We start from the raw sequence: 144,179 nt of genomic DNA, 5'->3' as shown, positions 1-144,179 counted from the left end.
GGAGGAAGAGCTGCTTGCTGTCTACTAATGAGTCAACCTGGATGCCCAGCGGGCTCTGCTGGGCTCAATGCCCTTGTTTGTAGGAAGTATCCTCAGGATTCATCTTAGTTGCAGCCCAGAATGGAGGTTAAGTCAGGAGCCATCAGAGAATGTAGGAGGCCTTGCCACCATGCGAGGGTTGAGCCTACCTACCAATCCAGGAGTAGAGAAAAAGACATCGGCCTTTTCAGGCATCCTGAGCTTTTGTGGGCAGCTCCGTTGAAGCTCTTGAAAGCTCTGCTGCTTTCATTTAGTAACTATTTATGGACTGCTAACTAGGTACCAGGCACTGACAGTATTACTCTGTTCAAGCAAATAAACATTTCCTGAGTATCTATATGTACAAGCACTTTACCAGGAAGAAAGGACTTACACCTAAAAAAGGTGGCCTTCCAGACTCGTGTGACTTCCTGCTCATCTCAGCACCCTGGGTGTCACGGGCTTTCTCAGTGCCCCACAGCAGGAAGCAGTCCAATTTACTAGAAAGAGCAACAGACAAGGAGCCAAAGTTTATGTCTGGGCTCTGCCACTCACCCCCTGCACGATTTAGGCAAGTCACTGAACCATCCCACCTCAGGAGTTTCGTGTGCAAAAAGCAATCTGACAGGCTAAGATCCAACAAGACAAATCTAAGGATGATTATTATTGAAATTTATGGGAGGAGGGAAAAGAAAACAGGTATTTCCACCCTATTTAATTTAAACGTTATATCAGACAAATGAAATTCCCTGTGACTATTAAAAAAGACTGGCTGGGCATGGTGGCTTACGCCTGTAATCCCAGCACTTCGGGAGGCCAAGGCGGGCGGATCACCTGAGGTCAGGAGTTCGAGGCCAGCCTGACCAACATGGAGAAACCCCATCTCCACTAAAAATACAAAATTAGCTGGGCGTGGTGGCACATGCCTCTAATCCCAGCTACTTGGGAGGCTGAGGCAGGAGAATCACTTGAACCTGGGAGGCAGAGGTTGCAGTGAGCCTAGATCGCACCACTGCACTCCAGCCTGGGCAACAAGAGCGAAACTCCGTCTCAAAAGAAAAAAAAAAAGGAAAGAAAAGAAAAGAAAGACATGGGGAAAATTGAAACACAAAATCAGCCCCAGGAAAACGTGGCCATAGATAGATGGATAGGTTTATTTTCAGGGCTACTCCAGTTAATTTTTTTGGCATCCACCTCATTCAGTGCCCAAACACGAAATGCAGCTCCTACCCTCACCCCCTCCAGAATCACTGGATCCCAACCATGGGAGGGCCGGCGAGCCCATCTCATTCAGTCTTCTGCACCCACAGGACGCCCAGGCACCAACATCCCGGAAGAGGCCTTCCAGTCTTCACTTGAATACATTCAAAGGTGAGGTGCTCATTGTTTGGTAATATAACATTCCATTTTTCCCAGCTCTGATGAGTAGAAAACATGAAATCCAAAACCATCCATTGGTCCTTGTCCAGCCCCCCTGATGCTACCTGAACTCATCTAACCAACCTTCTCCAAGGCAGCCTTTGACCCAGTCCCTCATTCTCCTCTCCTTTATAAGAACTCCTTTAAACAGCTTTGGGTTTCGGGGTGGGGTGGGGGGGGCATGCTGTTAATAGGACCCAACCCTGACATTACTTGTGTCCTATTAACAGAAATGAGTTCCTCCTCCTACTTATTCAGAAGTTGACATTAGGCATAAAAAGATAGGCATGACCTTTTCAGCCAGACCCTAGGGAACAGATTCTAAAAATATCTCTATGTCCGCAGGCATCATGGCCAGAGCCAACACTATGAATAACCCTCTATGCTCCCTGGAGACTCAGGAGACAAGAAGAGACCTGCAGGCCAGTTTGCATGTCAGGGTGCAGGGGGAGTCATCGGCCAGGACTGGCCTTTGTGTTCTAACAGCTGAGGCATGGCCCAGGGCAATGGAGGCCCCATCCATCCCTGAGTCATGAGGTGGCCCAGAGGAGAAGATGAGAGGATTAGGAGAATAGGGGGCTTTGTTATTAGTATAATCGTAATAATTTCCCTCAATATTTGAGAATTATAAGCAAGGACTCGGACTCAAATTAACTTAGGATTAGACTCAAATAATATTGTAGTATATTGATTAAAATATCATATCTGGCTATACTAAGCCCAGGTCACTGGGTAGTAGAAGGGCTTAATCCCACAAGTTCTATCACTTAATAATAACAAGAATAACTAACATTTATTGAGCCAGTCACTGCTTTAGTTACAGCTTAGTTATAGTATCTCCACAACAACCCTATGAAGAAGTATATAATAACTCAGGGATGCACGGGATCTCCATTGCCCTGGGCCATGCCTCAGCTGTTAGAGGACCAAGGCCAGTCCTGGCCGATGACTCCCCCTGCACCCCCACGTGCAAACTGGCCTGCAGGTCCCTTCTTGTCACCTGTCTGAGTCTCCAGGGAGCAAAGAGGATTATTTATAGTGTTGGCTCTGGCCATGGTACCTGCGGACATAGAGATATTTTTAGTGTCTCCTCCTTCTCATTTTATAGATGAGGAAAGTGAAGCTGAGAGCAGGTAAGTAATTTGACTAAAGTCACACAACAGTGACTGGGCCCATTAACTCAGAGCCTGAGCTCTTAACCGAGAGGCAAAAACAGAGAAAGAATGAAGCCATCTTCCACAGCCGACAAGTTATTCAGATCAGACCAGGGTCTCTGTTTAAATGCCATCCACCACTACATGTCTGCTTCTCCTGAGAAGGAACCAGGACAGGCTCTCACAGATGTGGAGTCTCTAGAGGCCTCTGGTCCCAGCAACTCTGCTGCCTGCAATCTAGTCTCTCCCTCAGCTGCCCGGTGGTGTTATACCTGGATCCCCAGGCTCCCTGCCCCTGCTGCCACCTGTGCCTGCCTGTCTGTGCGTAGGCACTTGTTCCTCCAAGACTGGACTAAGCCCCTGGAACCTTAAATTCAGCAGGTCCACCTGGTGATTCCCAAACGTCAGGCAGTCACATGCTACCATCACAATTTTTAGAGTATCTGTGGACCACTGTCTACTTCATGCGTTTCTGCAAAATAGCTTGTTTGTTTGTTTGTTTTGAGACAGAGTTTCACTCTTGTTGCCCAGGCTGGAGTGCAATGGCGCGATCTTGGCTCACTGCAACCTCCACCTCCCAGGTTCAAGCGATTCTCCTGCCTCAGCCTCCAGAGTAGCTGGGATTACAGGCATGTGCCATGACACCCAGCTAATTTTGTATTTTTAGTGGAGATGGGGTTTCTCCATGTTGGTCAGGCTGGTCTCGAACTCCTGATGTCAGGTGATCCACCTGCCTCGGCCTCCCAAAGTGCTGGGATTACAGGCATGAGCCACCACACCCGGTCTATTTATTTTTACTTAGCTGTGTTTAAACAGTAGTATCTGTGAAATCACAAGCTAATATACTGGTCAATTTTTTTCTAATATGCATGAAAATGCACAACAATTAAAGGGTTTTATTTTTTTAATTTCCCATCAGTAGAACCTAAACCACTACTGGCACACACTGCCTTATCAGATGCACAAATCTCTTCTACAACACTGTAAACTGTGATCAATCAGCCATCCCTCCAAAACTCTAGTGAGGGGACTCACCACTTTCTGTTACCTAAACATTTCCTTCCCAGCTAGATGATCCAACAGCTCTGGAAGGGCACCAGGCAGGGCTAAAGAGACCAATGGGATAAACCATAATTTTTGCTTTTTTTTTTTTTTTTTTTTTTTTTCAGAAAGAACCTCATGAGGGAGAATGAGGCTTCAAAGTCAGAGGTAGCTAGAATTTCAGCTCCACTACTTATTTTAAGTTCCTGAGCAAGTGCCAACTTCTCTGAGCCTGTTTCCTCATTTTCCAAGGGGATTATAATACGCACCTCAAAGAGTTGTGCTATGGGCGAGATCACATATGTAAAGTGTCTAGTACAGCTCTTGGCACACCACAATCACCCAATAAATATAAATTCCCTCCTTTTCCACAAGAATAGTAAAATAACCTGGCAATACTGATGAATGGCTTTCCTTGGTAAGAATTGTCCTGGCTAATCTCCTAGAAGCATTCCAATCATTCACTGCTCTGCATATGAATTTGAGGCAGTATTTTTCTTCAAACTTGGCTGAGAGCCTGATTATCTTCCCAAACAGTGAGTGAGGACCTGATCATTCTGAAGATCAAGACAGATTTTCTACCTTAAACGGCAGAGCCCTCACTATTGGTTTTCTGAGGATAACAGGTTTCCATGACCCCAAAGGGAAAGCTGGCCTGCCTTCAGGGGACACATTAAGCGGCAGGGTGCTAACCTGGGAGGGACCAACCCTGAGACTGGCTGGATGTTTAAGCTGACAGAATTTCAGCAGAAAAGCATCAACCATCACTGTCAAAAGCTCTGGGGTCAGGCCAGGCGCGGTGGCTCACGCCTGTAATCCCAGCACTTTGGGAGGCCAAGGCGTGCGGATCACCTGAGGCCAGGAGTTTGAGACCAGCCTGGCTAAAATGGCAAAACCCTACCTCTACTAAAAATACAAAAAATTAGCCAGGTGTGATGGCGGATGCCTGTAATCCCAGTTACTCAGGAGGCTGAGGCAGGAGAATCACTTGAACCTGGGAGGCAGAGGCTGCAGTGAGCCGAGATCGCACCATTGGGCTCCAGCCTGGGCGACAGATTGAACCTCCATCTCAAAATACATACATACATACATACATACATACATACATACATACATACATACAAAGCACTGGGGTCTTTGAACAGAAGCTACATGGCTCCCAGAAAAAGTGAAGCCCGCACACAGGCAGTCCTCATGAGTTGGTGGCCAAAGCCTTATCTGCATCCCTTTTCACTCACTATTATGTGGCATTAAGGAAATTTTCTGCTGAGCAGAGTGACCTTGACATGTGATTTCTTGTGCTTTTCTGGGTATATGCAGAGCATTATAAGAAGTAATGATTCCCAAAGAGCCCATCTAATCTGACAATTTTCATCAGCCTCTAAGGGGAGATTTTACCTTTTGCTCATTTCTCAATTTTTTTTTTTAGTGTTACTATAAAAAAGAGAGGAAGAACAAGATCTATAACCTTTAATATGTCCTTGCAAAAGTTAGAGGTATGACATAAATGTTCTCTTTCACTCATCTTTGCCACCAGTCAGCATTTCTCAGCAGGTGGATCAAGTATACAACTGGTCGAACTTTCCTCTTTCTCTAAATCTTAAAGATACTCCCCAGGCATCAAATGTGAGTTTGGCAGAAAAACCATGGGTACTAGACTCTTAGACTACTGGGAACAAATAACATGAATCTCGGCTATTGGATCCTGACCACTCTAATCTCAACCAATGTTGAGTCCACATTTGGGAACATGAGTCATAAGGACCCTAGAAATAAAACTCTGATTCTGGTTATTTACAAACCTTGTTTGATATGAACAAAATCTATTATCCACCTTTTACCCTAAAACATCTTTTTTTTCTGATACTGAAACCACTTAAAAAAAAAAAAAGACTAAAATAGTTTAAATGCTTTACAGTAAAAATTAATAACATTCAGCACAAAATCAATACTTAATTATTCATCATTAGCTATAGTAAGACTACAAATAAGAAGATAGTACTCGTTAGTAAAGACAATTGCAATTGGTTTAATAAGGACCTCAATTAGCAAGTTGTATAAATGAAAAGACAGGAATTTGATAATTCAGTACAATTTTTAAAACATAACCCAACTATTTCAGGTTTATCAAAATCCTTAATTTTGATACATTGTACATTTCAGCTTCAACATAAAGACAAATATTTTGGGTTTTAGCCCTTTAAAAACTATTGCTGTGCTTCCTCTCTTCTCTGCTCCTGCCTCTCTGGAATCATTCTTTTTTTTTTTTTTTTTTAAACAGGATCTTGCTCTGTCACCCAGGCTTTAGTACAGTGGTGTGATCATAGCTCACTGCAGCCTCAACCTCCTGGGCTCAAGCCATCCTCCCACCTCAGCCTCCCAAGTAGCTGGGACTACAGGCACATGACACCACACCTGGCTAAATTCTTAATTTTTGTAAAGACAGAGTCTTGCTATGTTGCCCAGGCTGGTCTCAAACTCCTGAACTCAAGCAATCATCCCACCTCGGCCTCCCAAAATGCTGGGGTTACAGGCCTGAGCCATTACACCCATCCTGAAATCATTCTTCCATTTTTTGATTTAAATTTTTTTTGTAAAGATGGGGTCTCATTATGTTGACCAGGCTAGTCTCAAGCTCCTCGAGTGATCCTCCCACTTGAGCCTTCCAAAGTGCTGGAATTACAGGCCTGAGTTATGCCCAGTCTGGAACCATTCTTTATTAATCTTGGGAACTCCTCTCCATTCTTTCATTAAAATCTGCAAGGAACTATGTCTTCCTCACACACATACACACATTCACTCCACCCCCACAGTCAATGAGCTCTATTATCAATCCCAGGGAGAAAATGCCAAACCATGGGCTTTTTGTTTCAGAATACGGTAGCCCCCCCTTATCTGCAGTTTTGCTTTCCAAGATTTCAGTTGCCCATGGTCAATCCTGGTCTGAAAATACTAAATGAAAATTTTCAGAAATAAACAATTCATAAGTTTTCAATTGCACACCATTCTGAATAGCGTGATGAAATCTCGTCCATCCCACTCAGTCCCGCCCGGGATGTGAATCCTCCCTTTGTCCAGCGTCTGCACACTGTAGACGCTCCCATTAGTCAGTTAGCAGCCAGATCCATTATCAGATCAACTGTCATGGTATCGCAGTGCTGGTGTTCAAGGAACCCTTATTTTACTTAACAATGGGCCCAAAGCAAAAGAATAGTGATGCTGGTATATTGTTATAATTGTTCTACGTTATTATTATTGTTGTTAATCACTTACTGTGCCTAATTTATACATTAAACTTTATCAGAGGTATGCGTTAGAACGTTAAGAAGTTCTGCCATGGCATTTCGTCTGTATGTTTTGTTCTTTTAGCATACAATGCGCTCCTCCCTCCATTAGTCATTAAGGTCTTTGACATTAGATGTATAGGAAAAAAAACAGTGTACGGAGGGCTCGGTACTATCCTTGGTGTGGGGTCTTGGAAAGTATCCCCCACAGATGAAAGGGGACTACTGCATCCTATATAAGTTTTGGGGGGTAATTGGGCCTTTCTAATAATAGTTTCTAGAATAATGTTTTTTATTTTTTAGGAGAGACAGCAAGAATGCTTTGATCTGCTTATAATTATTATTTACTGGTCTATTATGTATTAAATGGGACTCTGTGCTGGACTGGACCATGAGTGATTATCCTTATCTGTATGACATAAGCGTCCACAAAGTTTCAAGTTACCAGCTTCGTTGGTAGTCACTGATATGGTTGTGTGTCTGGGTATTTTGTTCTTTTAGCATAGGCTGCACCCCTCTTCCCTATTAGTCATTAAGGTCTTTGACATCAGATACTCCGCCTTTTGTAAAATAAGATTAAAAAGTACAGAGGTCTACACATAGTGTGGCAGGAAATTCTCACTGGAGTTTACTGCTTGGGGCAGAGATAAGATTGAGGCCATTTAGCTACAAATAGAATGCACTGCATGCCCCATTCCCTTCACTGAGGCTCTGGTAGAGGCAAAGAAGTCCCAGCTGTCAATTCTGAAATTCCCAGGTGCACCAATCCAGATTACTTTAACTATTATTAATTACTGGCACCTCACAACTCATTGCCCCACACCAGTGCATCTTAATAGCATGGCTGAGAACCATGGATTTAACCTACGTGTTGAAGGTCGACCAAAGAATCCATTTGAAATCTAGAAATATCTACAGATCCAGATGCCAATGGCCAAGCAAAAAAAAAAAATCCCCAAAAAGCAGGACAGACAGTAATGGTCAAGTTCAGTGTGAACCTTTCCAAATCCAAGACTGGACCTGCACTCCTCTCCAGCCCAAGAGGAATTGTGGCCTGAGATGGTCTTCTCTGATCAGAGCTAAAGTATAGTGGGAAGAGCAGTAGACTCAGAGACCAGAGAACTGAATTCAATCCAACCTCTGTCACCAACTCACCAAGAGGCAATGCTGAGTGGAGAGATCGTGCAAAAAAAAAAAAAAAAAAAAAATGGACTTTGGAGCTAGACAGAACTGGGTTCAAATCCCAGCTCACTCAATTACTCTTCTTGTAACCTAGGGCAAAGCACTCCAGCTTTTTGTGCCTCATTTTTCTCGCCTGTAAAAAAAAAGGATAACAACATTTACTTATCAGGGATTCGTTATAAGAATTAAATGAGACATATGTAGGCACTCAATAAAGGTCAGTTGCTGCTGTGTGGCCTTGGACAAATCATTTAACATCTCTGCACCTCAGTTTCCTCTTTTGTAAAGTAACAGGAATGGGTTACATAATTTCTAGGACTCTTAACAACAGGGAATTCTGAAATCATATACCTCAGATCTGAGATCCTAGATGTCAGATCTTAGCAGAGGATAATAAACATAAGGAATAAATAACTAAGGAAAATTTGGCACGAGGGGTTGATTAGATCTTTTCAGAACGGTTATGGCGAAAGCAATACAGACCAAGCAGATTGGAAAGGCAGCCATCGCCCAGGCACTTACAGAAAGTAGACGTTCCCCAGGGAGCTGGGTACAGGGAGTAGCTCTGAGTCCCCTCACACAGGCCATTTCCACAGACGGAATAAATGGAGAGAAAGAAAAAGAACATTACACCCAAAAATATTTTAAGACCATAAAAGTAGACTCAATTAAAACAAATGTTTTAATGGAGCAAAAAGCAAAATGGACTGACGCTTAATTTTGATGCTGGTTCTGTCACTAACTTGGTTTGCAGTTTTGCTTTGGCTACCAGGAACCTCACAGTCAAATTTATTGTTCATGTTTAGTAACCCTTTAGAAGTTCTTATAGCCTACATGTTATGACTGCAATTCCACTTGCCCCTTTCACTCAGCCATTATACTTGATTTTCCATAATCACAGCTTTGTTTTTTTTTTTAGATTTTCCTATTTCATTGTATCTATTCTTGTAATCCACTTGAATTACTTTATGAAACAAGGCAGAATATAAATAAATAGAAATCATTTTGTGAGTCACTCAACTACTTTACATGTTCTTTTCCTGTGTTTAAAATAAGAGTTGGGACTCTGTCCAACATTCCTTTCAGCTCTAACCCTGTTGATTCTAGTCTTTCATTTCTGCACCTCAAAGGCCATAATATTAGGTGGTCTTTATAGAGCCTTGACTTAGTAAATATAGACAGCACTGGGCTCTCCAATACATTTTACTTGTTCCTTATACGTTTATTAGGAGTCACTTACGCTCTGGAAGATTATTGTCAGTAGAACTAATGAATTTTAAATGACTCATTTTGAAGATTTCCTTCCATCCTATAACTACCAGTTGCTCCATTAGTATCCTTAGAATTGGAGCTATCACTCCAATTAACTCCAATATAACACTTGAACAGGGCTGAATGTTTGTATAGAAACTATTAACTTGACTAACAGTTTGAAATGATCCCACTTTGATCTTTAGCAACCCTATGTGATAAGTCAAGCTGGGGACACATCTGCATTTTGTAGATAAGGAAAGGGAAATACAAAGAGATTCAGTGACTTACTCAAAGTCACACAAGTAATAATCAGCACGAGGACTTCAACTCTGATCTTCTGACTCTACTCCTTGGCCCTCTGCAACCTCCCAGCCTCAATAAAACACTGGCAGGGGATGCTTCCAGGTCACACACCTCCTGTGACAGCCTCTTTGTTATGTTGCCCTGGAGAGCCACCTGCTCCAGTCCCATGGAGTGCCATAGAATTGTCTTATCCCTCTTTCACATACAGACCTTCTACTTTTTGAAAACAGTAATCCTGTACCCTTTAAATCTTTTATTCCTGAGCTAAACATAAGAGTCAAATTCCCTGAGACCTATTTTATCTGTGAGGCACACGAAACTCAGTGGCTAGGGTCCATTGCTTTTCAGGGGCCTATGGAAAAAAAAAAAAAAGGTTCCAAGATACAGATAACAAAATTGAAATTAATAGCCATTTAATTAACTACCTGAAAAATGTAACACTATGTCAATGTCATTGTTAAATTTATTATTCATTTATAAATTTATTACAGGTGAGAACACTTGTAGATTAGATTCTCTTGTTTTGCAAGAATTCCTGAGTAGGCACACTGATTGATTTATGCCTACTCAGGAGAGTAGACACAGACAATTGTAAATTGAATAATCATGTATAGGCAAATAACTTCAAAGGCAAAAATATAAAAATCCCTTCAACATTTTTATGGAAAATTTTACATTTAATTCAAGATGTGGGTGCATTTTAATTCGTTTGATCTAAGTGATGATGCCTCCAAAAGAGTCTACATAAAGCTTAAAATGGTCCTGAGTCTTCCATGGCCTAAATTTCTCCATGTAGGCCAAGATAACTTTTAGTAAAATTGCTCCTTGTGGCTTCACAGTTTATGTAATTTCTTCTAGTTGCTGAATTTAACCAGTAAATTGAACCCCATTTACATTTGTTTGGAAGAAAATGAAGTTTCTGGGAGCACTCTGGGTCCTGCCACAATTCCACCAACATGACCTATCATATGTCAGAAGCATCCTCTCTCCACACCGCACAAATCTAATCTCTTCCAGACATGATGAGAAACTGCTGTAACTCTGGCAAAAGAGCCACTGAAGTCAGCCACATTGCCAAGGGCACAGTTTTAATTGCCTCAAGGAGCCCTGGGGTGCACGGGCAGCACCCTAAATATATTGTAGGTTAAAACCATCTTGCATCCAGACACAGACTGTTAATTCTGTTAAACTTCTTCTATTCAAGTGATATGCCAGGTATCGAAAATGGGCAATTCTTTAAAGGTGCAACGGCTCTGTGAGTGCTCCTTTCACAGGGCCTAACGTGAGACCATCTGGCACGAAGGCTTCATCTGTGATGCCCTCAGAAGTCACCAAGAGGAAAAGCTGGGAGGATCTGCTTGTGAATTCCTAGGGCCGGTAATGATGACAAACCTGCTTTCTAGAGGGCTGGGCCTATGGGTCTTGGCTTCAATCCCAGGCCTGCGGGAAGTCGTGGGGAGCTGGATGATTGAGGCAATAGTACTGATGGTCTCTGCCAAAGCCACAGCTAATTCTAGAACTGGCTTCCCTGCTGGGAAGATGAAAGCCTGAGTTTTATCTGGGTTCTAGGAGGACTTCCAGAGTTCCTCTTCCTGAGGCAGGAAACAAAGCAAGCTCTTAAAGGGGGCGGGGTAGGGAACATGGGGCTCTGCATCAAGGTGTGTGTAGAAAAAGCTGCTACCCAAAGCTACTCTGTTCTCAGAGGCTCAGCATCCTGAATGAGGATGCATTTGCCTCACAAAAGCCCTGTCTCAGTCAAGCCCTTTGGAGTCTATCCAAGGTGACCACCTGCCCTATCTTCTAAGTCTACTTGTTCCATCTCTGTGCTTCAAACCTGAGTTTGCCTCTGTCCCAGCCCTTCAGACTGATGTTCAAATCAGCTTGGGTCTAGTCTCTGGCTTCTCTGATGCTGTCTGCAGGCTTCCCTGTGCTCCCAAAGCCAGTCCTGACTCCAAAACCCAGCCAGGCCTGCAGAGCTTCACCATCTCTGGTTGTCCAGGCAAAAACTCTGAATGCTGTAATGCAGAGATCACTAGAGCTTCTATGTAGAGACTCAGCCAAGACCCTTGAAGAAGGGAGACAAGTTTGGCCATGAAACAATAAACCACCTTTAGAAACTCAACAGCACTTATTGGGTGCCCGTGGAACGGTGCTAGGCACTGTGGGTACAGCAAGCTCTGCCTTCACAGAGCTTAGAATCACCTTCAGACCTGCTGAACAGACACTCCGCTTCCTTACCTTCTGCTGGTAGCATGGTGTTTAGGCTTCCAGGGCAGCTTACCTCTTTCCAGTTCTGATATGGGCAATAAGAGAAGTCACACCTGTGTGGACCAACACCACCGGGAATAGCAATAAAACAAGGGATCAGACAACCAAGGTACATTCCATCCCTTCCAGCTGATTCTTTCTAGTTTATGCATTGTTGCTCTGGGAACCCCAGGATCTATGGGTACCTTCAGCATAGATCCATGAAGTTGCAGCTGTAGAGCAAAAGGAAAAAATACATAATAGACGATAAATACCCTAGGGCTGTTTGGTGTACTAAACATTGAACTTGATCTTTCCACTGGAATAAGGAGAAGTAATTTACCTCATTAGAGAGTACATGGCAGCAAGAAAAATATAGCTCATGAACCATATTTATTTTCCATTAATCTTAAAACAACATCCCTCATCCAGATTAAAATACTCAAAACCAAGGGCGTATGATTGATTAAAGAGAAACATCCCTGAATCATGGGGTTGATTCCTGGAGGGGTAAAACAAGGAGACAGATTATTTGCTCTCTTATTACAGATTCCAAGATAAAACTCCTCCCACCTATGACCATGGATGGATACTGGCATCTCTGAATCTTTCAAAGCTTGGAATATCTAACTTAAATCTTTCCACAGTATAATTTAATCCTTATTCTCTTATGCTACCCTCAGTGATATTAAATTTTGAAGATTAATACACATTGTTTAGGTGGTAGACCTTAAAAACCAAGAGCCGATTTAACATTTTTCAATCTTAAATTATTCTTAAATTGGGAACTTCATGGTCTTCTCTATATTTACTGCAATCAGGTGTGCCTTACTTTGTAGAGTAAATGCATCCCAGAAGGTTCACCTTTAAAGTGAACTTTCCCCCTCTGAGAGTCATATAAAACCAATCCCAAGACAAAATGAAACCATCTTCAACTATTAAATCCTTTTTTAATCATGCATTTTAAAGGAGAAATTTTTGATAAAATAATAATACACTTATGAAAACAAAGTTTCTTTTGTCTGGCAGGATCACTTCTAGAGATAAAGGAAAAAACAGCAATTATAGCTTAAGAACAGAACATCCTAGACTAAAAATTCACTCAGCTTTTATCAAATCTCTTCACTGTCATTGTACAAGAGAATAACAGGAAATTCTCTTTGGGTGCTCAGACCTTGTTTCCTAGCAATCTATGGAGGTTGAAGGCTCTTAAGAATAAGCAATAGAGCTAAGATCGGGGAAGGGTAGAGACCAAGGTCCCAAATATGAGAGGAAGTGGACCAATGAGGCAATCATGAGAAGGGGGCCTTCCTCATATGTGTTCAGTGTTACCTGTTATCCAATTTAAAGTCAGGCTTTAGACGTCATATAATAATTCCTTTAATCAACCAGAAACCACATATATCCATAAAGGTTGAGAAGAGGGGACAGAACAGGTAAGAAAAAAAGTAACTGTTTAATAAAAGAGAGCCCAAAAGTTGAGTGTTATGAGTCAGGCTGTAGAGGAGCCGGGAGTTCAGTACCTGATCCTACCCTAAGATACCAGTTGGAGAGAAAGAAAGAGAGAAAGTGTGTGTGCATGTATATGTGTGCGTGTACATGTGTGCATGCCTGTATATGTGCACACACAAATAACAATGTAATAACAGCCTCATGACTTTGCCAAGAGTTGATACAGACTAACTCAGAGGAAAAGATAAGGGAGAATCGGAATGCAAATCTAAATATACAGCATATTTTCACTGATGTAAAAGTAAAGAACATTTACCAAACTTTAACTGTGGTTATTCCTAGGATTGTGGATAATCGTGGATGGCTTTTCTTTGCAGGTTTTGTATTTTCCTGATTTTTACAATGAGCATGTATCTTTGACTTCCATGTATAAAGATGAAATGTTTTATTTTAAAAAAGAAAGAAAAGATTTGAGATCAAGGAACAGCAAGCAGAGACAAATTCCCCTGAGAAGAGAAAACCAAGAGAGGAAAGAACTCCAAACTCCACCAAGAAGCTGTGGATGAAGTTGGTAGAGAAAATGTTAAAATCCACCTAAGAGGCTGAGCCTAAACAGAAGCTGGGGTCGGGCCTAAGCAGGGCTCTGGAAGTGAAACAAAGCAGGAGCCATAAAAGTGGTAGGACTCATTAGTGCAGCTCTGTAGCTGTAATTTAACCTGCCTGTGTGTATTGGTATCATCCAAATTGCTTCACACTTTAATAAAATAGACCTTGGACCTATATTACCAACTGAATGTGTGAACTCAAGACCCACTCCAGAAGGGCATATGAGGAGTGGAAGAGAAAGACAACCACCCCAAAAGGTGCAATCTAGAGAGGACAGCCCCTGATGCCAGTGGAAAGAGGCCATGACAAACAGGTCTCAGGAGTACACTGGTAGGGACCCAGAGCAACAGCTTTCAACCCAGACAGACACCCAGACGCAATAGCATCCCGAAGGCAGACCCAGGTCTGGAGTGGAGGAGACTCTGCAGACCACCTCCCCCGCCCCGCCGCCCCAGTGTGAGAATTGCAATTCAATCTTTCTTTCCCAGGGACTGTAATACAATCCAGGATACAACAACCTAAAAGTGGACCTTTAAGGGATGTATATGATGTACATGATGAAAGAAAAGCAAGTCATGTATGTTAATTCCCAGCATTTCTCCTCCTCCCATGCTTAACAGAATTTTGTTTGGACCCTTCTCACTCAACTTCCATCCATGGACCATCCTGCTTTGTGAAATAAGCCCTTTGGGGCCTGGTAATGCAGAGGAAGGAAATTGGGGAGTAGGTAAGAAGCACAGGGTCTAGAGCTTGGGAGGGGGGTATGGAGGGTTTTTCTGGAGGAAGGCTGGGTAAGGGAGATGGAGCAGCTTCAGTGTGAAGGAAATAGATGAGAGAGAAAAGGATATGTGGAAGGTATATTGCTGTGGTCTCTTTATCTCCCCTTGCAGAGTTCTAGAAAGGCAGCTAGATGGCTGAGATATTTGGAAATTAGTTTTGAAAACTGGACTGTATTACTTTAACCACAGTGCTCTGAGACCGTCCCACAAGGAACAGCCTTTTTAAGGATTGAACGTTGATGAGGCACATCTCATTCCTGTAGGGACCTTGGGGTTCAGGGGTGAAGTTAACTAGAGTCCAATAAAACCACAGCAAACAGCTTTACTTCCTAAGGTTCTTGTGTGTACTGGCTAAAATAAGGGTCCTTAGCCCTTACTGTTTCCCCCTGGGATTCTTTTGCTAACAGAATTGTCCCTGAGGCTCCTAACTCTGAAAGCTGCTCAAATTTCTCTGACAGTACAGAAAGTATAAAAGTGCATAGTGTTGAAAGTGATGGTAGAAAAATTATAATGTCTTCCCTAAGCCTGAGCTGTGCAGAAATGTCTACTCTGGCTATATTTGAAAGAATGAATAACCAAATCTGAAATATTCTTGTATCTAGAGCATGGTGCTTAACAGTCTTATACATTGGTACTCTCTAATGTAAGCCCTTTAATAAAATCAAGTGTATTTAGCTGTATCAGTAGGAATAATGTGCTATTCTTTATACACTAAGATGGTGCTACTAATCTTATATGCGTTTAGCCATATATAAAAGGTGCACCCTGGTACCTTCTGGAGGTCCTAGGAGCTCAATAGTAAACCCTGAGTCTTGGTGAACAGTCAAGAGCTAAATGGTAGCAAATTACTTCCTTGATGTGGTACAGGAATATTCACTGCATAGTACAGTCGAGGAAAAAGATAGCAGGAATGTGGTGTGTGCTACCATCACACCTCCAGTGACCCTGACAGCCATCAGGAATCCATTGATACAGTCTTTCCTGCTGAACCAGGTATAGTCCCAGAATCCTTATTGCAGCTCCCCAGGCAGTCAGAGCTGGCACATGAGAGGAAATCTATTAGCCATTCCTACTCTGTGAGATGATTAAGGCCAAAATGTTAATTTGGGGATGAGCAGGGATTTTAGTGTTGATAACGCAGAGACGAACTGATAGCAGAGTTGGCCTTTTCTGCAAAGGTCACAGACAGGGCATGTACAAGTGGCAGGTGGCAGAGAAGGTCCCCCTGCACATAATCATCCCTTGGAATCCACAGACCTCTCCCATTTTACCTCTTGGTGTTAGGCACTGAGTGTTGCTCTTCAAACAAAGGAAAGAGTACCAGTTCAGGAAAGAGTAACAGTTTGAGCTATTGCCTTTCATAAACACCTTAGTTCAAATTAAATCTTCATATCAACAAGCCAGATACTTGGAAAGACCCTGAGGGATTAGGGTTCAAACTGAATCTGGTTTGAAGAAGCAAATGAGCATGGATTAGTCAAAGAAGGTGCCAAGGGCTGGGTGCAGAAGACCGCTTCCCACCCACAGCTCTCTGGAGGGTCAGCCTTGGAACAAGGATGTTCTCCTTTGTAAACTGAGCATCAAATACTCAGGTGGCAATCAAAGTTCCACAGTAAATAGCTGATGAGAAACATCTGATGAGGACTTTACCTTTAGTAAATGAAATTAAAAATTAAGACAATAAGTTTGTTTTATCTTACTTTTTAATTAGGTTATAACTGGTGCAACCATGTACTAAGTCTTTGAAGAACTCAAATATTTATGCTAGGATGGCATAAATAGGGCCAACAAAAAGGTCATAATAGTAGCATAAAATATCTTTCATTTCACACTCGATTTCTGTAGTACAATCTTAAAGAAGGTCACTACTCCAAAAATAGTCAAGGGATTACTAATTTACCAATATTAACATCTTTTGGTATTCAAATCATTTGCTGAAGACTATAATGTCATAATCCTTACTGGCTTTCTCTTCTCTAGTTGTTAATTTATCTGACTTACCCAAGCTTCATGTATGTATAATTTGAGCAATACTCCAACATCATTTTCTCCAACTTCATGAAATCCTGAAATGTTTGCAAGACAATTTCACTTCAGAACCTATTTATATTGATTTTGCATTTATACTATCAGATGTTACAATATCCATCAGTAAAACTGACTGGAAAAAATGTGTTGATAGGTGAAGAGATGGAGGTGCTAGCATTAAGCAGGAGGATATTTGAGAGAAGACAAATTGTACAAGTTAGTGAATGATTATTCTCATGTGATGGTAAATTTTGCTTCCCTATGAAACTACATAATCATTGTGAATGAGATGATAAACACTCAGATATTGAGGATGCCTGTATTATGCAACCCTCCTTCCTGGGCTACCGCTGACTGGATCAGAGAAGGACACCTGACCCAACTATATCAATCATTTTCTCTTTCCTAGAAATTTGAATATATATATACCCACACATATATACATATATAGGTATATATATACACACACACACACATATATATATATCTGTGTCTTGAGTCTTGATTGGGTGCAGTGGCTCATGACTGTAATCCCAGCACTTTGGGAGGCTGAGACAGGAGATCACTTGAATCACTTGAAGCCAGGACTTTGACACTAGCTTGGACAACGTAGCAAGACCTCATCTCTACAAATAATGTAAAAATTAACCAGGCGTGGTGGCACACACCTGTAGTCCTGGCTGCGCAGGAGCTGAGGCAGAAGGATACTTGAGCCCAGGAATTTGAGGCTGCATTGAGCTGAGATCATGCCACTATATTCCAGCCTAAGTGACAGTGAGGAATTTGAGGCTGCAGTGAGCTAAGATCATGCCACTATACTCCAGCTTGAGTGACTGAAAAACAAGAAAACTGTATCTCAATCCCAAATATATATACTGTATATGATCTCTGAACTTTTTTGACTATACATCTCTATCAGTAAAAAAATTTAACTACATACTTTCAATGGATATATTTTTATTTACAAACTGTATTCATAATTACATTTATTGATAAATTATATGAATAAAATTTTTAAATCTTTTTTAAAAATGTAAAAGAGGAATGAAAGTATTTTTGTTGTTGTTTTTTGTTTGTTTTTATTATTTTTTCTTTGAGTGAAGGTATTTTTAATATTTTTAGTTTATAACTAATAAAAATGTATTCTCTATAACAAAATTATAAATATTTTAATTTTTAATACTAATTTATTATTCATTGTTTTAAAATACTTCATTTAATTCGATGATGTAAAAGTTCACATTTGATGCTGTATAGGTTCAGTTTATTCCAAGAGTTGGTTTTAATGGCAGTACAACTGAAAACCTAATTCAGAGTGACAAACGGGTCCAAATGAAATAAAAGATACATCACTGGCCAGGTTTTTTATTTTTTAATCCCAACCACTATGCAATGGCTTTTGTTGATATTAGGTTCACAAATAATTCTTACTTTCTCATGTCAATCAGTTCTCAAAAACTAATCAAACCCACTGACTTTCCTGGAGATGTTTACACAGTTAGAAAATTCTGTTTTTTAAACTACCAACATCATTTTTTATGGAATTAGAAAACAACCTGTTCTAAACTATATATGGAACCAAAAAAGAGCCTGAATAGCCAAAGCAAACCTAAGCAAAAAGGACAAAACTGGAGGCATCACATTACCTGACCTGCAACTATACTGCAAGGCTATGGTAACCAAAAGAGCATGGCATTGGAGCAAAAATAGACACATAGACCAATGAAACAGGATAGAGAACCCAGAAATAATGCTGCACACCTACAACCATCTGATCTTTAACAAAGTCAACAATAACAATGAGGAAAGGACTCCCTAGCCAATAAATGCTGCCGGGGCCATATGCATAAGAATGAAACTAGACCCCTACCTTTCACCTTATACAAAAATCAACTCAAGATGGATTAAAGACTTAAATCTAATACCTACAACTATAAAAAACTATTGGGGTGATGGCTCACCCCTGTAATCTCAGCACTTGAGGGGCTAAAGCAGGAGGATCACTTGAACCCAAAAGTTCAAGACCAGCCTGAGAAACGTAGGGAGACCCAGTCCCCACGGGGGAAAAAAAAAAAATTTAATTAGCTAGGTGTGGAGGCATGCTCTGTGGTCCCAGCTACTTGGAAGGTTGAAGTGGGAGGATTGCTTGAGCCCAGGAGGTTGAGGTTGCAGTGAGCCAAGATTTTGCCACTGCACTCTAGCCTGAGTGACGGGGTAAAACCCTATCTCAAAAAAATTAAACAATAAAACTAGAAAAATCCTAGAAGAAAATGTAGAAACATCATTCTGGACATCAACCTTGGCAAAGAATTTATGACTAAGTTTCCAAAAGCAAAAATTGACAAGTGGGACCTAATTAAACAAAAGAGCTTCTGCACAGCAAAAGAAACTATCAGCAGAGTAAAAAGATAACCTATAGAATGGGAGAAAATATTTGCAAACTATGCATCCAACAAAAATGTAATATTCAGAATCTACAAGAAACTTAATTAAACAAGAAAAAAAATGAATAACCTCATTAAAAAGTGGGTGAAGGACATGAACATTTTTCAAAAGAAGGCATACATGTGGCCAAACAAGCATATGAAAAAATGCTCAACCTCACTAATCGTTAAAGAAATGCAAATCAAAACCACAATGAGATACCATCTCACGCCAGTCAGAATGGCTATTATTAAAAAGTCGAAAAATAACAGATGTTGGCAAGGTTGCGGAGAAAAGGGAACACTTATACATTGTTGGGAATGTAAATTAGTTCAGACACTAAGGAAGCAGTTTGGAAAGTTCTCAAAGAATTTAAAACAGAACTACCATTCAACCCAGCAATCCCATTACTGGGTGTATACCCAAAGGAAAATAAATCATTCTACCATAAAGACACATGCACTTGTATATTCATCACAGCACTATTCACAATAACAAAGACATGAAACCAATCTAGGTGCTCATCAACATTGAGTACACATGGACATAAAGATGGAAACAACACACACTGGAGACTACTAGAAGGGGGAGGGCAAGAGAGAGGTTAAGGGTCAAAAAACTACCTATTGGGTACTGTGCTCACTACCTGGATGACAGAATCATTCGTACACCAAATCTTAGCAACACACAATTTACTCAAGTAACAAACCTGCTCGTGTACTCTCTCAAACTAAAATAAAAGTTGAGAAATAAATAAATAAATGCATACATATGTACATACAGAGCAAATCACATAGGTTGTGTTTAAAATTTTTTAAAAGAAAACTGTGGTTTCTGAAGTGCAGAACTATCAAGATCTTTAAGGATGAGACTCACTTTTCAACAATAAAATTGCATAGTAATAGAAACAGTGCCAAACATCTATTTTCAAGATGTTCTTCCATAGGAAGAGTTCTTTTGAAAAGCAGATATAATACTTTCTCTCTCACTAACAAAACATCATCTTTTCCTTGAAGAAACAGAATAAACTTATTTTAAATAGCTGTTAGTATTACAGAAAATGTCAGTGGATTTAGAATAAGTTTCTTCTTGAAAAAGAAAAGTATATAACTCATCTTTAAGAAAGGCCATCCTTTTTTTAACTTTTAGGTTCAGGGGTACATGCGCAGGTTTGTTACATAGGTAAATTGCATGTCATGGGGGTTCGGTGTACAGATTATTTTGTCACCAAGGTAATAAGCATAGTATCCAATAGGTAGTTTTTCAATCTTCACCTTCCTCCCACCCTCCACCCTCTAAGAGGCCCCAGTGTCTGTTGGTCCTTTCTTTGTGTTCATGTGTACTCAATGTTTAGCTCCCACTTATAAGTGGGAACATGTAGTATTTGGTTTTCTGTTACTACATTAGTTCGCTTAGGATAATGGTCTCTAGCTGCATCCATGTTGCTGCAAAGGACATGATCTCATTCTTTTTATGGCTACATAGTATTCCATGGTGTATATGTACCACATTTTCTTTATCTAGTCTACCGTTGATGGGTATCTAGGTTGATTCCATGTCTTTGCTATTGTGAATAGCGCTACAATAAACATACACGTGCTTGTATCTTTATGGTAAAACAATTTATATTCCTTTGGGTATATACCCATTAATGAGATTCCTGGGTTGAATCGTAGTTCTGTTTTAAGTTCTTTGAGAAATCGCCAAACTGCTTTCCACAATGGCTGAACTAATTTACATTCCCACCAACAGTGTATAGGCATTCCCTTTTCTCCACAACCTTGCCAACATTTATTATTTTTTGACTTTTTAATAATAGCCATTCTGACTATGTGAGATGGTATCTTACTGTGGTTTTGATTTGCATTTAGTAAGGTTGAGCATTTTTACATATGCTTGTTGGCTGCATGTATGTCTTCTTTTGAAAAATGTCTGTTCAAGTCCTTTCCCCACTTTTTAATGAGATTATTTGTATTTTTCTTGTTGAGTTGTTTAAGTTTCTTGTAGATTCTGAATATTAGCCCTTTGTTGAATGCATACTTTGCAAATATTTTCTACCACTCTGTAGGTTGTCTAGTCACTCTGTGGTTTCTTTTGCTGTGCAGAAGCTCTTTAGTTTATTAGGTCCTGTTTGTCAATCTTTGGTTTTGTTCCAATTGCTTTGGGTATCTTCATCATGAAATTTTTGCCAGGGCTATGTCCAGAGTGGTACTTCCTAGGTTGTCTTCCAGGGTTTTTATAGTTTTAGGTTTTGCATTTAAATCTTTAATTTATCTCAAGTTGGTTTTTGTATATGGTGTAAGAAAGAGTCCAGTTTCAGTCTTCTGCATATGACTAGCCAGTTATCCCAGCAGCATTTATTAAATAAGGAGTCCTTTTCTTGTTGCTTTTGTTGACTTTGTTGAAAATCAGATGGTTGTAGGTGTGTGACTTTATTGCTGGGCTGTCTATTCTGTTCTATTGGCCTATGTGTCTGTTTTTGTACCAGTGCCATGCTGTTTTGGTTACTGTAACCTCGTAGTATAGTTTGAAGTCAGGAAATGTGATGCTCCCAGCTTTGTTCTTTGTGCTTAGAAATGTTTTTGCTATTTGGGCTCATTTTTTGTTCCACATAAATTTTAAGATACTTTTTTCTAATTCTGTAAAGGATGTCATTGGTAGTTTGATAGGAATAGCATTGAACCTGTACATTGATTTCAGCAGTATGGCCATTTTAACAATGTTGATTCTTCCTGTCCATTCAATGAGCATGGAATGTTTTTCCATTTGTATAATCTTTGATTTCTTTCAGCAGTGTTTTATAATTCTTATTGTAGAGATCTTTCACCTCTTCAGTTAGCTATATTCCCACGTATTGTATGGAAAGACCATTCTTTTGCCACAAGATGACCAGAAAACTTCTTGTGACTTTGCGTAATCGACCCTCTTATTTTTACAAAATATTGGGGTGATTCTGCTACTAAAGTCCTTGTTTTTATAAAATTAACCAAATAAATGACCTCCTGTGTACTCTTTTGACTTCAAGTCTTTTCTAAACCAGATTGTCTATGAATAACAGTGAATGGATTTCACACAGGGAGTTTCTACTCTAGTCTTACCCTTGAACTATTTTTATTCCAATTATAGCAAGTACTCCATTAGCGGTTACACATCAGCATAAAACATTATTTTATTAAAGAGTTCATTTCTTGTCTGACAATGGCTGACAGCTGTGTGTCTGTGCATTGACCTGGGCAGCAGAAATGCCTCAAACTGGCTGGGCGCGGTGGCTCACGCCTGTAATCCCAGCACTTTGGGAGGCCGAGGCAGGCGGATCACGAGGTCAGGAGATCGAGACCATCCTGGCTAACACGGTGAAACCCCGTCTCTACTAAAAATACAGAAAATTAGCTGGGCGTGGTGGCGGGCACCTGTAGTCCCAGCTACTCGGGAGGCTGAGGCAGGAGAAAGGTGTGAACCCGGGAGGCAGAGCTTGCAGTGAGCCGAGATCTCGCCACTGCACTCTAGCCTGGGCGACAGAGCCAGACTCCATCTCAAAAAAAAAAAAAAAAAGATAAAAAAAGAAATGCCTCAAACCTTAGAAGTTCAGTTTCAATGGGTCATTTTGCCAGTAGCAAACAAGATGTGAGTGAACATTTGTCCATCGTCAGGAATCTAGGAGGCACATTTCCCACTTGTCCCCTTTGCAAAAGAAAGAAGCTGTTTTATTATCAGTAGAGACAGCTGTTACATTAACATGTGAGAAAGTATCAATTATCATGACAAGAAAGTACAGAGCAAAAAAAAGTGAGAAAAAATGATCACTGGTGGAATTATTTAAATCCTTTCTCTTTATCAGAGCTACTCTGCAGCAAACATCCTGTAATCACTCTGAAGAGCTCTGAAAATGGGTTATTTAGCTTCCTAGTCCTATGATCTAATGTGACCAGATGGAATTTGCCCTTTAAAAAAAACCCTTTTCTCTCTTTTGTTCTCAAGTGATATCACAGTAATGATGAGCTGGATACTCAAAGTCTAGTTATTAGTTTTAAATGCTAAAATGGCTCAGCCTACCTACACTCTCAAAATCATCTGATTCACTGGAGGGGATTAAGAAAATGTACTGGAGTGTTAGAATGGATTTCCAAAGGAATCACGTTTACCTCAAATCAGAGGTTCTTGGCCATAGCTACAAGCTTTGGCTCTTATTCTCACCTTACATGAAATATTTTGGGATGTTTCTCACCGTTTGAAAGATTTGAAATTTAATTTCAAGTAGCTGAATAGAAATGACACTTCCTAAATTAAAAAATTAGCACTAACTGTATGACGCCCTTGATACAAATACTTTTTAGTCTTAAAATAAACAAAGCTCCTCTGACTACTAATGAAATTTAAATCAGAAACTGGAACACCACCTCTAGTAGGCCAGTCTTTCCTTGCCATCCCTGAGTGAGTGGGGTCTCTGGTAAAGGGTATCAATCCTACATATATGTTATTAGCAGCATTGCTTTCTGTTTCTTAAGATAGGATGACAAGAAATCTTGCTTTCTCAAGCCTGTTTGGAGGTGAGAGTATTCAATTCAGCACACATGTGTTGAGTTCCTGCTTTGTGCAAAGACTTGGTCTCAATACTGCGAGGGCGTAGAGTTCATACTCAGGAAAGAAGAGACATATTCGTTTAAAAAAATGATGCTAGGAAGCTCAATATTATGAGTTACTAACTATTGAAAGGGTTTAGTTCCAAAATTCTAAATTATTAAATTATAACATTTAGTCAGCAGAATAATCCAGGCTAAAAGCTAAACTCACTTTTCTCCTTTGATCAAAACTAAAATTTCTGTAGGTTGAAAGTAGAGAAGGAAAAGGTATAAGGACACAGAAAAGACAAACGCAGTAAGTATGCTTTACTATTAACTGAGCTTTTAACTCTTTCACAAATATTATCGAACTCTGTGTTTGCCTTTTTGAAGGGGCACAAAATGGGGAAGTGGAGTGACTCAGGGCAGCTGGTGTTTTAATGACAGGTCCTCCAAGACAGCACTGGGGCTGAATCAACAGGATCTACTCTCTGGTCTTGACTCAGTCAGGTCTGACAGCACTAGACCCAAGAAGAGTAGCCTTTCCATGACAAACTCATACTAAATGAGCCAAACCAATTCCTAAACCCAGAAAGCCAATCAATTCATCCTGCATCCAAACCACACCTTATTCCACAGCAAATTTAAGGCCACTTAGAAATATGTGGGCAAGTTATCAGAGAAAATAAATCAAAAATTTAAAAACAGAACAGGCAAATAACAAATAAAAATAAGACAGCAAGGTGGCATCGGAAGTGAAGTAAGCTCACAATGTATAGAGAGAGGTATATATTCTTGTAGAATAGCCTCCTTATAGCTGGAATCACAAGGCATATACAGTGAGTTACATGGTGCCACCATCATCGTATCAAGATACCAGAGAAGCCAATCAGAAGATTATTCAGAACAAAGGAAATATAATGGGCTGAGGAGAGACATTCCCCTAAACTCTAGAAAAACCTGAGATCTGGTTCCTCAAACAAGACCCACAGCCGCAGTAATTCAGTCTCCACACCCAGGGTTCCTCCCTGGACAGTGCCACAGACCTGCTTCTCTGCACCCACTTACTTGGGTTCACACTTCCCTTCACCGATACATGAGGGATCACTGAGGACATAAAGCAGCCTCAGGCACTCCACGAATTCCTCATATGAGTCTTAGACACTTTTTGTCTAGTCCCATCTTTATCTTTGTCTTTCATCAGACCAATCCTTCAAATGTATTAGGTAAAATACACTAGCTATGAACTAGATAGATGACTTTCTCAAAGACAACAGAAGTCTTTGTAATCCATCAGGGATCTTGGAAGAGGTTAAAATAAGAAGAGTGGCTCCAGATACAAATTCTCTTTAAGAGATCCTACTGCCATCAATAAGACATACTCTAAGTTTCTGCACAAAACTTAGCATGCCCCTTGACAGTAATTCAGCCAGTGGGAATTACTAGCTATTTGGAATTTCAAAAGAAGTGGAATTTCTAAAGAAGAAATGCAAAATAGAAAAAAAAAACCCTATGTCCAAATATATCTATTGTCAAAAGATATCCATGTTGTTTATAAAAACAAATAACTAGAAACAATCCAAATGTCTAAGAATTGAGAAACTGATAAGTAAACTACTGTTTCGATTGAGTGCTATATTATACATCACTAAAATGATGTATATTATTATACATCATTTTAGTGATATCGAAGTATAGAAGTTCTATACTTCTATATATAGACGTATATATAGAAGTTCTATACTTCTATATATAGACGTATATATAGAAGTTCTATACTTCTATATATAGACGTATATATAGAAGTTCTATACTTCTATATATAGACGTATATATAGAAGTTCTATACTTCTATATATAGACGTATATATAGAAGTTCTATACTTCTATATATAGACGTATATATAGAAGTTCTATACTTCTATATATAGACGTATATATAGAAGTTCTATACTTCTATATATAGACGTATATATAGAAGTTCTATACTTCTATATATAGACGTATATATAGAAGTTCTATACTTCTATATATAGACGTATATATAGAAGTTCTATACTTCTATATATAGACGTATATATAGAAGTTCTATACTTCTATATATAGACGTATATATAGAAGTTCTATACTTCTATATATAGACGTATATATAGAAGTTCTATACTTCTATATATAGACGTATATATAGAAGTTCTATACTTCTATATATAGACGTATATATAGAAGTTCTATACTTCTATATATAGACGTATATATAGAAGTTCTATACTTCTATATATAGACGTATATATAGAAGTTCTATACTTCTATATATAGACGTATATATAGAAGTTCTATACTTCTATATATAGAAGTATAGAAACTTGTGTATACATTAGAATTGCAACTTTGGGAGCTGGGCGCAGTGGCTCACACCTGTAATCCCAGCACTTTGGGAGGCGGAGGCAGGCAGATCACCTGAGAGCAGGAGCTCAAGACCAACCTGGCCAACATGGTGAAACCTCATCTCTACTAAAAATACAAAAATTAGCTGGGCATGGTGGGGGTGCCTGTAATCCCAGCTACTCGGGAGGCTGAGGCAGGGGAATCGCTTGAACCCAGGAGGCACAGGCTGCAGTGTGCCGAGATGGTGCCACTGCACTCCAGCCTGGGTGATAGAGTAAGACTCTGCCTCAAAAAAAAAAAAAAAGAATTGCAACTTTTGGAGAAAAGTTCCTGTGCATGGGATAAAAAGGTTGAAAGGAAAATCAATCAAATGCTAACAATTGTTTTAGAATTACGGGATCATGGGTAATCTTTTAAAATCTATTTTACAAATTTTCTTTTACTGCGGCCCTATTATGAAATATAGGTAAACAAATAAAAACATTCAAACTCACTTAAAACTTCTGACACATATTGAACAAGTCTTTAAACTGTTGTAAATAGATAGATAATTAGATAGACAGATGGAGATCATGAGAAGGCTGTGTTCGTGAGGATCTAGGAGAATATCTCCCTGGGAATCACTTGCAATAGGGAGAAAGAGTAGGGAGACTCACAGCAGGGTAGGAAGTGCTACAATAGTAGATGGGGCTGATACAGACAGGAGACAGGGAAGTACTTGGTAGAAGAGGGCAGTTCCCTGGCAAAGGCCCCACCCCCATGCCTGGAAAGCCGCAGACCTAAATGGGAACAGGCATTCTTATTTTCAGGCCCATATGTTGCCTTTTGGCCTGCCAAGCCCTCTGTCCTGTACCCATATAAACCCCAAGCCCCAAGCTCCATGAGCAGATGAGCAGATGAACAGAAGAGCAGAAGAGCAGCAGAATGGTGCAGCAGAAAAGGAGAGAGGAGAAGGGGCATCTGAATGTTGAGAGGAGTTCAGCTGGGCATGGTCAGAGAGGAGATCAGCGCTAGATGGCCAAACTCCAGGGGAATATCATCTTCCCACTCCATCCCCTTTCTAGCTCCCCACCCACCCCACTGAGAGCGACCTCAATCACCTAATAAAATCCCTGCATTCACTGTCTTTCACGTCCATGTGCGATCTGATTTTTCCTGGACGCCGGACAAGAGCTCAGGATGCAGAAAGCTGTCACACTGGCCCTCTGCCTTGCAAAAAGGTAGAGGGTCCACTGAGCTGTTTGATATTTAAGCTGTACATGGATGGCAAAGCTCAAAGAGCGCACTGTAATACATACCCACTTGGGCTTTGGGAGTCACAGGCATTCACCCCTAAAGCTTCCATGGCGCTGGAGGCCAAGAAAGCACTTGCCCCAGCTCCTGCAGTTGCCCGTCTGCATGCTCCCCGTCCCATAAGGGGTTTGAGTGCTCACAGTAGCCAAACAGACCAGCCACACCCTGTCGCATGTCCTGTGAGTAGGGACAGGGAACTCCCATTTTAGGGCAAAAGCACATATATACTATATACTGCCTGTTTTATTATTGCAACTTTTTTTTTTTTTCTTGCTGGGATTACTTGAGATTTTTATTTTCTGATTGGCATTTCCATGGACTTGCCAAATTGTCTATAAGGAACTTACACTACTTTTACAGCTGGAAAAACAAATTCCATTAAACAAGAAACAGAAACCCAGGTGAAACTGTCAGCCCTACCATCTGCAGCATTTGGGGGCCCATTTCTGCTCAGAGCCCACTCCTGTCTGCCCATTTGGGATCTCCTGGCTTGAAGGCTCCTTAATCTTTAGCACATCCTATACAACTTCATTCTTACCTGAACATTGATAAAACCAAGGTGCTACACTATTTAAAAATCACTGCTTAGACCAGATAATAGTAAATACAAATAATTTCCAAATATCTCTCCAAAGTCATTTCTCAAAATAATCTCTACTAATCCCTAATGGAATCAAAGTAGTCTAGGACTCCCTCCCATCCCCGGCCTCCTATCAAAGACTTACTTCTGAGGGAGTTGAGAGATCTTCAGTTGTAAAATAAAAGATAATAATAAATCTAAGATCCTATCGGATTCTCCCTGCTTTAATTCCTGGCCTTTAAATGCAACATCTGCCACGAGAAAAAAATAAAAGTAAGTTCAGTTCATCTGTCATATTTCTGCCTTCTCCATTAAAGGCATCTATTTTACATATCGTCTTGAGACTTGGCACTATTCAGAGAGATTTAAATAGACCTTGTATTATTAGTTTGCTAGGGTTGTCATAACAAAGACCACAGACTGAGTGACTCAAATAACAAATTTCTTTTCTCACAGTTCTGGAGGCTAGAAGTTCAAGATCTAGGTGTCAGTGGGATTGGTTTCGTTCTGAGGCTGCTCTCCTTGGCTTTTAGATGTTTTCTTCTCCCTGTGTCTTCACGTAATCTTTCCCTTGTTCATATCCATGTCCTAATAGTATCTTTTTACAATACCAGTCATATTTGTATTAGGATCTACCCTAAGACCTCATTTTATCTTAATTACCTCTGTAAGGGCCCTATCTCCAAATATAGTTATATTCTGAAGTATTAGGGGTTAGGACTTCAACCTACTAACTTTGGGAAGGACACAATTCCATCCACAACAAACCCGAATCCTGCTTTCTAGAAACTTTCCATCTAAAACAACATGGATGAACAAAAACCAAATTAAGCGAGCACTGAGGAACTCCTGAATGGTGCTTTGGTCCAGTGCAATTAGCACTAGGATTATGGAGACTTTCACTGCCAATATTTTACCCTTAATTTAAATCATGTCATGAACCATGTCACACAGGAATTTCTAGCATTATGCTTTTCTGTTCCTAAATCCAATATCACTACATGGCACCATAAGCTCTCAGAACCTTCATGTTGGGCCCTGAACTGCTTTGTAACTGACCTTTGATCCTCCCAGAAGGGATCTTCTAAAGTGTTACAGAAAGCATGATTTAATCACTCCATAGACACACCCACCCGCCTGTGTAAATAGGCCCCTTCTCTGCTACAGGCTTAGAAAACAAAAACAAGACTACCTCACGGACTTATCTCTACCTTCAAATAGCCCTAAGTTGCTCAGAAATAACAACAGAAGGGAGAGGAAGCTCTCCCTTCACTATACACTTTTTCGGTGTCTACTGAATTCATAGCATAGCAAAGGTATCATAGGTGACACAAAGTGAAAAGGAACATAGCCCAGACTTCCAACTACTGGAGGACTTGACAGCCTGGCCACCAGCACACCTCCAGAAGAAATTCCCATTAGGTTTTGTGCTCTTTCCCTCCAGAAAATAGGTAGGTGGTAAGGATGCTCATGAGATCCCTTTCCCCAATTCTCATTGCCTTATCTTTTTAAATGCCAATCCTTTATTTTGACTGCAAAGGTTTTTCGCTGATAGATGGCTATCATTCACTAATAGGTGGCTGTATTTAAAATACAGATTTAAACAGAAGATATTTTCCCTACAAGATTCCAAGAATTAGTTAAAGAGAGTAATTATGATGCAAACAACCTATTGACAAAAGCATCATCAAACAAAGATGTCTGAATTTGTCATTCTGATAAAATGACCCACAATAGGAATCTTCACAGAGCAAGTTTTCTTCCCCTCTTCCCAATTCAGTATATCACATCTCCCTCTCCAACCCACAAAAATCAATTTGCAGAGATAAATTTACATATAAATAAAAGTATGCCTGCAGCTTGTAAGTTCAATCGATAAAGCCACAAGCATTTGTTAAATGCTTCCTATATGCCTAGTTATGTTTTAAGTGCTTGGAGGTACAAAAGAGCTACATGGAATCTCTCTGGATTCATTTAAAACCTATTTTGTTACATTGAAAATGTATCAAACGTTCCAAAGAAAAAAAAAGAGAGACAAAGCCTCTTCAGGAACCCTTTCCTTTTGCGAGCCTTTGAAGCTCATGTTAAATACTATAGAAGAGTTTTTGAAACTTAGATTCTTAAAGGGAAAAATAATAGGTTGGCCTGAGGTTCGAAAGAAATGTTGTAACAGTCACTGTGAGGCATTCTTCAGGGAAAATAGTGCTTTCAGTGTTTATAAGTTATTCATTAGAAAACTCAGGGTCTAGCTGGCTGACACTGTAGGTGCCAAAGCAAAACTTTCATCCTCATTGGAAGCTAGGAGCTATAAAGCCAGGTGTGGGGTGTGATTTGTTTCTGGAGGGCAGCTCTAAATCACAAGAACATAAAGAAAGGGAGAGAGAACAAGAGCTAGAGATAGAGCAGCCTTGCTGTTTTGTCCATGAAAGGAAATGCTACATGTCAGAGGAAGAGCTGCTGGAGAACTCATTAGCAGAGGGAGGAAGCAAGGAGAAGACCTCATTTTGGGAAGATAATCACAAGAGCTCAGAGCCAATACCATAATTTTTAAACTCAAAAACCAGAACTGTACAGCCTTAAGACTCTGATGCAAATAAGATATTCAGAGTTAGAGACCCAGCATTATTAAGTAGATGATTATAATGAGAGAGTGTGTTTGAACATTTTTTATTATGTTTAAAGATAAGCGATTACAGACGTCCCACCTTCTGCATGGTTCTAATGTGTACAAATTTCAGTTACCATAGTTTAGTTAAATAACATCAGTCACCCAACAAAACAACTCAAAGTGCAGTTACCACTGTATATTAATGGCGAGTAATCACATAAAATACAAACTTTGTGCTAAACTAAGCCCACAAATCACCATATCAGTAACAGATGGGCATCATGATCAGTAACCAATCACATCACTTCTTTTAAAGTCTGTCAGTGACTGGTCACCACGCATCTGTTATTCAGTTCAGGTACAGACAATAAAGCATAGAGTTGTATCGCCTTCTCGTCCCCAGTGATAAATTCATACAAAAAGTTTACAACAAATCTGAAAGTGCAGCAAAGAAATGAAAAGTGGTAATGCAGAAAATTGAAATTGGTGTGATGAGAAGATTTGAAAATGGCAACATCAAAGCAAAGATAGGACAATAACTAGGCCTTCAGGAAGCTAGGGTATGAACTATGCCGACAAAGTTCACTGAATATAAAAAATGAGGTAAAGCAGCTTCAACATATTTTAGCTTAAATTGCAGTAGGAAGAGAAAGCCACATGTGGTTGAAACGGAGTACTTACTTCTGCTTTTGTGTCCGCAATTGGTTCCTTCCAGTGGGTTCTTGGTCTCACTGACTTCAAGAATGAAGCCATGGACTCTGCGGTGAGTGTTACAGTTCTTAAAGATGTCGTGTCTGGAGTTTGTTCCTTCAGATGTTCAGATGTGTCTGGAGTTTCTTCTTTCTGATGGGTTTGTGGTCTATGCTGACTTCATGAGTAAAGCTGCAGACCTTCGCAGTGAGTGTTATAGCTCTTAAAGGTGGTGCGGACCCAAAGAATGACCAGCAGCGAGATTTATTGCTAAGAGCGAAAGAACAAAACTTCTACACCCTGGAAGGGGACCCGAGGAGGTTGCCACTGGTGGCTGGGGTGACCTGCTTTTATTCCTTTATTTGGTCCCACTCACATCCTGCTGATTGGTCCATTTTACAGAGAGCTGATTGGTCCATTTTACAGAGAGCCGAATGGTCCATTTTTACAAGTGCTGATTGGTGTGTTTACAAACCTTTAGCTAGACACAGAGCACTGATTGGTGCGTTTTTACAGAGTGCTGATTGGTGCATTTACAAACCTTTAACTAGACACAGAGCGCCGATTGGTGCATTTACAATCCTTTAGCTAGACAGAAAAGTTCTCCAGGTCCCCACCCGATTAGCTAGACACAGAGCACTGATTGGTGCGTTTTTACAGAGTGCTGATTGGTGCGTTTACAAACCTTTAACTAGACACAGAGCACTGATTGGTGCATTTACAATCCTTTAGCTAGACAGAAAAGTTCTCCAGGTCCCCACTGGATTAGCTAGACACAGAGCACTGATTGGTGAGTTTACAAACCTTTAGCTAGACACAGAGCGCTGATTGGTGCATTTACAATCCTTTAGCTAGACAGAAAAGTTCTCCAAGTCCCCACCCGACCCAGAAGTCCAGTCAGCTTCACCTCTCACTTTGAATCGAGGGCTGCGATAAAACATAATCTCAATCAGTTCAGCTAGCATCCCAAAGTGTGATCACTGCCATGCTGAAAGAAAACAGTGATTCTAAGGAAGCCAAAGAAACTTCTACTGCTAATAAAGACTGGTTTCATCATTTCAGATGCCAGAATGAATGATTTACAGTAAGCTATCTGATTAAGTAGCTGGTGAAAATAAGTTTTCTGCCGTGAAATTTGAAACAAGATTTCAAGAATTAGTTAAGGAAAGTAGGTTATGATGCTCTCAAACAAGAGAGTGGCTATGACAAAAGCACAAAGATGTCCCAGAGAAAGGGATGCTGCCAAAAATGTCAGGTTAAAGAAACTCTCAAAGATATTTCACAACCTTGAAAGTGCAGAGGATAAAATGTTAAAAGTGAATCCAAACTTGAAAGGATGGTGACAATTTGCCAAGGAATAAAAAAGGATGAAATACTGGGAAGGGCTACAACGTGGACAAACCTTGAAACATTATGCAAAGCCAGTCATAAAAGACCACTTACTATCTGATTCCATTTATATGAAATGTCCAGAATAGGCAAATCTATATAGATACAGAAAGTAGATTAATGGTTGTCTAGGGCTGAGGAGGGTATGATGAGAGGGTAGGAGGGTGATAGATAAAGGGTCTGAGATTTAAACTGTCTGTTTAACATTATCAGAGAGCTGTCAAAAATATCCAGAATTTGAAAGGCTAAGATTCCAAAGAAAAAAGAAGCTGACTAAGTGAGTCCAATATTCTTTATACCTCTTTCGCCCTCAAGGCATTAATGACTCCTAGGGTGGCCAGGGTTGTAGGGGGTCAGGGAGTAGGGTTGCTGAGAAGGCAGGCAGAGAATGAATGCTAAGAGGCAAAGAAGCTGGCAATCTTGTGGAGCTGGGTTGGAGCCTGCCAAGACAGCCAGGACCTAAATAGCCAAGATTCCTGAAGAGAGGAGGCCTGGGGAAGACAGCCTGATACTCAGTAACTTTCCCTTCAACACTGAAAAAATAGGAATAATTATCTAGCAAGACCAATAAAAAAAAAGAGAAATCAAGCACAAATTACATAAGGGAACAAAAATGGCCTCACTACAAAAATGGCCTACACCCCACAAACATCAAAGAGTTACTAATGGGATATTAGAACAACCCTAGGCCAATAAATTTGGAAAATTAGATGAAATGGACAAACTCCTGGAAAAATAAAACTTATTAAAACTGCCTCAGAAAGATCAGAAAATCTGAATGGTGCTTTAGCTATTAAAGAAACTGAATCTATCATTTTAAGTCTTTCCACAAAGGAATCTCCAGATCCAGTTGGTCGTACTGATGAATTCTTCCACTGAGGAAGAAGAAAGACTAATACTAAGAAACTTCTCTCAGAGAAAACAATCTATAAATAAGGGAATTGATCAAGTTTACTAGTAAACAAGATCAATATACAACAAAACACCAAAAATAAACTACTAAAAATGAAATTTGAGGCCGGGCATGGTGGCTTACGCTTATAATCCTAGCACTTTGAGAGGCCAAGGCAGGTGGATTGCTTCAGCTCAGGAGTTCAAGACTAGCATGGGCAATGTGGCAAGACCCCATCTCTACAAAAAATACAAAAATTAGCCAGGCATGGTGGCGCATGCCTGTAGTTCCAGCTACTTGGGAGGCTGAGGCAGGAGGATGGCTTGAGCCCAAGAGGTGAGGTTACAGTGAGCCAAGATCGTGCCACTGCACTCAAGCCTGGAAAACAGAGTGAAAATGATATGATAGTGGCTCTCATCTGCTCCCCGCACCCGACCACTGGGGCAGATTTTAATTTTTTAAAAATCATCATCTGATGCTGAATTTAAAACTTTGGAGGGAATCAAAAGAGAAGGTCTTGCACTCCTGTTATCCAAGAGACATAAATACATGTATGTTTTCCTTTTAGGCAGAAAACAAGAACAACATTCCTGGCATTCAACTACAAGGAAGCCCAATACCCCGGGTGCCATAAGACTTCCAGTATGCCTGCCTGAGCTTTAAAAGAGAGGAGAGGAAGCCAAGTCATCCAGCAGATCGGACCCACAAGCTCATCCTCTAGTTTTTTTCAAGGGGCACCATTCCTGTAAGAAAAACTTTCTTGGGCTTGGCTGTAAAATCTTCCAGAAATGTAAACAAAAGGGTAAGAGCCAAAGACCAAGAACCCTGGCTGGTGAGAGTCAGAGGGCCAGAATTTAGTGTAAAGCCTGCTCTAAAGACTGTTAACACTTCCTTTCCACCACTGCATCGATGATTGTTTGAAAAAGTGATTGTTTGTGATAGACTGGATTAAGAAAATGTGGCACATATAAACCATGGAATACTATGCAGCCATAAAAAATGATGAGTTCATGTCCTTTGTAGGGACATGGATGAAATTGGAAATCATCATTCTCAGTAAACTATCGCAAGGACAAAAAACCAAACACCGGATGTTCTCACTCATAGGTGGGAATTGAATAATGAGAACACACGGACACAGGAAGGGGAACATCACACTCTGGGGACTGTTGTGGGGTGGGGGGAGAGGGGAGGGATAGCATTAGGAGATATACCTAATGCTAAATGACGAGTTAATGGGTGCAGCACACCAGCATGGCACATGTATACATATGTAACTAACCTGCACATTGTGCACATGTACCCTAAAACTTAAAGTATAATAATAATAAAATAAAATAAAAAAGAAAAAGTGATTGTTTGAACAAGTGTATCAATGATTGAACAAGTATAAAAAAGGTTTATTAATGCCTTTAATAAAAAGGAACATATACATATCAATCTAAAAGACCTCTAAGGTCTCAAAATATAAATGGGCAACAAAACTGGACAGAATTTACAGAAAAAATGTCTAATAAAAATACAAATGTCTAGTAACCATGTGAAAAGTGTTTGCCTGGAGTAGAAATCAAAATTAAAATGAATTACCAGTTTTTGCCAAACATATTACCAGAGATGTTTTTAATAAACATTTTCCAAAAAAAAAAGAGTGACATGGGCACCCTCATGTCTGATGATGGGAGTATATTAATACATCTTCAAATCTATAAAATGTTAACAGATAAGAGATACTGACAGGGTTGATTCTAACCTAAATACTACAAAGAAACATATGCTGTGGGTATGGAGTGACAGTTAATATGTCCCGGCCCACCTCATGTCTAAATATGCTGAAACAGCTTCTATTTAAAATAAGTGCTGTCCTCCAGCTGTAGCAAATAGGAAGACAAGTATCTTCATGCTGTTGACCTGGTTTTCCTATCGTGATTCACGAATGACTTTAAGAAAGAGCTAAATCAACTGGCAAACTACATTAGAAAGAAGAATTTAGGGCCAGGTGTGGTGGCACATGTCTGTATTCCCAGTACTTTGGGAAGCCAAACTGGGCGGATTGCTTGAAGCCAGGCGTTTGAGACCAGCCTGGCCAACATGGCGAAACCCTGTCTCTACTAAAAATACAAAACAGGCCAGGCACGGTGGCTCATGCCTGTAATCCCAGCACTTTGGGAGGCCAAGGCGGGCAGATCACCTGAGGTTAGGAGTTTCAAGATCAGCCTGCCTAACATGGTGAAACCCTGTCTCTACTAAAAATACAAAAATTAGCCAGGCATGGTGGCAGGTGCCTGTAGTCCCAGCTACTCAGAAGACTGAGGCAGGAGAATCACTTGAACCCAGGAAGCAGAGGTTGCAGTGAGCCCAGATCATACCACTACACTCCAGCCTGGGTGACAGAGCAAGATTCCGTCTCAAAAAATAATAATAAATAAATAAATAAATAAATAAATAAATAAAAATACAAAAATTATCCGTGTGTGCACTCCAGCCTGGGTGTCAGAGAAAGATTCTGTCTCAAAAAAAAAAAAAAAAAAAAAGAGTTGAGGTAGAACACATTCAGATTGACAGTATATTCCCGATATATCCCTCCAGTAATACACATACACACACACACACACACACACACACACACTTGCACTCACACATGCACACTTGCTTCATGAAATTCTTTTTCTTTATTTTTATGCCTTTTCAAAACATACCTCCTTTCAATCCCCTAACTTCTGTTCAACCACTTTCCCCTCTCTACCAGCCAGCTTTCCTCTGTCTGACCTTAAATACCCCAAATGCTTTACATCCTTGGCTTTCTTCTCTTTCGGTCTTACACCTTCTTGATGAATGTGAGATTCTCAGACTCTGCTATTGCTTCAAGAACCCTTATCTCTATGCAATTTCCAAATCCATACCTCCAACTCTGTATGAACTTCCCTCACAAATACTAGATCAATATTTCTTGTTTTGACTTTAAATACACACCTAAAATGAAATTTTCCTTTCTTACCCCCATCTCAACTTCTTTCTGTCCTATATTTATTTATTCATTTGTTTATTCACTCATTCCACAAATAGCTAACAAGTACCAGGCATTATTACTGCCTGGTACTTACTATTGACCACTTGTTCTTCCAAATAGACATGTAAGAATCAACCTTCATTCTCCTCAGTCCTTTACTTGCTCAGGTCAACTGTGCGTACTAACTCACACAGGTGCCTTAGATTCAGCCCTTTTCTTCATCCCCACTAACATTTCAGCCCTAGCCCTCATCCTCTCTCACCGGGATGCCTGCAGCAACTCCTATATATTTTCCCTACCAGTAAAGTCAGTCCATCTTACACACAGTTGGCAGAATTATCTTCCTAAAAAGTAAATTGGACCATGTCACTTCCAGTTCTGAAAAGCCTTTCACAGCCCATAGCAATGGTGGGATCTGTGTATCAACCACATAAGAACAAGGCGGGGGAGCTCCTTAAGCTATTGCTTGCTGAGCCCCAGACCTACTGCAACCATCTCCTTGGAGAGACGACTTAGGCATTCCCTTTTTTAATGAGCTCCCCAGGTGATTCTTGTACCCATGAAAGGTAGAGAGCCATGGGCCTGCAGGAGAGAATCCAAGTTCCTTAGGCAGAAATACAAGGTCCTTCACTCCCTCAGCCCAACTGGTCTCAGTTCCCTCCACTCTATACTGTTCACCCTACACACCAGTCACACTGAATTTCTCACTGTTGTCTGGACACTTTGGTTCCTCCACACCTCCATGCCTGTCTCTATACCCCGCTTCCTGCCTTCTCCTCCATCTAGTAAAACCCTGATCCCCCTTCCTCTGAGAATCCTTCCCTGACCAACACTTGCTGCCCCACCAGAGATGTCTTGTGCCCCATCAGACTTGTACCATATGTATTATATATGACATAATATTCTATATATTATATAGAATAGAGAGAGATTCATATTGGTTCTGTTTCTCTGGAAACCAATAAATATGTATTATTTAGACATACATAATAGAAGATATTCTGTCTCCCTCTAGAGAGATTTACTTTAGCATTTATTATAATGAATTGACTCATGTGATTATGGAGGCTGAGAAATCCCAAGATCTGCAGTTGGCAAGCTGGAGACCCAGGAGAGCTGATGTGTGGTTCCTGTCCAAATCTGAAAAAGGCCTGAGAACCAGGAGATTTTATACACACACACACACACACACACACACACACACACACACACACACACACACACATTTGTTTCTCTGGAGAACTTTGACTAATACAGTCACAAAGCAGCCATTTGAAAAATGTTTCTATATTTGTTCCATTGAAAACACTGTCCATTAGCAAACAATAGGTGTCTGAAAAAAAGAGAAAAGAGAACCCTGTCCATTATGTTAAGTGCTCCACTGAAACAGTCATAGACACAACTTGGATGCCTGCTCACACCCGAATGTGTACACCTCTTCTCCCCACCACTTCCCTGACATCCATACTTAAGAATCTACCTGACCACTGTCCACTTGACATCTCAATGAGTTATCTCTTTTATTTATTTATTTATTTTGAGACAGGGTGTCACTCTGTTGCCCAGGCTAGAGGGCAGTGATGTGATCACGGCTCACTACAGCCTCTTCCCCCCAGGCTCAAGCAATCCTCCCACCTCAGCCTCTCCAGCAGTTGGGACCGTAAGCGCATGCCGCCACACTCAGCTAAGTTTTTGTATTTCTTGTGGTAGAGACTGGGTTTCACCATGTTGTCCAGGCTAGTCTCAAACTCCTGAGCTCAAGCGACTCACCTGCCTCAGTCTCCCAAAGTGCTGAGATTACAGGTGTAAATCACCACACCTGGTCAAGTTATCTCTTAAGTAGCTCAAATTAAACATGTCCAAAACAGAATTCCTGATTTTGCTCCCCAAACCAGCCCAGTCTTCACCATCTCAAAAGATGGATCATCATTCATCTATTGTCTCGGGCCAAAAACCTAGAGCAAGCTCAATTCCTCTCTTTCTCTTCTTTCCTTCATGCAGCAAATCAGCAAGTCTTGTTGATTCTACTTCCAATACTGAGCACTTAACACAACTCCACCAGCTTTATCCTGGATAAAGCCACTGTCATCTCTCACTGAGACTTCTGCAATAGTCTCCCAGTTGGCATCCCTGCTTCCACTCTTGCTCCCTGACATCCATTCTCCAGACAGTAGCCAGAGGAAATTAGAATTAGGCATTCAAATATACAACATTGCTCCTTGATTAAAATTTCCACTGGTTCCCAATCTCTCTTGGGGGAAAAATCCAAATCTCTACAAAGCCATACATGGCTACCTTCTCTAACCTCATCTCCTACCAGGCCTCTGCCACTCCCCACCACCACCACTGTATCCCCCACTCTGTACAAGTCCTCTCCAGTCCAACTAGCTGTTTCTCAAATATACCAAGTTTTTCCTACCTCTGGGTCTTGGAGCTTCCTTTTCCTTCTCCCGAAATGCTCTTTGGATAAAGACTGGGCTGGTCTGGGGAGCAAAATCAGGACTTCTGTTTTGGACATGTTTAATTTGAGCTACTTAAGAGATAACTTGGGTCAGGTGTGGTGGCTCACACCTGTAATCCCAGCACTTTGGAGACCGAGGCAGGTGGAATGCTTGAGCTCAGGAGTTTGAAACTAGCCTGGGCAACATGGTGAAACCCAGTCTCTACCACAACAAATACTAAAAGTTGGCTGGGCCTGGTAGCTGGGCTCCCTCTCACCATTCAGCTGTCTGCTCAAATGTCAGCTACTCAGACATCTTCCCCCGCCTTCCCAACACTCTCTATCTCATTCATCCACTTCATTTGCCTTCAGGGCACTCATCACTACCAGGAATTACTTACTTTACTGACTTTATTGACTCTTTCTCCCCACTAAAATATAAACCCTATGAAGACAGAGAATTTATCTTGTACACCTTCATATCCATGGTGCCTGGAACACAGTATGTACACAACACATAAATCAATGAATGCTCTGAGAGTACTGTTGTTTTTAATACTCTGAATACCATTGTTTTTAATGCTCTGAGAGTACCATTTAATGCTCTGAGAGTACCATTTTGCGGAGACACTTACCTATTCCAGTGCAGGAATAGGTAAGAAAATCATGGAATGTATAAGGAAATTATGTAACTCATCATGTTTCTCCTTTGTCTTAACTTCCAGGAAGCTCAGTCTTAAATTTTGTACTGAAGCCTAACAATTTACCTTACATTGGGTTTCCTTTTTAATTATCTACTCATTATATGACTTTTGATCTTGTATCATTATTGTAACATTTATACAGCTATCTTTTATTGTAAAGCACCTCAATTCCTTCATGTGGGCAGGCTGTAAAAATTAATACATACCAGTCCTCTGTTCTTTTATTGATTCACGTATGTTAATATTGTCTCTCTAACATGATTATAAGCTTCTTGAAAGCAGCCCAATAGATTTTATCCTTTTATATGCCCTCAAAACACATATTACATTCATTTAATAACATTCATCATTTACCAATTTCTTCATTGATTTGTTGATTGATCAATAGCATAACCCCAGGTGGTACAGGTGAATAATTCAGGGTCTAAAGAAAATTGTCATCACCCTTTGAAAATTTGGACACATTTATTAAAAGTGAGAGGGCAGGAGTTATCTACATCAAAAAGACAACTTGCCTTGGTGAGTTGGATGGGGAGGACATGCAGGTACAGCTAAGCCTGATGCAAAGTTTAGCAGCAGAGAACCTAAAAGGGGTAAAATATTCTACAAGAAAATGGTCCTGGAAAAACTGCTGGAGAGAAAGTGAAATGAAGGGAGCAAAGCCATGCCTGAAAAAAGATGAAGATACTGATCCACCTCTTGCTGGAGAAATAATGAAGAAGTCTTGGCTGAGTAGATGGGATTGAGGGGAGATGGGATAAATTTGGGATTAAAGGACAGGTGCAGGAGAAGGCTTTGTCATTAACACTGAATGACGACTACCTGGAGGTCGTCCCTTTATCCACCTGTGGGGCCCAGACTGAGGTTACAGCAGAAAAGACAGGAAGAGAGGGAGAGGTGAGTTCTGATAGAAACCTGGCAGGAATGCTTTCTCACTAATAACTTTTGACATTCAGCAAAACTCCCAGCAGTGATTTTAAAGACCAGCACTAACCAGGAAGGCCAGCAGGCAGAAGCGGATGCTGGCATGGTGGATGGAGCAGTTGTCCCCATCAGCATCTTTCCAGCTGGCTGGGCACTACATGTCCTCACAAAACTCTTCTGCAGCGGCTTCAGTGCTAGACATGTGGAAGGCTCTGAGTTTCTGTAGGAGTTCCCCCACCTCCAGAGCCCCCTTGAATCCACAATTCGCATTCCTCACACCAGGAGAGGGCCTGGAAAAGGCCCTTCACAGCAGGCGGCACACATCCACAGTCTCCATTTCAGCACCCAGAGCCTTCTAATGGGCACTTCGCTGAGACCTTAATGTCTGCATAAGGGCCCAGAAATAGCAGAATTTTCATCTGAAATAGTGAACTTTCATCTGAAAATCATGGCAAATAACTGCAGAGTCAGAGTGACTTATATAATATGCCAGGCATTTATTGTTGTTGTCATTGTTTTTAATGTTCTGAGAGTACCGTTGTTCTTAATGCTCTGAGTACCGCTGTTTTTAATGCTCTGAGAGTACCATTTAATGCTCTGAGAGTACCGTTGTTCTTAATACTCTGAGTACCATTGTTTTTAATGCTCTGAGAGTACTGTTTAATGCTCTGAGAGTACCGTTTTGCTGAGACACTTACCTATTCCAGTGCAGGAAATAGATGATAAGGCCAATTTCAACACTGGAGAGAGAGCAGTTTTGCTCAAAGGACTTTTGCCCTAACGATGAACCAGATCTACACTGGCATCTTCAGAACCCCTCATGAGCATTTGTTAAGTGATGCATTAGTTATCCCACCAAGAGGGCAGGTACACTGATGCACAAGGTAAGAGGTCACTCATGAATCTAATCAGTGTAGGCAAGCAAAATGGAATACATTCATAACAAATCTTGGACAAAATGGCCCACTAATGGCTTCCCCCCTCCTCTATACCTGTGGAGGACAGCTGTATCCATCCAAGATCCTCTCATCATCTAAAGTGTGTGTTCACTGAAAACTTACTATGTTCCATGCATTATGTTTACATCATCATCTCACATAAGCCTCCCAACATCCCTGCAAGGAAAGTACCAACATTAGCCCATTTCACAAATGAGGAAACTCGTTGAGGTTAAGCCCTCACCTAGTTGGTGGATCCAGCAGCTGGACCCAGGCGGTCTGATTCCAGGGCTCCCATACTGAGCATCTAAACAACACTGTCTGTCTCCCACAGAGTGGCACAGGGCCAATGGGGAGAGACGCCAAAATGAGGCACATCATCCCATGTAGCCACCTCTGAAGAGCAAGAAATGGCTACAACTGACAAGAAGAAACAGATTTATACATCAGAGACAAAAGAGATAGGCCCTCTTGAATCTCTGAGCATAACAACTGAATAAAAGTGGCTTTGTTTGCTTAATTAAACTTCAGCATTTACTGAAATTACAGTAATGCAGCAATCACTTTCACTTTAATCTAGGTTACAGTATTTGAAGTTTCCTCCTAAAAAGCAAACATTTGGGCTTAAGAAAATACCTACCAAATGATTTCTGGAGAGGCGAAACATTTGAAAAGACTTTACCAATTGATCTCAATGCAGAGATACTTTTAAAACAAAAACCCTAAGCCCTGGGTCTCAGCTCCCTGCACAAGACCAGACATACACATAATCCACATTCATCACACACACACTGCACAGACAATGCACTTACACCACATGCACACACCACACCCATATATACATAGCACATACATACCCAACACACAAACCACATACCCACCATAGACACACATACACCACACACAAGACACCCATGCCATACAAACCACACACACAACACACAATCAACATACACTCATAGCACACACACACACACACACACATACTCAGTCACACTGAACAGCAAAGCGGTGTGTGCTGCCTCTCCTGGTGGTCCCCTCTGTGTCCTCATTTATGGTATAATTGCACATTTCATTTCCAACTTGAAGAGCACAGCTCTGCAGGGCAATTGTTTTAAACCTGAGATTGCCTGAATTAAATGGCAATTTTAGTTTTTTATAGTGCAAAATACAGTTTACATTGGCAAAAAAAAAAAAAAAAGACATGGAGTTTCAAAACTCATGCTCTTAAGCCTCCTGAATCACAGTAATTTTAAAATCTTGATTCTGCCATTAGGGTAAAAAAGAAAATCTATTTTGTAATCTGGCACCTTCTCATGATGAGTTTCTTACTGTGACTCATGCTATAGATGCCTTGTGCAAATGTAAAAAAAAAAAAAAACAACAGATTGATACGTGAGAAGAATTTCAATAACGGGAGAGGAACCATTTGGGTGAATCAAGCCCTTCCCAGTCTTCAATAACTTGGGGCTCCTTGGACAGCCCACATCATGCCAAAAAAGGCATTCTCACAGTTGGGAAGAACTGCATCGGACACCAGTGTCAAAAAGAGGATTTTTAAACTTGCCCTGACCAACACCCCTATGCATCCACTGACAAATATTCTCTGCGACCTAACAGCTGATATTCCTTTTGTTCTCCTAATTAAAAACTTTTATGGCTAAATGCAACATGGTATCCTGGATTGGATCCTGGAACAAAGAAAAGACATTAGTGGAAAAACTGGTAAAATATGAATATGTTCTGTATGTTAGTTGATGATATTATATCCCAGTTTTGACAATGTACCATCGTTACGTAAGATGTTAACATAAGGTGAAGCTGGGTGAAGGGTATATGAAAACTCTGTACCATCTTTACAACTCTTCTGTAAATCTAAAATTATTAAAAAAAAAAAAAAGTTTTAGTATTTGTGGTAGAGAATGCCTCCCATATCAGTCTTTGCTTTCTTTACATAAGGAGAATACTGGTGCAACACTTCTCATGGAGTTTATAGGATATTGAGACAGCCAAGTAAAAAGGGCTCCCTGGAGAATCTCCAACCCACCTGTGCACTGGGAGGACGGGGTGGGGCCTCGGGAAGTTTGAGCTGTTTGCAGGGGGGAGGAGCCTGGCCGCTCCTGTTCCCATGTGGTAACTGGGGATTCAATCTAGCAGGATTCTCACTTTGCTGAGAGTCCCTGTTTCCCTTTTTTTCTTCCTTTTCACCCAATGAACCCTGCCCTACACACCCTACAATGTGTCCATGTGCCTAAATTATCCTGGTTGTGTCACAAGAACCTGATTTTCCAACAACAACATTTGGGCACAGTGTAATCATGGCCTATAATCTCTTTTATAATTCTATAATTTTAAATATCTGATTAAGCTATTTCAAAAAAATTTTTCTTTTCTTTTTGTTTTTGGAGACGGAGTCTCGCTCTGTCACCCAGGCTGGAGTGCAGTGGTGCAATCTTGGTTCATTGCAACCTCTGCCTCCCAGGTTCAAGTGATTCTCCTACCTCAGCCTCTCAAGTAGCTGGGACTACAGGTATATGCCACCTCACCTGGCTAATTTTTTTTTTTTTTTTTTTTTTTGAGATGGAGTTTCTCTCTGTTGCCAGGCTGGAGTGCAATGGTGCAATCTCGGCTCACTGCAACCTCCACTTCCCCGGTTCAAGTGAGTCTCTTACCTCAGCCTCCCTAGTAGCTGGGATTACAGGGGCCCGCCGCCACGCCCAGCTATTTTTTTTTTTTTTTGTATTTTTAGTAGAGACGGGGTTTCACCATGTTGGCCAGGCTGGTCACGAGCTCCTGACCTCAAGCGATACACCCACCTTGGCCTCCCAAAGTGCTGGGACTACAGGCATGAGCCACTACACCCAGTCTAATTTTTGTATTTTTAGTAGAGATGGGGTTTTACCATGTTGCCCAGGCTGATCTCGAACTCCTGACCTCAGGTGATCTGCCCGCCTCTCCCCATGTCTGCGTGGGTTTTCGGAGGGTACTCTGGCTTTCTCCCACATCCCAAAGCTGTACACATTAGGTAAATCGGGTGTCTAACTGGTCCCAGTGTGAGTGAGCGTGGGTGCTTGTGAGTTTGCCTTGCGATGGGATGTCGAACTCCAGGGTTGCTTCCCACCTGGCACTCAGAGCTGCAGGGAGAGGCTCTGGCCACCTGCACCCTGAACTGGAATAAGCGGGTAGTTATCTATCTGACTTGCTTTCATTAATTTTTCTTTTTTTTTTCTTTTTTTTCTTTTTTTTTTTTTTTGAGATGGAGTCTTGCTCTGTCACCCGGGCTGGAGTGCAGTGGCGCAATCTCAGCTCACTGCAACCTCCGCATCCCGGGTTCCAACAATTCTCCTGCCTCAGGCTCCCGAGTAGCTGGGATTAGAGGTGCTGCCACTACGCCCAGCTAATTTTTGTATTTTTAGTAGAGACAGGGTTTCACCATGTTGGCCAGGCTGGTCTCGAACTCCTGACCTTATGATCCACCCACCTCGGCCTCCCAAAGTGCTGGGATTACAGGCGTGAGCCACCACACCCGGCCGGCTAATTTTTCTTAAGTATATGTATGGTCCACTTTCATATTTCAATGTGTAATATTAAGAGTGTTTGGAGTCTTTATTTAGAAGTTTGGTGATGTTTTTGTGACCAGAAATATGTCATAGGAACTTGACTCTTGTTTATATCAATTAGCCTATGGCAAAATTGGTTTTGTTAATAACAGATGTTGGCAGGATTTTGGAAAAAAGGGACTGCTTATCCACTGGTGGTAGGAATGTAAACTAGTTCAGCCACTGTGAAAAACGGTTTGGGGATTTCTCAAAGAACGGAAAACAGAATTTCCATTCAACCCAGCAATCCCATTACTGGTTATATACCCAAAGGAATATAAGTCATTCCACCCAAAAGACACATGCACTCATATATTCATTGCTGCACTATTCACAATAGCAAAGACATAAAATCAAACTAGGTGCCCACCTACAGTCGACTGGATAAAAGAAAAATGTGGTACATATACATCATGGAATACTACACAGCCGTAAATTACAATGAAGTCATGTCCTTTGCAGCAACATGGATACACCGGGAGGCCATTATCCTAAGCGAACTAACGCAGGAACAGAAAATCAAATACTCCATGTTCTCACTTATAAGTGGGAGCTGAATGTTGAGTACACATGGACATAAAGATAGGAACAACAGACACCTGGCCATACTTGAGGGTGGAGGGTGGGAGGAGTGTGAAGGTGGAAAAACTATACTGTTGGGTACTATGCTCACTATCTGGGTGACAAAATCACTTATATACCAAACCCCAGCAACACACAATTTACTCATGTATCAAACCCGCTCATGTACCCTCCTGAACCTAAAATAAAAGTTGAAAAAAAAGATTTTATTATATGTCATCTTACTTAAAGTCACAGTTTCCAGAGCCTATCAATGACGTTAAGTGAGGACTTACTGTACATAGATATTTACTTCCTTTTTTTCCCTGAATTAGGCACCAGCCCCCATTTTTTTTAAAAAACACCTTTAAGTAGTAGTACTCACAATGGCCAAAAAGTGGAAGCAACGCTATTCATCGGCAGGTGAATGGATAAAAAAATGTGGTATATACATACAACAGAATATTATTCAGCCTTAAACTGGAAAAGAAATGTGACACATGCTGCAACATAGATGAACCTTGAGGACATTATGCTAAGTGAACTAAGCCAGTCACAAAAAGACAATACTGTGCACCATTTATATGAGGTTTCTAAAGTAGTCAGATTCAGAGAGACAGAAAACAGAATGGTGGCTGCCAATGAAACGGAAGAGTTCCCTGTTCCCCCTCACAGGACATGCAACAGGGGTGTGGCTTAGCTGTTCAGTCACTGCCGCTGCTCAAACCCCTGAAGGGAGGGGAAGCACATAGACAGACAGGTGCAGGAGCCCAAGTGGGCATGAGTTACAGTGTGCCCTTTTAGCCCTGCCGTCTGTGGACAGCTTGAGTGTTAACCAGCTCAATGGACTCTCAGCCTTTTTGCAAGGGCAGAGGGCCAGTGTGACAGCTTTCTGTATCTCAAGCTCTTGCCCAGTGTCCCTGGAACACAGGCTTGAGGGATGAATGCGGGGTTTTATTGAGCAGTGGAGGTGGCTCTCAGAGGGATGGGTGGGGAGCTAGAAAGGGGATGAAGTGGGAAGATGATCTTTCCCTGGAGTATGGCCATCCAGCAGCTGAACTCCCCTCTGACCACCCTTAGCCAAACTCCTCTCGGTATTCAGACATTCCTCCTCTTCTCTCTTTCTCTGCTGTGTTGTTCTGCCATTCATCTGCTTGTCTCTTATTTCACTGCCTCCTCACCTGCTCGTCTGCTTCTGAAGCCTGGGGCTCAGAGTTTATATGGATATAGGATGGGGGGCATGGCAGGCCAAAAGACAACTTTTTGGGCACAAAAACAGAAATGCCTGTTCCCACTTAGGGCCACAGGTCTCCAGGCTTAAGGGTGGGGCCTTTGGCAGGGAACCACCCTCTTCTCCTTAGTATTTCCCTGTCTCCTGTCCATATCACTAGGGGCTGAAGGGCAGGAGGAAATGGGGAGTTGTTCAATGGGTGTAGAGATTCAGTTTTGCAAGAAGAAAAGAGTTCTGGGGATTAGCTGCACAACAATATGAATATACTTAACACTACTGCACTGTACACTTAAAAATGGTTAAGATGCTAGGTTTGGTTTTGTTTACCACAATTAAAATTTTTAATATTTTTATCTTATTTCTAGGGGACTATTTCATTCTTTTGTTACTCATCAAAGTCAAGGGCTGAATGTAGGCTACCAGCCCACAATAAAGGATCACAACTTCTTAAATTTTAATATTTGTTTATTACACAAATATTTATGTTAGAGAAAAACTAGAAAACAAAGACAAGCCAAAAATAAATATAGGCTGGGCACAGTGGCTCATGCCTGTAATCTCAGCACTTTGGGAGGCCGAGGTGGGTGGATTGCCTGAGATCAGGAGTTTGAGACCAGCCTGGCCAACATGGCGACACCCCGTCTCTACTAAAAATACAAAAATTAGCCAGGCGTGGTGGCACATGCCTGTAGTCCCAGCTACTTGAGAGATTGAGGCAGGAGAATCGCTTGAACCCAGTAGGCGGAGGTTGCAGTGAGTCGAGATCACCCCACTGCACTCCAGCCTGGGCAACAGAGCAAGACTCCATCTGAAAAAAAAAAAAAAGAAAGAAAAAAGAAATATAATTGTTTTTAAAACAACCATCATCCCTCCACCCAGAAATAACCCTGGGTAACATTCTGGTGGGTCCATCCAGATTTCTTTATTTTTGAAAGCCTAAAATTTGTTTGTTGCATATTTTCAGCAGCAATGTTAAAGATATCCAACACTTAAAGAGTGATATCAAGAATTGCAGGACTGGCCGGGTGTAGTGGCTCATGCCTGTAATGCCAGCACTTTGGGAGGCCAAGGCAGGCAGATCACTTGAGCTCAGGAGTTTGAGAACAGCCTGGCCAACATGGTGAAACCCTATCTCTACTAAAAGTACAAAATTAGCTGGGCATTGTGGTGGGCACCTGTAATCCCAGCTACTCGGGAGGCTGAGGTGGGAGAATCACTTGAACCCAGGAGGCAGAGGTTGCAGTGAGCTGAGATGGCACCACTGCACTCCAGCCTGGGCAACAAAGTGAGATTCTGTCTCAACAACAACAACAACAACAACCAAAAAAAAAAAAAAATTGCAGGACTGTAGAATTTTAGCCCTAGAAAGGAGCTTAGAGACTGACCAACAGAGTTACCTCATTTTACAAAGAAGTAGGAAACAAAAGCTCAAAGAGCATATGTTTAGGTAATAAGAAAACCAGGCCTTGAGCGTCAAACAAATCAGAAGAGAGAATGCTGAAGGTCAAATCAAACAGAATGATGTTGGGATTACTTGTGTCCCAGTATGGTCTATGGTTAAGAGGGCAGGCTCTTAGCCAGGATGCCTGGGTGTGAATCAAGGCTCTGCTGTGCACTTATTGGCTACTTGACCTCAATCTAGTTACCCAACTTTTTAAGCTTCATCTGTATTATTGCCTATTTATAGATTAAATCAGGATTAAAATTTACAGATTTATAGATTAAATCAAAATTAAAATTAAATCAGTCAAAATTAAAGGAAATAATTCAAGTAAACCACAGAGGAAGCACTTATCGTTGATTACAATTACCACCGTTACAGTGAAAGAGATCCAAGTTTCCCCGAGTTACTGGCAGCATATCTGTATGGTTCCAAAATTCAACTGAGGGGCATAAAGCAGAAAAGAGACCAAGGCAAGTGTCAGAGAAGGAGTGGAAGTTTATTTAAAAGGCTTTAGAACAGGAAAGAAAGGAAAATTAGCTTGAAAGAGACCCAACCAGGCACTGAAGGTCCAAAAGAGAAATGAGAGCAAAAGAAGACAGCAAAAGGGGCCTTTGACCTTGATCTTTATAGGTTCGCCTTTATAGGGGACTTTATAGGCTCGCCTCTCTCCCAGGATTCTTCCCTTAGGGTGGGCTTTCCGCATGCCCATGCTTTCCTTACTCTTTGGAATTGAGCACACACAGTGAGTTTAGGGAGTTGTACACATGCCCATCTGAGGCTTTCTTCCTTTTCCAGTGGAGGGTGCCCCCAGAAGATCATATTTCACCATTTTTGTCTCTTAACACGCATGCCCAGGAAGTTGCTTCTCCCTGGGGCCTGCATTCAATTAGCATTTTGATGTTAACAGGTGTGAACCATGAGGAAATGGCCTCTCCCTGGCGCTGCCAAATTACAAGTTTTAGAGAAGCAATGCAATAATTGCCAAACCATCACCCGACATTTCTAGTGGGTGGAGGGAGAGCCCTCTCCTGCCCCACTCATGCCTAACTACCTGTAGCACTGTTACTAATACATCATCTTCATAACAAAGGAGAATAAAGAGTGAAACCTGTTCACAACATTTTCTGTGCTTGCCCTGGACTTTGAACTGCTCATCCAAGGTTCTCTGAATGTTTCGAAGTAGTTTAGCCTAGTGGTGAAATTCCTAAATTGTCGCCTTTCTCTACTTCATTTCTATCAGTGGGTCATTCCTTCACTACTAGAACATTTGACCTGCACAGCACAGGTAAACATAAGACGTAGAGAATCCCTAGGCAAGGCCATACCTGGTGGGGAGGATTCCGGTCCTGACAGCATAGGCATGAGAGTTGTCTAAGCAGACACCATATAGGGCATGTTGAAGGGCTCGCACCGACTGCGCTCACAGGGGGCCTCTGGATCCAGGCCATCTCTAAGCCTGGAAAGAAACAGAGCCGGTGAAGATGCTTTATTTCACTCTGCACACCAGACCACCATGATCAGGTTTTGAGAGGAGGACTTTTAATGGCATGCTGTATGGAAAACCACTGGTTATACAGTGTTATCCAAATATCAGTACTATCCTCATTCCGTAAATGTAGGGGTCCCATTAATTTACTCTCAAAGGGATATATTTCCGGGTGTGGTGAGGAGGCCAGCCAAGGCCACATTTCCTAATTCCTGATACCTCTCCTCCCAGTCTCGCTCTAGTTTCCACCATTTGTTAAAAGTTTACTGGCTGACAGGATTTTTCTAATTTCTAATTTTCAGAAAAGCAAAATTTCCTTACAACATGTGATCTCTAGAGAGCAAATGCTCCAACTGTGCTCCTTACAGCTTATCTTTGGAATTACCAACATAAGAACATGATTTTCCCTAGAGATTTTAATGCCGACTCCAGAGACTCCATCTAGCTCGTCTTTGAAATCACAGTGTGAAGCATAGGGCCATAGTCAATGTTCATTCGGCCAAGACTACATGCTTGGCACTGAGCTAGTCTGTGATTTCAAAATTAACACACAAACGACCAAACATATAACTCAAAATTAATATAACCCACTCTTTGGGCCTCCAGGTATGACTACAGATCCGATGCAAATCATTTGTGAGTATTTCTGATGCATTAAAAATCATTTTTTTTTTATTATACTTTAAGTTTTAGGGTACATGTGCACATTGTGCAGGTTAGTTACATATGTATACATGTGCCATGCTGGTGCGCTGCACCCACTAACTCGTCATCTAGCATTAGGTATATCTCCCAATGCTATCCCTCCCCCCTCCCCACCACAGTCCCCAGAGTATGATATTCCATTTTTTAAAGGATACTTAATAATACAACATTAGGGGAAAGCTGGGGAAATTTGAATAAGGTCTGCAATTTAGTTACGAGCATTGTACGAATGTTAATTTCCTGGTTTCATTTCCTGGTTAATTTCCTGTCAATGTTAATTTCCTGATTATGTAAGATGTTAACAGAGGTAGCAGGGTGAAGGGTATAAAGGAACTCTATTTAATTTTTGCAACTTTTCTTTAAGTCTAAAATTATTTCAAAATAAAAGGTCCAAAAATTCTTTTAAAAAGGATGCTCAGCTTTCAGGTGGCCCAGTGGCCTGGGGCGGCGGGCTACATCAGTCAGACACAGAGATGTGGAACCCTGCCCTTGTAGCTCCTCTGCCACGCAGGATCTGCAGGCTTCCTCTTCTGCACTGTGTTCATTGAATGTTTGCCTCCCAGACTGACGGGGAGCTCAAAGGGACCCAAATTCTCAAAGAAAAGTTTTCTGGAGCTACAGCTATCCAAGTCACTGACATTTCGGGAGGCTGTAGGTGATGTATAAAATCCACATCAAACCAGAAGAATTTAAAGAAACAAGAACTGTCCCTCAGCACCGGATGATTAATCAGGCACTAAAAAAGGAAAATCAAAGGGATGCACAGATGGTGGGTATTTACCTCTGTCCCCAGACACTGACCTCCATGTCCCCGGGCTGTGTAGATGCAGCTGCCTAAAACTTCGGATGAACTTGACTGGAACCACTCTTTCCTAGGCATTTGCAAAAAAAAAAAAAAAAAAAAAAAAAAAAAAAAGTATCTGTTTTGTTTGTAGACATTTCCATATTACAATTAAAGAAGAATGTGTTATCTATTTAGAGGTTAATTAAAGGCAACAGACAACTGGTGGAGGAGCGGGGTGGGAAAAGATGTTCAACTCAAAAAACAGATGGAGATCTGAGCATAGGTGTCTGAAATGACTAAGGAAATGTAAAACTGGGACAAATCTCATTGGTGCTAGAAATTAAGGAAAGGTACCATCCATGAGCCAAAAAATTATTCTAGAGATAATGATATTGGTAGCCAAAATGAAGAAAGGGGGCAAAAGCCAATGTCCAACTGACGTCTCATAGAAAATTAGTGTGTCTGGTGGGAAGGACTTAGAGGAGAACCTGAATCCCCTCAACATCCACTCTCTCGGAGGAACTTTAGAGCAGTGGATCTAAGGGCCTAAGAAGGTAGGAGGGCTGGGGGCCCAGGGCATAAGCTTCAAACCAGAGCAGCAGCAGTGGAAGCAGGAGGCACATCTTCCCAGTGCAGCAAGGCTCAGCCCCGAGACAGCAACAGCAATGTCCAGAAGAGGCTGGGCAGGACACAGGGCATTTCCTTCCCTGAAAAAGCTGGCAGGAGCGTGAGGAAAAAGCCCGGCGGCAGCAAGTCTGACTCCCAGCACAGTCATTTCCTCAAAGGAAGACGGTTGTGCCATATGTCCCACCAGGCCTGACCAAGGCTTAACGGCCTACACATTTCTCTCAGGCTGTGCCATCGCTGAGCAAGGAACCAGCCTCCAGCTCCAGTTAGGAGGGAGATCCTAAAAGCATCTAGAAGTGAGAATACCCAAGAAATATCCTTACAACACCAATCTTGGATAGAATCTCATAGATCAAGTTTGAATAAAAACAAACAATAGCCGGGCAAGGTGGCTCACGCCTGTAATCCCAGCACTCTGGGAGGCTGAGGCGGGTGGATCACCTGAGGTCGGGAGTTCAAGACCAGCTTGACCAACATGGAGAAACCCCGTCTCTACTAAAAATACAAAAACTGGCCGGGCGCGGTGGCTCAAGCCTGTAATCCCAGCACTTTGGGAGGCCGAGGCGGGTGGATCACAAGGTCAGGAGATCGGGACCATCCTGGCTAACATGGTGAAACCCCGTCTCTACTAAAAATACAAAAAATTAGCCGGGCGTGGTAGCGGGCGCCTGTAATCCCAGCTACTCAGGAGGCTGAGGCAGGAGAATGGCGTGAACCTGGGAGGCGGAGCTTGCAGTGAGCCGAGATCGCGCCACTGCACTCCAGCCTGGGCGACAGAGCAAGACTACGTCTCAAAAACAAAACAAAAACAAAAACAAAAACAAAAACTTGGCCAGGCCTGGTGGTGCATGTAATCCCAGCTGTAATCCCAGCTACCCCAGAGGCTGAGGTAGGAGAATTGCTTAAACCCGGGAGGCGGAGGTTGCGGTGAGCCGAGATCATGCCATTGCACTCCAGCCCAGGCAACAAGGACAAAACTCCACCTCAAAAAAGAAACAATAGTAACTATATAGTGGGATCTGTTTTTTTTAAATGTAAAACAGAAATCCAGAAGCAATAAATTAGCATAACATTACATAATATAAATTTGTGTTTCCTCCTTTTCTTTTCATCTTTTTTTTTTTTTTTTAAGACAGGGGCTCACTACTTTGTCTAGGCTGGTCTTGAACTCCTGAACTCTAGCAATCCTCCCTCCTCAGCCTCTCAAAGTGCCGGGATTACAGGTATGAGCTACCACGCCCTGCCCAACCTGTTTCCTTCTTTACTTTTTCTCTCTCAAGCAGTAACAGGCTCTGTGCTTCCTTCCTTGTGGAGGTTTATGGCAGGGCAGAAAGCAGAAGTTGCTGCAACACTTCCCTTCCTGATTGTTGGCTCCAAAACCTAAAGCAGTTGGAGATTTGCCAAATGTCCTGAGGGAGAAAAGAGTCTCTGAGGGAATAAGAAGGAACAGGAGTATATTCCCTAAAACCAAGAAAAGATTCCCAGAAGCCTACAAGTAGATAAGACCACAGCCCTCTCACTGGCGAAGCCTGGAGATGTAAGCCCTCCAAGAGGAATCGCTGAGAGGTTCCCAGTTATGCCAAAATGCTGCACACGCCATGCCTGGCACAGAAACAGGAGACCTAGGACCGGAAGGTGCGGTGCAAGACGGCTCAGTAATAATCAGAACAGACTGAGAACCAATGCCTGGGGCTTCCACCCCAATGTCCTAAAGCTGTGTGAGACCTCCTTTTTACCAACGTGGAATGAGAAAGTCCATTAAAAAAATTAAGTGAATTCCCACCAATCTAACAAGATGGGGTCCAGAGTCAAAATTCAGGCAAGGAACAGAGAGTTTTAAGTGTGATATTTCATGCATACCTGAGTATTCACTGTACATATGTTTCGCACATTCACTAAGTTTTTTTTAAAAAGTGAATTCAATAAAATATTAGTGCCTAAACAACTTGCCTACTTTCCTCTCTGTCGCTTTTTTTCAAATTTGTGAAAGATGAAGCCTCTTGAGTTCAAATGTACATCCCTGGTCCCATCAGCCAAAGCCAGTGCAGGAGAGAGATGCCTCTGGTGTGCTGGGCTTGTCCCCTCCAGGGTCCTCTTAAGGGCTGTGAGCAGGGCAGGCCCAGATGGACATGTCTGGGACAAGGTGTTAAGGCAGCCGCCTGAGTCGGAAAAGAGTCTGGCTAAGAGCCAGACAGCCTAAAATGAGAGCAGGAAGAATGTTGTGATACCAGATATGTGATGACAAAAGCTTACAGAAAACTGGAAGAAATGCAGAGTAGAATCAACACGGCAAAAAATTAAATCAATAATGTTTGGACAAATTTGAGATGCTTTCCCAGAAAGCTAAAGAAATAGAACAGAGATAAAATTATGAGAAAGAAAATAGATACCGAAAACAGACTGACGATCTAACATATGAATAACGTATGTGCCTAAAGACCAAAACAAATAGAAAAGAAAGAACAATCATATAAAGAAAGAGAAAAAACCCTGCCTGAACTAAAAAAGAAAGAATTACATCCTTAGATGAAAAAGACTCATTAGGAGCCAGGTGGAATTAAATGGCAAAAGACCAGCTTCCAGACATACCAAGATGCAAATAATGAACTCTAAGGTAAGAAATTAATCCTGGAAGCATCAAAGCAGCAAAAACAAAATTACCTACAAAGAAGAAAAGTCAGGCTAACCTTTGCCCACAACACAAAAGCTAGAATTTTAAGAGGGAAAGATATAATCCAATAGTTCCCCACCAGTTAAACTGTGTTTCCCATGAAAAGCAACTTGTGCATGCTCAGACGTGCAAGGCCTTGGGGTTCACCACCACGCAACCTTCCGGGGAAACTCCTGACAGGGCTTGCTCCAGCCACAGATGGAAACCAGAGCATGGATGTTATGGAATAAGAAGACCGCAGTGAGCACTACAATCCTGTAAATGTAGCCGTAAGTTCAAATTATTACAGATATTGCTATTTTAAAAGTCACTCTTTTTTTTCTGAGACAGGGTATCACTCTGTCACCCAGGGCTGTAGTGCAGTGGCACGATCATGGCTCACTGCAGCCTTGACCTCCTGGGCTCAAGCCATCCTCCCACCTCAGTCTCCCAAATAGCTGGGACTAGAGTTGTGTGCCACCACACCTGGCTAATTTTGTATTTTTTGTAGATACGGGGTTTCACCGTGTTGCCCAGGCTGGTCTCAAATTCCTGAGCTCAAGGGATTCACCCACCTCAGCCTCCCAAAGTGCTGGGATTGCAGGCATGAGCCACCGCACCCAGCCGAAAGTCACAAGAGAAGATACACAGCATAAAAGAAATAGACATACACACAGATTAAATTCTGAATAATCTAGTAAGTCTTCTCCTAGGGCTGGCGACTGTCATGAACACCAGCCCTCGCACTGGGACTACTTTCAGGAAGTAGGTGCTAGGGCTAGGTGAACATGTTTTAGAGTAATTCCATTAAGATACAATAATAGTGAATTTGTGGAAAATTTACATTTATTAAGGGGGTAGGGACAGAGGATCTATACTTTAGAAGGTGCCTACTGTCTGAAAAGATAGAGCCAACAGAGGCACTCCACATGTTCTACTGTGTGGAATGGCCCTTTCCTTAGACAGCTTGGGCTGGTGTAACAAAATGCCATAAACTGGGTGGCTCAAACAACACATGTATTTCTCATAGTTCTGGGGCCTGGGAAGTCTAAGATCAAGGTACCAGCAGATTCCATTGTTGGTGAGAGCTCTCTTCCCGGCTTGTAGACAGCCACCTTCTCAGTGTGTGCTTACCTGGCCTTTCCTTGGTATGGAAAGAAACAGAACTCTGTCTTCCTCTTTTTATTTATTTATTTATTTATTTATTTATTTTCTTAAATGGAGTCTTGCTCTGTCACCCACGCTGGAGTACAGTGGCACCATCTCAGCTCACTGCAACCTCTGCCTCCCCGGTTCAAGCACTTCTCCCTGCCTCAGACTCCTGAGTAGCTGGGATTACAGGCGCCCGCCACCACACCCAGCTGATTTTTGTATTTTAATAGAGACAGGGTTTTACCATGTTGGCCAGGCTGCTCTCGAACTCCTGACCTCAGGTGATCTGCCTTCCTCGGCCTCCCAAAGTGCTGGGATTACAGGTGTGAGCCACCATACCGGCCTGCCTTCCTCTTTTTATAAGGACATTAATTGCATCATGAAGATCCCACCCTCATGACCTAATCTAAACCTAATCACCTCCCAAAGGCCCCACCTCCAAATACCATCACACTGGGGGTTAGGGCTTCAACACAGAAATGTTGCAGGGACACATTCAGCCCATAGCAGCCCTCCTCCTTCCCATCAGAGGGCAGCCTGCAGTGCTGCATCAGTGGGACCTGCTGCCCACACCACTGTCCTCTGCAGTCCCCCACGACGTGGACCAGCACAGCTTTGATGGAGCCTACACAGGACAACTTCCTGGCAGCTCAGGTCCAGACACCAGACAGCTCTAGCTCCTGTGCCCCCTCCCTCCTGGCCTCACACAGCCCTGAGCCCGGTGTGTCAACTTTGAGTCAAATGTCAGGTAGCATTTCAGGCCCAGGGGAAGTGACCCTGAGAAGATGGAGGCTGACCGCCCAGATCCCTCCTGGGAGGAAGGGAAGCGGAATGGGCTGGGGAGGGGTGGGAGGGCTGGCAGGTCATTCCTAGGTGTGCTCCATTTCCCTGCAGGAAGAGAAAATCCCACTCAGGCAGCTGCACACGTGGCACACTCACCTGTGAGCAGCCTCAATTGCCTCCAAGCTTAGAGCTGGGGGAGCTAATGGAGGAAAAGGAGAAGAAGGAAGTTAGGCTGAATGGGTTCCCCCATGAATGGGTTTCTCAAAGTGGGAGGGGAGGTGAAGAAGAGGGGAGGGCAGAGCAAGGGGCTGAGGACAGTGGGTGATGCACATAGCCTACAAGTGTGTGCCCATTTCTGCATACAGTATGCGCCAAATATGTTTACATTCAATCCATTTTGTACACCGACTGGATGAGTTTGGTTTACATTATAATTTGGGGTTATCCATGGCCATATATTTATCTCACCATATTACTTATTGAATTGTGTTTAGGTTTCAGGGGGCAAAACTGCCAATAATTATTTCATTTTTTAATCTATTATAGAAGAGATCAGGTGTATGTTTTTATATAAATGTTAATTACAATTCACCTTTAAGGATGGTCTCAGAAGTTTTCTGTGAATCATTTACATCACTGAACATACAGGCTATTCATTATTCCCCTTCATAAAAACTACTATTAAAATAGCATAATGCCAGCCTCGGCAACATGGCAAAATGCTGTCTCTATAAAAAAAAAAAAAAAAACACGATTTAGCCAGGCATGGTGATCAGTGTGCCTGTAGTCCCGGATGCTCAGGAGGCTGAGGTGGGACAATCACGTAAGCCCAGGAGCTCAAGGATGCAGTGAACCGTGATTGCACCACTGCACTCCAGCCTCGGGGACAGAGTAAGACTCTGTCTTAAAAATAATAATAATAATATAATGTGTCTAAACAGTATTTCACAAATGTTAGAGACAGTAAACTAAAAAAAGATCTATCGTGTGCTACAAGATAGGAACTAACAGGATTTTTAGTGCTAGAAAAATTCTTATCTTCTCCTTGGGTGTCAGATGCTGGAGAACAGTTAGTTCAATCAAAGCAAATGCATTTGTCTTAGACACTTTTTTTGAACCTTCAAAATCTAGCTAACAAGCACTTTACTGATAAGCTGGCTTCTATTTTTAAAGGGGAAAATTGTATTTTGCTTTTCCAATTTTCTTTCTTCTTAAAGAATTTAGGTGATTTTCTTCCACACCCCAGTTGACATAATTTGAGAATAACACAACTCCAGGGTACAGGTAATTTCCATGCTCTGTAATCCATTCCAGAGCATTAAACTAGGGAACAATTTCCTTCGTTTAATAAAATTCACATATCCCTGAATAGAAAAAAACAAAAAATAAGAAATCAAGCCTGTTACAAATATAGAATAAGTTTTATAATCAAGACAGGAATAACCAATATTACAGCTATTATTTAACATTGCTCTGAATATTTTAACAAATAGGGGTGGGGAGAAGGCAATAAAAATAAATAAGTAAAACTATCAGAAAGGGGTAAGAATTATCAAATGACAATCCATGTACAAACTTCAGTAAATCAACTGCCAAACTATCAGAACTAATCAAAACATTCGCTAAGGAGCTGGTTATACAATAAATTACCCAAATCACTAACTTTGCTATATATGAACAATAAATCATATATGATGAATATTATGAAAAATATACATCCCACCACTTTAATAGCAACATGATCTGTTTATATATAAAGAATAACCATTAACAAGAAATGTGGAGGGTATAGATTGAAAGAAAACTATAAAACTGTGCTGTAAGACATAAAGATTTGAACCAAATAGTTTCCAGGGAAGTGCAAGGGTTGTACAACTGAAGTTCCCCAGGCCTGCTGAGACCCCATTCAAGGCCAAAGGCAGTGACGATGTAATGCCAAACATAGAGAGCTGGGCTTTCTGCAGGATCCCAGTGATCAGCCACTGGACGATGGGAGGACACTATGCTGAAAAGCTCACCAGGTCCATTTGTTGTCATGTTTTCATGGTAATGAGACTTCACACAAAAGAATATAAACGAGTGGAGCTGTGCTATCTTCATAGATTGCAGGTTGCCTGGGGTAAGAGTATTTGCCTCTGTGTTATACTGTAACTGAAGGTAATGCTTGCAGCTATAAAGATGAACCCCATTTTCTCAATAGTAGAACAAAATGAAAATTACTTTCTCACTTAACTAAAAGTCTAATCATTGCCTCCTTGTGCACATTAAAATTTAAAAAAAAAAGTCTGATCAGCCTTGGATAGACACGAAGGTCAGGAACCAGGCTGATGGAGCCCTGCTGTCTTCAATACAGGTTTTTCAGGGTGCCCTGAACTTTGACATCCCACCAACAGATGGGGAAAGAGGAAGAAGGATGTTGTTCATGGACCAGATCTGAATGAGATGCCTTCCCTTCTGCTCACATTCCTCTGAATGCACTCAGTCTCAAGGCCAAACTATCCGCAAGTGGGGAGCCTGGGAAGTGGATCCACGCTGCTTCCACATCCCTCAAGGAAAGAATGGTCAACCGGGTCTACTCAATAGGTGAAGAAGGAACTACCCAATTATCTTTTTCATGTAACTGGAGCTTGCCCTTTACACATTTGATTTTACATATTTTGATGAAACTTTTCCTAAGATGCATAACAATTTCCCTGTTTCAACAGTGGGCAATTGTAAGTCTTCTCCTAGGGCTGGCGACTGTCGTGAACACCAGCCCTCTCACTGGGACTACTTTCAGGAACTCTTGAGGATTTGCTGATCCTCCGCCTCTATACTAAAAGGTCCTTGGTTACTGTCTTTTTAAAACTCTTTTGAAATGTTTTTTTCTGAATCCTTCCTCAGAGTCAGATGGCATCTGTCACTTCTTCCTGCGTCCACAAGCATACTTCTAACAGTTCCTTTCCCTCTAATGTCTTGCTTCTACTAAGGGTTTATGCTAAGGTGTACAAATTGCATCTAAAGTTAAAAAAAACAAAACAAAACAGGGGGGCCAGTCATGGTGGCTCACACCTGTAATCCCAGCACTTTGGGAGGCTGAGGCAGGAGGATCACTTGAGCCCAGGAGTTCAAGACCAGCCTGGGCAACATGGCAAAACACTGTCTCTACCAAAAATACAAAAATTAGCCAGGCATGGCAGCATGCTCCTGTGGTCTCAGCTACTCAGGAGGCTGAGGCAGGAGGATTGCTTAAGCCCAGGAGGTCGAGGCTGCAGTGAGCCATAATCTCACCAGTGCACTCCAGCTTGGGAGACAGAATGAGACCTCGTCTCTAAAAAAAAATAAAATAAATTTAAATTTTAAAACAAAATTGCCTCAGACTGAAATCCATTCCTGAGTAAAGAGTATGAGCTTTTATTACCTGGACTTTCTAGCGTTGATTTTGGTTATCCAATATCCTTTTTAAAATTTTTTCTTCCAAGTTTTTGTTGTTTCAGCAGTTGCAAATAAACAATTATATTGGCTGGGTACAGTGGCTCTCACCTGTAATCCTAGCACTTTGGGAGGCCAAGGCAGGCAGATTGCTTGAGCTCAGGAGTTCGAGACCAACCTGGGCAACATGGTGAAACAAAAAAATACAAAACTTAGCTGGGCATGGTGACATGTGCCTGTAGTCCCAGCTACTCTGCACTCCAGCCTGGGCGACACAGTGAGACCTTGTCTCAAAAAAATAAAATAAAAAAATTACGTTGGCTTATGATATAATCCTAGAAAGCAGAACAAAATTATACCTAAAAGAGAATGGCCTTTCAAATACAGTATTGACTAACAAGGAAAGAGGGCTACAATATATTGTTATGTAGGAAAGAGCCAGCTGCAAAATGACATTATAGTGTAATTCCATTTGTTAAATTTTTTTAAAAAAGCATACATTTGCAATGTGAGTAGTTATCTCTGAGATGTAGGATTACTGAGAACTTTTACATACTATGCCATTTATTTATGTATTGTTTGGCTATTTTATAAGAAGCAAGTATTTTACGTAAGCATAAAAAAACAAGAAGAAGCTGGGTGTGGTGGTGTGTGTGTCTCTAGTCCCAGGTACCTGGGAGGCTGAGGTAGAAGGATCACGTGAGCCCAGAAGTTCAAGGTCAGCCTGGAAAATACGTGGGACCCTGTCTCCATAAATCAATAAATTAAAATATTTTAAAACACAGTTCACAGTGTCTTCTCAGAGCATGAGCTCCTGGAAGACATGGATGACAGATGAGCACTCCTCTATATACTGCCTGCTGCCACAAATAAGAAGCCTCTCAAAATTAAAACACTGATTTTTATAGACCAAAAAATAAAAGAAAAGAAAAAACTAGAGGATAAACTCAAAGTTGATCTCAGACAGAGCAAGTTCCAGGAAAGTGTTGCTGGCTTCCACCTTGGAGGACTTCTACCTGGAAATCTGCTCGGTACCATATTAAGCAGTTTCAAGAGCCCATCAAAGCCCTGGCAAGTTCATAGTAACCAGAGGCACATTCTAACCTATACCAGAACTATGGTGAAAATGTACTTTGCTGGGAAAGGATTCTGAGTTACTAAGGCTTCTCAGGAACTACTCCATTCTCTAATGAAAACACTGATCATCTAATGTGGGCAACTAACATGTATTTAGTAGGTTTTTGCCTCCTGTTGCATACTGAGGAGATCCCACAAGACACCTTCTGCCCAGCATTTTCTTGCTACCATGAATGAATCTATAAAATATTCACATGAATACAAATATGAACTCCAGAATACCCCAGTTTAAATGAAAATGCATTCACTGGTAAAAGTAATGTATTCATTAAATAGTGCCACAAAAGTGCTGCTTAACAGATTCTTCTGAAACTGAAGGTCATGCAACAAGAAGCATTTATTCTCGTGTTCATAAGTCTGCAGGTCTGCTGGGACAGCTCAGTCTCAGGCTGTGGGTGTGCGAGTCAGTTGGGGCAGCTCTGCTCCATATGTCACATTTTCTATTGGGAACAGCAGAAAACCAAGAAATGTTCATGGCAATGCAGAAGCACAAGAGGGCAAGCCAAAACCCACAAGCATATTTTAAGCCTTTGCCAACATCATGTTCGCTGACATCCCATTGGCCAAAGCAAATCACATGGCCAATCCCAACATCAGTAGGACAGGGAAATATAGTCCCTCTCTAGTGAGAGGAAACAAAAAGTCCCATAGCAAAAGGCAGGGACATAGGAGGGTTGAAGAATTGTGAACAAAAATACAATCTGTCAAAGGTAACATTAACTCACTGTTAACCAGTTATACGGTGACATTTCTGTTTTAATATTCAAGTGGTCTTAAAAGTAAGACACTAAAGGAAGAGGACAGAAAGAAGGGGAAAAGTAAGATCTAGAAATGTGTAGCATTTTGGACATTGCCTGGGACAGAGGAAGGGCTAGGGAAGGAGCCACAGTGGCAGTCCCTGGAAAAGAACATCGTAAAGCACAGCATCTTCACAATTGAAATTTACTGATGAAAATCAGAAATGAAGAACAAGAAGATAAGACAGCAGGAACACATAGATACATGAAAGATACACGAAGTCCAAGAGAATGACAAGTTTTAAGAAAAATCACATACAGAAGTGAAGCTGTTCCAGCATAATGTGTTTCTCCATTTGAAACTGGCATTTTTTGTATAATCATCCCTAGTCTATTACCTGTGGTTTACTATTTATAATTTGAAAGAGCTGTGAGCCACTAGAACAATTTCTCTGCAAGAATCCGCTCTACAAGAAAAAAGAAAAGTGTGTGTGTATGGGTGTGTGTGTGTGTACACACACAGAATTTTTTTTTCAAATCAGGCAGATCAGAACCTCCCTGGAATTTGAACTCCAAATGTAGGGAAACAAAATTGAAAATAGTAAGAGCTCACTCATCCTTATGTTTGCCCTAAAGAGGCTGTATTAAGTCCATTTTCACACTGCTGTAAAGAACTGCCCAAGATTGGATAATTTAAAAAGGAAAGAGGTTTAGTTGATCATAGTTCAGCATGGTTGTGGAGGCCTCAGGAAACTTACAATCATGGTATGGTGGAAGGCAAAGGGAAAGCAAGGCACCTTCTTCACAAGCCAGCAGGAAGGAGAAGTGCCAAGTGAAGGGGGAAGAGTCCCTTATAAAACCATCAGATCTCATGAGAACTCACTATCATGAGAACAGCATGGGGGAAACTGCCCCTATGATTCAATTACCTCTACCTGGTCTCTCCCTTGACACGTGGGGATTGTGGGGATTATAATTCAAGATGAGATTTGGGTGGGGACACAAAGCCTAACCATATCAGAAGCTGTCCCATGATTACTGATCCCCAGGTCCTCAGAGTTGCTCCAAATTTCTGATCCCTCCAAAGCCCCTCTCTGAATTCCCTCTCTTCCACATTTCCTTTAACTCTATGAACCATCCCTTCATCCTACCAATACATTTTCAACTTAAATAAGCCAAAATTGACTTCTGTGGCTTTCAACCACAGAACTGCATCAGGTACAAGTCCCTTTCCCATTTTCTATTCCCCAAGGAGACAAGAAAGAGAGTACTAAAGATGCCTTAAAGCAAATAACAAGGCATGCCATCACTCAAGAATTTAGTATCTAAATCCACTTCATGAAAATGACTGTTACTATGGCAACTTTTCCATGTGTATTCTTCAGTGACTTTATAATGTATTAACATTTTAAGGTAAACTAAACTGTATTGGCTTATTTGGCCTTGAATCCTTTTTAAATATAGATTGTTTTATCTCATAAAAGTTATCAGAGCCTCTAGTCCACGATGGCAGAGTGAGCCAGCAAATTTACTTTTCCCTCTAGAATTGCTATGAAAATGACACTACAAAGGAAAGCCCTCCATGCTTACCTCCCACCACCACCATTCTAGACACACACACACACACACACATATATATATACACACAAAACCCACTACAGTCCCAGCTCTTGGCACCAAAATCTGTTCTGATAATCCAACACGGTTAATATGGGCAATACCCCTCCCATTAATTGATAAATTAAAAATAATCAAAGGAAAATCCTAATTTTTAAAAATAGAATCTGACAAGTTGCATAGAACATTCATCTGGAAAAGTAACTATTTGAGCTAATAAAATGTTTCCTGTTTGTTTTGTTTGTTTTGAAATAGAGTCTTGTTGTGTTGCCAGGCTGGAGTGCAGTGGTGCAATCTCGGCTCACTGCAACCTCCGACTCCCGGGTTCAAGCGATTCTCCTGCCTCTGCCTCCCAAGTAGCTGGGACTACAGGCCATGCCCAGCTAATTTTTGTATTTTTAGTAGAAGCGGTGTTTACTATGTTGGCCAGGCTGGTCTTGAACTCCTGACCTTGTGATCCACCCGCCTTGGCCTCCCAAAGTGCTGGGATTACAGATGTAAGCCACCGCACCCGGCTGAGCTAATAAAATGTTTAAGAAAAAGAACACTGTTCAGATAGGCCGTGACCATAGAGAAAGTCAAGGTAGGTCACAGTAGAATAGTCCAAAGAGCCCTGGGAGGTGGAGCATAGGGAGGGATGCTCCTATTTCTCATCATTATGAGTTACATGAACTTCCTCATTATCTGCATCCAGGACAAATTCAGCCAGAATTTGGGGCAGCAAATTGTTCACAAGACCATATGGGACTACTGAGCACCATGTAACTCATTCATGTGCCACATAATTCTGAGATTCACCCACTCACTACGTCAGAGAAGAGCTTCATCCTTCCTGAAGAAACCAATCAGGCAGTCAAAGAAGATGAATAAAGGAGGAAATAAAGAAAGAGGTGAATCCATATATCCTGGTGTCAGTGATGTTTTTACATCTTCAGAGAACCTAAAGAGAATTTTTAATTCCAGCAATAGAGAAAAACAGAAGATTTTGCACAATGCAGGTCCAAAAAGAAGTGTAAAAAAAAAAAAAAAGTTTGAACTACAAGTAGCAATCCTATTAATTCTAGAATTTCCACACAATGCAAGACCTAGAAGGCATGATACTGGGCACCAAAGAAATGGAAAGGTGATGAGTAGGAAAGGTACAGAAGAAGCTATAGTTGAGAAGATAGAGAGTGAAGCGTGCACCTGCTTGCCTCATCTTCATGGGGGTACTGTATTAGCTTGGCTAGGTTAAACGGAAGTAGGAAAGACAAAAGTAGGGAGGAAGAGGAGAATAAAAAGAAGGGAGAATAAAGAATTTCTACAAGGCAGGCATGTTGGCTCATGCCTGTACTCCCAGCTACTCAGAGGCTGAGGCAGGAAGATTGAGCCTAAGAGTTCAAGACAAGTCTGGGCAACATAGTGAGATCCTATACCTAAAGTTAAAAAAAATAATTTCTAGATAATTATAGTAATAAAAATTGTGATATGAGTTTAGTAATTGCTCAATGGAACCAGAACAGGGAGTCCATAACAGACTCATATGTATTGGAATTTAACTTACCATAAACATGGCATTTCAAAGGAATGAGAAATGAAGCCTAGTTTAATAAATAAGTTGTAGCAATTAGGTAAAAATTGAAAAAAATAAAGATGCATCCCTACCTCACACTATACCATCCAAAAAAAAAAAAAAAAGCCAGATATGATAAAGACTTAAAGTCAAAAGACAAAAGTATAAAATGACCAGAAAAAAATGTAAGAACATATGGACAGGAAAGGCCTATTTAAGCAAAACACAAACATCCAGAAACAATGAAGAAAAAAAGAAAAGAATGCCTAATTTAGCTACATCGGGGTCCCCAACCCCCGGACTGTGGGTCTGTGGCCTATCAGGAACTGGGTCTCACAGCAAGAGGTGAGGCAATGGAGCATTACTGCCTGATGTCAGATCAGCAGCCACATTAGATTCTCATGAGAGTGTGAACCCTATTGTGAACTGTGCATGCGAGGGATCTAGGTTGTGTGTTCCTCATGAGAACCTAATATCTGATGATCTGAGGTGGAACAGTTTTATTCTGAAACCATCCATACCCCACCAACCATCACCACCAGTCCATGGAAAAACTGTCTTCCACAAAACTGGTTCCTGGTACCAAAAAGGTTGGGGACCACAGAGTTGCATAATTGTTAAACTTTGTATAATGAGAGAAATCTTCAAACGAAGTTAAAAGATTGAAACATCTAAATCTGTAACATATTTGCAACATAAGTAATAAATAAGTCAAAAAGAAAAAGAGAGGCAACTCGATTTTTTTTCTTGTGCAAAGGAACATTGGCAGAGACTTTTCAACATCTCCAATTTTCATTTTGTCCTCCTTCCATAATAATAAAAATTTTAATTGGACATGTAGTTGCCCAAAATAAAGTGCATATTTCACAGCCTCCCATAAAGCTTAGTCACATGAGGCCATGTGGAGTCACATGGGCTTTCTGCCCACAGAAATGTAAGGAGAGAGTCATGCGGAATTTCCAAGAACCTTCTTAACAGATAATCTGTGTGAGCCCTTGACGCCCTTCATCTGTTCATTCATCCTGCTACCCAGAGGGCAGATGCTTCTGTCTTGGACCTTGAGGGCTGGAAGAAGAATGCAGTAGGATACAAGGCTGCAGAGGGGGCAACAGTAGACCAGGGAGACCAGGTATGTCAAATTGAGTGATTCGGACCAGACCCTGTAATCAGAAGTCTCACTCAATCCTGTTACACCCAATGTCTCCTTTTTTTTTTTTTTTTTTTTGAGACCGAGTTTCGCTCTTGTCACCCAGGCTGGAGTGCAGTGGCACAATCTCAGCTCACTGCAACCTCTGCCTCCCAGGTTCAAGAGATTCTCCTGCCTCGGCCTCCCAAGTAGCTGGGATTACAGATGCCTACAACCACACCCAGCTAATTTTTGTATTTTTAGCAGAGACAAGGCTGGGCATGGTGGTTGTGGATCATGCCTGTAATCCCAGCACTTTGGGAGGCCAAGGCAGGTGAATCACCTGAGATCAGGAGTTTGAGACCAGCCTGGCCAACATGGTGAAACCCTGTCTCTACCAATGTCCCCTTTCTATTGAAAGATTCTGTAGCTTGCCTTTTACTATCCTGAAGTGAAAATCATGGATCACATAACCTATCTGCACTCCTAATTTTTAATAATACAATATCTTAACTATAATATAAAGGAAAAAAAGCAAAGTAATTAAATAAAATACTATGCTCAGACACACCCATACCTACTAGAAAAGAAATCCTACTAATCTCCAAACTGCTGTCCCCATCCCCATAAACACTTCTGGAAGCAATAAAGAGCCAAGGAAAGCTTTTCAAGCAGAAAATAACTTCATATCTTAGCCCAAGTTCCCTAGAAAACAGAGCTTAAGGGTAAGATTAAGGTGCTAAAATTTTATTGGGAAGTAAAGCCTCAGAGCAGTGAAGTGAAGGAAGAATTGAAAACAAATGCAACTGCTTACTGCTTTATGACAAGCCATAAAGAGGCAAAGCCAATTTTAGCTTTACTCGAAAGCTAAAAAGTACACTGCTTGGCCACACAAGATGTCCCTGGACAGGGTATGTGGGAAAACCATGCCCCGGACAAGTCCATGGAAGGGACTCCTTTCTCCTGCTCGTCAAAGTTGCCCCAGAGGATTTAACCCTGACTTCTTTACCCAGAAGTAGGGGAGAAGCCAAGAGTATGGTTGGTCTGCCTCAAGTGGAATTGCAGGGGCCTGCATAGAACAATAATCCAAGGGTCTGTGAAACTGATCAAGCTGAGAGAATCTACAGAGGTAGGGAAGATGTGTCTCATATACATGGTTAGATTTGCGTTTTCAAAAAAATAATCCCTAGAAGCTGTAGAGTGTGGATTTGAAGGGGGTAGAAGGTGGCAACAGCAGGGAGACAAAAAGACCAGATAAGAAGCTGGGCCAGGCATGGTGGCTCATGCCTGCAATCCCAGCACTTTGGGAGGCCACAGTGGGTGGATCACCTGAGGTCAGAAGTTCGAGACCAGCCTGGCCAACATGGTGAAACCCCTGTCTCTACTAAAAATACAAAAATTAGCTGGGCATGGTGACACACGTCTGTAATCCCAGCTACTCGGGAGGCTGAGGCAGGGGAATCACTTGAACTGGGGAGGCAGAGGTTGCAGTGAGCTGAGATCACACCACTGCACTCCAGCCTGGGTGACAGAGTGACTCTGTCTCAAATAATAATATGAATTAATAATTAATTCAGCAATCACTGCAGAAACTCAACCCTGTCAACTGAGCCAAATTTCTGAAAAGAAAATAAATTGTTATTTATTTTTAAATAAAAAAGAACCTTATTTACTGTTGGGAGAAAAGGCTGAGTGTCCGGAGAGAAGCTGAGGCAGGGCTTGCATGTCTGCTAGACTTGCTGGCTCCTTGCTTCTAGCACTCCCATTATCTCAAGCCGCCATATGTTTTTCATTCACTTGATACACTGTTTCCTTTCAACCCCCACATCCTCACCACCTGTTTCTTTGAGCACCACTAAATAGTGTGGGCTCCCAAAGCTCTGGGCCTTCACAGGCTCCACACTCAGGATGGCCCCCTGGTCCGACTTTCTCTCTCAAACTCTTTTTCTCATTCCTTTGACTCAGCAGGACTTCGTCGCCCCCACGACCTGGTGTTGGGTCTGATCACCCCAACATTTACAGATAACAAGTAAAAAATAACCATAAGTAAACAGACAACATGCTGCTTAGAAATGGAAGAATCATGCTTAGAAATGGAAGAATTGTTCTTAGAAACACTGGAAAGGATATCATCAGGGTTTTCTAGCGCAGTCAGTAAAGTCCGGATCAGAAAACTTCTCCTACTCCACATGCCCTTATCACACTCCCACTCAGTGTGTAAATGATTGCCTGAAGTGTGGACGGTGTGTGCCTGTATATCAAAGATATGAAATAAACATCAGTAGGATCCTTAAGATGCACTCAGAGAGCAGGGGTAGTGTCTTTGGCTAGAGGAGTAGCTGTAACTTTGTCTCCGTTTGTTATGTTTGAAGGCATGTAGTTTGCTCTCTGATATACCAGAATCCAGTTAACTCAAATGGCTTATAGACCACACAAATACGAGGCAGTACCTGCTGTCCAATGCCTACCACACTGCAGGTACTCAACAAATGTTAACAAAATCCATTTGTTTATTTATGCAACCAACATTTATTGAATGCCAAATATGTGCCAAACACTGTTCTAGACATTGGAGATAGAGCAAACACATTTTTAAAATTTCTCTTTTTTGTATTATAAAAGTATTAAAGATTGTGCACAAAATGAAGCAATACAGAGATATATTAAAAAAAAAAAACCTAATCAGCCCCATCCATACCCCACATCTTCCAAACCTACCCCTGAGGTAACCAATTACTTTTGTTTTTGTTTTTTGAGACAGGCTCTGGCTCTATTGCCCAGGCTAAAGTGGAGTGGCATGAACATGGCTCACTGCAGCCTTGATCGCCTGGGTTCAAGTGATCCTCCCACTTCAACCTCCTGAGTAAGCTGGGACTATAGGCACGTGCCATCACACTCACCTAGTTTTTTAATTTTTGTAGAGACTGGGTCTATGTTGCCCAGGCTGGACTTGAACTCCTGGCCTCAAGAGTTCCTCTTGCCTCCGCCTCTCAAGGTGCCGGGATTACAAGCATAAACCATCATGCCTGGCCCAATGTATTTTTTTCTAATATTTTTAATTGACAAAAATTATATAATTTATTGTGTACAATATATTGTTTTGAAATATGTATACACTGTGGGATAGCTAAATTGAGCTTATTAATGTATTACTTCACATACCTATCTTTTTTTGAGGTAAGAACACTTAAAATCTAATCTTTTAGCAATTTTCAAGAACACAATGCATTGATATTAACTGTATTCACCATACCGTACAACAGATCTCCTGAATTTATTCCTCCTAACTGAAATTTTGTATCCTTTGACGAACATCTCCCCAACGCCCAATTCTCAGCCTGATAACCACTATTCCACTCTCTGCTTCTATGAGTTCAACTTCTTTAGAATTCACGTACAAACGAGATTATGCAGTATTTGTCTCTCTGTATCTGACTTATTTCACTTAATATAATGTCCTCTGGGTTCATCCAGGGTGTCACAAATGGCAGGATTTCCTTCTTTCTTGAAGCTGGATAGTATTCATATATAGCATTTACATTTTATTAGGTATTATAAGTAATCCAGAGATGATTTAAAGTATATGGGAGGGGGCTGGGCATGATGTCTCACACCTGTAATCACTGCATTTTGGGAGGCCAAGACGGGAGGATCACTTGGGACTAGGAGTTCAAGACCAGCCTGGCCAACATGGTGAAGCCCCGTCTTTATATAAAAAATAAAAGTATATGAGAGGATGTGTGTAGGTTATATGCAAATACTGTTATCATTTTATATCAGGGACTTGAGCATCAGCAGATTTGGGTATCCGCAGGGTGTTCTGGAATTAATCCCCTACAGATCCCAAAAGATAACTGTGCTTGGTCACTTGTTTGTCTTTTTTTGACAAATGTCTATTCAAATCCTTTGACCATTTTTTAATTGCATTATTTGTTTTCTTACAATTGAGTTGTTTCAGTTCCTTATTATTTTAGATATTAATCCCTTATCAGATGTATGGTTTGCAAATATTTTCTCCCATTCTGTAGGTTGTCTCTTAACTCTGTAGATTATTTCCTTGGCTGTGCAGAAGCTTTTTAGTTTGATACAATCCCATTTGTCTATTATTACTTTTGTTGCCTGTGCTTTTGGGTTTATATTTAAAAATTCAGGCCTGGGTACCGTGGCTCATGCCTCTAATCCTAACACTTCAGGAGGCCAAGGCAGGAGGATCTCTTGAGGCCAGGAGTTTGAGACCATCCTGGGCAACATAGCAAGGCCTCGTCTTTAAAAAAAATTAGCTGGGTATAGTGGTGCGTGCCTGTATTCCTTATTACTTGGGAAACTAAGGCAGGAGGATCCCTTGAGCCCAGGAGTATGAGGCTGCAGTACAGCTATGCTCCTGCCACTGCACTCCAGCCTGGGCAACAGAGCAAGGCCCTGTCTCTGAAAATAAATAAATAAATAAATTTTTAAAAATCTTTAAATAGATTTTATGATTCCAAGTCATTAAAGAACATGAGATGTCTTTCCATTTGTTCAGATAACATTTATAATTTTAATTGAGCGTGTATAACTTTAAATAGGTCTTATATCTTATTAATTTTACTGTCAAGGTGAAATTATTTTGATTTCTGAAATTTGCTTTAAAGTAGTACTACAGTAGGTAAGGTGGAGAGGCAGGATGAAACAAGAAGGGCAGAATATTGACAATTGTTGAAGCTGGTTATGGGTACTATTCTCTGGGTTTTTGTGGATGGTTTGGTATTTTGAAATTATACTCCCTGCTCTGTCGCCTGCCACCGCTCCCTGAGCCTGAGTGGTTCACCGCACCATGAAGACAGATGGCAGATGCCAGGAACTCGAGCCTCCAATCCCAGATGCTATGTCCAGCAAAGGCTCAGTGGTTCTGGCCTACACTGGCAGCCTGGACACCTCCTGCATCCTTGTGTGGCTGAAGGAACAAGGCTATGACATCATTGCCTACCTGGACAACACTGGCCAGAAGGAAGACTTCGAGGAAGCCTGGAAGAAGGCACTGAAGCTTGGGACCAAAAAGGTGTTCATTGAGGATGCCAGCAGGGAGTTAGTGGAGGAGTTCATCTGGCCGGCCATCCAGTCCAGCGCACTGTATGAGAACCGCTACCTGCTGGGCACCTCTCTGGCCAGGCCCGGCATCGCCGGCAAACAAGTGGAAATCGCCCAGCGGGAGGAGGCCAAGTATGTGTTCCACGGCACCATGGGAAAGGGAAATGATCAGGTCCGGTTTGAGCTCACCTGCTACTTGCTGGCCCCCCAGATAAAGGTCACTGCTCCCTGGAGGATGCCCGAGTTCTACAACTGGTTCAAGGGCTGCAATGACCTGATGAAATAGGCAAAGCAACATCGGGTTCCCATTCCAGTCACTCCCCAGAGCCCGTGAAGCACAGACGAGAACCTCATGCACATCAGCTATGAGGCTGGAATCCTGGAACCCCAAGAACCAAGTGCCTCCAGGTCTCTACACAAAGACCCAGGACCCAGCCAAAGCCCTCAACACCCCTGACATTCTCGAGATCGAGTTCAAAAAAGGGGTCCCCGTGAAGGTGACCAACATCAAGGATGGCACCACCCACCAGACCTCCTTGGAGCTCTTCGTGTACCTGAATGAAGTTGCAGGCAAGCACGGCGTGGGCCGTATTGACATCGTGGAGAACCGCTTCATTGGAATGAAGTCCTGAGGTATCTGCGAGGCCCCAGCAGGCACCATCCTTCACCACACTCATTTAGACATCAAGGCCTTCACCATGTACCGAGAAGTGCGCAAAATCAAACAAGGCCTGGGCTTGAAATTTGCTGAACTGGTGTATACCGGTTTCTGGCATAGCCCTGAGTGTGAATTTGTCCACCACTGTAACGCCAAGTCCCAGGAATGAGTGGAAGGGAAAGTGCAGGTGTCCGTCCTCAAGGGCCAGGTGTATATCCTCGGTCGGGAGTCCCCACTGTCTCTCTACAACGAGGAGCTGGTGAGCATGAACGTGCAGGGGGATTATGAGCCAATTGATGCCACGGGTTCATCAACGTCAATTCCCTCAGGCTGAAGGAATGTCATCTCCAGAGCAAGGTCACTGCCAAACAGACCCCTGTACAATGAGGAGCTGGGGCTTCCCCAATTTGCAGATTTCCCCCAAGTACAGGCGCTAATTGTGATAATTTGTCATTGTGACTTGTTTTCTCCAGCTGGCAGCATAGTGGGTCTGCCAGGCCCCAGCTTTGTTCCCTGGTCGCCCTGAACCCTGCAAACGTCGTCATCGAAGGGAAGGGTGGGGGCAGCTGCAGTGGGGAGCTATAAAATGACAATTAAAAGATTTTTTTAAATTACACTCCTAAGTATTTTAAGCTTGTATAAAACTGTAGAAAATAAAATAGTTTTCTAATTTCCTTTCAAAGTACTTACTGCTAATACGGAGAGAAGTTGGTGCTTTTTGTATATTTATCTTGCATCTGCCCACTTTTCCAAAATGACCTACAATTCAAATAGTTTATTACTAAAGTCCCTCGAGTTTTCTAGGCAAATAATGAAGTCACATAGACAAACATAAATAGTTTTATTTCGTCTTCTTCAAAGTTTATGGCAATTATTTTCTTACCTTACTTTGACAATGTAACATAATAATAGCACATGGACATCCTTTTCTAATTTCTGATTTCAATGAAATGATTTCAGAGTTTTGCTATTTAGAACAATGTTTGCTATTGGGTTTAGAGATACAGTCCTTATCCTAGATAAGTAGTTTCCTTGTATTGTTACTTAGACTTGTTTTTAATAGAAAAGTCATCACACCCTATTAGCTTAGAATTTTTATTAGGAATGGCTATTAAATTTTATAAAATGTTCCTCCAGTGTATATTGACAGGATCATATGGTTTTTCCTTTATAGTATTATCATAATTCATTACTAACGGTAATAGATGTCTTGATAGTGAACCAGCCTGTACACCTGAAATATATAGAATAGGGCATAATTAAAATACTCTATAGCAGTATATTATTATTATATAACTTGATTTTTATTAATACTTTATTTAGAATTTTTGCATCTGTATTAATAAGTGTAAGGTTACATAAATAACCAAAGTGTTTTTTCTACTCTCTACTCCCACAGAGTCACTCAACATTTCTGACACCGGATGTGTGGGTTTTTCCCCACACACCAAGACAGTTCTGCAGATGATTCTCCAGTTGACACCAGCTAGGTGGCTGCCAATTCAATTTAACTCTGACACTATCCACCTGGAGATTGCATCCCACAGGTGAGGGCTCAGTCCCACAAGACTGCCCTCACCACTGCAGATGCTGGTTGCAAGCACAGATTGTGGCCTGTGCTTCTGACCAACCACCTCTAAGTCAGGGTTTCTACAACTCCCTCCTGGGATTCAATTAATTTGCTAGAGCAGCTTACAGAACTCAGGGAAACACTTACTTACATTGACCCATTTATTATAAAGCATACAGATGAACAGCCAGCTGGAAGAGATGCATACCACAAGGCATGTGGGAAGGGAAGCAGAGATTCCATGCCCTTCTGGGGTGCCACCCTCCAGGAAACTCCATATGTTCAGCTATCCAGAAGGTCTTCTGAACCCTGTCCTTTCGTTTTTATGAAGGCTTCATACCTGATTACATTACTACCCATTGGTGATCAACTCAACTTTCAGCCCCTCTTCTCTCCCTAGAGGCTGGAGGGTGGGGCTGGAAGTTGGAGCCCTCTAATCATGCCTTGGCCTTTCCAGTGACCAGCCCTCATCCTGAAGATCTCTAGGGGCTCCCAGCCACCAGTCACCTCACTGGCATATAAAAGATATTCTTATTACTCCAGAGATGCCAAGGGAGCTTTTTGCCAGTATCACAATAAGTAATCTCAAGAGAACAGGGACTTAACCTGTTTTGTTCCCTGCTATATTCCCTGCCCCAAGAACAGTAACAGACATTCTTAGTAGGTGCTCAATAAACATTTGCTGAATGCATGTGCAAGTGAAATTAGTCTATGATACCCTTTTCTTTGCATCCCTTGTACCTGATTGAACTATGAAAGCTGTGCTGGCTTTATTAAAGGAGCTCTCCATCCTGTTTTATGGGTTGTTGTTGTTGTTGTTGTTTTGTTTGTTTTTTCAGATGGAGTCTCGCTCTGTCGCCCAGGCTGGAGTGCGATGGTGTGATCTTGGCTCACTGAAACCTCCGCCTCCCAGGTTCAAGGGATTCTCTCGCCTTAGCCTCCCAAGGAGCTGGGATTACAGGTGCACAGCCACAATGCCCTGCTAATTTTTGTATTTTTAGTAGAGACAGGGTTTCACCATGTTGGCCAGGCTGGTTAGGAAGTCCTGACCTCAAGTGATCTACCCACCTCAGCCTCCCAAAGTGCTGGGATTACAGGTGTGAACCACCGCCCGGCCTGTTTTATGGTCTTGAGTCATTTAAATCCTTGCAGTGCAAAGAGCATGGACCAGTAACATCAGCATCACCTGACAGCTTTTAAGAAATACAGAATTTCAGGTTCCACCTCAGACCTATTGAATCACAGTGTGCAGTTTAACAAGATTTCCAGGTGATTCCTATTGATGTTTGATACGTACTGGTTTAAATAACACTGTATTACCTGCTTTTTAAAAAATAGTCAGGTCACATTGAGCTGGGAAATCACCTGGCACCAGCTCTTTTTTAAGGATAGAGCTATAATCATTTCTCCAACCTCTTATGGTAATGAGTCTGTTCAAGTTTTCAGCTTCTCTTCATGTCACTTTTATTCATTTATATTTTGCTAGGAAATCCTCAAGATTTCCAAATAGTTAGAGTTCAAGTTAACACTCTCTCTCTCTTTTTTTTTTTTTTTTTTTTTTGAGACAGTTTTGTTGCCCGGGCTGGAGTGCAGTGGTGTGATCACAGCTCACTGCAGCCTTGACCTGCTGGGCTCAAGCAATCCTCCCACCTCAGCCTCCCAAGTAGCTGGGACTACAGGTGTATGCCATCTAAACCCAGCTAATTTTTAAATTTTTTATAGAGATGGGGGTTCTCCCTATGTTGCCCAGGCTGGTCTCAAACTCCTGGGCTGAAGCAATCTGCCCACCTCAGCCTCACCAAGTGTTGGGATTACAGATGTGAGCCACTATGCCCAACCAACATTCTCTTTAAATCATTTTTAACCTTTTCTATTTCTGTGGTTATGCGTGGGGAAAAGAAAGACAGATCAGATTGTTACTGTGTCTATGTAGAAAAGGAAGACATAAGAAACTCCATTTTGATCTGTACGAAGAAAAATTGTTTTGCTTTGAGATGCCATTAACCTGTAACTTTAGCCCCAACCCTGTGCTCACAGAAACATGTGCTGTATTGAATCAAACTTTAACGGATTTAGGGCTGTGCAGGATGTTTCTTGTTAACAATATGTTTGCAGGCAGTATGCTTGGTAAAATTCATCACCATTCTCCATTCTCGATTAACCAGGGACACAATGCACTGCGGAAAGCCGCAGGGACCTCTGCCCAAGAAAGCCTGGGTATTGTCCAAGGTCTCCCCCAACTGAGACGGCCTGAGATATGGCCTTGTGGGAAAGACCTTACCATCCCCCAGCCCGACATCCCTGAAGGGTCTGTGCTGAGGAGGAGTAGTGAAAGAGGGAGGCCTCTTTGCAGTTGAGATAAGAGGAAGGCTTCTGTCTCCTGCGCATACCTGGGAATGGAATGTCTCGGTTTAAAGCCGACCATTCCCATTCGTTCTATTCTGAGATAGGAGAAAACCACCCTGTGGCTGGAGACGAGATATGCTGGCAGCAATACTGCTCTGTTACTCTTTGCTACACTGAGATGTTTGTGTAAAGTGAAACATAAATGTGGCCTACGTGCACATCCAGGCACAGTACCTTTCCATGAAATTATTCATGATACAGATTCCTTTGCTTACATGTTTCCCTGCTGACCTTCACCTGTTGCCCTGCTACACTTGCCTTGCTAAGACAGTAAAAATAATGATCAATAAATACTGAGGGAACTCAGAGACCAGTGCCGGTGCAGGTCCTCGCATGCTGAGCGTGCCGGTCCCCTGGGCCCACTGTTCTTTCTCTATACTTTGTCTCTGTGTCCTATTTCTTTTCTCAGTCTCTCGTCCCACCTGACGAGAAATACCCACACGTGTGGAGGGGCAGGCCCCCTTCAGTTATGTCTCTTTCTTACTCAAAATATCATATAATTGTGCTTTCTTTTTTCTTTAACCTGGTTAGTGATGAGTTTATTTACTTTATTGCTCTTTTCAAAAAAACCAACTTCTGAATTTAAATAACTTTTTTTTTTTTTTTTGAGACAGAGTCTTGCTCTGCCCAAGCTGGAGTGCAGTGGCACAATCTCAGCTCACTGCAACCTCCGCCTCCTGGGTTCAAGCGATTCTCCTGTCTCGGCCTCTCGAGTAGCTGGGATTACAGGCGCGTGCCACCACGCCCAGCTAATTTTTGTATTTTTAGTACAGACAAGGTTTCACCATGTTGGTCAGGCTAGTCTGGAATTCCTGACCTCGTGATCCGCCCGCCTTGGCCTCCCAAAGTGCGAGAATTACCAGCATGAGCCACTGCGCCCGGCTTATATGACCTTTTGGTACATAGTTTTTGCTTTCTATTTTGTTAATTTTGGCCTTAATTTTGTAACTTCCCTTTTCCTAATTTCTCTTGGTTAAATTTCTCTTTATTTTTTACATATTTTTTCTAAGTTCTTAAGATGAATTTATCTTCAGTCTCTTGTCTGTACAATGAAAGCTATTTAAATCAATCTACTTTATTCTGAAAATAGCTTTTGCTATATCCTACAGATTCTTGTATAAAATGTTAGACTTTACATTACTAAGCGTGCAAGTTCAGCATTGATTTCTTTAATAATCCAAAAGTTATCTGGCAGTGTAATTCTTCACATCCAATTGGTCAAGATTTTTAGATACTTTTTAAATTATTAATTTATAATTTTAATTATGTTCAAATACTGTGGCCTGTATTAGTCCATTCTCACACTGCTAATAAAGAACTACCTGATGGTCGGGAGCAGTGGTTCATGCCTGTAATCCCAGCACTTTGGGAGGCCGAGGTGGGCAGATCACCTGAGGTCAGGAGTTCGAGACCAGCCTGGTCAACATGGGTGAAACCCTGTCTCTACTAAAAATACAAAAAATAAATAAATAAATAAAATTAGCCAGCCTGGTGGCATGCCCCTGTAATCCCAGCTACTCGGGAGGCTGAGGCAGGAGAATCGCTTGAATCTGGGAGGCAGAGGTTGCAGTGAGCTGAGATTGTGCCATTGCACTACAGCCTGGGCAACAAGAACGAAAACTCCATCTCCAAAAAAAAAAAAAAAAAAAAGAACTACATGAGACCGGGTAATTTATAAAGAGAAGAGGCTTCACTTGCTCCCAGTTCTGCAGACTGTAAAGGAAACATGATGCTGGCACCTGTTCAGCTTCTTGGGAGGCCTCAGGAAACTTTCAATCATGTCAGAAGGTAAAGGGGACACAGGCACGCCTTACACAGCTGGAGCAGGAGCAGGGTGGGAGGTGTTACACACTTTTAAACAACCAGATCTCATGATAACTCTATCAGCAGAACAGCACTAGAGGAATGGTGCTAAACCATTCGTGAGAAACTGCCCCCATGTCTAACCACCTCCCACCAGGCCCTACCGCCAACACTGGGGATTACAATTCAACATGAGATTTGGGTGGGGACACAGATCCAAGCCATATCATGGCCTGTGGTATACCTCTTCTATTTTTTAATGTATCAAGAATTGCTTAGGCCAGGTGTGGTGGCTCAAACTTGTAATCCCAACACTTTGGGAGGCTGGTGGGGTGGGGAAGGATCAGAATCACTTTACACTAGGAGTTTGAGACCAGCTTGGGTAACATAGTGAGACCTCATCTCGACAAAAAATTTAAAAATTGAAATTAGCTGGACATGGTGCCATGCACCTATAGTCCTAGCTACTCAGGAGGCTGAGGCGGGAGAATTGCTTGGGTCCAGGAGTTTGAAGTTACAGTGAGCTATGATTGTGACACTGCACTCCAGCTTGGGTGACAGAGGGAGACCCTATCTCCAGGGGAAGAAAAGAAAAAGAATTTCTTTGTGGCCAAATATGGGATCAACTATTTTAAAGGTACTATGATCATATGGGAAATGTGTATCTTCTCTATTCAAAGAATATAAAGATCTTTCTAGATCCTCTACACGTAAGTGTATGTATGCACGTGGGTGCACACACACACACAAATGTTTACTGAATTGCTCAATTCCTAAATGTCCTTATTTTTTTGCCTCCTGGATTCATTACCGGAAAAGGAGTCTTGATCCAGACCCCAAGAGAGGGTTCTTGGGTCTCACGCAGGAAGGAATTCAAGGTGAGTCACAGAGTGCAGTGAAAGAAGCAAGTTATTTAGAAGCTACTCCCTTCCAGAGTACAGCACCCTCAGAAGGCAAGCAGAGGAACGCACCATCTTTGCTTTAAGTTTTTCTTATGTAGGGGGTCTTATGTATATAAAGACTAAGCTAAGCTGAGTCTACATGAGGGTGAGCAGACAGCATGACAAAATGTGTAATACTGATTTAAATAAAACTATCCTTGACATTCTAGTGTGTGAGTACCTCAAACCATAACTACAATTATATTCAAAGCACATACTGTTATGGATATCAGGACATCTGGACTTTCTGTTATTGTAGGAGTGTGTCCTTGCAGGCGTTAACAAGCTGCTACTTTAGCTGTAAACATCTAAGGACCATGGGTCATGACTGGCAAGGAATGTGCCTTGCTAGTTTCAAGATGGAGGTGATTTTAAAATGGTATCATCCTGGCTCCTCTAGGCTCCTGCTTCCCTAACAGAGATGTCCAAGTTTTATATACACATATTAAAATCTCTCACTATAATTATTTTGTTTGTTTCACTAGTCAATAAAAGATTAAAGAATCATACAATAGTCAATCAAGACACAAGAGCTAAAGTAATCCCTTTGTTAAGCACCAAATGAATCAGAAAAACATTAAAGGAATTCTGTCAATAAAACTCTCTATAGCTAAACACATTGTGGATTAAATTATATATTTTTTTCAGAAAAAAAATTATTTTTCTGTTGATGTCTAATTAAATCCCTCACGCACAAGAACTACACATCAGATTATTTACCTCTTCCCAGCCTGCAAGTCGTAATTATTTCCCTTTGCTCATTTTTAATGTTGGCTTTTGTATGGCTGAAAATGACTGTGCAATTAGATAATGCCATTTAAAATATATATATATATATATATTAGGTTTTTCTCCAGAAACAGAGCTATATATAATGAATACAGTGATGATGAACTAAAAAGCAATTCAGAAACACTTTTTATTATAATACAAAGTCCTCTTAAGCTAGCCTACAAATATGATTGTGAGCAAGTAACTTGACTGCATTGTTCACCTTTAAAGAGATTTCTTCTCTTTTTGTAAGTCCTCTTTGGGTTTTAAATAAAGGGGTAGATAACATGCAAGACTCAATTGTGTTGTGTCTACGGAGTCGTCTCACACAGAAAGAAATGAGTCACAGAAGGAGGAAAAATGCCCTCATGACCACCTTTGCTATTAGTGATATTGGCTTACAGCCTTTTAGATTTGGGGGATAGAGCACGTGGAAAACAGCAGGAAAGGACGCAGAGGGTGACTATTACAGTAACAACAGCTGTTTTCAATTATTCAGCATGTTTACTTTCCACACTGGCACAGCAAATGATTGGGAAATGATTCTTTACCTGGCCAAATGTCTGGACATTGACCTTGAAGTTAACTGTTGCTCCAGACACTTGTGAAATGAACTCCCCTAAACCTGTCACCGGTCAGAGCATTTTTTCTATTTTAAAAACATAAGTTTTTTAATGAATATAGAAACTACCACTGTAATCTCTTATCTTTGGAAGGGGGGCTAAATTATTTTTTCTCAAAATTCTTTTGAATTAAAAGCGACTTGCCTTGTCAAGGATGTCTTACTTCGTCCTAAGCAGTATTTAGCATCTACCAAAGTTGATATTTTCTTAAGCCTGCTCATTGTTGTGTAGTTACTTAGGACAGAAAAGAAACAAAGAATGCAGATGAATAAATGTATTAAACCAATTTCACAGGCAAGTTTCCCTTGAAAAACAACACCTTGCCATAATCATCACATTCACTGAGTGACCATCTACCAAATGCTTTACTCCCATGATTTCATGTAATATTGACATTCACCCTACAAAGTAGATGGTATTACAGTGTCTGTTTTACAAGTGAGAAATCCGAGGAACAGGAAGTCAATTTGCCAAGTGTTGCACAGCTAAGTGGAGATTCCAGAGAATGTCACCTCAAAGCTTCTAGTGGGGCTGTCATCTAGGTTGTGGTCGCTTTGGATAACAGGAGACGCTAAGGAAAATCAGTACTGGTTACCGAGGATGGAAGAGGCGCAGATATTTCACCACAGGCGACGAAAACCCCACTTTTAGGCTGGCCACACAGGAGCCCCAAGGAAACTATGCGTCCCCTTCCTCCCCGCCCCCACACTGCCCTGGCCTGGGCGGAGCAGCGGCCGCAGTGTAACTGCTGTTGCCCAGATCGAACCAAGCCCGGTCCCAGTGACGAGCAGCGCCTGCGGGGCCAGAGCGTCTGGGAGCCTTTCATGACCCCAAAGCCCAGGGAGGTCCCCGCACCATCGGCCCCGCGCCCTAGCTCGGTCCGCCGTCGAGGGTGCCTGGAAGTCCCCTGCGGGCGCCGGGGAGAAAGCCCGGGGCTTGGCCTCCTCCATCCCCAGCCATCTGTCACCGCCTCCTAGGCCCCGGCTGGAGCCCCATGGGCGCCTCCCGCGCCTACCAAGGAGCCAGGGAGACAAGGATCCCGGAGACCTCTGGGGCGCCCTCCAGCTGAGGATTCCGCAGCGGCTCCCGCAGCCGCTTCTCCCCATTCGGTGCAGCCCACCTGGCCCAGCTCTCGGCTGGTCTCCCTCGGAGGTCCGAAAAGGGAGAGGGCGGGCCAGGGCTCCCCGCTGGCCGGAGCCGCAGCCCCTTTCCCCCTCCCCCACCCAGGGACCCTTCCCGGACCCTCCCGGGCGCAGCCCTCACCTCCTGCCGCACCGCCTCCGAGGAAGGCCCTCGGGCTCCACCTGGCCTCATCACCGCTTCCCTTACCCGGGAGGAGGAGGAAACTCAACCCTCTAGGCCAGGCTCTGTGCTCACTTTAGATACTTTATTTCGTTTAATTCTTAGGGTTTTAACCCCTGAGTTTAAGGCGAAGGATCCGAGGTTCCGAAAAGCCATGCAGAGCAGGGAGGATTCAAACAGCCAAACCTGCTGGTCTCCGTGCTCTTGGTAGCAGAAGAGATTTTGATGGAGTAAGTCGTTTTTTAGCTATACTCCCTCTGTTAACATAATTAAAACTGGACCACCACCTTCTGGAAAGAAAGGCAGCTGGACAGCACAAGGGCTTTTATGAAAGGGACTAAAGGAAGATAGCATACCCCCAGCCCTCGTCTCAGCTTTGTAATTCTCATTTGCCTTTGAACGTTAACAGAAATTCCAGGCTCAGTAACCAGTTTCAGGAAAATGCTGTGCGTGAATACAAGAGGAGGCGCCTTGGCATAGGGGAAGCATTCTGTCCTCTGATGGCCAGATCCTCCACTCCCGTCTTGGCCTGTGACACAAACACCTTGAGTTGTAAATTCCTCGAGCAAAGTGAGGCATTTTGGCATTTGCCAGGGGTGGTGACTGACACACAGGGAGCCTCAGCACTGTTTATTTGGTGTCTCCATACCTAGCAGACCACATTTTCCAGGCCCCAAGTAGGGGGTGGGAGGGATCTCATTTTAAAGAGATCAGTTGATATTTCTCTTGGCAAATCTAGCACAGGACTTTTGTCCCCAAAGACTTCTGTTCTCACTGCTTGCCCACATGCCTGGGCAGCCTAATGCTCTCTACGCCCATCTTCCCTTCAGGAATGAGTTCCCATCTCTTTCTCAACAGTGGACACCACTCCAGTGTTCCTCCCACCACCTTTAACTGAAAAAACAAACTGCCTTTACAGAACACTGTGCACACAGGTCAGCCTGGCTCCTGGAAATGCAAACTGGAGTTTCAAAAAGATGAAAACATTCCTGGAGAATTTTTGGTGTTTTGGAGAGTGCCTCTGGGCAGATCACACACTGTGACAAGTTCCTCAATTGTGAAAATTCAATCATGCTTTCCACAAAGAACTGACTTTTCACACTTAACACTGGAGGTTGCTCATTTTCCCCCAAATCTTGAAGTGGATTTGGGATTAAGATACCAAAGCAAATGCATAGTTCTTTGAGCACTGCTCCTATCTCATGGTGTCTGCATACTGGCAGACAGACACAGGCAGGAAGTAGGGGGCCTCTGCTGATGGTTTCCTTGGAGTTAGAAAGGTTTGACACATCCAGCCCAGAGAAGGCAGAGGCTCCTGTAACCCCACCCTGCTGCCAGCTGTCAGTAGAAGAAAAACAGCTGGAGGAGGGGGGAGATCTCACACTCCAGTCTCCCTAATTTGCATGGCTTTCTGCTAGCAACTGTATTCTTTCCTCTTAAAATTATTGTAATCACAAATTCTCATTATTAGGGACATGGGACATTGGGAGAGGAGGAAACACTTTATATTAAAAAATTTCCGCTTGGTTCCAAGATGGCCGAATAAGAACAGCTCCAGTCTGCAGCTCCCAGCGTGATTGACACAGAAGACGGGTGATTTCTGCATTTCCAACTGAGGTACCTGGTTCATCTCATTGGGACTGGTTGGACAGTGGGTGCAGCCCACGGAGGGTGAGCCAAAGCAGGGCAGGGCATCACCTCACCCAGGAAGCCCAAGGGGTCAGGGGATTTCCCTTTCCTAGCCAAGGGCAGCCATGACAGACTGTGCCTGGAAAAATGGGACACTCCCGCCTAAATACTACACTTTTCCAATGGTCTTAGCAAATGGCACACCAGGAGATTATATCCCGCGCATGGCTCGGCGGGTCCCACGCCCACGGCTCGGCGGGTCCCACGCCCATGGAGCCTTGCTCACTGCTAGCGCAGCAGTCTGAGATCGACCTGTGAGGCAGCAGCCTGGCAGCGGCAGGGGCGTCCGCCATTGCTGAGGCTTGAGTAGGTAAACAAAGCAGCTGGGGAAGCTTGAACTGGGTGGAGCCCACCGCAGCTCAGCAAGGCCTGCTGCCTCTGTTGGCTCCACCTCTGGGGGCAGGGCATAGCTGAACAAAAGGCAGCAGAAACTTCTGCAGACTTAAACGTCCCTGTCTGACAGCTCTGGAGAGTTGTGTTCTCCCAACATGGCGTTTGAGCTCTGAGAACAGACAGACTGCCTCCTCAAGTGGGTCCCTGACCCCCGTGTAGCCTAACTAGGAGACATCTCCCAGTAGGGGCTGACTGACACTTCATACAGGCAGGTACCCCTCTGGGACGAAGCTTCCAGAGGAAGGATAAGGCATCAATATTTGCTGTTCTGTAATATTTGCTGTTCTGCAGCCTCCGCTGGTGATACCCAGGCAAATAGGGTCTGGAGTGAACCTCCAGCAAATTCCAACAGACCTGCAGCTGAGGGACCTGACTGTTAGAAGGAAAACTAACAAACAGAAAGGAATAGCATCAACATCAACAAAATGGACATCCACACCAAAACCCCATCTGTAGGTCACCGACATCAAAGACCAAAGGTAGATAAAACCACAAAGATGGGGAGAAACCAGAGAAGAAAAGCTGAAAATTCTAAAAACCAAAGCGCCTATACTCCCCAAAGCATCACAGCTCCACGCCAGCAACAGAACAAAGCTGGATGGAGAATGACTTTCACGAGTTGACAGAAGTAGGCTTCAGAAGGTCGGTAATAACAAACTTCTCCGAGCTAAAAGAGGATGTTTGAACCCATAGCAAGGAAGCTAAAAACCTTGAAAAAAGGTTAGATGAATGGCTAACTAGAATAAACAGCATAGAGAAGACCTTAAATGACCTGATGGAGCTGAAAACCATGGCACAAGAACTACGTGACGCATGCACAAGCTTCAGTAGCCAATTCGATCAAGTGGAATAAAGGGTATCAGTGATTGAAGATCAAATGAATGAAATGAAGCGAGAAGAGAAGTTTAGAGAAAAAAGAGTAAAAAGAAACAAACAAAGCCTCCAAGAAATATGGGACTATGTGAAAAGACCAAATCGACATCTGATTGGTGTACCTGAAAGTGACAGGGAGAGTGGAACCAAGTTGGAAAACACTCTTCAGGATATTATCCAGGAGAAATTCCCCAACCTAGCAAGGTAGGCTGACATTCAAATTCAGGAAATACAGAGAACACCACAAAGATACTCCTTGAGAAGAGCAACTCCAAGACATAATTGTCAGATTCACCAAGGTTGAAATGAAGGAAAAAATGCTAAGGGCAGCCAGAAAGGTCAGGTTACCCACAAAGGGAAGCCCATCAGACTAACAGCAGATCTCTCGGCAGAAACTCTACAAGGCTGAAGAGAGTGGGGGCCAATATTCAACATTCTTAAAGAGAAGAATTTTCAGCCCAGAATGTCATATCCAGCCAAACTAAGCTTCATACGTGAAGGAGAAATAATATCCTTTACAAACAAGCAAATGCTGAGAGATTTTGTCACCACCAGGCCTGCCTTGCAAGAGCCCCTGAAGGAAGCACTAAACATGGAAAGGAACAACTGGTACCAGCCACTGCAAAAACATGCCATATTGTAAAGACCATCAATGCTAGGAAGAAACTGCATCAACTAACGAGCAAAATAACCAGCTAACATCATAATGACAGGATCAAATAAACACATAACAACATTAACCTTAAATGTAAATGGGCTAAATGCCCCAATTAAAAGATACAGACTGGCAAATTGGATAAAGAGTCAAGATCCATCAGTGTGCTGTATTCAGGAGACCTACTCACATGCAGAGACAAACATAGCCTCAAAATAAAGGCATGGAGGAAGATCTACCAAGCAAATGGAAAGCAAAAAAAAAAAAAAAAAAAAAAAAAAAAGCAGGGGTTGCAATCCTAGTCTCTGATAAAACAGACTTTAAACCAACAAAGATCAAGAGACAAAGAAGGCCATTACATAATGGTAAAGGGATCAATTCAACAAGAAGAGCTAACTATCCTAAATATATATGCACCCAATACAGGAGCACCCAGATTCATAAAGCAAATCCTTAGAGACCTACAAAGAGACTAAGACTCCCACACAATAATAATGGGAGACTTTAACACCCCACTGTCAATATTAGACAGATCAACGAGACAGAAAGTTAAGAAGGATATCCAGGAATTGAACTCAGCTCTGCACCAAGCAGACGTAATAGACATCTACAGAACTCTCCACCCCAAATCAACAGAATATACATTTTTCTCAGCACCACATCACACTTATTCCAAAATTGACCACATAGTTGGAAGTAAAGCACCCCTCAGCAAAGGTAAAAGAACAGAAATCACAACAAACTGTCTCTCAGACCACAGTGCAATCAAATTAAAACTCAGGATTAAGAAACTCACTCAAAACTGCACAACTACATGGAAACTGAACAACCTGCTCCTGAATGACTACTGGGCAAATAATGAAATGAAGGCAGAAACAAAGATGTTCTTTGAAACCAATGAGGACAAAGACACAACATACCAGAATCTCTGGGACATATTTAAAGCAGTGTGTAGAGGGAAATTTATAGCACTAAATGCCCACAAGGGAAAGCAGGAAAGATCTAAAATCAACACCCTAACATCACAATTCAAAGAACTAGAGAAGCAAGAGCAAACAAATTCAAAAGCTAGCAGAAGGCAAGAAATAACTAAGATCAGAGCAGAATTGAAGGAGATAGAGACACAAAAAACCCTTCAAAAAATCAATGAATCCAGGAACTGGTTTTTTGAAAAGATCAACAAAACTGATAGACCACTAGCAAGACTAATAAAGAAGAAAAGAGAGAAGAATCAAATAGACACAATAGAAAATGATAAAGGGGATATCACCACTGATCCCACAGAAATACAAACTACCATCAGAGAATACTATAAACACCTCTACGCAAATAAACTAGAAAATCTAGAAGAAATGGATAAATTCCTGGACATGTACACCCTCCCAAGACTAAACCAGGAAGAAGTGGAATCTCTGAATAGACCAATAACAGGGTATGAAATTGAGGCAATAATCAATAGCCTACCAACCAAAAAAGTCCAGGATCAGACGGATTCATAACCAAATTCTACCAGAAGTACAAAGAGGAGCTGATACCATTCCTTCTGAAACTATTCCAATCAGCAGAAAAAGAGGGAATCCTCCCTAACTCATTTTATGAGGCCAGCATCATCCTGATACCAAAGCCTGGCAGAGACACAACAAAAAAAGAGAATTTTAGACCAATATCCCTGATGAACATCGATGCAAAAATCCTCAATACTGGCAAACTGAATCCAGCAGCACATCAAAAACCTTATCCACCATGATCAAGTTGGCTTCATCCCTGGGATGCAAGGCTGGTTCAACATATGAAAATCAATAAACATAATCCATCACATAAACAGAACCAACAACAAAAACCACATGATTATCTCAATAGATGCAGAAAAGTCCTTTGACAAAATTCAACAGCCCTTCATGCTAAAAACTCTCAATAAACTAGGTATTGATGGAATGTATCTCAAAATAATAAGAGCTATTTATGACAAACCCACAGCCAATATCATAGTGAATGGGCAAAAACTGGAAGCATTCCCTTTGAAAACTGGCACTAGACAGGGATGCCCTCTCTCACCACTCCTATTCAACATAGTGTTGGAAGTTCTGGCCAGGGCAATCAGGCAAGGGAAAGAAATAAAGGGTATTCAATTAGGAAAAGAAGAAGTCAAATCGTCCCTGTTTGCATATGACATGATTGTATATTTAGAAAACCCCATCATCTCAGCCCAAAATCTCCTTAAGCTGATAAGCAACTTCAGCAAAGTCTCAGGATACAAAATCAATGTGCAAAAATCACAAGCATTCCTACACACCAATAACAGACAAACAGAGAACCAAATCATGAGTGAACTCCCATTCACAATTGCCACAAAGAGAATAAAATACCTAGGAATCCAACTTACAAGGGATGTGAAGGACCTCTTCAAGGAGAACTACAAACCACTGCTCAATGAAATAAAGGAGGACACAAACAAATGGAAGAACATTCCATGCTCATGGATAGGAAGAATCAATATCATGAAAATGGCCATACTGCCCAATGTAATTTATAGATTCAATGCCATCCCCATCAAGCTACCAATGACTTTCTTCACGGAATTGGGAAAAACTTCTTTAAAGTTCATATGGAACCAAAAAAGAGCCTGCATTGCCAAGACAATCCTAAGCAAAGAGAATAAAGCTAGAGGCATCATGCTACCTGACTTCAAACTATACTACAAGGCTACAGTAACCAAAACAGCATGGTACTGGTACCAGAACAGAGATATAGACCAATGGAACAGAACAGAGGCTTCAGAAATAACACCACACATCTACAACCATCTGATCTTTGACAAACCTGACAAAAACAAGAAATGGGGAAAGGATTCCCTATTTAATAAATGGTGCTGGGAAAACTGGCTAGCCATATGTAGAAAGCTGAAACTGGATCCCTTCCTTACACCTTATACAAAAATTAATTCAAGATGGATTAAAGACTTAAATGTAAGACCTAAAAACCATAAAAACCCTAGAAGAAAACCTAGGCAATATCATTCAGGACATAGGCATGGGCAAGGACTTCATGACTAAAACACCAAAAGCAATGGCAACAAAAGTCAAAATAGACAAATGTGATCTAATTAAACTAAACAGCTTCTGCACAGCAAAAGAAACTACCAACAGAATGAACAGGCAACCTACAGAATGGGAGAAAAATTTTGCCATCTACTCATCTGACAAAGGGCTAATATCCAGAATCTACAAAGAACTTAAACAAATTTTGAAGAAAAAAACAACCCCATCAAAAAGTGGGCAAAGGATATGAATAGACACTTCTCAAAAGAAAACATTTATGCAGCCAACAGACACATGAAAAAATGCTCATCATCACTGGTCATCAGAGAAATGCAAATCAAAACCACAATGAGATACCATCTCACACCAGTTAGAATGGCGATCATTAAAAAGTCAGGAAACAACAGATGCTGGAGAGGATATGGAGAAATAGGAATGCTTTTACACTGTTGGTGAGAGTGTAAACTAGTTCAACCATTGTGGAAGACAGTGTGGTGATTCCTCAAGGATCTAGAACTAGAAATACCATTTGACCCAGTGATCCTATTACTGGGTATATACCCAAAGGATTATAAATCATGCTACCATAAAGACACATGCACACATATGTTTATTGCAGGACTATTCACAATAGCAAAGACTTGGAACCAACCCAAATGTCCATCAATGATAGACTGGATTAAGAAAATGTGGCACAGATACACCATGGAGTACTATGCAGCCATAAAAAAACGATGAGTTCATGTCCTTTGCAGGGATATGGATGAAGCTGGCAACCATCATTCTCAGCAAACTATCACAAGGACAGAAAACCAAACACCACATGTTCTCACTCATGGGTGGGAATTGAACAATAAGAACACTTGGACACAGGGTGGGGAACATCACACACCAGGGCCTGTCGTGGGGTAGGGGGCTGGGGGAGGGATAGCATTAGGAGAAATACCTAATGTAAATGACATTAATGGGTGCAGCAAACCAACTTGGCACATGTATACCTATGTAATAAACCTGCACGTTGTGCATATGTACCCTAGAACTTAAAGTGTAATAAATGTATATATATATGTGTGTGTATGTATGTGTAGAGACATATGTGTGTGTATATATATATGTGTATATATATATGCATGTGTGTGTGTATATACATATATGTGTGTGTATATATATATATATATATACACACACACGAAAATTAGCCGGGCATGGTGGCAGGTGCCTGTAATCCCAGCTACTCGCGGGGCTGAGGCAGGAGAATTGCTTGAACCTGGGAGGTGGAGGTTGCAGTTAGCCAAGATTGTGCCATCACACTCCAGCCAGGGGGACAAGAGTGAGACTTCGTCTCAAAAAAACAAAAAAAAAGTTTTCAATTTTTAAATTTCTACTGCTATCAGCTTTTTATTCTGAATATTGTTTATTTTTGCCTTCTTTATAAATCAGCTTATGTCATTATTACTGTTATATGCAATATATGTTTTACATAAGAAAATAAATGTCTTTTCTCGCTAAAAAAAAAAAAATTCCCCATCTGGTAATGCTTAAAAATGCTTCAACTGGACATTCACGGAAATGAATCTAAATAACAATCTTACCCCTTTCACAAAAATTAACTCATAGACATAATGGATCACAGACATAAATATAAAACATAAAAGTATAAAACTCCTAGAAGATAATATAGGAGAAAATCTAGGTATCTAGGTGACCTTGAGTTTAGCAATGACTTTACAACACCAAAATACAATTTACAAAAGATAAAATGTAAAAATTGGACTTCGTTAAAATTAAAAATCCTTCAATTGAGGACAAAGCTTTTTGTTGTACAAAAAGAATTGAAATGCAAATTCCTGTCTGGAAAAGATAATAGTGATCTGTAAAATCATGCTGAAGTATAAAAGACTAATAGCAGATCCTGTGTTTCTGTGCTCGGGGGTAGAAGGCTATCATGTATAAGAAAATAGGAAGAAACAATATTTGTGGGCTAAGGTGGAAGGATCACTTGAACCCAGGAGTTCAAGGCTGCAGTGAGTTATAATCATGCCACTGCACTCCAACCTAGGTGACAGAGTTAGAACCCATCTCAAAAAAAGAAAAAAGAAAAAAAAATTTGTGAAATATACAAGGAGCAAAGCCTTATCCTACACTTAAGCATCCTGACATGTGACTTCTCTGATGGAAACAAGAAAACCTGATGGTTCAGGTCTTGAAACTAGAGTAAGTATTTTCTTCTTATTAACAGCCAAGGCAGTCTCTGTAAATCTCAGGTCCAACCCAACATTCAATTTATAGCCATAAATATTTTCATTATTTTTAAAAATTTATTTCATCATAAAAATAAAATTCTTTTTTTTTCTTTTTGAGACCCAAAAGAGACTCCAGCTTGTCACCCAAGCTGGAGTGCAGTGGCATGACCACGGCTCACTGCAGACTTGACCTCCCAGACTCAAGCAATCCTCACCTCAGCCTCCTGAGTAGCTGGGACTACAGGTGTTTGCCACCACACCCAGCTAATTTTTTAACTTTTTTTTTTAGAGACGGAGTCTCACCATCTTGCCCAGGCTGATCTCAAACTCCTGGGCTCAAGCAATCTGCCTGCTTCCGCCTCCCAAAGTGCTGGGATTACAGGTATAAGTCACCATACCCAGCCAAAAGAAAATTCTTAATATTAAAGTATATGAACTTTGACTCAAAAGTTTTTTTAAAAGCAAAAGAAAAGGCAAAAATAAGAGTTATGAAGAAGACCTACTTTTCTAAAAAACAGCATTTTATAAGCAAACATCTAGCAAATATTATCAAGAAAAAAAGAAGAAATACAAAATGCAAGAAATGAGAAATTGGAATAGGAACAACAAAAGTCAAAATGTGGCCAAAAAGGCCAGGTGCAGTGGCTTATGCCTATAATCCCAACACTTTGGAAGGCTGATGGGAGGATCCCTTGAGGCCAGGAGTTCAAGATCAGCCTGGGCAACATGGCGAGACCCTGTCTCTACCAAAAAAAGAAAAAAAAAATTAATCAAGTATATAATCTTTGTGTCTCTCAAAAATATATTAAAAGGGACTCATTTATACCCAGAGAGACCAACCCTTCTTCAAATCCCCTTCTTTTCCCCAAATCTCCCAGAGCCCTCCAAAGCTCCCACTTCCCAGATGCCTCAAAGTCTGCCCCAAATATTCACCTATCTTTTTCAGTCCTTCTCCCCCTTCTGTCTTCACTATGTAGATTGGTTTAGCTTCACTAACTTTTTTGTTTTCTTTCCACTTCTCCCATTACTTGATTTCTCTAACACAAAGGATGTTCTGGGAACTGATCCAACAAGCCAAAATTCTAACCATTCTTCTCATTTTCCATCTTTTCTTCCCCTTTTCCTGATACTTTTGTTAAAATCTGGGGACCAGGCCAAATACATAAATCAATCTATAAATCTTATTCACCAAACCCATCCCACCACGAATGTTTCAGAGTCAAAGTCAATACTGAAAGAGAAGCCCTAGGGAACCAAGAGGATTCACCCCCAGAATTCAAGGTGGTTCAGTATTTGGAAACCGAATGTAACATTTCATATCAACATAATTTACAAGGGAAATCATGGGATCTCAATGGGTGGTGAAAGGCATTTTTAAGTACAAACAGAAAGTTGCTATGGACAGCAATTTTGAATAACTAAAACGTAGTTGGTGTCTCGCAGACATTGAGGTTAGGGGCTAACAGAGAAAAAGCCACTATTTTTCTAGATCTAGTGTTAGGAATATCAGATCCATCAGATCAAATGAATTACCTTCACGTGTGTCATTCTCAGACTCAAGCAAATTTGGTCTTGAAATCTGGCCTTGCAGGATGCCTGTCTCTGGAGGGCCATAGAACACTCGAATGGAACTGGCATTATTTGTAAAAAAAAAAAAAAAATTAACCACTTTTTGTTTTATCAGCTATTAATATAAATAATTGAATGTTGATTACATTCCTTTGTGACCTATCACTTTTTAAAAATAAAATTTGAGGCTTTTTTCACACTCCCAAATATGTATTCACTGTAGCTAATTTAGAAGCGTGCACAACAATATAACACAATTTAAATTATCCACATTCTTACCAAGAGAGGACCGCTAATTAACATTTTAGTATATTCTCTCCCAGCATGAATTTGGGAATGCAAGCACTCTTGATGTTTAATTAGGACATAAGTTGGTTGCTGATATTATAACAGTCACTTCTATGTTTCAAATCCCTCAATGGAACATCAGAGGCTACTAGAATAAAGAGTTCTGATAGATTCTCCAGGCAAGAGATTAAACTTTGCCCCAAAGCACCAGAGAGATTAGATGCCCAGTGGTAGCAGAGTGACTTTCTGGGTGTAGTTTGGAAAAAAGGACTGCCAGTTGGTTCAAAATAATTAGAATCTAGGGGATACACATACACACACACACACACACACACACACACACACACGCACACCAGCTGAGAAGACCTGCCCTAGAAAATCCATGGATTATTGATTTTTGGGGCGCTTCCCTTGAAATTACATGCAAAACATATGGGAAAGGGGCTATCATCTTCACCAAATTTTGGATCTATGACTCCCTCAAAATGTCAGGACCCCTGGTACATAAAGTCCTTTTCAATTTAAATATTCTGGTACTATTTGGCATTGGAGCTTTTATTCTGCCTGCTTAAAAGACAGAAGGCTTGGAAGAGATGGAAGACAGATGAAGCTAGGTTCTTCTATCAAAAGGAGGTTTGCGGGGAAGCTGGCCCATGGAAAATGCAGACACAGCCCTTTACCTTCTCTGTATATTAACCATCCTGCTTTGACAGTGCTTCCTCTAATATCTGACCACCAGCGACTTAGCAATTGTCGACGTAAAAATGATGCCATTTTTGAAGAATATGCCCAAAAGAAGTGTCTGCTTCCAGTGCTACTCCCAGGTATTCTTGTGATGTGAACAACAGTCACTAACTTGGGGTCAAATTAAGAAAATTTGCCAGCATATTTTCAATGCCTACCATGCATTGACATGCCCCAAGACCCATTTCATGAGTGCCAGAATCAGGCTTCAACCTTGGCTCTAGCCAACTTATTATTTTTTTAATAGAAAGAATGTTTTTGGGGGTTCGTTTGTTGAGACACAGTCTTGATCTGTCACCCAGGCTGGAGTGCAATGGCACGATCTCAGCTCACAGCAATCTCTGCCTCCTGGGTTGAAGCGATTGTCGTGCCTCAGCCAGCCAAGTAGCTGGGATTACAGGCACGTGCCACCACACCTGGCTAATTTTTGTATTTTTGGTGGAGACAGGGTTTTGCCATGTTGGCTAGGGGCTAGGCTGTTCTCGAACTCCTGACCTCAAATGATCCGCCAGCCTCAGCCTCCCAAAGTGCTGGGATTATAGGCGTGAGCCATCGCGCCCAGCTTCCAGCCAACTTTAGAGTCTATTTCACCTCTCAGCCAAACAGCCTCCCAGTCAATCAATTGTGTATGTTTTGTATTTTGACCCACACACTGGTTTTCCCTCAAACTTCTATCTTAATTAGGAGATACGTTAAACACACATCAGTCTTATTTTAAAAGCCCCTTATATATTTTATTTTGAAGCACTGATTCTGAAACATAAGATACTTTATAAAAGGGCTTCAAAAACAGCTTTGTCTTGTGGAAGACAATTAAAAATTTATTGTTCAAATGCTGCCATCTGGTGGCCAAACATGGCAAGCCCCGAAAATAGACCATTCACAGAAAAGATACGGAAAACCCCAGTTTCCCTAATCACTTGCTTTGTTAGCAAAGATTTGGAAAATTCTGTGGAAATATATTAACATGCTTATGTCCCACTAATTCTAACCTGTAAGATATACTTTTTTCCCATAAACAATGGCAGTAAGATGTTTATCAGAATGTTCCCAAAGTCATATGAAGGAAAAATGAAGAAGGCAAGAAAAAATGTTTAAATAAAAAAAATTAAAGATCAACGTTGACCTGTGAAAAAAAGGGATTAAAAAATAAAAATAACTGTTTCTAAGGACAAAGATGCAGACTCACTGGACAACATGCTTGCCAATCAAATTCAGATGTAACAGAAAAAGTTATCTTTTCTACATCCATTCCAAGTGTATTGACACAGGTGTCATTCACTCAACGAAATTTTATTGCAAGGCTGTTTTGTTCCATATTCTTTTAATTTTGTTGGGTACATGATGGAGAACCAAAAAAACTACCTTTCCTAGAGAACCTCATGAGAAACAGGGACCCCACACCGTAAGATTGTACGGTTGCACCCTATGTGGCCCTCAGTCTCAAGTGAGTGTGAGCTAAAAGCTTCTGCTTGCAGGGCATGCCTTTTCTCATTCACATAAAGGGGACATAGAGGCTTTGAGCTACTGCGGGGATGTGGGGGATTCAGATACCTATTGGGGCCTCCCTCCCACATCTTGGGTCTCTTTCCTAATGCCTGGCCAGCTGGAGGGAACACATTTTAGTATTTGACCTATTGACCCTCTTGCTTTGTCATGAACATCTTCCACTTTGTGGGTTCTCGAAAGCAGTCCTAGTCTCTGAGCAATGTATTTGTAACCTAGAGAATGCTTGTGATTCAGCTGCTCAACTGGCTCTTCAGACATCCCCAGATGCCCCCTCCTCTGCCCTGGGCCCAGCTTCCTACCTCCAGAATGCAGCTGGGGAAAGAGCCGCAAAGGCTGGTGGTCTGGTGATCCAGGACATGGAGGTGCCTCTGGACCCTGGCAACTCCAACTAGCATTCTAGGAGGACCTCCCACAGTTTCTGGAGAAGATTCTACAAAAGGTCTTTGGCCAGTAACTAATTCTTCAATGTGAATAAATGATAGTTTTTTTCCTCCAATAAATGTCAAACAGTACTAGTTGGGGGTGGGGGCAGTGGGTTGTGTCAGCTTTCAATTTGTGGCTGCCAGAACTACAATGCTTCTTCTTGGTTGGTAAAATATTAAAAAAAAAAAAAAAAAAAAAAAAAAAAAAAAAGCCTGGCGCAGTGGCTCACGCCTGTAATCCCAGCACTTTGAGAGGCTGAGGTGGGAAGATCACTTGAGCTCAGGAGTTTGAGATCAGCTTGGCCAACATGGTGAAACCTCATCTCTATTAAAAATACAAAAATTAACCAGGCATGGTGGTGGGCGCCAGTCCTCCACAGTGACCTGAGACCCCTCCTGTATATCCCAGATGCATGGTGATGACCCTTTTCTCTTGAGATTCTTAAACTGGGGTCCACAGACCCTATGGAAGCACTTCAGTGGCTCCATAAATTCCCTGATAACATATACAAAATGTGTAAATATTCATTATGCTGAAGAGGTTTCACGGCTTTCATCACATTTTTAAAAATTAGTCTATGGTAGAATCTTCAGAGCCCTGCGAAAGTCTCCCTCCAAGTTGGAGTTGTTGGAAGCAGAGGGAAGCATTTAGGCCAACACTGACAGATGAGTCCTGACTCTCTGATATCCAGCCATGTCCAGTCTGTGTGACTATCAGATGCCAGGCTCTAGAAAATATCCCTGAATCTAAAGACATCCTTAACTACTATCTCAAGTATGATCTAGTCCCTACAAGGACCATTTGTACCTGGGTATCTCAGAGACAGGCCCAGAGAAGGAAAAATACTTACGCTCTGAGCCTAAGGCTGGCAGTGTTCATTACAGGTCCCAGACCAAGCCACTGGACTGATCTCTGGGCATGAAGAGGGAACGGGAGCAACTGAGGGGAAGTCATCTCCAGACATGGCTCCTAAGAGCCTGGGGCCAAAGGAGCTCTGCCAAACTCCTGAAGAAAGGAAGGGCTGATCCCTGTATCGAGGGACTCCCCTTCAGCTAATGCCGGAGGTCTCCCCAGACTCTGAAATAACCCTGACACAGCAGAGGGAAGGCAGACCTATGACAGGCCCAGGCAGCTAACCAGAAAATGCTATTTCTGTCCTGGCAGGGAACAGCCAAATCCATAAGCTTCAGAAATGCAAGGTGCTTTGAAGCCAAAGGTTCATTTATATTGTGGTTCTCAAACATCAATAAAATCAAGTTCATCCTGAATGGTTTAAAATGAAGATTCTTAGGCCCTCAGGATTGTGATTCAGTAATTATTTGGTAAAGCCCAAGTGCTTACATTTTTTTAAAGGGAAACCAGTAATTCTGATCTAAGGAGTCCATGGAGTACATATTTAGAAAGTTTCCAGGGGCAGTAAGGCTTCAGATGCAGAGAGAGGCATGGATCAGGTGAATTCCTCTTTCCCAGCCTCCACTGAGATAAAAGCAGAGGCTTCCAGTTACCATTTATTGAGTCTTTCTCTATGCAAGATACTATGCTAAACCCTTTACATAGATTATTTAATCCTTATAACTCAACTCTGTTATGCTCATTTACATATGTGAATTCCAAAGTTCAGAGAAAATAAGTAACTTGCCCAAGATCCCTCAGCTGTGAGTAGCAGAGCCAGGACTGGAACCCAGGTCTGAATCCAGAGCCTGTTTTTAACTAATATGCCCATGATTTTTTTTTTTTTTTTTTTGAGATGGGGTCTCACTCTGTCACCCAGGCTGGAGTGCAGTGGCACAATCTCGGCTCACTGCAAGCTCCGCCTCCTGGGTTCACACCATTCTCCTGCCTCAGCCTCACAAGTAGCTGAGACTACAGGCGCCCGCCACCATGCCCGGCTAATTTTTTTTTTTTGTATTTTTAGTAGAGGCGGTGTTTCACCGTGTTAGCCAGGATGGTCTCGATCTCCTGACCTTGTGATCTGCCCACCTCGGCCTCCCAAAGTGCTGAGATTACAGGCGTGAGCCACCGTGCCCAGACAATTTTCAAGAGTTTCTGTGCCTGGTACCTGATGACAGCAAATAAAAGGCTATGAAGCCACATGCCCTCTGCAGCTGGGTTGGGGAAGAACCTCCAGGAGCCACAGTGTATGTAGACAACCACCTCAGGAGACGAAGCAGACAATCAAGCAGGCCCAAAGGTCCAGCATCAAGCCAGATAGAAGAACTATGGATGGATGGACTAATGACGTAAGGAGTACAATCCTGGAGTGCAGAAGGAGCAGAGAAAAGAGATGAAAGATGTTGGGAATGAGAGATGGACAAAAAGGGCTAAAGGAACTGGCTGATCTCAGGGAAATCAATGAAATGCCACGGAAAGCTTTTGATCAGCACAGGTCCAAGGCCCCTGGGTTCTATGGCTTCTGCTGTTAGTCTTGCATTTATACTGTTCAATTGATAAGAAAAATAATGAGTTGATGCATCAGAATCAATACCAACTTTGGATAGTGCCCAGGAACCATTATAGAATATTAGATGCTCATCCATTAAAGGGGCATAACAATAGCACGTAACCTCATGGAGTTATGTACAGTGAGAATTCAATGAGATCACTTGAGTACAGTGTTTAGCATAATGCAGGACACACAGGAGTCAGACAAATGTGAGCTGCTATGATCATTAATTATATAATTATTACTATACCTATGTTCACTAAGTAACCACTGTGGCATCTTGTTTGTTTGTGAAAGACATTGAGGTCAAATGTCTCTATGGACTGTGGCTTTTTCTCTCCAGAAGAAGCTTTTGTTAAGCGTGTTTCCTTTTTTCTCACAACTTGAGTGAAAAGTCACATCCCCAAAGATATCCACAATTTCATCAAAACCAACTTTTTAGTTTTCCCTTCACCTTTAGTTCTAATATTATCCCAAAAAACAACTGAATACAACTGTTTTATCCAAATTTATTCTCAGGGAAAAAGAAAGTAGTGGCTCTACGCAACTTTTTCATTCACCAACCACCTTTTCATGCATCAGAACCTATGCTGTGATTGTCAGCTGAACTTCAATAGTTTGCACCTACTTAAGAGAGATGCCTCAAACAAATTAACTTTATTTTCAGACAACAGGTCCAAGAAGACTTCACAGCTCAATCATGACGAACATGTGGCTGTTTCCTCACAGCCAGGAACCCTCGGTATTAGAAGAAAACTCCAACCCCCCACACCATCATCTAGCCTCTTTTCTCACTGTGAAGAACTGATGAGACAGAATTCCTGAGAAGGGAACATTTAGGTAATCTGGGATAGAAGGGCATGGAAGGACTGGACAAACTAAGCCTCCCCATGAAGGAAGGGAAAAGAATATTACAAAATAGACTAACAGAAAACAAGACCCATCAGTATCTTCAGGATAAACAAGAGGCCACTCTAGATGCTCTGATTAAAGGTTGTCCATGCCTACAGAGGCGGAGGATAAATCTAAGAAACAGAAATGTATAACCAGCCCACTGCTTCCATACTCTGCATTAGGTCAGTGTGAACATGGCTTTGCTCCCAATGGTCAGACCTGACATGGGTCCTTCTGAAGATGGTGGGTCAGGTATATCCCAGCCACCCTCACCAGAGAATACATCTATGACAAACCCAAATTCCTAATCCTGAAGTACTTTGAGCCACTCTACATTGTGGCCACTCAATAATAGAATAAATTTGTGAAAAAGCTGCATGTTTTAATTTAGGAAATGAGTAGAAGTTCACAAGCAACCCGGAATAGGTGCCAGCAGTTTGCTCCAGTGGGCCACACCACAGCAGCAGCTCAGGCTCTGCAGAATCACTGTGTCCAGTGCTTCCTGAGATGTTCTTTCAGCTGAGGAATGGAAGGCAGCAGCTGCTGGCACTCATGACAACGAAGGGGCAGCTTCAAGAGCTCAGGCATCCCATCTCGGACAGTTACTCTACCAGCCTCTTGTACCATCTCGATCACAGCTGCAGGCAAGGAAGAAAAGTCAAATCCCAGCTACTCTGGAAAACCAATATGAGATACCAAAAAAAAAAAAATCAAAAACGTGACTCCAATCAGTATGCCAGGCCAGGTATTCTACAGCTCCGTAAGCTTAGTTTAGACTTCCCTCAGGCAAAATGAGCTTAATCAGATTATAAATATGAGCAACCCACCTTTGAAATAATACACTCCTTCAGGACACACTCTAGGCAATCCATGTTACTCTGTCAAGAGCTCATCAGAGTGCTTTACCTCTGGTTGGCCCTTGGTAAATGCCAGCTGCCACTGTGAACACCCCAGCAATGCTTAAGTTCTTACACACCAGGAAATGCTTTCCTGGTGTGTAAGAAAGCATCACACACCAGAAAATGCTTTCTTCTACATATACACAGGCTTCCCCCTGCTAATTCACCACTCCTGACAGGAGGCAGCCCCAAAGCTCCCACCCAACTGATGGCAGAAGAGACAAATAATTGTCCACAGCTTTCTTATCCATGAACTCCACTAATTCTCACGGCAGCCTTTAAGTCCCCGTTTGTCACAATAAAACACTGACCCTGACATAATAGCTTTCTAGGTCCCCCAAGAAGACAACTCACAGCAAAGTGGCAATAATACTACAATCCAAATAATCCAGTTTCTTTTCACAGGGCTCGCTTTATAGGGAATACAAAGTTGTACATAGGTTTTTGAGGTCAGATTGTTATTCAGGGAAACAACCAAATCAAATATAAGAACAGCTCAGAAAATGAAACAAATGTGAAAACCAAGGAACACTGTTTACCTTGTGATTCTAGGAAGTATTCTGTATTGAAAGAATTCCAATGTTTTTTGTTTTTAAGGCAAGGAGAATCAAAATCCTGGCTGATCACATGAAGATGTACATGGCTAGTTGAAAGGAAAAAAAAACTGAGCATTAAACTCTTTAACAACTATGGCTTAATCAAAATGACAAAGAGTATGAGTACATTGTATATTCATACTATTGAATACTCTTTGAATATTCATACTATTGAATTGATAGTGTGTCCATTTAATTCAATTGATTCATTCATTTACTTAAGAATATTTAATGCTCAATAAGTATGTACTATGGCCAAACACTGTTCCAGGCACTGAGACTTTAGCAAGAAACAAAATGGGAAAAGCCTCTGCCCTTATAGAAATTGTATGCTAATGAGGAAAGACAAATAATAAATAAGCAAACAAATAAACAAACAAAAAAAACCTTAAAGAATTAACATTGCCAAGAAAAAATAAACAAGGAAAATGGGATAGAGTGCCCAGGGGTAGAAGCTGCCCTCTTTAGTTAACAGTGTTCAGGGAAAGCATCTCCCAGGAAGTGATTTGAACTGAGACAGCACCCAAGCAAGCTAGGTCTGTGGGAAGAGTGTCTCAGAAAGTGAGGAGGCCAAGAGCAGGGGCCCTGAGATGAGGAAAAGCTCAGTGCAACCAAGAAAGAGAAAGAAGGTAATATGGCCCAAATGTATGGCCTGAATTGTTGGAGCCAAGCAGCAGAAACGAGGCAGGAGCCAGGTCATAAAGCCTCTTAAAGGTGACAAAGGGTTTGCATTCTATTCTGAATCTACTGGGAAGCCACTGAAGGATTTTCAGCCGAAGAGTGCTACTATCTGATTTATACTTTTTTTTGTTAACAATAAAAATTGAATTATAAAATGGACCACAATTTAAAAGTGGGCCTATTTTAATTTTATTATTCTTAAATTCATTCTTTTGAAAATGCAACCAGGTGCGGCGGCTCACGCCTGTAATCCCAGCACTTTGGGAGGCTGAGGCAGGTGGATCACTTGAGGTAAGGAGTTCAAGAACAGCCTGCCCAACATGGTGAAACTAACTACTAAAAATACAAAAAACTAACTGGGCGTGGTGGCAGGTGCCTGTAATCCCAGCTACTTGGGAGGCTGAGGCAGGAGAATCACTTGAACCTAGGAGGTGGAGGTTGCAGGGAGCTGAGATCATGCTACTGCACTCCAACCTGGGTGACAAAGTTAGACTCCATCGCTAAAAAAAGAAGAAAAAGAAAAAGAAAATGCACTTTATTTTTGAAACGATAAAAGATTTAACTATGAACTGACAAAGTAGAGGTCGGCTGACACTAGTGGGTCAACTCTTCATGTAGATATTTTAATGCTGTTTTTTCTGTATTACATCAAAATGATTTGCAATAGGAAATTGGAAAAGGGGAGCAAAGCAGAGTGCAAAGCATATACTGAGGTCTTTCCATGGGTATCTGATAGAATGCAGATTCAGCACAATAAAATGTAGACTGCAGCAGTGGCCTGTAAGTGTACTCCAAGCGTACCGTAAGAACCTATGTAAAAACCATTTTTTTCTTATTCTTAACAGAAAAACAAATTTTGTTTTGTTTAAACAATAAAATGTAATGGAAAGATCTGTACTGTAAAACTACTTGCTATAAACTATCACAAGGACAGAAAACCAAACACTGCATGTTCTCACTCATAGGTGGGAACTAAACAATGAGATCACTTGGACACAGGGCAGGGAACATCACATACCGGGGCCTGTCAGGGGGGTGGGGGGCTCGAGGAGGGACAGCATTAGGAGAAATACCTAATGTAAATGATGAGTTGATGGGCGCAGCAAACCAACATGGCACACGTATACCTATGTATCAAACCTGCCTGTTGTGCACATGGACCCTAGAACTTGAGTATAATAAAAAAAAATAAAAACTACTTGCTGTAGCCCATGTGTTCAGTTTGTTCAACAACCTCACTCACACATGATGAATTACATGAATAGAAAGTCACCAAATAAGACTCAAGACAAAAAAATTATCTATCAACCTCCATATGAAAAGACCACAGCTTTAATGATTTATACAATCCTTAAGCTTAATATCTGGTCAGTATAGGTTTCCAAATCAAAATCAAGTCATAAGCTGTTACAATAACTGCATTATACTAACATTTTCTTTCCAGTATTTCTTCCTATGAGGGAAAAAAATCATCAGAAGCTTTCACTCTTGAAAAGCGTCCTAAACTAAAACAGTGTTCTTCTCCAAAACGAAAATACTCTACAAACAGTAAATAAAAGCTAAGCTAATTTCAACAGTCATATTTCCAAAAGTAAAATCTATTAAGTACAATACACCTGCACAAGAAATTACAAGAAATGATTACAGTTACAGATGCAAAATAACATCTAATTATCCCAGGCTTGTGAACATAATAATTAAAATCAAATTCATATGCTAGTCCAAATATTATGTACAATTTAGATAAGCTGGTCAAGTATTTGAATATACACCATATTTGTTAGACCTAAAATTATATTACCTTTTCTTGTCCTTTAATATTTGTAGATACACGCCAATATGAAAAAAATGTAATTTCCATTTATGTATTAACAGAGAATTTCTACTGCACATGTTTTAAACCGTTAAAAAATAAAAAAGTCAAGGTACATTTTCACTTAAGAGATAAAAATAAATTACCAGAATTTTAATTGATAAAAGTTTCATATCAATTTATAAAAATGACCCAAGCACGTGGCTCATACCTGTAATCCCAGCTACTCAGGAGGCTGACGCAGGTGGATCACTTGAGGTCAGGAGTTCAACATTGGCCTGAGCAACATAGTGAGACCCTCATCTCTAAAAAATTGTTTTAATCAGCCAGGCATGGTGGCACACCCATAGCCCCAGCTACTCGGGAGGCTGAGGCAAAAGGATGCCTGGAGCCTAGGAGTTCAAGGCCGCAGTGAGCTATGATCTTGACACTGTACGCCAGACTGGGAGAGAGGGTGAGACTCCCATCTCTTAAAACAAAAACGAAAACAAAAAAATGAATAAAAAAATTCATTTATAAAAATGGGGGGGAAAAAACCTGGGTGCAGTGGCTCACGCCTGTAATCCCAGTACTTTGGGGGGCCAAGGCAGGTGGATCATTTGAGGCCAGGAGTTCAAGACCAGCCTGGCCAATATGACAAAACCCCATCTCTACTAAAAATACAAAAATTAGCTGGGCATGGTGGCGCATGCCTGTAATCCCAGCTACTCGGACAGCTGAGGCATGAGACTAGCTTGAACCCAGGAGGCAGGGGTTTCAGGGAGCTGAGATTGCACCACTGCACTCCAGCCTGGGCAACAGAGTGAGACTCTGTCTCAAAAAAGAAAAAGAAAAAAAACAACTGAAACAGATACCATATAATTATCATATGGTCTCTGATATAAGAAGGTATTTAAAGAAGGGGCATTAGGTCAAAAACAAGGACTAACCCAAGTGTGTTGCTTTAAAAATCTAATTTGTAGGAAAACTAGTTGCTTGGCCAGTTTTAAATCTAATTACAAAATCCATCTTTTTTTGTTTTTTGAAAAGCATAACAAATTTATTTAATCCAAGTTTTATGTGACATAGGAGCCTTCCAAATGAAGATGCAAAGATACGGGGAAAACTATCCATTTTTACACTTGGGTTTGCTGAAGAATGGAAAGCCATGTAGAACCACTACTGCTTCAAAAGGGTATACGACTTAATGAGAATAGACTGAGTGGGGAAACCCAGCAAGGCCTGTCTGTCCAGATTCTTCTTAACCTCTTTGTGCAGCATTCCTTCTTCCCAGGTATGGGAATGGCAGTCTTATGACCTACCATCAAACAAGGTAGATCAGGGAATTTCTTTATAGCCAGGTCTACATAGAAAAGAAGGTTAGAGTAATATTTTGGGGTTTTTGGTTGGCTTTGAGGAAGAAGGTTCTAGTTTCTATAACCTGCCTTGAGAAAGAGGAATTATAGTTTCTATGGCTTGCTTAGGGGGAGAATGAGGGGCAAGAGAAAGGGGGCAGGAGAAGGTCAAGGAGAAATTTTGCTTCTGAGGCCTTTATTTGGGGTTATCATTTTCTAAGCCCCAACAACACTATCTGTGAAATGGAAGTGAAGATACCTACTTTACAGGGTTGCTAAGATGATGAAATGAAAGAAATAAAGCTCAAGTGCAATTTCTGATAAATAATAGACAGCAGATTTTAAATGAGGTATCACCTGTCCCATAAACATTTATGGTATGTATCCTCCCACCTTCAATATCCATGGTGGGGGACAGGAGAGCAGGACAGGAAAAGGCTACAATTCTCCCTTAACTACAAGCCAGATGAGCACTGTTTCTGCTGACTCCACTTCCATGACCCACTTTCTTACACCAGTGGTTCGCAAACCCTAAAGCTCTATTGTTGATATTCACTTTTTGATCCATTTACTATGATTGGGCTTCTGTCCCATCACACTACTAAAAGCATATTTTTTTGGATATAACTTATGTTTTGCTAACTACCAAGTTGGTTCTCTTTTTTTTCTATCATTAATATATTTAATATAGGTAACTTTTTAAAACTTTTAGGTTCAGGGATCCATGTGCAGGTTTGTTATATAGGTAAATTGTATGTCACAGGAGTTTGCTATACAGATTATTTCGCCACCCAGGTAATAAGCATAGTACCCCATAGGTAGTTTTTCAATCCTCCCCCACCTCCCTCCCGCCACTGTCAAATAGGCCCTAGTGTCCGTCGTTCCCTGCTTTGTGTCCATGTGTGCTCTGTATTTAGCTCCCATTTATAAGTGAGAACATGTGGTATTTGGTTTTCTGCTCCTGTGTTAGTTCACTTAGGATAACGGCCTACAGCTCCATCCATGTTGCTGCAGAGGACATGTTCTCGTTCTTTTCTATGGCTGTGTAGTATTCCATGGTGTATATGTACCACATTTTCTTCATCCAGTCTACTACTGACGGGCATCAATCATGGTTGATCCCATGTCTTTGCTACTGTGAATAGTGCTGCAATGAACATACAAAATCTAATTTCTTAATAGTCCAGATATTTTGGTAGTTATTCCAACTCAACAGAACTTCCACTGAGGTCCACATTCATTACAGACAACGAATGTTATCAGTCCATCAGCACTACATTTGCACATGTGAACAAGCCACTCTGGGTTCCACCTGCCTTGGCCATCTAATGCTCTCTGATGGCTTCTTTGGTCAAGTTTTTCCATATCTCTCTGAGCCCATCACTAGCCATTTCCTGTGCCATCATTCTAGCAAATAAGACAGGAGGAATATTCTCACATGGTACATTTTCCCTTAAATTTGGATTCTTTGCTCTTTAAGATTTGATATCCTACTTCATACTCTACTTTTGCATTTCGTATCTATATTCCTTAATTTCTTGATATACAGCCTCCTCAATTTGAGATCCTAATTCTTCCTCACCAGCTCCAATAGCAGTGTAGCCATCTCCTGTTTGGAGAGCTGCAGCAAGCACCTCGCAACACTTTAACCAAAGAGAGTCAGAAGTGCTTCGTTCCTGAATAAAAGATGAAACACGAGTATCTAGAGCATTTGTCTCACCCTCTCTGCCGCTTGCACTGCCACTGGAGCTACTTTCTTCTCTCGCTTCAGAGTTATTCTGCAATGTAACTGCAGGTTCTTTTTTCTTTTCTTCAGGGTCTTTCTCGGTTGATAGTAACTTTTTCCCAGATTTCATGACAGACTGTTAAAGATGTAACTTCTTCATCTTTATGCTGCTTGCCATTAGCATTAACTGATATTCTGATTCTTCTGGGGGCTGTAATAATTCCATGGTCATGGGAATATTTTTAAGCTCCTTTGGCAAATCCAACGCTCCAGCTGTATTCTTCTGCACCATCTTGTCCATCTACTTGGCCATGGGAACCACCTTGTCCAATGTGGCTCTGGCAGGTCTTCCCCACACCCAGCCAGCTGGAGGTGAGAAGTGTGTAAAACTGAGGTGGAAAGGATGGCAAGAAACAAGCCTCAGTGGTCCTGACAGGCTGGGCCAGGCTCTTCCTCACAAACCAAGCCCATAGGGGCAACCTGATTTACACGTTTAAAAGATCACTCTGACTGTTGTGTGAAGAAAGGACGGATAGGGAGGAACATGGAGAAACCAGTTAAGGAGGCTGCTACAGCAGTCTAGGCCAGAAAATCACAGCCTACACTAGAGCTGAGCTGTAGCAGCTGAGATGTCAACAAGCAATCCTACTTTGAATGCATTTTGGAATAGAACAAACAGAACTTATTAATGGGCTGCATGTTGCTTTGGGAGAGTGTTACTTACTGAGATAAAGAAGGTTAGGTGAAAAAGCAGGTTTGGGGAAGAAAATCAGGAATTCTCTTTTGGACTTGTTAAACCAAGTAGAATGCCTTTTTGTATAACAGCTTTCACTCTTATAATCGGTAATATTTCACGTTCTCCCAATAAATAATCAAAATCAATCAACATGTGTGCAGAATCCAAAATGAAATATAAGCACTAATAAATAAGCATAGCTGTATTACAAATGAATGAGGAAACCACACTAAATGGATTGAGGAAGAAAATATAGTAACTATATTTACTATACTATAGTAACCTAGCTTTGGAGAACAGTGTTTTGACTAGATACGATAAGGCTAAAAACAAAAAGAACTATAGACAAGTACTGTACTCTAGTTAGTAAATGTCCTTCTCACAGGGGTATGGGTTAGGAATCCTGTAACTATTTTATGGGTACACTAGGACTGAACAAGTAAATGAATTTATTGTAACTAATGAGAGCCAGGTTTCTCACTGTTGGAGAAAGCAGTTACAAAAAAGGAAAAGGGAAACAAGAATGAAACTTACAGAGTTGGAATGGTGTCAGAGATATCAGTATGAACTCATGGTTTTTCACATACAAATAAAGGTAGATAAACACAGAATTATAGGGGTGTGTATGTGTGTGTGTGTGTATGGCTTAGGATTCATACATGCATTTCTGGCTCTATGGCTGAGAGGACCTAGAAAGCAAGGACACCCTGGAATCAACCACTTCTCTCACAGAAACCTAGTGCCCAAGAAGACCTAGGGCTCTTTGGAGAAGTGGTTCATTCCAGATAAGCCTGGAACATCTTGTGGGGCCAGAAAATAAATTGCCCAAAAGATGTTGAAGGCGTATCTAAGTGACACAAGAGCTGACCTAAAGGGGCTTTCAATAACCAAAGCTGAACAATTTGAGCAACAAAATAATTATAGTATTGAATTATAACCTATAGAATAAACATCCATGAGTCCATACCATTAAATGATTGAATAAAGAACTAATGAGAAAGACAGAACAGCGCTTTCACACAGAATAATTTCAACTAATAAGTTAGGTGAAGGAAGTATAAAGTCACCATAGAGTAAATACCAATACAATAACTATTACAGGCAAGATGCACCAATAGATGCTAAAATCATTGGGTGCAAGTTTGAGGAGAAATAGTAGTATAGTCTCAAAATATCTAACCCAAAATATTCATGAATTAAAAAAAAACAAACAGTAATTTTGAAGGTGAAAACCTGGCAGACACCACCTTAACAAAATGATCAAGGTTAACATCACCAGTAATAAACCATCTCAACATCATGCCCCGCCATATGACATATTGAGAAGGACACAATCAGAAATATCACTTCAGTGATTAAAAAAATGCATAACGTCAACCTAATCATGAAAAACAAAATTAGACAAACCCAAATTAAAAGACGTCCTAAAGACAATTAGCCAGTATTCATCAAAAGTGTCAAGGTCATGAAAGCCAGGAAAGTAGGAATTGTCACAGATTGAGGGAGACTAAGAAGAGAGAACAAATAAATGAAATGTGAGATTGGATTCTGGAGTAGAAAAAGAACAATACAAGAAAAATGGGTGAAATTCAAATAAGGTCTACAGTTTAGTAAGTTATCTAAAATAAGGTCTATAGTTTAGTTATCTACAGTTAGTATTATGAAAGGTCTTTGTTCTTTTTCATACTTAATTTTTTATATTTTCTTAATTGAAAACATTACTTTTACAATAGAAAAAATAATTTTACTTGTTTATCACCTTTTCCTTTCTAATATGTTCATTTATTCAAAACTACATCATACAGAGTAATATAAAAGGGTATATAAATAGCAACTTTGCTTATTGGCTCATTTTGCCTCCCATATATACCTACCACAGCTCTTGCTGTGAGCATTCTCCTTAGCACGACAACATTCATTGTAGGAAAAAGGTATGGGCATCATGATCACTACGTGAAAAGGGCTCAGGGGCCAAGGGCTCTGTTAGTCAGGGGCTCTGCATTAGGGAAACAGGATTATGGGTGACTTTCCCTCCTAAATTTTCAAATCAGCCTTTAACAATAAAAATATATTTATATTTTTAAAGTGAGGTACAACATACATCCACCCTATGACCTAACAATTCCATCTCCAAATATTTATTCTTTTTTTTTCTTCTTCTTTTTTGAGACAGAGTCTCACTCTGTTGCCCAGGCTGGAGTACAATGGCGTGATCATAGCTTACTGTAGCCTCAACCTCCTGGGCTCAAGTGATCCTTCCAACTCAACCTCCCAAGTAGCAGGTGTGCACCACCACCCTCGGCTAATTTTTTGTATTTTTTGTAGAGACAGGTTTTGCCATGTTGCCCAGACTGGGATCCCTAAATATTTACTCAAGGGGAAAAAAATAAATAAAGTACATATGTCTATGATATACACAATAACACACATGAATCTCAAAATTATGCTGACCCAAAAAAGCCAGACCAAAAAAGAGTATGCAATGTATGATTCCATTTATACATAGTAGCTCTAGAAGAGACAAAAACTATCTATGCTGAAGGAAATAAAAGCAATGCTTGAGGGAGGATTAACTGGAAAGGGGCACAAGGGAACTTTCTGGGATGAAAGGACAGACATCTGTATCTTAATCAGAATGATAGTGGCAAGATTATACACGTTTATGAAAACTGATCAAACTATGCATCTTATTATGCACTTTATTGTATGTAAGTTATGCCTCAACTTAAAAGCATCAGTACTGACGAGGGAAAAATCTGGCACAAAGATTTCATTTGGTTCAAGTGGCCAGTAACCTAAGTCATAATTATTCACCTAAATAAAATGTGACTGTTGGTAGTTAAAAAAAAATAAGCAGAGAAAATCTTGTCACATGCTACAACATGGATAAGCCTTGAAGACATTATGTAAAGTAAAATAAGTAAGTAAATAAGTAAAATAAGCCAGTCACAAAAGGACAAATATGTCCTTGTATGACTCCTCTAATATGAGGTACCTAGAGTAGTCAAATTCATAGGGAAGGAAAGTACAATGGTGGTTGCCAGGAGTGGGAGGGGGAAATGGAGAGTTATTATTTAAGGTACAGAGTTTCAATTTGGGAAGAGAAAACAGTTCTGGAGATGGATGGTAGTAATGTTTGCATTGTAATATGAATATAGTAATGCCAATGAATTGTACACTTAAAGATGACTAAAATGTAAATTTTGTTATGTATATTCTATCACAGTTTTTTAAAAACAAAATAAAAACTCTAAAATCTAGACTTATCATCTTATTGCTTAAATCAAAGAAATCACGGAGATCCACCTTGCTTGTATTCTTTGAAAGAAATCAGTCATTCCTTTCTGAATCCTTCTGGGCATAAGCCACAGGAAAACAAATTCTATACTTTTCTCTCATTTTATTTTCAAATCCTGGATCTACTAAGCTGTCATTACAGAAGTCTATGATGTTTGTTTCCTTCAGAGTAATGGTCCTTAATCATTCTGGGGTTATAGATGCTTTTGAAGAATCTGATAAAAGCCACTGACCACAATTCTTTATCTGAGGATAATGAAGCTGCTTCATCTAGTTCATATATTAGGCTCTCGAAGGTTTATATTTTGAGAGGAACAAAGAACCAAATATGACTGAATTATAGGCAGAAGTGGGAACTCAAAGCTTGCATGCAAGTCAGGCAGAGAGGTGGAAGCTTCAGCCCACCTGCTTTGGAAAAACTCCATCCCACTTCCCTGGGTCTCAGTGCAATATGTGCCCTCAGCAAGCCCAGGCTGAATCTATCTGCCCACCTGGACAGAACCAGGAGCCAGCAGCACTACCCACCTGGCTTACCTCATACTCGGAATGGCGTGGTAGCCCAATCGGAAGCGGAGTTTGCTGGACCCAGCAAAATCTACAATCACCTTTTCCCCCACAGTGTGCATATGCTTAAGGAGTTCAAGGTGTTCCCTGGTCACAGCCTTCAGATTGGAAATGGAGGTCCATGGTAAGACCAGCCAATGGTAACGGGCCTTTGGGTATTTATCCTTTATCACCACCACCTGCTCATCTTTGTAAACCTAGCAGAGGGATACAAGAGAAGGAAACAGACATCTACTAAGAATCTTCTGTGTGCCTGGTTGTTATATTCACTAAGTCACTTAATTCCCACAGTCTTGTGCAAATGGTTTTAGTAGCCCAGTTTTGAGAGAGGAGAGCACTGAAATTCAGATAGGTTGAGTGTCTTGCACAAGTCATAGTTCCTAAGAGGGAAATCTAGGATTCCAACTCAGATGTGGTTGACTCCAGAGTCTGTTTTCAACCACCACACTACACAGAATACACAGAAGATGCACAGTACAAAATAGTTCCCAAGAATGTGATGTAAAATCTCCGTAGACATAAATTCAAAAGCATCCTTCTCCACTCCAACATGGCAGACTGTGTGACACGTACACATGGGTTCCAGTGAGCCCTATTAGACCTGCCCCTTGTCAACAAGGAATGTAATTGAAGTGGGACTCAAAGGCTCCTCAAGGATGATGCCTGTTTTTTTTTTTTTTTTTTTTTTTTTTTTGAGATGGAGTTTCGCTCTTGTTGCCCAGGCTGGAGTGCAATGGCGCAATCTCAGCTCACCGCAACCTCCACCTCCCGGATTCAAGTGATTCTCCTGCCTCAGCCTCTTGAGTAGCTGGGATTACAGGCATGCACCACCATGCCCAGCTAATTTTTTGTATTTTTAGTAGAGACGGGGTTTCTCTATGTTGGTCAGGCTGATCTCGAACTCCTGACCTCAGGTGATCCTCCCGTCTCGGCCTCCCAAAGTGCTGAGATTACAGGGATGTCTGACTGTTAATGCCAGGGCAGCACAGTACTACTGTCACAGTGTATTATCTCTGATGCTCCCTTGAAAGGAACCATACTAAGGTTAATGCAACTTCCCTTAAAGTACCCAGAAGTTTAAAAGGCACAAGGCAGAGGGGATATTCATTTGAAGAACTCAGCTTTCTCTCCAAACAATGACAGCTGCTACTTTATTGCCAATGTGAAAAGCCTCTTGTTCTCACAGAACAGCCCAATAAAATGAATCTCATTCAGAAAGACTGATATCCTTTGATTTCATTTGTAATTAAGACCTCTGTGGAGTGGTCATTTACAACATGAAATGTACTGAAATTCCAAAATTGTATTCTGACCTGCATTTTGGGGTCCTGCATAGAAATCTTCAAGCCTTGACTCCAGTGGCCCAGGGATTCCTAAAAAAACAAAAAACAAAAAACAAGCAATGTAAATTACAAATGCCAATAATTAAATTTGGCAACAGTTAATACTGTGTGATAGCACAACTAAACTTGGAAATAAGCTTAGTTTTTGAGAATTAAACAAGATTCACTTGACTCTGCTTCACTCCATTGCCTTCCTATATTCTCTTTTTTTTTTTTGAGACAAAGTCTCACTCTGTCTCACCCAAGCTGGAGTGCAGTGGCGTGATCACTGCAACCTCCGAAGTGATTCTCCTGCCTCAGCTTCCCAAGTAGCTGGGATTACAGGTGCCCACCACCACGCCCAGATAACTTTTGTATTTTTTAGTAGAGATGGAGTTTCACCAGGTTGGCCAGGCTGGTCTTGAACTCCTCACCTCAGGTGATCCACTGGCCTCCACCTCCCCAAGTGCTGGGATTACAGGCGTGAGCCACCACACCCGACCCTATATTCTTTCTTTTTTTTTTTGAGATGGGGTTTCGCTCTTGTTGCCCAGGCTGGAGTACAATGGCGTGATCTCGGCTCACTGTAACCTCTGCCTCCCGGGTTCAAGCGATGCTCCTGCCCAGCCTCTGGAGTTGCTGGGATTATAGGCATGCACCACCACGCCCAGCTAATTTTGTATTTTTAGTAGAGATTAGGTTTTGCCACGTTGGTCAGGCTGGTCTCGAACTCCTGACCTCAGGTGATCTGCCCATCTTGGCCTCCCAAAGTGCTGGGATTACAGGCGTGAGCCAGCACACCCAGCTGTTTTTTATTATTGTTGTTGTTTTTTGAGATGGAGTCTCGCTCTGTCGCCCAGGCTGGAGTGCAGTGGTGCCATCTCAGCTCACTGCAACCTCCGCCTTCCAGGTTCAAGCAATCCTCCCGCCTCAGCCTCCCGAGTAGCTGGGATTACAAGCATGTGTGTACCACCAGGCCCAGCTAATTTTTGTATTTTTAGTAGACATGGAGTTTCACAATGTTTGCCAGGCAGGTCTCAAACTCCTGACCCTCAAGTGATCTATCTGCCCACCTCGGCCTCCCAAAGCGCTGAGATTACAGGCGTGAACCACTGCACCCAGCCAGCCTTCCTATATTCACAGCTGGCTGTTCTAAATGAAGGCGAGAAATGCCAGAGTATGAGTCATACCTTCTTTGCCCTCTCTCACTGCAGCTACAGCCTGACCAATTCTCCACTTTGACATCAGCATATGAATTACATGATCTATGAAAACCTTCTATAGATGCATAAACAACTGATCCACTTTAGTTGTTCAATGTTAAGTACACACTGCCATTATTGTTCTACCTTCAGGTGGCTTACCTCAGGAATTTAAGAAAAAAGCACATAAAGGAACATTCATCCAAATGATTTTCACGCCACAAACAAGTGACTCTTTCATCATGGTTAATAACCCCTCACGCATTTCTGAACTTTAAAGTGTACAAAACAATTAAGCAGTCATTATATTTCATTTCTTCTCCACATCATCTACCAATCACACTACCCTCACCTTTTTGATAGGTGCATCTTTTCCCTTCTTTAGGGGCACAGAGCATTGGCCAGAGTTGCTCCCAGGTTCCAGCCCTGTCCCAGCCTCAGCTTCCTGAGCAGCATCCCTTTCTATAGAATCACTGTTGCCTGATCTCTTTCTCTTCCTGTGTGTTTCCAGGCCAGGGTTCTTTGCCTCTTCCTCAAACTCTACAATATATGGATAAAGTTCATTCACCATGTGGAGAACCTGGCCAGGCTGCAGCTTCACCTCTTGGTCCTTCCCAATTACGACTGAGTCAATGCTGGTGGGATTGACTCCTACCTATGGAATAAACAATCAGAAAATAATTATAATAATAGCAACAGCACCTACAGTAAGATAGCCACTGCTATGTTAACCACTTACTATATGCCAAGCACCTTGCCTTATGTTCACCTATATTACTCCATCACTTCCATACATGACAGAGAAGCCTTCACTGGCTGGCACAGACACTCTAAAGTCAACAGCATAAGAAAATCATCGAGTATAAAATTCCAAGTTATAAATACACCTACCTGCTTTACCTTGACATATCCCTTGTTACACTCTGCTTTCAACTGTACTGAAAGAGATTGGAAAAAGTTAAACACAAATGCAACAAAGAACCAGGCACTTGCTCCTATCTTCCCTAAAGAAAACAAGCTTCACTACAGGCGGCAGCTGAACAGATGGTGTTTCCTTAAAGGCCTATTAGCAATCACCTGTTATTGCAGGTGGCTGGAGCTCCAAATCCTACCAATTTCTAAAGGTTTAAATCCTTCCATAAAATGTCCAACAGCGTACATACTCCCTTAGCTATTGCCAAGATCCCTATGAGGCAGCTTCAATTAATCCCCACAAGTTTCCCTATTCCAGAACCCCTGGCCTGCTCATGATCACAGACTCTGCCACCAGAAAAGAAGACCCGTTTCTCCCAGCCTGGGCAGCATGGCAAAACCCCGTCTCTACAAAAAAATACAAAAATTAGCCAGGTGTGGTGGCACATGCCTGTAGTCCCAGCTACTTGGGAGACTGAGGTGGGAGAATCACTTGAGCCCCAGGAGGTGGAGGTTGCAGAGAGTCAAGATCGCACCACTACACTCCAGGCTGGGCAACAGAGTGAGACCCTGTCTCAGGAGAAAAAAAAAAAAAAAAAAAAGACCCATTTCTCACACAAACTCTTGACCAAGGATTAAATCAGGCTTCCACTATTATTTTGGAAAAACAACAACTATTAGATGCCTTTAAAAGATAAAACAGTAAAAGACACATTCCTGGAAAACAGAAACTCGGTGGCTTTGGGTAGAAGGAGTGGAAAGAATGTTCTAGAAAGATGATTGCAGAGACAGAACAATCTGAGCATGTGTGAGAAGTGGTAACATTAAGCATTCCTGTTCTGATAAATGAACAAGGTATCTGGAGTTGAGACAGGGAGGAAAGAAGAACCACCACAGCTGCTCCCCAGAGAGGACAGGGTGCCACATACATGCCCCTTCAGTTGCTGTTGTGAGGAAGGGAACAGAGAGAGAAGCAGCCACTGCTTCTGCATCTTGGGCCTACTCAGCTCAAGCATGGCTTTGTATCTCTCCACTTAGATTAACTCATATAGGAAAGATCATAATCAGTGCTGCAGATGCCAACTCTCTAAGTTCAGAACCCTTGGGAAACCTTGCTGTGGGGGGGTCACACTCCAGCCAGCAGTGTGCATGTTTACAGGAAAAAACAAGGTACATGGTAAGGATTTTTTTCTGAGGGCAAGGACTTTCATGTTATTAAACCCTAAGACAAGTGCTAGATGCCACTGTCTCATAATACTCTGTGTGAAGCAATATGTAAAGGATGGCACTACCCCATTACTTCTCAGAAAGACATGGTTTCACCTGTAGACTCCAGAGTTTACATCTTGCTGCCCATTGAGCAATGTCCCTGGGGAAAGGAGGGCAGGACTCAATTCCACCATCCCATGGTAACAGTATGAACTTGACTGCTCCCAACCTTCACCCACCCTGCCTTGAACATTATCACATTGGGAGGGCAGAATCAGGAATAAATAGGGCCCTGGTGTTGGCTAAAAGAGCTCAGTTCCTGAGCTGTATTTTTGGCAGACAATAGATTTTCCATCAAGATCACCCAGAAAATATGCATCTTTGGTTATCACTATCCCACATAACCATAGTAATCTCCACATTTCTATGACCAGTTACCTTGCTGTCGAGAACATTTCTTATCAGTGATCTTGGTCTCTGGGCCACGCCCAATCACAACTGCTTCCAAATGTGGAAGTCTGATTCGCTGGTGCCGGCTGTCCTGTCTCACCAACCAGCACACCCGCATCATCACTCTAAGGGACAAAACAAAAGAATCACTAGAAAAACAGATCCACTAGCGTGAGTCCTCCAGGGCCACACCCGGTGCCACCACACATGTGATCTACCAGCTGTTCATCTTGAGGCAAGTGACTTCACCACCCTAGTCTCAATTTCCTCACCTATAAACCATGATAATGACGGGACTCAGGAGGCTGTTGTGAAAATTAAATGAGATAATGTGAGTAAGTATTTACCTCCCTGCCTGAATCATGCTAGGCAATCAAATATTTATTACACATTTATTTATTTATTTATTTTATTTATTTTGAGACAAGAGTCTCGCTGTGTCCCCCATGCTGGCATGCAGTGGCGCAATCTCGGCTCACGGCAACCTCCACCTTCCGGGTTCAAGCAATTCTCCTGCCTTAGCCTCCTGAGTAGCTGGGATTACAGGCACCCGCCACCACACCTGGCTAATTTTTGTATTTTTAGTGGAGACAGGGTTTCACCATGTTGGCCAGGCTGGTCTCAAACTTCTGACCTCAGGTGATCCACCCGCCTCTGCCTCCCAAAGTGCTGGGATTACAAGCATAAGCCATCACACCTGGCCTGTTACACATGTACTGATATGTGCTGGACATTAGGCTACATATTGAAAGTCAAAGGATGAATAAAACAGGGACATTGTCCCTGTCCTTGAGGAGCCTGGAGTGCAGTAGGACAGACAGAATCGTATACCAATATATACAATATAATGTGATAAACACTACAAGAAGACAGTAACCAAATATGGCATTAGCCCAGTAAAAGGACTGACTGACTCTTGTGGAGAATATTTTAAAAGGCTTCACGAGGAAGGGATATTAATGTGCGGTTTTAAAGGATGAGAAGGAGTTTGCCTGCCAGAGAACTAAGGACATAAAAAAGATGTTCTCTAGTGCTTAGGTGTCTTTATGTGTCATAGGTTTTCCTTCCCTGTCATGACATACTGATGTTAGAACAATATATTTCACTCCCATCTGCCAGGAGACAGTCATAATAAATATGCAAATCTACAATTTCTTTACTTTTTTTTTTCCTGAGACGGAGCTTCACTCTTGTTGCCCAGGCTGGAGTGCAATGGCACAATCTTGGCTCACCGCAACCTCTGCCTCCTGGGTTCAAGCGATTCTCCTGCCTCAGCCTCCCGAGTAGCTGGGATTATGGGCATGTGTCACCACAGTCAGCTAATTTTATATTTTTAGTAGAGACTAGGTTTCTCCATGTTGGTCAGTCTGGTCTCGACCTCCTGGCCTCAGGTGATCCGCCTGCCTCGGCCTCCCGAAGTGCTGGGATTACAGGCATGAGCCACCGTGCCCGGCCGCAAACCTACAATTTCTAAAGTGTGAATGTGGCAATTTTGTGCAATACACAACGCGCAAAACAATGGAAGTGCTGATATTCTTTTGAAAAACAACCCTTATGGCCATGTGGACTATCAGTAAAAGAGAAAGAGACAAGAAATTCAGAAGAGAGATGAGGCCTCAACAATGGCCGAAGCAAAGGGGATGGAGAGCAAGAAGAACCAGGAGAAATCTGGAAGATATACTTAATTACTGATGACATTTGGGGAATGACAAAGGAATAAAAGGACACACTGGCCAGGTGCGGTGACTCAGGCCTGTAATCCCAGCACTTTGGGAGCCCAAGGCAGGCGGATCACGAGGTCAGGAGTTTGTGACCAGCCTAGCCAACGTGGTAAAACCCTATCTCTACTAAAAATACAAAAATTAGCCAGGCGTAGTGGCAGGTGCCAGGCGTGGTGGCAGGTGCCTCCCACCTACTCGGGAGGCTGAGGCAGGAAAATTGCTTGAACCCAGGAGGCGGAGGTTGCAGTGAGCAGAGATCGCACCATTGTATTCCAGCCTGGGCAATAGGGCAAGGCTCCATCTCAAGAAAAAAAAAAAAAAAAGGCGAGACACTCACCAAAGACTTCAAATTTGAAGATGCCCATTAACAAAAATGAAAAATATACAAGGAGACATAATTTGGGGATAAAAAGGAAAGTGAAGAGAGAAGGACCAATTTCATATTGAAATGTAATTAGTTTAAGTTGCCTGTGGAAGATCCAAGACTCAAGCTGTGATATGTGGGTATGAAGCTCAAGAGAGGGGAATGGACTAAATGCATATATTTGAGAGGCATCAACATGTCACAGAGGCTGAGGCAAAGAGAGAGAGGATGAGATCACCCAATGAGGTGAAACAGGGAATTATGGGCAGAGAGAGGATGCCTCTCTAGACTCCAGACTCTTATCAGTGCTCAAGCCTCTAACACGCCTCTCCTGGAAACCTGCCTACAGTCAAGGCAGCACGTATGCCCTCTGCACAAGTTTCATTTTCATAAGCAAAGAAAAAAGAAACCCGATTTTTAAAAATCAGTTTCATTACCATCTGCAAAGACAAGACAATGCAAGGCAAAGTGAGCAAATGACAGCTGAGGAGATGCAAATTCAAATGAAAAAGATTAGTGCGAGTATATGAGTACTAAGGAGGTAAAAAGTCCTGTATTAGCCAGTACAGGCTTCCAGAAACCTCCTGGTTAGAGATGGCTAGGAGCCAAGGGGACTGATAAAGAAGAAATGGGGTGGGAGGGGCCATTCCATTTTAAAAAGCACAAGTGAAAACACAGATTTCGGCAAGGGCAAGCCATAGGTCGGGGTAAAAGCAGACTTAGTTGGCTGAACCAGAGGAGCTGCCTTGGAGAGTCACAAAAAAAGACAGAGGTGTTGAAAGAATACTAGGCTGAAAAGTTTACATTTACCATAATCATGAGGAGACAACTGCCAGGTTTTGAGCTTCACAGTAAGATAAAACAACAGCATCCAAAGAACACTTAACAGCTGTGTGTAGGCAGTCTAGCATGGAGAAATCCAGAGTCAGAGATTAGTGAGGAGGCTGTTAATATAACGTGGGCCAGAGAGGTCAAAAAGGCAGTTCAGCAAGTCTCTGTGAAGGAGCTGATGCAGGTGCATGAAGAGTCAGCTATAAATCTAAAATCCTAAACCTGGAGCCTCAAATGATGATGGTGTTATCGGCAGGTCCCACTTTTAACTGCTATGCGTTCCAAGGGGCATCTGTTTGCACTTGCTGGAAACAGATGAATGAGCAGGTAACAGACTGAGGAGTGAAATATGTCTTCACTAGGCATTGGGAAATATGTGGTGACTGACTACTCATACTGACAATAAGAGAAGCCAGAAGAGAACAGATTTTGAGAGCAAGGCAAGAGAGGAATCCAGTGAGCAGCAGAGAGCATGGCTGGCAGATGCAGGATAATAAGAACTACCTTTCTGCCCTCCATCAATACAGATACTTTATTCCCCCAAAGTTCTCAAGTTATGGTGTTCCTTTTTACTACTTCCTGAGAAGCTGAAGTAGTGACTGCACAACGGTTATGTAACCAACCTTAAACAGTAACTTCACCCGTTTCAGCCTCCAATTCCAACTTTTAGAAATGGAGTGTTTTACAATATGGCAAGTGCAGAAGGATGGGTGTTCCTGAATCTTCAACCCAGTCCCTCCAGTAAAACTCCATAAACTGAAAACTATGACAATAGAGGTCATGTCCATTTTCGCTTATCAATATATCTCTAGCACCTAATCTAACACTTGACATACAGCGGGCATACAATAAATAATTACAAGTGAATTATCAAATGCTATTTACTCTCTGCATGAGAGTAATAATTATCCCAGTTTTCTTTCCTGCCTTCTCTCTCCCTTCCTTCTATGGCTCTTCTTACGATGGAATGCTCTGTTCCTCTCTTTGGGCAATCCCATCCATTCTCACATCTAGGTGGATAAATCCCAATTCTCTATTTTTCACCTCTATATCTTTTTTTTTTTTTTTTTTTGAGAAGGAGTTTTGCTGTTGCCCAGGCTGGAATGCAGTGGCGCAATCTCAGCTCACTGCAAACTCCACCTCATGGGTTCAAGCGATTCTCCTGCCTCAGCCTCCTGAGCAGCTGGGATTACAGGGGTGCATTACCACACCTGACTACTTTTTGTATTTTTAATAGAGACGGGGTTTCACCATGTTGGCCAGGCTGGTCTCGAACTCCTGATGTCAGGCGATCTGCCCACCTCGGCCTCCCAAAGTGCTGGGATTACAGGCGTGAGCCACCGCGCCCGGCCCAGCTCTATATCTTTCATTCTAGAGTTGAGGGGATCCATCAGAAAGAAATTCTGATTATTCCTTAAAGAACTCAAGTGATCTGATAGACCACACAAGGCCAGAAATCAGGTAACCTCAAATAGTGCTGTCCAATAGAATTTTCTGCAATGACGGAAATGTTCTAAACCTGAACTGTCCAATAAATTACCCACCACGTGACAATCGAGCATCTAAAATGTAGCTAGTACAACAGAGAAACTACATGTTTTACTTAATAGTTAAATAACTCCACGTGGCTGAGGGGCTACCATAATATCCACCACAGTCCTGGAAACTTGCCCTGCCCTGATCCATCTCAAGTCCCTCAGGCCTGAAGTTAAGCTCATCATACTGTAACTCCACAGTGCTTACGTATTTCACCTCCCGTTCCTCTTCACAGAATTAGTCCCACTTGCCCATCCCTCTCTCTCCTCTCTTCCCCAAGAAACACATACATACTGGCATACCTGCTTTGTGCTCTGCTCTATTACATTTGAAAGATATTGCATTTTTTACAAATTGACAGTCTGTGGCAAATCTGTGTCAAGCAAGTCTTTCAGTGCCATTTTTCCAACAGCATGTGCTCACTTCAGGTCTCTGTGTCACATTTTAGTAATTCTCACAATATTTCAAACTTTTTCATTATTATTATATCTGTTACAATGATCTGTGATCAGTGATCTTTGATCTTTGATGCTACTGGAAGAAAATGCCATCTAGGACTTTCACAGGTAGAGAGAAGTCAATGCCTGACTTCAAAGCTTCAAGGACAGGCTGTCTTGTTAGGGACTAATGCAGCTGGAGACTTTAAACTGAAGCCAACGCTCATTTACCATTTCAGAAATCCTAAGGCCCTTAAGAATTATACTCAGTCCACTCTGCCTGTGCTCTATAAATGGAACAACAAAGCCTGGACGACAGCATGACTGACTGAATATTTTAAGATCTCTGTTAAGAACTACTGCTCATAAAAAAAAGATTCCTTTCAAAATATTACTGCTCATTGACAATGCACCCAAGATCCCTGATGGAGATATATTACACAGGGAGATAAATATTGTTTTCGTGCTTGATAAAACAACATCCATGCTGCAGCCCATGGATCAAGGAGTAATTCTGACTTTCAAGTGTTACTAATTAAGAAATACATTTCATAAGGGTATAGCTGCTATCAACTGTGATTCTTCTGATGGACCTGGAAAAAGTAAATTGAAAACCTTCTGAAAAGGATTCAACCATTCTAGATGCCCTTAAGAACATCTGTAATTTATGGGAGGAGGTCAAAATATTAACATAAACAGGAGTTTGGAAAAAGTTGATTCCAACCCTTATGGATGACCTTCAGGGGTTCAAGACTTCAATGGAGGAAGTCACTCCCAATATAGCAGAAATAAAGAGAACTAAAATTATAAGTAGAACCTGAAGATGTGACTGAAATGCTGCAATCTCATGATCATACTTTAATGGATGAGGAGTTGCTTCTTATGGATGTGCAAAGAAAACGGTCTCTTGAGATGAAATCTATTCCTGATGAAGATGTAATGAACATTACCAAAACGCCAACAAAGGGCTGGGTGTTATGGCTCACACCTGTAATCCCAGCACTTTGGGAGGCCAAGGCGGGCGGATCACGAGGTCAGGAGATCGAGACCATCCTGGCTAACACGGTGAAACCCCGTCTCTACTAAAAATACAAAAAAATTAGCCAGGCGTGGTGGCGGGCACCTGTAGTCCCAGCTACTCTGGAGACTGAGGCAGGAGAATGGTGTGAACCCGGGAGGCGGAGCTTGCAGTGAGCCGAGATCGTGCCACTGCACTCCAGCCTGGGCGACAGAGCGAGACTCCGTCTCAAAAAAAAAAAAAAAGAAATTGCCACAGACATCCAAACCTTCAGCAACCATGACCCTGATCAGTCAGCAGCCACCAACGTCAAGGCAAGACCCCCCCTACATCAGCAAAAAGATCACAACTCACTGAAGGCTCAGGTGACTATTAGCAATTTTTAGCAAAGTACTTTTAATTAAGGTATGTACATTGTTTGTTCAGCCATAATGCTATTGCACACTTAACAGACTACAGTATAGTATAAACATAACTTTTATATGCACTAAGAAACCAAAACATTCATATGTTCACTTTATTGCAGTTGTCTAGAACCAAACCCACGTCTCTGAGGTATGCCTGTATGTATACCCTTCAAGTATAATATACTGAACAGCATCTCCCAAATAAATCGCTCTTTTTTTTTTTTTTTTTTCTGAGACAGGGTCTCACTCTGTTGCCCAGATTGGGTGCAGGGCGTCATCACAGCTCACTGCAGCCTCAACTTCCTTGGGCTAAAGTGGTCCTCCAGCCTCAGCCTCCGGAGTAGCTCGGACTACAGACACACACCACCATGCCTTGCTAATTTATTTTATTTTGAGATGGGGTTCTCACTATGTTGCCTACACTGGTCTGAAACTCCTGGCCTCAAGCAATCCTCCTGTCTTGACCTCCCAAAGTGCACGGATTACAGGTAGGAGCCACGCCTGGCCTAAGTCATTCTTAATATGGTCTCCTGGTATTCCTTTCTCCTGAAACCCAAATCCTATTTAACTTTCAAGCCTCACCTCCTCCCTAAAGCCTTCATTGAGCTGTCTTCTCTTCTCTACATCTTATTATTGGATGTGGTCAAACTACCTTCACAGTTCTCTGACTGTTTAACATGGATGTAATTCTACTTTCCAAACAAGATTATGATCTCCCTGCTAACAGACTGCATCACTGCCTACACATTCACAAAACAATGAGGAGGAGTTTCGGGAGATCACTGTCCTGGGCCAGGCCTGGTCTTTACTCCAGGATCCCCCGGTTTTCAGCACCTTTATCAAGTGCATACTATGTGCTAGGCACTATGCTAAATGTCTTACTTACATGGTCTCATTTTAACACTCACAACTCCATTCTGAGAAGAGAAAATTCAGGATGAGAAGATAAGTAACATGTTCAAGTCACATAGCCAATATGTGCCAGAACTACGATTTGAATTCCAAAGAATGGGTTCTTAACCACTGCATCATATAACTTTTGGCTTCACTCATTTGATCATTCAGTCAAAATTACTACACTCCTGTGTATCTTGTGCCATTCTAGTACTGGGAATAAAGAGATAATACATGAGCCCAGCCTTCAAAAAACTCAGCCTTAGCCAGGCATGGTGGCACGTACCTGTAGTCCCTGCTACTTGGGAGACTGAGGTGGAAGGATTGCTTGAGCCTAGGGGTTCAAGTCCAGCTTGGGCAACACAGCAAGACCTCATCTAAAAAAAATAAATCTTGTGGAGGAGAAAAACACAGAAACAATTATATTAATAGTAGATGTGGTAAACATGATGATTGCTCTGTGCAAAGGGTGGAAGCACAATGCTAGAGTACCCAACCGAGATTGGGAGAAAGGAGGTGTCAGGAAAAAATTTCCTGGAGGAGGTGGACCTAAACTTTATAACTGAGTCCCATTTATAAACTGGGTTAATTAGGTGAAAAGGAGCAGCCTAATTAGGTGAGGAGCAGGAGGTGGAGAAAGGAAACAGGGAGAAGATTCCAAGCAAAGAGAATAAGAAGGGCAAGTACACAAAGAAGAAATAGCACAGTACCCATGAAGATGCCATTCAGTGTTGATGGAACCTAAAGCATGAGGCAGAGAAGAGGCTGGAGATACAGGCAGGGTTCAGAACAGGCAGAGCCCTGGCTGAGAAGCTCAAACTTTAGAACTTTCAATGGATTTTGCAAGCCAGTAGACAATGAATGTTTGCTGAATGAATTAGAGAAAAGAATGGATGAATGCATGGACAGATCTTTAAAGATTAAGCAGGAATTTGATACAGACTTGTTTCCAAAGACCATCTGGGGGTGGAGGGGAGTAATGTGAAGAAAAGATATGGGGGAACAGGCCTAGAAGCAGGGAAATCAGTTAGAAGGCCATGATATTGCAGGTAAAAGGACAACAGTAGAGATGGAAAAGACTGCACAGATTTGAGAGATGTTTAGGGGGTAAAACTATCAGGACTTAGTGATGAATGTGATAAGAGTTAAGTCCAGGAAAGACACTGAGTTCAGTTTCAGTCATCTGAATTTGAAGTGTCTGTGGGACTTGCAGGCAGAGCTGTCCAGGAGGATAGTCAGATGTGAGGGTAAAGCTCAGAGAGATCTAAGCTGACAATTTCAATTTGGGAGCATGTAGGAGGTAGTTAAAACCAAGCCAGCTGATGGGTTCACTCAGGCAATGTGTACAGAATGAAAAGAACAGTTTTCATTCTGAATGCTGGTAATATTATGTATCTGTATCCTAATCTGGATGGTGGTCACATAGGTATAATCATTTTATAAAAACTGGTCAAGCTTCACATCCACATGTATGTTTATTGCAGCACTATTAACAATAGCAAAGAGTTGGAACCAACCCAAATGCCCATCAATGATAGACTGGATAAAGAAAATGTGGCACATATATACCATGGAATATTATGCAGCCATAAAAAAGAATGAGTTCATGTCCTTTGCAGAGACATGGATGAAGCTGGAAACCATCATTCTCAGCAAACTAACACAGGAACAGAAAACCAAACACCACATGTTCTCACTCATAAGTGGGAGTTGAACAATGAGAACACATGGGCAGAGGGAGGGGAACATCACACACTGGGGCCTGTCAGGGGGTGAGGGGCTAGGGGAGGGATAGCATTAGGAGAAATACCTAATGTAGATGACAGGTTGACGGGTGCAGCAAACCACTATGGCACTTAGTATACACCTATGTAACAAACATGCACGTTCTGCACATGTATCCCAGAACTTAAAGTATAAAAAAAAAATTGGTCAAGCTAAAAAAAAAAAAAAAAAAGAACAGTTTTTCATTGTTCATATGCCAAAGTCACAAACAACAGAAACACCCAACATTTTAGGGAAGGAGGAAAATGACTACCCATAGCAGAAATGACTGGTAAGAAAGGCACATGGAGAACAGCTAGAATGTAAATTCCTTAAGAGAAAACAATTTATCTGTCTTGTTCATCTCTGTATCCCAATCAATACTTGTTGAATAAATCATCTGAGAGCACTGACACATAAAGCAAAGAAGAAGGGAGTAAAGGGATGACCAAGTTCCAAAAGCAGCAAAGAGATCCAGTAATAATCAAAAAATTTTTATCTGGTTTGACAATAGTCACTGGTGACCTTGGGGTGAAATTTCATGGGAATGATGGGTCTGAGAGCTAGATACAGAAGGAAACAAAAGGTGAGGAAATGGAGGCAGAGTTCAGAATACTCACTAAAACAGTTTGGATATAAAGAGAAAGAAAGTTATTGGATGACAGCTAAAGTTATAATGGATCACCAAGGAGTTTTTCTTTCTTCGGCAAGGGGAAGTGTCAGAGATCTGAGAAACCTGGCCTTGTTTATACACGACTGGGAAACAGAAATGACAAATGAAAACAAGGTCTCATAAGTGACAGCATAAAATATCAGAAGCAAACATAAAGAAACTGCTCTGATTAGAGAGACAATTCATCCTCTGAGACAAAAGGAAAAGGGTATAAATCTTGATGACTTTAAAAGGGAAAGCAGAGGCAGAAATGTGAGGGAAAGCACATCTCATGACCCTAATTTTCTCCATAAAATAAAAGGTAACAAACAGGCCGGGTGCGGTGGCTCAAGCCTGTAATCCCAGCACTTTGGGAGGCCGAGGCAGGCAGATTACGAGGTCAGGAGATCGAGACCATCCTGGCTAACACGGTGAAACCCCGTCTCTACTAAAAAATACAAAAAATTAGCCGGGCGTGGTGGTAGACGCCTGTAGTCCTGAGCCAGGAGAATGGCGTGAACCCGGGAGGCGGAGCTTGCAGTGAGCCAAGATCGCGCCACTGCACTCCAGCCTGGGCGACAGAGAGAGACTCCGTCTCAAAAAAATATAAAAATAAAAATAAAAGGTAACAAAGAGTAGGTGTCTGGGAGCTTAATGGACAGTCGAAGAAAAACAATATAGAACAGTGGCGAAGATCAAGGTCTCTGAAGTTGGATTGCCTGAATTCAAACATTGGTTCTACCACCTACTCGCTGTGTGACTTGAGGCAAGTTATTTAACCTCTCCAAGCCTTCATTCCCTCAAGTGTCAAGCGGTATTAACAATTGCTCTACACCATGGGGTTGTCACAAGAGCTAAAGGACAAAGTATGTAAAGCTCAGTGTCTGATAAAAAGCATTCAACACTATTATCACTCTTGTTAATAGTGAAGGTAGGGCAAGCAGGAGCTGTGGACATATAAAAAGATCATTTGAAAGCAATAACTGCGGCTGGGCACAGTGGCTCACGCCTGTAATCCCAACACTTTGGGAGGCCGAGGGGGGCGAATCACCTGAGGTCAGGAGTTTGAGACCAGCCTGGCCAACATGGTGAAACCCCATCTCTACTAAAAATACAAAAAATTAGCCAGGCGTCGTGGCACACGCCTGTAATCCCAGCTCCTTGGGAGGCTGAGGCAGAGATAGCTTGAACCCGGGAGACGGAGGTTGCAGTGAGGCGAGATCACGCCGTTGCTCTCCAGCCTGGGTAACAGAGTGAGACTCTGTCTAAAAAAAAAAAAAAAAAAGAAAGAAAATAAAAAGAAAAAAAGAAAGTAATAACTGTGTAACCAAGAAGAACGAGCACAAATCTGTATTGTCTCACATATGAACAATCCCCAAAAGTTCCAAACCTAGACCACAGCAATTCCAAATAGAAATTTTATCCCTGCTTTGTTAAGCCACTATCACTGGTATGTATGGGGAAAGGCTTTTTTTTTTTTTCTTTTTTTTTTTTTTTTTTGAGACGGAGTTTCGCTCTTGGCATGTCCAGGCTGGAGTGCAATGGCGCGATCTCAGCTCACCACAAACTCCGCCTCCCGGGTTCAAGAACGTCTCCTGCCTCACCCTCCCGAGTAGCTGGGATTACAGGCATGCGCCACCACACCTGGCTAGTTTTGTATTTTTAGTAGAGACGGGGTTTCTCCATGTCGGTCAGGCTGGTCTGGAACTCCCGACCTCAGGTGATCCGCCCGCCTCGGCCTCCCAAAGTGCTGGGATTACAGGCATGAGCCACCCCGCCCGGCCAAGGACTGCTTCTTCTGGCATTCCCTACAAGGCCTGTTGAGGATGCTGCTAAGGTCCCTCAAGTGCCTTTCACGAAGCATTTCTGGCGGAAACGCTGTCCTTCCCGACAAGCTGGGCCGCCTCCTTGGTTGGACAGGGCCCATTCTCTAATATTTTTTCGGCTTGTGTTGCGACCAAGGTACATACAGGTGTCGGGAGCACACGTGAACAAACGCAAAGTGGGTCGAAGACCAACGCGAGCGCCCGCTGAAACAGCCCAAGGTAGTAACAGGGGAGGACGGAGAAAGCAGCCGTGAGAGCAGCGAATGAAAGCAGCGTCATTCAAGGCACATCACTCAAGGGTAGGAGCAGCCTCGGCCGAACGCTCACCCGCGGCATTGAGCCCAGCCAGCAGAAGAGATAGGCTGACGACCGCCTTACCTCCAGAAGTCGGAGACGGACAAGTTCACGTTACTCATCTCTGCCTCACCGCTTCCGGCGCTGCGGGATGACGTCAGAGGCCGGCTGTATCGCGACCAGTAACGTCACCAGCACTTCTCTAACGGATTGGCTGAAAGAATCTTGCCCAGTTCCCAGATCAAAAAGCGTGCGCCCCAATTGGGTTCTCTCTGGGCCGTGGTCCAACTGAGGATCCTGGCAGTTATGCCTTGGGGACCAGCTCTCTCAGCCTCTCTCTGCCTGAGGGCCACTCGCCTGTCACTGCCTCACAGTCTCTGAATTGGGTGACATTTCAGACCCAATCCCTCTGTGGACGTTTCTAGGTGGCTGTGCAGCTTCTCGATACTCCATAAGGAGACGTTCACAACCTTTAAGGCCATCTCTCCTGCTGCAGACAACCTGCTGTAGCACTGCCACTTGCTTTTTAAACTACAGTCCGCTTTCTCCTTTGTGCAGGGAGGAAAGAATGGAGGGGTAAGAGGCAGGGAAACCTGTTTTTTGTAGTGCTGTGTACACTAAATGAACTGAGGGGCAATCCGGGAGAAAAAAAGCAAGATGCAGGCATAAGATGCCTGTACTGATTTTTTACAGCAATTCCAGAAAGTTCCCTAAGAATCATATTGCAGTTATTCAAAGGCATTTTGGCAGAAGGAACAATCCCTATCTCGGGGGTAAAAGTATAGTTTATAATTTTTCTCAAGTACAACACACTGGCAAAAATTCTTTGGTTGAATTAGGTTTCTGAATTTTCTGCTAGGCCCATCTGTGCACTTCCCTGTAAAATCCAGTTTTAGCACAGACCCTGGCTAAGTCAGTTTACCAAGAACCACCACCACCACCTCGCCTTATGTGGTTATTCTCAATATCTGATCAGGTTCCTTATTCTCCACTATCCCCCAGATGATGTCTGATTACCTCGGCCTGTCTCCAGCAAGAATCCTGTTAGGTATATTTAGCCAGAAACTCCTTTACCCCGATGTTTCCTGTTAGTAATTTTCCATCCACTGACCCCTACACAGCTCCTTGGCCATAAATGCCCACTTGCCCATGCTGCTGTTTGGAGTTGAGCCTAATCTCTCTTCCACTGCAAAACCCTGTTGCAGTGAGCTCTATATACCTATCATGAAGTTCCTGAATAAAGTCTTCCTTACCATGCTTCAGCAAGTATCATTGAATAATCTTTTCTTTAACAAATTTGAGACTTAAGGAGTCACATTCTTCATCAAGGTGGAGTATTGTTTACTTCCATGGAAAAGCAGAGACTTAATGGTATGATGAAGCTATCAGAGCCTTCAAGACAGAAGGTGGGAGGATCTTCCAAGAAACACAGAGGACAGGCTTGCTTTTGTTAGCAGAGAAGATGCAGGTTTATATTAGGGTCATATAAGGAAGTGGGAAAACACAAGCAGCATCTCAGCAGCCACACAGGCCTTACAGCTGAGGAATGTTGTTCACAACTGCCCAAGATAAAAAGAGGCAACTCTGGTGACCTGACCAGTTTTGTTGTTCCCTCAATTAAGCATCCCTCTCGGTTAAGGGTGCTTCTTTGACCTGCCTTTGTGTGTCTTGCATCCAAAAGTTGGATTGGATCATTCTAATTACATCATTCACTATATAATGTGCAAAATTGGGCAGAGTTTCCATGTCCTGCTTGTTAGGCCTAGTCCATTGTCTATAGTGTATTAGTGGCCAGAAAAGCAAGATCACATGGCACAATGCATAGCTAAAGGTATGGCAGGCAGTGAAGACTTTCAGGCACTTCATATTGCCATGCTAATCACCAGAACTTTTTCATCTTGAAAAACTGAAACTCGGCCAGGCACGGTGGCTCACACCTGTAATCCCAGCACTTTGGGAGGCCAAGGCAGGTGGATTACCTGAGGTCAGGAGTTCGAGACCAGCCTGGCGTGGCGGAACTCGCCTGTAGTCCCAGCTACTTGGGAGGCTGAAGCAGAAGAATTGCTTGAACCCGGGAGGTAGAGGTTGCAGTGAGCCAAGATCACTCCACTGCACTCCAGCCTGGGCGATAGAGCAAGACTCTGCCTCAAAAAAAAAAACTCCGTATTGATTAAATAGCTCCCTATTTTCCCTCCCCCACCTGGCAACCACCATTCTACTTACAGTTTTCATGAGTCTGACCACTCTAGGTACCTCATATAAGTAAAATCAGACAGTATTTGCCCATTTGCGACTGGCTTATTTCACTTAATATAATGTCCTCAAGTTTCATCCACATTGTATCATGTGTAAAAAGTTCCTTTTTAAGCTGAATAACACTCCATTGCATGTACACACCATACTTTATCCATTCATCCACCCGTGGATATTCCACCATTTGGCTATTGTGAATAATGCTGCTATGAACATGAGTGTATAAATATCTCTTTGAGATCCCGTTTTCACAATTTGCAATTGCAAGAACATGGAACCAACCTAAATGCCCATGAACTGATGAATGCATAAAGAAAATGTCGTACATATACACCACAGAATACTACTCAGCCATAAAGAAGAATGAAATAATGTCTTTTGAAGCAACTTAAATGGAACTGGAGGCCATTTTTCTAAGTGAAGTAACTCAGGAATGGAAAACCAAATACCACATGTTCTCACTTATAATTGGCAGCTAAGCTTTGGGTAGTAAAGGCATACAGAGTGGTATAATGGACATTGGAGATTCAGAAGTGGAGAGAGTGGGAGGAAGATGAGAGATTTTAAAAAACTACATATTGGGTGTAACTATTACTCGGGTGATAGGTACACTAAAATTTCAGACTTCACCATTATACAATTCATCCATGAAACCAAAAACCATTTGTACCCCTAAAGCCACTGAAATTTGTTTTTAATGTGAAACAATTTTTAAAAATTCTTCTTTCAATTATTTTGAATATATACACAGAAGTGAAATTGCTGGATTATATGGTAATTCCATTTTTAATATTTTGAGGAACTGTCACACTGTTTTCCATAGCAGCTGGATGATTTTACATTTCTACCAGTAGTGTACAAGAGTTCCAATTTCTCCACATTCTTGCCAACACTTTTTTTTTTTTTTTTTTTTTTGAGACGGAGTCTCGCTCTGTCACCCAGGCTGGAGTGCAGTGGTGCAATCTCGGCTCCCTGCAACCTCCACCTCGCGACTTAAGGCGATTCTCCTGCCTCAGCCTCCTGAGTAGCTGGGACTACAGGTGCCTGCCACCACACCCGGGTAATTTTTGTATTTTTTTTTTTTTTAGAAGAGATGGGGTTTCACCATATTGGCCAGGCTGGTCTCAAACTCCTGACCTTGTGATCCACCCACCTCGGCCTCCCAAAGTGCTGGGATTACAGGTGTGAGCCACTGCGCCCAGCCGCTTGTTACTTTTTTTTGATAGCAGCCATCCTAATGGGTGTGAAATGGTATCTCATTGTGGTTTTGCTTTGTATTTCCCTAATGATTAGTGATGTTGATCTTTTCATAAGCTTCCTGTCTATTTGTATGTATTTGGAGAAATGTCTATTCAAGTACTTCGTCCATTTTTTAATGGGGGTTTTTTTTTTGTTTTGTTGTAGGAGTTCTTTATATATTCTGGATATTGACCTCTGATCAAATATAAGATTCCCATTTCATAGGGTGCTTTTCACTCTGCTTGCTGGCTGTATCCCTGGATGCACAAAACTTAATTTTGAAGTACTTCAATTTACCTATTTTTACTTTTGCTGCCTGTCTTTTGGTGTTATATCCAAGAAAACATTGCCAAATCTGTCATGAAACTTTTCCCTTATGTTTTCTTCTAAGAGTTTCATAGTTTTAGGTCTTATGTTTAGGTCTTTGATCCATTTTTGAGGTGTGGTTTTATTTTTTTGTTTTTTGTTTTTGTTTTTGTTTCTGTGAGACAGAGTCTTGCTCTGTCGCCCAGGCTGGAGTGCAGTGATGCAATCACAGCTTACTGCAGCCTTGACCACCCAGACTCAAACAATCCTCCCACCTCAGCCTCCCAAGTAGCTGGGACTACAAGCATGTCCCACCAAGCCTGGCTAATTTTTTTTTAATAGAGACAGAGGTCTTGCTATGTTGCCCAGGCTGATCTTGAACTCCTGGGCTCAAGCAATCCTCCTGCCTCAGCCTCCCAAAGTGCTGACATTACAGGTGTGAGACACTGTGCCTGGCCTTGAGTTCATTTTCTGTACTATGTAAGGTAAGGCTCCAACTTCAATTTTTTGCATGTGGATACCCAGATTTTAGCAATATCATTTGTTGAAAAGACTGCCCTTTCCTCACTGAATGGTATTGACATACTTACTGAATATCATTTAATCATTTATGCAAGGATTTACTTCTGGGATTTCCATTGTATTCCATCAGTCTGTATGTCTGTCTTTACACTAGTACTGCACTGTTTTGATTACTATAGCTTTGTAATACTTTTTGAAATCAGGAAGTATAAGAACTTTATTCTTTTTTTTTTTCAAGATTGTTTTTGGCTACTCTGCTCAGGGTTTTGTTGTTTGTTTGTTTGTTTGTTTTAATTCCAACAGTTAGAAATGAGATCTCACATGAAAACCCGGATTCTGGCTGGGCTCAGTGGCTCATGTCTGTAATCCCAGCATTTGGGAAGATGAGTCAGGAGGATTGCTTGAGGCCAGGAGTTCAAGATCAGCCCAGCCAACATAGCAAGACCCTCTCTCTATAAAAAAAAATTTAATAAAAAGAATTTTTTTTAAAAATCAGGATTCCTGATCTCTTGGGGGAAAAATCAATAAATCTAGCCAAGTCTAACAACAAATAGCTAGAATTGTGAATAGCTGCCATGTGCTCTCCAGTTTGCCACTGTTTCCACCCACTCACTTATATAACCTGTCTGGCCCTCTGAAAGCCCTTCTTTCTTTAAGATTTTGAGACTCCTGCTCTAAGGGAAAAGCAGTTGGAAGCAGAGTACCTACCTGATCTAAGGGAAAAGCAGGTGAAGCCAGAGGCTGTGGTTGCCTGCTCCAGAGACTTGCTCAGAAGGAAAAATATGAAATTCTGAGAGAGAGTATAGCTGGGACACCTCATTTTGTTTTGGCATTTAGGGAAAGCTGTATTAGTCAGAGTTCTCCAGAGAAACAGTAGAGAGGGAGAGGGTTGTGAGGGCGTCAAGAAAGACCTATCTGGCCGGGTGTGGTGGCTCACACCTGTAATCCCAACACTTTGGGAGGCCGAGGCAGGCGAATCACGAGGTCAGGAGATCGAGACCATCCTGGCTAACATGGTGAAACCCCGTCTCTACTAAAAATACAAAAAATTAGCCGGGCAAGGTGGCGGGTGCCTGTAGTCCCAGCTACTTGGGAGGCTGAGGCAGGAGAAAGGTGTGAACCCAGGAGGCGGAGCTTGCAGTAAGCCTAGATTGCGCCACTACACTCTAGCCTGGGCGACAGAGCAAGACTCTGTCTCAAAAAAAAAAAAAAAAAGAAAGAAAGAAAGAAAGAAAGGCCTATCTGAGGAAAAGACAATTAGACTGAGTCCAGAAAGACAGAAAGGAAACAAACACATGAAGACTTGATGGAAAAATATTCTAGGTCTGTGATCCAAACTGAGGAAAGAGCATGTACAAAGGCCCAATAGCAGGGCTTTTAGATTATTCTTTTAGAATTGCTAGAAGTCCAGTGGAGGTGAAAATCCAATGGAGTTAGTGAAAGGAAGATAAGGAGGCCTGAGCAAGGACAATAGTAAACCATTTAAGAACCGTATGTGGATTCATCATTCATTGAAAAACCCCTGAAGAGTTAGTTAGGAAGTGACATATTTGATGTTCATTTTATGAAGGTCATTGTGGCTGCTGTGAGCAAGAATGGACTAGTGGGGAAGGCAAAAGCAGAAAAGTGGAAAGCAGTTAGCAGTTTACTGATGCAGTGCAAAGGACGTTGGCAGCCTGAACGAAGGGACAGAAGTTCACTGACTCAAGGGATATTTGGGGGCAGCATCAACTGGACAAGACAAAACATACTCTTTTCTATAGGCAGTCCTAGGTCTGATGCCAAATCATAAAAGTTATTTAGTGGTGATAGAATGAAAATCTAGCGAAACATAAATTTAGTTGCATGTTTCATATATCCAAAAACTTCTTACTGCAAGAACTGCGACACTGCCTTCTCTGACCATATACAGGTCTAAAGTGAGGGGATTTATGCTACTAAGCATAATGAAAACGATATTAAAAAAAAAAGTAGGTAAACATGTTTTCTCACCCCTAGGGTGAAACAACTTTGATGTGTGTACTACACTGTCTCCCCAACGCTCCCCACCAAGACTGAGCCCAGGCTGCCCAGAGGGGTACTCTGCCTATCAACCCGTCCTCTGCTGGTTTCCTTCCCATCCCTGTCTCACTTCTTCACTCCCCTGCTGGTAATTCTTGGGATCATCTCAAAAGTACCAGCATTCCAAATCCTTGTGACACTGTCTGCTCTGGGGGAATCCAACCTAATGCACTCCTCCTATTTTCTAATGATATCATTTTATTTATTTTTAGATAAGTTAACCTCCTACTGCTTCCCAACTTTGTTATGTCATGGCACAAAGATAAAATTCTAATATTTGCAGAACACATGGGGGTAAATCTGAGGGGAGGCCTATGAGGAGCTTGGTGAAAAAAATTTCCTTATTTTTTCTTTATAATTATATATAATAATATAAATAAACAACAAAGTATTGGGGAAAATAACATTGATTTTGGCTACATATCCAAGTAAAATATTTTTAGATTTTTTTGATGAGGAAATTGAGCATATTTCTGTAAATATAACCTTTATGATATTAAGGTTTCATGATAAAATAGCTATACAATTTCTGACTAAGATATTTTTTTTTAATTAGAGACAGGGTCTCACTGTGTTACCCAGGCTGGTCTCAAACTGTTGGCCTCAAGCAGTCCTCCAAACTCGGCCTCCCAAAGTGCTGGAATTACAGGTGTGAACCACCACACACAGCTTCTGATTAAGATTTTTTTTTTTTTTTTTTGAGATGGAGTCTCACTCTGTCACCCAGGCTGGAGTGCAGTGGCACAATCTTGGCTCACTGCAACCTCCACCTCCCTGGTTCAAGCAATTCTCCTGCCTCAGCCTCCCCAGTAGCTGGGATTACAGGCATGTGCCACCATGCCCGGCTAATTTTTGTATTTTTAGTAGAGATGGGGTTTTGCCATGTTGGCAAGGCTGGTATCGAACTCCTGACCTCAGGTGACCCACCCGCCTCTACCTCCCAAAGTGCTGGGATTACAGACGTGCGCCACCGCGTTGGCCTGATTAAGATTTTTTTAATGATAATCTTTTCAAATTCTTGGTAATCATACCTGTAATTGGGACACCAGTTGAGCAGTTCTGTTCTATACATTACAGTGTAAACATGATGAGGTATTCATAAACTACACCCTGTAAATTCACTTTAAAATCTTCCAACTATAATTTACCCTCTATTATTTTCAACTCCTGCTTTTAGGACTGGTTAACTTCTCCCACTATGTGCTGATTTCTTGAATCTAATTAACTCTTAACTCTTTCAAGGATCTAATTTTTAAGAGTTTAGGAGATGATTACTGTAATCCCAAGCACTGACATTCATATCATTGGTGGTTTGTGGAAAATTTTATTTCAATTCAGCAATGCTGATCTGTGTAAATCACAGATCTTATAGTGGTCTATCCTGAAATTTCTTATAAACATTAAGAAGAAAGGCACAGGAATGCCTTCTAACTTACTTAACCTGCCTTGCCTTCCACCACCTCTTTAGTCCCAGCCTTGTACCAGCAATATTGAACTTCCTACCCTTTCCCCCACCCCAATACATCAGTATATTGAGTTCCTTGATGTTCGTGCTATTCTTTCTGGAATGTTATTCTTTCTTTTCTCCCTAATTCACTCTTGTCCCCTCCAATCCAATCACACTGCAACTAGAGAAAATATTTCACATCCCTGTAATCCCAGCATTTTAGGAGGCCGAGGCAGGAAGACTGCTTGAGACCAGAAGTTTGAGACCAGGCTGGGCAACAAAGTGAGACCCTGTCTCTATAAAAAATAAATAACTTAGCCGGGCATGGTGGTATGTGCCCGTGATCCCAGCTACTTGAGAGACTGAGGAAAGAGGACTGCTTGAGCCCAGAAGTCCAAGGCTGCAGTAAACCATGATTATGCCACTGCACTCCAGCCCTCCAGCCCAGGTAACAGGGCGATACCCTGTCTCTAAAAAAAATAATAATAAAGAAAAGAAAAGGGAAAAAAAATTCAAAACACAAACAAACCTGATCATGTCACTCCCCTGCTTAAATCTTTTACCAATGCTCATCAAATTAAGAATAAACTCCCTTGTTTGGTCAGTTTTACAGAAGTTCTTGTCCATCTGTCTAATCTCATCTACCACTCTCTCCTCGCCTATTTGCCCAAACACAGGGCCTTTCCTTCAATTTCTTGAACCCATTCAGTCAAGAGTCCTGGGTTGAAACTTAGAAAACTTCTCTGGCTACTTTAAAGACTGATGGGGCTGCCTTCTGCACCATCTCCAAACCATAAGAACCTTACGGTATCCGGGCCCTCAATCTCACAATCACAAACAGGCAATAGTAGTTCCCAGAACAGGAGGGCCTGGGCTCTTGGCACCGTCAGACCAGCTCCTCTTACTAGTCAAGTGGGAGAGACATGGCTATAGGAGCCCACACGGATACCCACATCCCACAGTCTCAGGGTCTTGGCCTCCAGTCAGATGAAACCAAAGCAACTCTAGCTCTCCATTGGCTGGTGCATTCATTCATTCATTCAACTCTGAGCAACTTCTACATGTCAGGAATCACTCTAGGAGCTGGGGCTACCCCAGTGAACAAAACAAAGTTCCTGCGTTCGCCAGGCGTGGTGGCTCACACCTGTAATCCCAGCACTTTGGGAGGCTGAGGCGGGTGGATCACTTGAGGTAAGAAGTTCAAGACCAGCCTGGTCAACATGGTGAAACCCCGTCTCTACTAAATATACAAAAATTAGCCAGGCGTGGTGGCGGGCGCCTGTAACCCCAGCTACTCAGGAGGCTGAGGCAGGAGAATCGCTTGAACCCGGGAGGCAGAGGTTGCAGTGAGCCAAGATCATGCCATTGCACTCCAGCCTGGGCAACAAGAGTGAAACTTCGTTCCAAAAAAAAAAAAAGTTCCTGCTTTCAAGGATCTTACAGTCTAAATGGGTGAGGCAGATCATAAGAAAAGAAAGATACAGGTCATGTGAGGATAAATGCTATAAAGAAAAAACAAGTGGGATATAGAAAGTGGTGAGGATGGCCGGGCGTGGTGACTAACGCCTGTAATCCCAGCACGTTGGGAGGCCAAGGCAGGTGGATTGCCTGAGCTCAGGAGTTTGAGACCAGCCTGGCCAACATAGTGAAACCCCATCTTTACTAAAAAGTACAAAAATTAACAGAGCGTGGTGGTGCACGCCTGTAATCCCAGTTACTTGGGAAGCTGAGGCATGAAAATTGCTTGAACCTGAGAGGCAGAGGTTGTAGTGAGCTGAGATCGTGCCACTGCACTACAGCCTGCGTGACAGAGTGAGACTCCGTCTCAAAAAAAAAGAAAAAAAAAAGTGGTGAGGATGTCTTGGTAGTGTGGGAGGCCTCTCTTGAGCACAGACCTGAAAGAAGAAAAAAGTCATGTGGATATCTGGGTGAAATGAGAAACCATTAAAGGATTTTAATCAGTGGAGCACCATTTTTTTTTTTTTTTTTTTGAGATGGAGTCTTGCTCTGTCACCCAGGCTAGAGTGCAGTGGCACGATCTTGGCTCACTGCAACCTCCGCCTCCCAGGTTCAAGGAATTCTCCTGCCTCAGCCTCCCGAGTAGCTGGGATTACAGGCGCCTGCCACCACGCCCGGCTAATTTTTTATTTTTAGTAGAGACGGGGTTTCACCATCTTGGCCAGGCTGGTCTCGAACTCCTGACCTTGTGATCCACCCGCCTCGGCCTCCCAAAGTGCTGGGATTACAGGCGTGAGCCACCGCGCCCGCCCGAAGTGCCATATTTTTTAAAAGGTTACTCTAATTATTTTATGGCACCAGAATCTTAAAGAGAGGGAATGGTTTCCAATTCTGCGTTTCTTTAAATGTATCCATTCATCAAACACTTAAGAGTGCCTTCTCTGTGTCATGCAGTGGGGTCCATGTTGAGTCAACAAGCCAGACACAGCCCTTCCCCTTAAGGAGCTTTCAGTCTACTGAGGACAGCTGCAGCACACGCTCACCTTTCACAGCCTCAGTGCTGAGCCCACTCTCCTGAACCTGCAGTCTCCTTACTGCTAGTCTTTCCAATATTGCATTGCTGCTCTTTCTCCCACTTGTCTTTCTTACTGCACTTCAGACTGGACGTCCAGTGGCATTTTCCTGAGCATGGTTTGGTCCCTCTTGACAACAAATTTGAATGTCTACACATTTACACCATTCAGACAACCCCGAGACACTCCTACTTTGTCATTCTTTTCACAAGCAAAGCTCCAGCTGTCTATGTGAAAATAATACTATTTCAACAACTGTCTTCACCATACGTTTAACCACAGTAAAACTTCTGCTTTCATAGAATAATATTGCTCCTAAATTATGAGCCCTGTAACAAAAATTTTAACCACCCTCCAAAGGGCTTTGATTCACAAGAGACCTTACTTTTCACCTGTATGACTTCTTGGATATTTTAGAGAGAGAGGATATAGCATACATGATTAAAGAAAAAAAAAGAACGCAAAAATTTTTAGAAAATGTATACTTAGCCTTTCTCTCTGTGGTAGCCAATTACTTTAGTAGACCTAATTGATTCTCACCTTTCAGAATTCCTACCCTTGCATAGTCCCCTTCCACATTGACTGGACTTGGCTGAGTGACTGGCTTTTGCCAATGGGACATTACCAAGTACAATGCAAGCAGAACCTTAATAACTGCTTACACATTGTGGCCTATCCTCTTGGGGTGCTCCTGTTCAAAGGATCCAGCTGCCATGCTGTAAGAAGCCCAACTTAGCCACATGAAGGAGAGGTCCCAGCGGAGCTCCCAGCCAGTAACAGCCAGTATATGAGTGACCCAGCTTGGAAGTGGGTCCTCCAGCCCTAGGGAAGCCACCCTAGCAGTTGCTACACAGAACAGAGATGCACTATCCCTGCTAAGCCCTGCCCCAACTGCGGAATTCTGATTAAATAAATGATTGCTACCTTAAGTCACCAATTTTGAGGGCAGCTTGCTAAACAGCATTAGATAACCAGAACACTCCCTTTTAAAAAAAGGGTGGGGGCACTATTCCTACCACGTTCTGGAAGTCATAAGATTGTCTGAAATCTGGGTCAAGGCTCAACTTCCTAATAGAAGAGTTGCCTTATATACTTGTGTAAATGTTAATGTCTGTGCCCCAATCATTCGTAAGCTCCATGAGAAAAGGGATTGTGTCTGTCACAGTCAACATTGTTTTACTGACCTAGAAAAGACCCTGACATATAGTAGGTACTCAATCAATATTTTAGTAAATCAATGTAATATTGATTTACTAGCTCTACTATTTCCTCTGTTTGAATAGGATAATTTCTATGACCATTACTATTAGCAAACATTTACTAATGTTTATTTACATGTGGATACTCTTCTGCACACCTTGTACATGTTAACTCATTTACTCTTCACAATAACTCTATGAGCTAGATACTATTATTATCCACTTTTACAGACAAGGAAATTGAGGCACAGAAAAAATAAGTAACTTGTTTGTGGCGTGGCCAGGATTCAGTTTCCAGAATTTGTATTGTTAGCCACTACAATGCCTTTCCCAGTTTCCCGTCCTAGATCTGACAGTGCCATTGCTGTTGAAAAAAAGAAAAAGGTAAAGTTACACAGCAGATGAACAGTTATCTTCATCACAACTTCTTCACGATGAAGACAACATCATGACTAGGCAGGTAGGAAGCTGCTCATGGAGGGCCAGGCGTGGTGGCTCATGCCTGTAATCCCAGCACTTTGGGAGGCCAAGGCGGGCAGATCACAAGGTCAGGAGATCGAGACCATCCTGGCTGACATGGTGAAACCCTGTCTCTACTAAAAATACAAAAAAATTAGCCAGGCATGGTGGCAGGTGCCTGTAGTCACAGCTACTCAGGAGGCTGAGACAGAATGGTGTGAACCCGGGAGGCGGAGCTTGCAGTGAGCCGAGATTGCGCCACTGCACTCCAGCCTGGGCGACAGTGCAAGACTCCGTCTAAAAAACAAAACAAAAACAAGACCAAGCTCCTGCTCTAAAATGCCTTTTCAATGTCAATGATAACAGGAGATGAAAGAAATGACAGGTGGGGGCAACCACCAGGAAGAAAGACTTTTACATCAGGCCTCACCCCTAGGGCTCTAACTCTGGCAGCTAAAAATAACTGAACTCCAACCTATGCACTCAACCCAACTCCAATATCCCAACAGGAGTGTAAAGAGACCCTAGTCAGTAGCTGCTAATTCAGTGCAGAGTCCCTTTTAATGCTGATACCACTGTGGCTTATGCCTAGGTCTTCCCAATGCTCAGTATAGAAACTGATGGCAAAGGCCTACTCTGGCACCATTACCAGCCCTGCCTCTGCTCTGAGGGACAACCTGGATGTAGGAATCTAAGCCAATAGCACTCATAAGGTTACCTGAGGACTGACCTCTCAGTCTGGTAAGTACAGGACTTTCTTGATGAACCACCACTACACCACCAGCAAGTGTGTATGAACAAACACCCCTGGCCTCACTCCCATATTTGGAGAAGATGTGGGAAATTTAACACAAAAATATCTAAAGGGCAGTTTATTAGAAATCATGGTAGGTGGTAGAAAATGGCAGTTTAACCCAACAGTAGAATAAATATTCCATAGCTGTACCACTTAACAGCTTAACAAAAGGATGCATAGCTGGGGAGCAGCAGGACATCCTTAACAAAAGGATGCATAGCTGGGGAGCAGGACATCAGGTCTTGGTAATCAGGGGAGCCGCCCTAAAGGGGGCCCTTAAACTGGGTCTTGTCCGTTAGACATTCACTCAACAAACACTTCTTGACACTTGCTATATGCCAATTACTATACTAGGTGCTGGAGATAAAACATTGCTAAGCCACGATCACCAAGACAGTCCTCCACCCTAGAAGTACTGCTGTAGCTCAGCAAATTGCCCTTTGTTGTGCTGCCATCAAAGGCATCCCTCTACACTGGTCACCCGGTCAGGGATACTGTCAAGAACACTGCTCCTCACATAACACAATGTGCTCTTTATAAGCATCCCTGGGAGACATTCCAATGTGATCTCCATTCTAGGAATAGTTTTACTTCTCCAGAGTACTGGATTGATGTTTTATCTTCAGATACCATGAATTGTGGGACCAATGAGGTTGTCAGTTTAGAGACAAATTCATGGCCCAGCTGTATCAAATGTGAAGGTCATTCTTGTATGCATTTTAGCTTTGTCTCTGGTTCCATTTTGTTACTACCCATGTTTTTATTTTTTTCATTCTCCACACTTTTAATGTATGGCATCTTGGGGTATATTGTCTCTGTTTGTTGTATCCTCGGAAGTGGCTGTAAACCCTTCTGGAAGAAAGCATTGCCTTCAATGTTTATAATACATTATACACATCTGCACAAATGCTATGATGGAAGTGTGTACACTGCGTGATGTGGGAACACAAATAATAACGCCTTATAAATTATCAAAGGCATTAGAGAAGATCTTGCATAAGGGTCATTGCCTGAGTTGTATTTTTTCTTTTCTTTTTTTGAGACGGAGCCTCACTCTATTGCCCAGGCTGGAGTGCAATGGCGCGATCTCAGCTCACTGAACCTCCACCTCCCGGGTTCGAGTGATTCTCCTGCCTCAGCCTCCCGAGTAGCTGGGATTACAGCCGCACACCATCATGCCCCGCTAATTTTTGTATTTTTAGTAGAGACAGGGTTTCACCATGTTGGCCAGGCTGGCCTTGAACTCCTGACCTCATGATCTGCCTGCCTCAGTCTCCCAAAGTGCTGGGATTACAGGTGTGAGCCACCACGCCCGGCCTGTATTTTCTTTTGTTCTGTGTTTTGTTGAGAATGTCACAATACACCAATCTTAAAACAAGGTTGCTGCCACATGCATGCAAGAAAACTTTTTTTTAATCTTACAGAGTAGATCTTGGTGTCATATCATGGGCTTATAGGACACACTGAAGTTGTTTATAACTAATCAAAGCTATTTCCATGAGAGTTTCCTTTCATCAATTTTTTTCTGACAACAAGATTATGGGGCAAAACAATTCATATCCGCATCTGAATTTTTGTGCAGGGAAGGAAATTCAGATGAAATATCAAACTTAAGTTAGAATACATTTGACAACAAGGTGAGGTGAAGAATTAAAATAATTATCTAGAAGATGTATATACACAAAGTGTTATCAACAAAATTTTTTTAAATAAACGATGCCAAATGGTATCTAGGAGTTCGTATTATCTAGACCAAGAGTCTGAGATTTTGAAGGGCTATTAAAAGTCATTTTGTTCAGTCTCATATCTGTGCAGCAGTATTCTTCCCGAATTCTTTCCACTTTTCAGGTATATTCCCAACCTTGGAGTTTCCCGTGATGGTGGGATTGCCTGTGTGAGAATAGGGTGAGAGAAAGTATTGTTGCTGACACAACATCTGAAGTGTGCTGAACCAGCAGATACTCTCTCAATACACTCAATTTTAGCTTTTTTTCTTAAGCGTTTTAGCCATGTAAAAATTCATTTCAACAAACAGCACACAGAAGATCTCAAGAAATAGGTCAGGATCTCATAAATGAGCAATCCAGTTTACAAAAAAGACAGCAATAAACATGTTTACTGCATATCCTTTCACTCTTCGGTAGTATAAAACATTACAACCATCTTCCTTTAGGTTTAAAAAAATAAAGGAAAGAAAAAGTAAACTGAATGTACCTCGCGACTTCTTTTGGCTTTCTACCAGGCTGGAGCTTTAAAGACAACACTATTTTGTCTCTGTATTGAGGAAAATTGTGGACTTTTAACTTAGAGTGACTAAATAGAATGCATTACACTCCCCCCCCCCCATTTTTTTAGAATTAAAAGAAGCAGAAAAACAAAACTATCTGAAAAGTACTCACTGCTAAGAGGAAAGTCTACTCTGAGCTCAGCAATTAGGCACTCTGATGTTAGAGGAGGGCAGCCCAGGCAGGCAGAAAAATCACCAGACTGTGTAGTGCTGGGCTGGACGTTCTAAGAGGCCAGGAACCATCTCCACTTTTTCACAACTATATGCCCAGTACCTGGCACAAATTCTGGCAAAATGCATATTCATTCATAATTTATTGAGTACCAACTCTGTACCAGGCAGTGTTCTAGATGCTTGGGATATATTATAAAACAAAACAGACAAAAATCTTTGCCTAAAAATAAAACTGTTCCTCTATTCATAATACTTTGAACCAAATGTTGGGGGTGGAGGGGCTTCAAACCAAACAATTCTCTAATTCTCTGCAGATACCAACTGGGTATCCTACAATTTAATTCAATGTGGACACTAATTATCCAACATTATTGCACATCCCACAGGTTAAGGGTTCAGTCTCACAAGACTACCTCCAATTTAAGATACCAATAGCAAGTCCAGGGTCTCCTGTACTTCTTCTGATAGACTGGCTATGAATCGGGGTGTCTTCAACTATTTGAGCTGCTATAACATGCCATTAACTGGGTAGCTTACAAACACCAGAAACTTATTTCTCATTTGTGTAAGCTGGAAAGTCCAGGATCAAGGCACCAGCTGAATGGGTGTCTGGTGAGGGCCTGTTTCCTGGTTTGTAGACAGAGCTGTGTCCTCACATGGCAGAAGGGACTCACAAGCTCTCCTGGGTTTCTTTTGTAAGGGCACTAATCCCATGACGTAGTCACTTCCCAAAGGCCCCATCTCTGAATACCATCAACTTGGGGATTTCCAATTTATGAATTCTGACAGGACACAAACATTCAGACCACAGCACAGAGGTTCTCACAACCGCCTTAGAGTCAATAATTTGCTAGAACAGCTCACAGAACTTAGAAATAATTTTTACATTTCTCAGTTTGGGGAAGGGATACGGACCTTCAAGGCCCTCTCCGGGAGCTCAATCCTTCCAACACCAACCTGGAAGCTCTCCAAACCCCTTTGGTTAGGGTTTTTTTTATTGAGGCTTCATTATGTAAGCATGATTGATTAGGCCATTGCCCACTGGTAATATCCAGCCCCTTTCTCCTCCCTGGAGGTCATAGTGTGAGGCTGAAAGTTCCAACCCTCTATCACTTGGTTAGTTGCCCTAGCAACCAGCGCCCCCCCACCCCTCCCATTTTCGGGCTCTCCAAAAGTCACTTCATTAATATAATCTCAGATGTGATTGAAAGGGGCTTGTTATGAATAACAAGATACCACTTTCACTCTTATCACTTAGGAAATTTCAACGGTTTTAGGACCTCTGGCCAGGAGTCAGAAATGAAAACCAAAATTTTATTTTTTATTTAATTTTTTTTTTTTTTTGAGACGACTCGCTCTGTCACCCAGGCTGGAGCGCGGTGGCACGATCTCAGCTTACTGCAACCTCTGCCTGCTGGGTTCAAGTGATTCTCCTGCCTCAGCCTCCCGAGTAGCTGGGACTACAGGCACGTGCCACTACACCTTGGATAATGTTTGTATTTTTAGTAGAGATGAGGTTTCACCATCTCTACTACGATGGAAGGCCAAGGTGGGCGGATCACCTGAGGTCAGGAGTTTGAGACCAGCCTGGCCAACATGGTGAAACCCCATCTCTACTAAAAATACAAAAATTAGCCGGACGTGGTGGCAGGTACCTGTAATCCCAGCTACTCGGGAGGCTGAGGCAAGAGAATCGCTTGAACCCAGGAGGCGGAGGTTGCAGTGAGCCGAGATTGCGCCATTGCACTCCAGCCTGGGGGACAAGAGCAAGACTTCGTCTCAAAAAAAAAAAAAAAAAAAAAAGACTGTACTTCCCCAGGTACTGTGGCTTATGCCAGTAATCCCAGCACTTTGGCAGGCCGAGGCGGGTGGATCACGAGGTCAGGAGTTCAACACCAGCCTGGCCAACATAGTGAAACCCCGTCTCTACTAAAAATACAAAAAATTAGCCAGGCGTGGTGGCAGGCACCTGTAATCCCAGCTACTGGGGAGGCTGAGGCAGGAGAATTGCTGGAACCTGGGAGGCGGAGGTTGCAGTGACCCAACATCACGCCATTGCGCTCCAGCCCAGGCAACAGTGCGAGACTCCGTCTCAAAAAGAAAGATATGTACTCCTCAAAACTGTCAAGGTCCTTAAAAATAAGTAAAGTCTGAGAAACTGTCACAGTCAAGATGAGACTAAAGAGATATGACAACTCAAAGTAATGTGGTGTCCTTGGTGGGATCCTGGAACAGAAAAGGGAAAAATTAAGGAAACCCAAATAAAGAACGAACTTTAGTTAATAATAATGTATCAACGCTGATTCATTAGTTGTG

General features: G+C 42.0%; 1 protein-coding gene, 1 long non-coding RNA gene and 2 pseudogenes across 21 annotated transcripts; 2 read left to right on the top strand and 2 right to left on the bottom strand.

The window, feature by feature from the left end:
- Positions 1-5,637: 5,637 nt before the first annotated feature.
- LOC134807672 (uncharacterized) lies at positions 5,638-12,297 on the bottom strand. Its single transcript, XR_010148719.1, has 2 exons — positions 8,621-12,297; positions 5,638-8,231 (listed from the first exon to the last, which is right to left on the bottom strand). It is a non-coding gene; the product is annotated as an uncharacterized LOC134807672 (long non-coding RNA).
- A 32,525-nt stretch (positions 12,298-44,822) lies between these two features.
- APTX (aprataxin) lies at positions 44,823-127,137 on the bottom strand. Of its 20 annotated transcripts, none has more exons than XM_063787860.1 (9): positions 126,674-126,757; positions 122,340-122,445; positions 114,834-114,970; positions 113,166-113,212; positions 112,627-112,929; positions 111,064-111,123; positions 109,721-109,947; positions 51,428-51,498; positions 44,823-49,891 (listed from the first exon to the last, which is right to left on the bottom strand). In XM_063787860.1, exons 3-9 carry the CDS (start codon positions 114,964-114,966, stop codon positions 49,680-49,682), a joined length of 1,053 nt encoding a protein of 350 aa, XP_063643930.1. In that variant the 5' UTR covers positions 114,967-114,970; positions 122,340-122,445; positions 126,674-126,757; the 3' UTR covers positions 44,823-49,679. The 20 variants fall into 20 exon arrangements, with proteins under 20 accessions (XP_063643930.1, XP_063643929.1, XP_063643938.1 ...); XM_063787869.1 differs by lacking the exons at positions 44,823-49,891; positions 51,428-51,498 and adding exons at positions 97,706-98,778; positions 99,543-99,646 and having other exon boundaries at positions 126,674-127,137; XM_063787864.1 differs by lacking the exons at positions 44,823-49,891; positions 51,428-51,498 and adding exons at positions 97,706-98,742; positions 99,543-99,646 and having other exon boundaries at positions 126,674-126,747.
- LOC100609538 (bolA-like protein 3) lies at positions 51,100-51,426 on the top strand (annotated as a pseudogene).
- On the top strand, positions 71,067-71,902 carry LOC100609621 (argininosuccinate synthase-like; annotated as a pseudogene).
- Positions 127,138-144,179: the final 17,042 nt, after the last annotated feature.

This window comes from Pan troglodytes, chromosome 11 (genome assembly GCF_028858775.2).
Source record: "Pan troglodytes isolate AG18354 chromosome 11, NHGRI_mPanTro3-v2.0_pri, whole genome shotgun sequence".
NCBI lineage: Eukaryota > Metazoa > Chordata > Mammalia > Primates > Hominidae > Pan > Pan troglodytes.
Note: the sequence above shows the minus strand (reverse complement) of the source record. Positions and strands in the feature narration are given on the sequence as shown.

Coding starts and splice junctions, on each gene's coding strand:
- APTX (XM_063787859.1), bottom strand. CDS start 126,711: ATGAGTAACGTGAACTTGTCCGTCTCCGACTTCTGGAG. Junction 113,213..114,833: donor GAAATGTTCTCGACAGCAAG/GTAACTGGTCAT, acceptor AATCTCTTTCAG/TACAGTTGAAAGCAGAGTGT. Junction 109,948..111,063: donor TGCAGGACCCCAAAATGCAG/GTCAGAATACAA, acceptor TCCCTCTGCTAG/GTTTACAAAGATGAGCAGGT.